This window comes from Elaeis guineensis, chromosome 10 (assembly GCF_000442705.2).
Source record: "Elaeis guineensis isolate ETL-2024a chromosome 10, EG11, whole genome shotgun sequence".
NCBI lineage: Eukaryota > Viridiplantae > Streptophyta > Magnoliopsida > Arecales > Arecaceae > Elaeis > Elaeis guineensis.
The window spans coordinates 6,517,680-6,661,858 of NC_026002.2; the positions used below are offsets into that span (position 1 = coordinate 6,517,680).

A 144,179-nucleotide genomic window follows, 5' to 3' on the forward strand; every position below is an offset into this window, starting at 1 on the left:
AAGCTACTACAGCTATTGCAGTAATGCCTTCAGTTACTATATCTCCTCTAATTATTGTAAAGATGCCTCCTTAAGGAGATAGTGAGAGTTAGTTAGTAGGTGTCAAGCTCACTACTTAGAAATGCCCACCATCAAAGAAACAGCTACATCCACACCAAAGATTTAAATCAAAAGAGTAGTAGTAAAAAAGGTTGACGTAAGAAGACCGCCTATATTTGAAAAGTCTAAAGATAATCGAAAACTAAAAAAGGTTACAACTGCCACTTCGAAGTCTATACTTAGCAATGGCAGCTGAGTGATGCATTATTTAGTCAGCTAAATGAGTTAGACAACAATAATAATGATCTATTTGATTAGTATGCAAACAAAAATATTATCGATAAGGAGTTAAGATTAGCGGTGGCAATCGGATTGAGTCGATTTAAATGGGCCAAGTCAGATGTGGATCGGATCAAAAAATTTTAATCTTGAAATTGGCTTGTTCATTAAACATGTTAGAATTTACAACCCAAATCGAACATGTTTAATAAACTAATAATCCGACTTGATATATTTAATCTATTTATCAAATGAATAACCTATTAACCCAACCCAACCTGATCTGCTCAATCTGTTTAGTAAATGAATAATCTATTGGTCCAACCAACCCAATCGGACCTGTTTAACTTATTTAAATCAAAATCTATTAGCCCAACCTGATCTAATCCGACCCAACCTATTTAATACATCAAATAGCAAAAAAATAAAAATCTAAATATAAAAAATATTGCAATAAATTTTTTTGGATAGCATTTACATTCAAGAAGCATCTACATTCAATCTTTTTTTCGGAGGCTACAATTTACATTCAATTTTTACAAGAAAGTAAATACTTAAAATATTTCAAAAATCTTATATAATATTTATATTCAAAATTAGGTATAATGAATAGAATTCAGCATATTAGCCCAAAAAATATATTAATTTCTGTCATAATAAATAGAAATATAATATAACAAACTTTACAATAACATGCCAATATAATTGGCAACATGCAAAACTGGAGAAGACCTTGATCTCAAGATTCTCTGCTTTTTGCCTATGAGTATGTGACCATTAGAGTTGGACACAAAAATTTAAACAAAATATATTGCATAGAATAATTAGGATACAGTCATACAATAGATAACCTTAAACTAAACAAAGTATTCAAGACTATAATAAAATTATAATCTAAAATTGTAAAATACGCATATCTAAAAATTAATTTCATCATGAAATAAGAACCTAAATTATAACCACCATATAATTATCCACCATCATAAGTCCATAAGTTTATTGACAATATGCATAGTCAAACAAAAAAAGTCCTAAACTATGATAATATTTATACTCAAACAAAAACCAAAAAGGAGTTCAAACAAAACACAATATAATAAGATAATATATTCAATAAACATGAGCAATACAATCTAAAAAAATATCTGGTCATGATTCATCTTATTATAGGTTGGCATCAACATTGGATGAGCATTGAGTTGATTGGGCTTTATTAATAGAACTTGAGTTTATCACATCTTCTTCAATCTTATCTAACTCAGGTTACAAAATATGTAAATTAAAATATTGCAATAGTTAATAATAAGCATATTTAAAATATATAGCATATTCAAAAATATATAGCAATACTAATATATAGCATATACCTTGACTTTCAAATATCAAATCTCGAGTGCAAATCAATACCTCAATAATATCCGGTTTAAATAAATTATGGCACTTATCAAGTACTCGACCATCAATGTTAAAAGTAGATTCAGAGGTGCTGTAGATATTAGAATAATTAAAATATCATAAATTATATGAAAAGTCCTGGATATCAAAATTGCTTGGCCTTCAAAAAATTTAGGATATCAATATTAGACTTCCTATCAACTCTAGACTCATTCAAATATAATTCTAATTGAAACTTTTATGTAGTATTTACAAAAACAAACCTTTCAAATATATGGAAGTCCTACATTATTGAAAAAAAGAATTAATTATCAAAAATAATACTATATACTAGTATAATACATTTATTTTAGTTTTAAATTATCTTAAAAGCATCTAATTTTATAAATAGTTCAAAAGCTTCATGAGAAGTACCACTTTCTATGTCTCCATGAGTTGATATGCTACTTAAAGCTTTAGAAAAAGCTAGCATATATTGATTGAAGAGAGAAAATATACAATTATGGATGCACATGCTCTCGGTGCAACCATATCTCTTGAATTTTTATAACAATACTTAACAAACTAAAGTTTGTACCAAGGATCCAAAATGACTGCCATTATCATGATTAAACTATGATGTAACCAATATTTTTCAAATTTTTCATACATCTGTCGCATCATTCTTTACATGAAAGTATTTATATTCTGCATCTCTTACCGCAAAGTAAGCTCGATTAAGAAAATTTGACAAAAATATAAGTTCAATGTAGTATATTTAACTTCTAAAAATATTAGAGTAGCATCATAGAACATACTCAACAACTTGCTAATCTTTTCAACTTTTTTCTAATCCTCTTCAAATGGACAATGCTTATAATTAGAGTCATTTAATTATAAATGAAGAAATGCACGTGGGTAAAAAAGAGTACTCTCTAATATCAAAAAAGTACAATCCCATCTTGTAGAAATATCTTGTCTCAAACTTTTTTCTGCTTACTCATTTAACACATTCCAAAAATTTTTATTTTTGAACTTGTAAACCTCTCACATATTTAATACTTTCGCGAACCTTAAAGATAAGTTTATCTATCCCCTTTAATCTCTTTTACACAATTAAGTTAAAATATGAATACAATATCGAACATGAAAAAACTCACCATCCGAGAAGGTGATGGCTCCTTCGGTCTTTATCTCGATTGGGTCCTTAGGTCCTCCTGATCCACTGCTATGCTGCCCCCTAGTGATGGTGTTTATCACTCCAGCCGCTGGTTGGTTCTCCATGGGCTCTCCTTGTTGAGGGGGTTTTGGCAATCGAGGTGGTCTCGGCTCAGCCTTGTGCTGCTCTCTTCTGTGCCTAAGGAATCTATCCAATAACCCACATGGATGAACTTCTTGATCTCATCTCGAAGCTGGATATATTCTTCTATATTGTGGGCGTGGTCATGATGGTAGAGGCAGTATTTGCTTGGATCGTGCTGCTCCAACCCGATCTGCATTCTCCTTGCTTGAGGTAGCTGCTCCCTTATTTTCATCAATATTTGTGCTCTAGGGATGTTCAAGGGAGTGTAGTTGGTGAACCTTCGTGACGACGACATGTGTCGTTGACCTCTAGAGGGACTTCTGGGTCATTGGTTGCGAGGAGTTGTGGATTGCTGACATCAAGGTGGAGTCTTGGATCATTGCTGATCTTCTCACCTTGACAAGATTTTTTTATCTTTTCCTCCCTTCTTTTCTTTAGGTGTAACATTAGCTGAGGTCCCATGCAGTTCAATGGCTTCCTCAGTGCGGACGTATCTTTCTATTCAAGCTAATATTTTGGCGAAGTCCTTCGAATAGTTCTTCTCCATTGAAAAAATGAACGAATTCTTCTAGAGCCCACCTTTTAAGGTGATCATCGCAACAGATTGATCCAGGTCGCATGCTTCAAGGGTGGTTGTGTTGAAGTGGCTCACATAAGATTAGAGAAATTCTTCTTCCATCTGCTCGATGTTAACTAGAAAATCAAACCCTCGATGTGATCTTCTGCTGCTCATAAAGTGGGCCACAAATGACCTACTGAGCTGATCGAATGAGTGGATAGAACTCAGCTTCAAACTTGAATACCAATATCGAGCCGTATTTTTCAATGTGGAGGGGAAAGCTCAGTATAAAGTCCCATTAGTTGCCCTCCGAAGGATCATCAAGATCTTGAAACTTTCCAAATGCTCCACTAGATCAGTGGATGTATCATAGGTTTTCAACTGTGTTATCTTGAAATGACTAAAAAGAGGCTCCTGCATGATATGGAAGTTAAAAGGTGGATTGATATTGAAACCAAACCCATCATTCTGATTCGGGGCTTGATTGTATAATGTCTTGATCTGTTGATTCATCTTTTAGAGCATGCAGTCGATGTTAGGATCTCAGGCCGTATAGGCTTTCAAGTGCCATGATGGAGATCGGCTCAGGATGGAGCCCTTTCTAAAGTGGGGGGTTGAAGATCATCTCTTTTCTCATCTAGGACTCTTGGGTTGGCTCAATCGAATCTGTCTTTCTCACTCTAGGCTATATGGAGGAGGTTGAGGTGGCTCCAATTAAGGCACCTCTTGCGGTACAGGGTTGGTTTGCTGCATTGCATGATCGCTACAATCAGTGTCTGCACTTGTTCAACTAGCAGGTTGAACTGATTTGGATTCACTCCTGCAATTAAACGGGATGGCGGAGGCAGAGCTTTCGGTTGCTGTGCTTGAACGTGGGTCTTGGTCTGATTTTCAACTAGTTGAGATGTGGTGGCATTGGAATGATATTATGGGGTTCCTTTGTGTGGAGCCATGATCTTCGGGTTCATTGCTCCTTCCCATGAATAGGTTTAGCCTTTCCTCTGATGCCAATCTATTGCTATAGATTCTCTGACTGGAGTTGACCTAGTTGGAGATGGACGGCGATAGTAGGACTCAAGCTTCGAAACGGAGTTGATTCTAGTGGAATCCTTTGACACTCAAGTCAGAAATTTGAAACAAATGGGAAGGAGTGAGTGTAACTGGATCTGGTGTCCTTACCTCGAGGATCTCCTATGGACCTCCATTTATAGATGGAGGTTTGAGGTGTCGTGGAAGGCAGGAGTGCCTGGCGTGCCATTTCTGCCATAATGGATGCACCATTTCTGCCATAATGATGCGACATACCCAATATCATCCATCTTATTTGGTGAAATTTGGAGAGTGGGTTACTACCTTATTTGCTCACCGTTAGCTATTTCTGATGATCATGAGATTTGAAAATCCACACAGGGCTAAACGTCAAACTTGTCTATTATATCGATCAAGATTGATTTTTGATGATACGTCAGGTCGGTCGACTCGACCAAGGGCCAACCCATCCAAAGTTACCATCATTGGTTCGAAGTAGGGTTTTCCTAGCCCCATAACAATATGTATATATGTATACATGTATATACAGAGAGAGAGAAAGAGATGGATTAGGCTACACTCAAGTATAGCTAAGTTTGGATTTGGTACTGCCATTCGATCAGTGCATATTTTGAGACTTCTGAACAATCGGTAATTGCTAGTTCATTGCATAAAATAGAAAAAAAAACAATTAATGGGATAAAATAAAATCTACCCAACTCATGATGCACACCGCCCACTCTCTTTTCCTCTTCCTCCCATCCTGTAGAAATAAATACTAAGATTTCTAAGATAAAAATTTATTCCAAAATGATAAACACCTGGTCTATAAATATAAATACAAACATCACAGAAATAAATAGAAAAAGATCTAGCTAAAGTTTTGAATTCTGTGGGATAGAGATGTTTCAATTTATTTATGATATGGGATGTCTAACTATCTTACCCTATCCCATGGTCCTGATCATGCATCCTGATAGATATTCTATATCTATCTTCCATTATTTTTTTCTTTTACTGACTTTTTTTCTTTTTATTCTTTTTCTCCATTCTTTTCTATTTCTCTTCTGCCCTCCTTTTCTTTTCTTTTTCTTATCCTTCCATTTCTTTCTTTTTCCCTTTTTCTTGTTCTTTCTTTTTTTCTTCCTTATCTCCTTTCTTTTTTTTCTTTGTCTTCTTCTTTCTTTCATTTCTTTTTTTTTCATCGTTTCTTTTTTTCATAAATATTAACTAAAGTTTATTATATTCAGGGCATAATTTTTAGCAGTTTAATTTTTAGATAAATTATAAGAAAACCTCCTCAATATTAGCCCATTTCAGTTACTCTCCATCAATTTTAAAAATATCAAGCTAGTCCTTCAAATTTTTAAGATATTCTAAATGGTCTTATTGCTCGCTTACCAACAAATAGTGCCAACTTACTATTTCAATGAACAAAAATATCCTTCACTCATATAGGAGGGCTCACTAGTGAGCAAGGGTTGGAGATGGAGAGACCAGCTATGGAGAGAGAGGATGGGGTCACATCGATTAGCATGGAGGGGGAGGGCAATGTTCAAGCCCTCATGGGTGGGATTGGAGGAGGTGGAGGAGAAGATGTAATATCTTATCCTAAAGAAAAAGGCCCAGAGTCCTAATTTAGGCCCAAAACTAGAAAATTCATATGAATTTTAAAGCAACGCTAAAATAATTGGGAGAAGACTTTTGTTAGGATCTTCTTCCCTTGATCAACTCCTAATTGGAGTTGAAGATTGCCATTGGGGAGGTGTTAGGCTCCTCCTTCCAACTGTATTTAAAGGAAAAAAGATTTTATGTTTTCTTCCCACTGGAGATCAAGAACCTAAGTCGGAGAAATTGCTGGAGTTTCTTTCCAAAAATCATTACTGTGCTTGCCAGAAATCGAGGTTGGAAAGCTTGATGGAGCTCAAGAAATTCATTCCTCTCTTTCTTACCCTTCTCCCTATAGCCTTAGGCACCATTTCAGGTCTGAAAAGAAGGGCTTGGAGTCTCAACTTAGGCCCGAACACTAAAAAATTTACATGGCTTTTAAAGCAAGGCTAAAAACATTGAGAGAAGACTCTCATTGAAATTTTCTTCTCCGACTCCCAATCAAAGTCAAAGATCATCGCTGGAGAGGAGTTGAACTCCTTCCGATTCTATTTAAAGGGAAAAAGATTTTTCTCTTCTTCCTGCTAAAGATCAAGGCCTCAAGCCAGAAAAATCGCTTAGATTTTTTTCTCAAAAACCATCATTGTACCCACTAAAAATCGGGTTGGAAAACTTATTGGAGCCCAAGGTAAGCCTCGACCTTTCTTTGTCTCTCTCTCTTCCCCTTCTCCCATAGCCTCAGGTAGCATCGCCGACCACCGATTTCATTGAAAAATCTATTAAAAGAAAAATCCTTATTTTTAGATCTAATTTTTCGATCATATTTCTCTTTTTCTGACCTTATTTCTCTTTTTTTTGCCTTTCTCTATCATCGATATGTGTCGATGGAGTCCTTAATCGACCCATTGAGTCGACTTGCGCCCATTTGTGAAGTCAGATCATCAAATATTAAAGGATTCATATGTTATAAGGTAAAGCTCTGTTTTATTTATTTTTTTTTTATTTGATCTCCTCACCATCAACCGCTACCATGATCAGTTGTTGCTCATGGCGGTCGACCGTCAGTCCTCCAGTTGATGGCTGCCACCCACACCTCTTTTATTCTTCTTTCCTATTCCAAGAAGGGAGGGTACATGCTCCCCTATTTTGCCTAAGAAAAGAGAAGGAAGAAAAATGAAAAATGAAAAGAGAAAGAGAAAGAAAGAAACAAAAGGAAATGAAAAGAAAAAAAGAAAAAGAGAGGGAGTTTCTCTCTTTTTTTTTTCTCTCTCTTTTCTCTCTCCTCTCTCTCTTCATCTGTTTTCCTTCCTTTCTAGATTATTTCTGTATCTTCATAATTTTCTCTCTCTAGAATTGATCCAATAAAGAACTCTTTTATTAATGATTTTGATCTGACATAAATGAAAAAGATTCTAACCCACAAATGCCAAGCTGCATACTGGCACCCACTTTGGCTAAATCGGGTGTTATTAAATTTGACCACCAATAGTTTCTATTGATTATTTATAATTCATCAAGTTGGTGAGCGGGCTTGGAGGAGGACGATGACAAGAAGGAGAAGATGTTAAGGAGGAAGGAAAGGAGGAGGAAGAAAGAGGAGAGAGAAGAAAGGACATCTCTGACGGAGGAGGAGGGGAGTAATTTGAGCGGAAGGGAAAGAAAAAAGATAGGATAAGGATAATTTGATTATTTTATAAAATGATGAGATGGAGATAAAAATAATTTGATAATTTTATAAAATAATGATATCATCTGATGGTTACGAGATATTATTCTATTAATAAAGATAATTTAAAAAATAATTTAGAATATTTCAAAAATTTGATTCGATGTTATTTAAAATCAAAAAAATATAAATAAAATTAGATTAAAATTGAATAGATATTTTTAAATATTTTTTTGATTTTTTATAAATGTATAAATATTTAACCATGAAACTCATTTGATTAATAGGTAAGTAATTATATTTTATATGTTATGTATGTTGCCAATCACAATTATATATTACATAATTTTATTCATCAAGCACTCATAAAAAAAATAGATGATTATAATTATCGACATGCATAGCTTTGTAGTGCATGTGTTGTAAGATATATTTTTCTTCAAGAGATCGAAGCTGCCGTTATCTAATATTAATTTAATATTTTTTTATCAGTAACATCAAATATAAGTACATATTAGTTAGTATTTTACAGGAAAAAAAAGATTTTTTTTCGATTCATGTCATCCAGCGGAGAAAATATTTTTTGCAACGGTGATATCATATTATCGTTATAAAAAATTAATAAAAAATTAAAAATAAATAAAATAATATAAAATATTATTTATAAAATTAATATAATATATAATAATTGATAAAATATAAAAATTTTTATTAAATTTGATACGATAGCACCGTTGTAATGAATATTTTTTCCCATCGAAGGGCCTCCTCCTTCCATTTTACCGCTCCAAAAATTTAACACAGCATAAATAAATAAATTTAAAATTATTTCCTCGCCGATCCCTTTCTCTCCGTCCAAAGAAAAGGAAAAGAGGGAGCGCCCTCCCTCTCTCTCTCTCTCTCTCTCTCTCGCCCCGACCGTCCCTCGTCCCATTGCGTATCCCAACCCCTCTCCCTCCTTCCTCTCTCTCGCGCCGTGATTCCAAGAATTCTAGGGTTTGGGTTTGGGAGATGGGGCAGCAGACGCTGATCTACAGCTTCGTGGCCCGGGGGACGGTGATCCTGGCGGAGTACACGGAATTCACCGGCAACTTCACCAGCATCGCCTCCCAATGCCTCCAGAAGCTCCCCTCCAGCAACAACAAGTTCACCTACAACTGCGACAGCCACACCTTCAACTACCTCGTCGAGGACGGATTCAGTGAGTCCCCCTCCCGATCGATCTCCCTCCTCTCCCTCGTCTCCCCCTCTCTTGGATTTCGTTTCTTGATGTGATTCTTGGCTCCGAGCCTCCGATCCGCGGTTCTGTATGGTTAAATGCTTCTTTTTTCTTGTTATCTGCACATAGTTAGAGTTGGATCGGATAGGATTCGATTTCTTGGTTTCCTTTGTCACGATCCGGGTTTATATTTGGTAGGTTCGGTTTATTAGCATTTTAGGGTCAGGAGAAATGACGTGTTTTGGCCGATATTTGGTTGTCTCTTTGTTATTAGATCCAATGTTATAAATTTGGCTGATATTCTCCCATTTCGAAATTAATAGGGTCGGATTTATGATATCTAGAAATTTCGAAATTAATATTGGTAGGATTTATGATATCTATAATTTGGGATGGACTAAATGTTACGACGTTTCTTTCCTTATTTTCCATTTCGATATTAACATGGCAAGGTTTCTGATATTTAGAGAACGGATTGGATGACGATCTTCTTCGTTTCTTAGAAGTCGCGTGTTTTGCTGTACTTGTCAATGCTTAGCAGATTTAATATATGTATGCGTGCGTGCATGTACGTATGTATGTACTTTATACATATAGCTTTTGATGGACTGTATTTAGGTCGGCCTCACTGAAGGAGGAGCCACCAAAGCGAATAATTATTATTATGTATTCATGACCAAATCATTGAGGACTGAAGTTCGTGGGGACAGATGAATGCTATGTAGTTTTTTTCCCTCTTTGGTACGAGTTTCATGTAGCACACTACAATGAGTTTGATTTGAGACGTTTATCTGAATCGCAGATTTCTATTATAGCTTGTACATCAGAGGCAAAGTCTTGCCTCCTTTGAGTAGTACTTCTGAAATCTAGAATAAAGCTGACATAAAGATAGCTTTGCTGGATCAATGAGTGCTTTCTATTGGACTTTATATTAGATATATTACTTGGGACAAATGGATTGTGTAATGTTGACAAGACATATATCTCATGTATATTGTGTCTCAGAAGTAATGCATCTCCTGAACAATGGATATTTGGTCTGCAAGAATTAAAATTTGGGATAAAAATCAGATTGAAATGAAAATTGAAAATAAAGAATCAGAATTGGCACTTTATTGTTGGGGCATGAAATGAAGGAATGCAATATAAAGGAATATAAATTCAAAACTACTGTTTTATTGAGTCACTTTTTAATTTATGCTTCTAATTTCATCCACATCTCTAACCTTCCATAATTCATTTTATATCTTCTCATCATCTTCATCTTCTGAGTTTATCTTGTCAAATAATTTATCATACATTTCATGCTGAGACTCGGTAATTTTTTTCCTGTGCCTCTTTTTGTTATTAATTTTTGATGCTTTCAGGTCTTCAAAGTCCAGTTACTTTGCCCTTTGATGAAGCAAACCAAATATTTATTCTATTTACACAATAAATAGTTATGATCAAAAGCAACATAGCTTGATCTCTAACCTGTCTTGCATATGCAAGGCAAGATTCTATATTAATGTACAGATTTTCCTCTGATTTCTATTTGGTTTCCTGTAAGCATGCAACATTGACACTAGATTACTTATTGAAATTGCAATTCAAGGGACAAATTGAACCTTTGCTTTATAAATGCAACCTTGCTAATCAATGCTCTTTTTATGTGAACCCTAGGTCTGTATTAGTACTAATTGGTTGCAAGACTGTAGGGAACATGCTAGTTAATCTCCATCCTTTCGCCCTACAACTGCTTTATAATGGGAAGCATTGTCATAAATGGATGCCCTATGTGGCCTTGACCCATTTGTTATTATGGTCTGGAAAATATGAGGCCGCAGCTTACAGGAAACACCCTTAGGGTTATCCAAATTCAGATAAGGATTCATATCATATTTTTCCTTTCATTGCTTGGCTGCCATTAAGTACCTTTCTATATCCTTTGTCATTTGTTTATTGGACCAATGTTGGCACCGAATATCTTCAAGTAGGGAAGTAGACAAATGGCATGTTGAGCGTGAATAGTACGACATCATATTGTTGTAATAGGTAGACAAATGTTTCCTTCATTTTCATAAGTCATATTTAGTGAACCATGGAGCCTAGGACTGAAGTCTTGATGGGACATCCTGTGGAATATTGGGTCGGGTACCATCCCGAGTGTCGGGATAGGACCATCCTGCAATTGCCCTAACATCTCGTTCAACACGTGTTGGGACATCTCCTATCCCAAGTGTTGGGATGGGGCAAGACACTGGCATGTCCCTTTCCATGGGAAAATCGGAATAGCTTCATCCCATAGGATTTAAACCTTGTTGTAGAAGTTGCTCATTTTTGCTAAAGTATTGCATCATCTATCTTATTGAGGAGTTTTCCTTGTTTACATTATCTCCCCTTTTTTGGATTATTTCTTTTACAGTTGTTGGTGGGTCTTGAATCCCCTATTGTTGCACATCATCTAGTTTCAACAATCATCCTTTGTACGCGAATAATGCAATAGAATATCCTGGAGCTTCAGGAATTCTATATGATTGTTTAACCCTTACATATTGTTTCAAATTGGACCAGCGAATATAGTTGTCTTCTTAGTGGTGCCAAGTTGTAGTAATATAATTAGCTCCTTGTTTGCTTATTTGCCATTATGGATTCAATAAATTTCACTCTCTAGCTTGATGATTTTTGACTGTTTAAGGAAGAAAATGCATAGTCATGAGATAGTAAGATGCATGCAGCTTTAGGTTTAGTAAACCCATTTCATGGTGGCTTAATTTTGCTCTTGGTCAAGGAGGCAAATTGTTCAAGTTTTCTGTAACATCCTTTCCTTTGTAAAAGTTCCTAAAAGCTTGGAGAATGATGTGCTTATTTAGCGACAGAAAGCCTGATAACTTGTAAGGAAAGGACTAATCATGCTATTAGAGAACGGTATGCTGTGTGCACAAAAGGACAACCTGATTTAAAGTGATGGTGTCCACAGGCTGGTGGAGCAAAATTTGCTGTGTTCAGCTTTGTTTTCTTTGTTGCCTTTTTAGAGAACTTGATAGAATATTGTACTTTGATTCTTGTAGGTCGAATAAATACTATGTTAGAGCTTTTCCCTATTAAATTTTTATAATTGTTGAGCATCAGCATAGCTTTCATCTAATTAGCATGCAAGATTGATGGTAATACTTTGTTTGGGATAATGTTGGATTGTTTGCTTTTAGCAACATGTTATGCATAATATCCTATCTTTGTTTAGGAGTTTGTCTAAAATAATTTTCAAAAGTTTTCAAGGTTGATTTTGTATTTATTATTTGGTTGCCTTAGTTGTTGCATTGTACCAGCGTCGTGCTGCATTGGAACCCGAGTGCAGTGAAAGTGAACAAGGGTTAACGAGGGCATTCCCTAGAAGCGAATGCATCACATTGGCTCTCAGCTGTGGTGAGAAGTAGGCAAGAGTTCTCATGCTTTAATTGATAGGTGTGGATAAAGAAGCTAGTCCAAGACAGTAGGATACCTTTAGCAACTTGGAATATAAGGTCGTTGACAGGAAAATGATGGAAACTAATAGATGCAAAAGAGTTCATATAGTTTGCTTGAAAGAGGCTAAATGGATAGGAGAAAAAGCAAAGCAAGGTAGTGAAACAGGTTATAAACTTTGGTATAATGGGAAAGAAACAGAATAGGAATTATTATAGATAAGAGTTTAAAAGAAGGGTTTTACACATGCATTTAGTTTTAGTAAAATTAGAAATAGAGATGAAGGTGGAGTGAAAATTGATGATCATGAAGTGTTTAAGAGTGACCATTTTTGATACTTTGGATCAATTATTCATGAGGAAGGGGAGATTAAAGAGGATGTTATCCATACGAATAAAGGATAGATAAAAGGGTGAAGTGAAACTGGGATATTATGTATTATAAGATACCTACAAAGTTGGAGGAAAAAATTTTATAGGACAACCATATGATTAGTTATGCTTTATGGTACGCAATGTTGATCATTTAGAAAAAAATATACAAGATGAGTGTTGCCAAAATGAGAATGTTAAGATGGATGTGTGGTAATACAAAAGAGACAAAATAAGAAATAAAGTCATTTGTAAAAAGGCAGATGTAGCATCAATTAAGGACAGATTGAGATAAGGATTACTTAGATATTTTGGACATGTATGACATAGGCCAAAGGATGCACCAATACGAGGAAGTGATGTGATATATTTCGAAGAAAAGATAGGTGGAGATAGATTGAGAATCACATGGGATGAAGTAGTAAGGGATAACTTGTCTCTACATCTTTCAAAAAGTTGTGGCCCTAAACAGATTGGAATGGACGAAAAGGATTAATAATGCCAACCCTAACTAGTTTGGGATTAAGGCTTAGCTAAGTTGAGTTGAGTAGAAAAGTCCTACTAGTTGACTTCACGATTATTTTTAATCAAAGATGGATTCCTTAATCTCTTTATTGTTTTTCGCCATTCACGTATTTTTTGTTCTCTTCTAGTGTTCCTTAACCTTCCTACTCTTCGGAACACAATGTTTTTCTTTTGCTTCCTCATATCATATAAATTGCTAATAAATGGCATGCATAGCTTGTAAATTCAACAAATTTAGCTGCCAACTTGGACCCCAATTTCAGAGTTTAGGGTGGTACGTAAAGCAATGATCTTATTCGTTTGTTCAGAACTTCAGATTGGGTGACTGATTTAAGTTTCTTTAGATTTCATTGATATTTATAAATGGTTGGAATTATTTGGGATGCTGATTATCTTACAGAAGAATAAAAATAAGAAAAATTACAAACATAAAGAACAAGCCTTATCCTAACTCCTAGTGCTTGATCCTTGTCATTGATACATATTTAACGTTACATCCTCAACTGTTGTCACTTTCGGGCTCCATTGAATGATCATTGAACATAATTTACAATGGCTAATCCATCGAAAGTGGGTCAGCCATACAACATGCCTCTAAGTTGAGAAGGCTCCACGGAAAGATGTATCAATTCTCTAAAAACATGCTGAATTTCTAGCCAAGGCAACTTTTGGCGAGGACCTGCTATGAAATGTGCAAGGCTAATCAGAATGTGAGGGGCTTGCCTCAAGGGAAATTAGTAGTTACCCTCCAAAATTACAATAGACCTAAAAATGTGAATAAGGGGAAAATGACAAGGTTGATAAAGAGAAAACTACATAGTCTATTGGATATAAAATATAAGCCAGAGGTTTAAAATTGAAATACATACTTATTGATCATCTTCGCACATTCCCTACTATTTCCAATATATTTATGCAGCTTTATAATGGTTGGCATAATTTTTCATACATTTTGTCTAAATTTCTCATTCAAAACCCTGTGCTTTAAAATTTAAAACACATTCTGATGGATTTCATCTCAATGAGGTCATGTGCTTGGATCGTCTTTGTTACCCTACATACTGATTTATATGACATAATAGTGTATGTTTTTAAAATGAGAGTTTTGAATTCTAAAATGTTCCTTGCTAAATTCTATCATTTCTTCTTCTCCAAATGCTGTTGACCTTAAAAAGTAAGAAGACCAACCTCTTTAAAATGCTTCCACAGTATGAACTGCCATGTTTTCTATATCTGCCCCAGTTAACCCTTATGTAGCTGCGCTACCATTGGCTCGTGGTGCGGGGGCTATGCGGCATGGGCCAGCATTACCATGTGATGCAAATGACATGAGCACTAAATTTGGCTTAAAGAGAATCCACGCTCTATCAGCATCTCACCATTTCTTTCCTTTCTTTTTCTTCTGTTACCATAAAAGAAAATTTCATTTTGATTATTGCCATCATTATTTGCACATGCCTCGGGCCTCAAAATTCAGCTACCTAGACAGCCACACATACGCCTTTCCTTTTTCATATTTGTAGGGTGTTGTTATAATACACATAGGGTGTAGAGATAGATCTTTATACCCATGAAAATTCCATATTAGGAGTTGCAAACTGAAAATCTAAATCTTGGATGTAATTTATGAGGACTAAAGATGCCCACATAAGAGGACTAAAGATGCCCACATATGAAAAAGCATGGGTTTTGAAAACTTACTTAGGGCTTGCTTGGATGATTGGGCCAAAAATCTTATGGGATTTGTGGGTTGGGCAGTGCAATCAGCAAAATTGTTGGATTATAGGTTGTGCTAGGCCTATATTCATAAATATCCAGGAGTATCTTTATAGTGGGCTAGCTTGAATCCCATAGGGAGGAAAAAAAAGACCTAGCCCAATCATCCAAAATCCATACAGGCCCTAATAATTTACAAAATGTATAGTACTCGAAAAAAGGTATCCTTGATGGTTTCTAGTACCTACTCTCTTTCTTCTTTCTAATGAGGAAGACCCTTATAAATATAATTGACGAGTTAATGATGGACATTACTAAGCTTAAGCTTTGCTTATAATAACCTTAAATAGTATGAGATATTGCTCTCTTTTTATATTTTACAATAGGGATAAGACACATGTGCATATAATATTATTTTTAACTGTATGCTTTGTGTTTAGACAATTTGATTGATAAATCTATTAGAAAGCCATGGATGAATTTATATGATTTATTTTATATTTTATTATTTTAAATATTAAATATTTAATAAAATGTCTATTCCATTTGTCTATTAGAAGTTTGATTTTCAAAATTTAAGGCAGGTTATTGTATGGTGAAGCTGGGCCTTGCATGTGGTTACTCTTGTTGATTCCTTATTCTTCTTTAACATTCATTCCTACACAAGCCTTATGGAGGCACTCTTCTTGAATGGTTAGACAGTGTCTTTGGAATGATATCTGTAGTTAAAAGTATTTTGTAAAAATAAATCACAGAATATGGTGGATGTATCTATTTTTCCAACATGCTGTTATTAAAGTGGAGGGTTCCAACAAGAGTAATAGTTACATTTGTCTTGTTAAATTGCCTCTTCTCTTCTGGGTGATGGATTTTGTTTTCTTAGTAGTTGGAACTGTATCTGCCTTTCTGTCCTGTTGCTTTTACGTTTGATTTCTTAAAGTTCTTGAAGTTCCGAACTAGCTTTTCAGTATTGTTTTTGGTGCTTGACATTTTTAGTAGGTTTATGCAACAAAGCCTTAAATTCTAAAGCATTTGCAGTTCAGAACTGAAACAATCAGGATTTAGCATATGCAGTTTGGACCAGATTACTGATTTCAACCAATTCTGATGCGGACTACTTGTACTGCAAACAGTAATTATAAAAGTCCTGTAATTTATTGTCTTTTCTTTAAGTAGCTAAGTTTGCCTGTTTTTGGATTTTGTAGCATACTGTGTGGTTGCGGTTGAGTCAGCTGGCAGGCAAATTCCCATTGCCTTTTTGGAGAGGGTTAAGGAAGACTTTAAGAAAAGATATGGTGGGGGAAAAGCTGCAACTGCTTCAGCTAACAGCCTCAACCGTGAATTTGGGTAGATTTCTGCTCCTAGCTGTTCAAAACATCATAGATTTCTATCTTGTGGTATATGGGCGTGTTGAAATTCCAATATTTCAGGCCTAAATTAAAAGAGCACATGCAGTATTGTGTGGATCATCCTGAGGAGATCAGCAAGCTGTCCAAAGTGAAAGCTCAGGTTTCAGAAGTTAAAGGAGTTATGATGGAAAACATTGAGAAGGTAAGTCTTTAACATTGCTGCTGGAAAAGCTTCAGTTAATTCTGCCATACTTATCTTGCATCTGCGGTTAGTTAATTGCTTATATATTCAATTTTTGTGATAATTATTCTTTAACATTTTATTGGCAACCATCGCACATCCTTTGCAGGTTCTAGAACGTGGGGAAAAAATTGAACTCCTTGTTGACAAGACAGAGAATCTTCGCTCACAGGTTTGTATATCATATGTGGTTTGGTTTTGGTTTTGGATTTGTTTTAGTGGGTTCCCACTTATGGAGCTGGTTGTGTGCTTCAATCATGGGTGCAGGCTCAAGATTTCAGGCAACAAGGGACAAAGATGAGGAGGAAGATGTGGTTGCAGAATATGAAGATAAAACTTATTGTCTTGGGCATTATCATTGCACTAATCCTCATCATAATATTGTCAGTTTGTCATGGCTTCAAATGCACATGAGACCATACACACCTCCATTCCCCTTCTGACGGAGAGTATAGTATCTTATACTACCATTCCTGTGTGCGTTGGTGCTTTTGTGATAGACTAGCGTTGTGTTCTCGCATATGAACCCTATCCTATGTCATAGTTTGTCTGGAATTGAGATGGGAATGCTTATGTATTTCAGATGTTGTGCATGTATAGACCATATGACAGAGTATTTCTTATGATAGAAGTACAGGAGGGTCTTGTTCTATTTGGTTTGGTCATTATGTGGTATCCTCGATTGCTAGTCTCTGCTATTTAAGATTTTGATGTTATGATGATTGTGCAGCAGTGGCATCTGGTATATAGGTGTTGTGGTATGGACAAGAAATGTGGACAAATAAATTATAGGGCAAGACATTTCCAGGAAATTTTTTAAGGATAGTGTTTTCTCTATTATAGGTAGCTTGGAAATACTAATCTTGGGATACAATGCCTATCTAAGAAAAATTCAGGTTGTGCTTGAGAATTTTTCTATTTCAAGAACCCTACCCAATGTAGAAGGAAGGCTATAGAAAAGAAAGCTAGGAGATGAAAAGTTGGAGTAAGAAACTAAGAAAATTTTATAAATGGCAAGTCAGGGGACAAAGGTGGTCTCCATGTAGGACATGTAAAGTTGGAGTAAGAAAGTTTTATAAATGGCAAGTCGGGGGACAACTCCATTTCTCGAACTCCAAGAGTTTTATTATGGAAGTTCAATCGTCTCATACGTTCGGAAATGATGCAATTTTAGGGAATTTAAACGTTGCGTACGTATGTTTTCAAAAATAATTCAGCTTTCCGTGTTTTCTTAATGGTGCGGAAATTCTCAACGGTTGGTAACTTTCTAAGAATTTAAAATTAAAAAAAAAAACTTCATATTATTATAACTTCTTAATAAATTATAATCCTTTTAAAATTACTATTATTATGGTTTATTAGGAAATATATATGGCAGCTGGATCTCCTGGTTGGGTATTGTGGAGTTGTCCTAGGTGCATGATTTCTCCGTGTCTGCAGTCCGGCTGCATGCTGGCTTTAAGCATGATTGACGGAGTCTGTGCGTTCATATGCAGCGCGTGGTCCTCCGTTTGGCACGATATGCGGCTGCCGCCGAATGGACCACGGCCACAACCGAGCTTGATCGGCATGTCTCTGTCTTTGGGAAGTTAGTCCCATGTTTTCCTAGCATGTGCATGCGTGGTGTCAATGGATGCTGGCGAATCAAGCCAAATTAAATAGTTAGAGATCCGATTCAATTCAAAATATTCGGATTTGAAGTTTGATTTGATACTGATCAGAGTTAATATCGAAACTTGAACTCAGCTCGATTAGAAAAAAGAAATGTTAAAAATTAACTCAGTTTGAAGACCGGCGAAACTATACTCGAGTTTGAGTTTTAATTTTGATCGTGATTAAAAAAATATAGCTAAAATAAAATATAACACAATATTATATTTTTAAAATATATATATATATATATATTGCATATCTATCCATAAAGATATTTCAATCATTTTAATTTTAAATCATTAATTTTTTACAGCATTATATATATATATATATATATATATATGTTGCATATCTATCCATAAGGGTATTTCAATCATTTTAGTTTTAAATCGTTGATTTTTTACAGCATTAAATAATGTGGATATATATGTAAAAAAAATATCATACAGATAAAATAATATTTTATGAGGATATATATATAAATATTAATTTTGAAAAAAAATTATATAAATTTGAATATTTAGAAGGATTTGCATACAAAAAAAAATCTTAAAGTTTATACGAGGTTAAAGTGTAGGAAAATGACTAAATGATCCTCTTCTTGCCATCCACATCGTGGGTAGCTAATTTCTCACCTGTGATAATTAATGTTGTTAACTATAATGGTCCAAAATTTTCTTTTAATTGGTTATCTTTTTATACAAAGAAGGAAATACAAGTGCTGATTTGTTGGCCGCTACCGCTTTTCAAGCTGATGTGCGGTGGGAAATGGGTGATATTCTTCCTTCCGAACTTGCAAAATACTTGGTTACAGATGTTTATGGGCTCTTTTTCTGCATATTGTAATCTTCTGTGCAAAAACTTTTCGAGGTAAGCAGAACTTATTTTGTGAAAATAACTACCAGGGCAGTCACATCCCAACATGTCCTGGGCCTTCCAGCTATTGATGGCTACATATTCTTGAGATCGCTCCTCTGACTCTGTAAGGCAAACTCGATCTCAATATTCTAGCACCGCCTTCCAAGCGATCTATCTATTCTGTTAGGAAGTAAGGTGCAAACAAGCAGCGCACAAATTTCCTGAACTAGTGTTAAAGGCTACATATGATTTTGATTAATTTTCGAAAGTTGTATTTAAGATAAAAATTAATTACATAGATGAGTGCCTCTAGCACAGAAATGATGCATGCAAAAGTCAGCTATTATATGGAATGCACTTTAGTCCACATCTAGAATTTCTTAAGCATGCTTCTGTGGAAGAAATTAAGGTGGCACTTGACATGAACATCCTACAAGTTTAAGTTTTGAATGATACAACCTGGTGCATATCAATTCAAAATATACATTCGCCAAAATTCACAGAATTGAAAGTTTGATGTTAATACTTCTGTTGTATCCAGTATTGAGTTAATTTTCAAAGACAATTTGTATCGCCCTAATTAGAGGTAGGATGATGAAGATACAGTTGCTTAAGTAAAAATCTATTGAGTAAAATGAAGCTGACAAAGTTAGAGACAATTACAAAAATCTGATTCTCAGTCCACTTCAAATTAGGGACAACTTCTTCAAATTTTTGGAAAACTTTTTTTTCCTTCTAAAAATAGTTGTTAATTGAATCAAAAAATCTCGTTCGACTAGAATTTTTTTTCTTTCTTTCTTTTTTTTTTTACTATCTCTTTATCTTTTTTAAAAATAATCTATCCTACTGGAATTAAAAGTCCTAAGGGATGAGAATCCCACTACAGTAGGTAACAATATAAACTTTTGAATTATTGATATTTGTATTTTTTTTTAATTTCTCAAAATTTTATCTCCTGTCGTGCAACGGTGCGGGAGTAAATAAAAGTGTGAGGTTGGGATTTTTCAGCCTTCTGGCTATCTTAAAACCAGTTATATTTGCTTTTGACTCTGGTTATTAATGTAGCTTCTGCTTAATTTGCATGTACTTTCATTCCAGGACTTTCTAGGACTTTAATTTTGCATGAACAAAGATACTCCCTCAGCCGCTTTACTTATGTCAAGAAAATAACAAGTTGAATTATCGTAAACTACGTGCATGCTTCAAGGAGGAAACAACTAAATAATTAATTTGATTTTATACATCTCATATTCCAAAATGTATCGCTGAATTAAAATATATAGCATACTTTTGCACATCCTCTTTATATTAATGATTGAAGCTATTAGACGTGATCCACTATCTCAAGACTGTTGGTATAAAAAAAATTATATGATTTGAAAATTTTTAATCTATGTATCAAGTAATCAAAAAATATATCTAATTTAATTTTATTTAAATAATTTAATTTTTAACTATTTATTATATATATTAAAAATTTTAAATTATATATTTTTTATATAAAATAATTTTTAGATAATAAATTATATTTAATAATTTGAATCATTCACGTAGCATCTCTACTATATAATTTTTATCTAAACTTAAATTTGATATTATATATATATATATATATATATATATATATATATATATATATATATATATATAATTTTGAAATAAAAAATTGGTGGAGATCGGGTCACCCATTTCAAGTGGGGCATGTTGCTACATGCTTGTGCTGTGCCTATCATTGTTATTATGTTCCGGTTGTCTTTCTCGCACAAGAATGATTCACATTGTTTCACGACCTCAGCCGTTGGATTGCATGGTAGCTTCTTCGAGATGTGTGAAGGAGATGGAGAACGCGAATAGGGTGCTTTGCAAGCGACGATCCAACGGTTGATGTCGCAAAAAAATCAATCGCGCGAACGATACAACCGAATCCTCAGTAAGATATAAAGATTAATCACCGCAGTCCTCTCCTGGAACTCCACCACCAACACCGCCGCGGTAAGTCTCTTCTACCTTCATCTTCATTGATCTATCGTCACCATCACAAAACCCTCTCTTTGTCGCCCATTTTTCTCCTTGTATTCTAATCCGAAGAAACCGCTTTTCTATGAGGATTCATCCCTCTCATTCCCCTACCCTTTTTATTTATTTATTAGGTACAAGATTGGGGTAGGTGGGGTTTTGGGAAGAAGGAGAAAGGAATAGCAAGCAAAGGGCAGTCCCAGCCCTTTTCTCCTAATCCATGGGCCGCCGGAAGCGTAACCCTACCCAGCGACCCGCCATCGCCGATGCCTCCTCCCCCTCCCCGGTGGCCTATGATGGCGCCCAGCGCCCCGCCCCTCCCCCATCCGATCACAAGGAACGGCCCGCCGCCGCCGCCGTCGCCGAGGTTGACGCCGCCGTGAAGGTGGAGTGCGAGCGGGCGCTGACGGCCCTCCGGCGGGGGAACCACAAGAAGGCCCTCCGGCTGATGCGGGACGCGTGCGTCCAGCACGAGTCCTCCCCGCTCCTCCACCGTGTCCACGGCACCATCCTGGTGAAGGTCGCCGCCCTCCTCGACGACCCCAACGCGAAGCTCCGCCACCTCCGCGCCGCCATCGACTCCGCTCGCCGCGCCGTCGCCCTCTCCCCTTCCTCCATCGAGTTCGCCCACTTCTACGCGAACCTCCTCTACGAGGCCGCCACCGATGGCCGGGGATACGACGAGGTCCTCCAAGAGTGCGAGCGCGCCCTCAGCATCTCGGATCCCATCGACCCCGCCCGCGAGAGCCTCCAGGACGAGGCCCACCACAAGCTCTCCACCCCCGAGGCCCGGATCGACCAGGTCCGTCAGGAGCTCCGCGCCCTTAACCACAAGTCCAACATCGCCTCCATCTCCAGCTGGATGAAAAACCTCGGCGGCGCCGGCGAGGAGAAGTTCCGGGTCATTCCCATGCGCCACCTCTCCGACGACCCCATGGAGGTCCGCCTCGTCCCCGCTGCCCGCTGCCCCAACGAGATCAAGAAGGCCACCAAAACCCCCGAGGAGCGCCGCAAGGAGATCGAGGTCCGCGTTGCCGCCGCCCGCCTGCTCCAGCAGCGCTCCCTGCGGGCCGGGGGCGAGGATGACGCCCGCGCTGGCGACTCCCCACCCTCCTCCTCATCCTCGGGAGGCCACCGGCTGGCCGAGCGCCGCAAGGCCAACTCCCGGAAGCTCGCCTCCTCGACCGACCGGATGGATCAGTTCCGGGCCTACTGGAACTCGATGAGCATCGAGAAGCGGCTGGATTTCCTCGCGGTCAGCATCCCGGACCTCAGGGCGCACTATGCCTCGTCGTCCCCCAAGGACAGCTTTGCTTCCGACATCCTCTCGGAGGCGCTGTCCTTTGCAGAGACCAACGGGAAGTGGAGGTTCTGGGTCTGTTGCCGGTGTAAACAGAAGTTCACGGATTCCGATTCCCACATGCAGCATGTGGTGCGAGAGCACATGGGCAGCCTCTTACCAAAGCTGCAGGCGGTGCTGCCCCGAGAAGTCAATGGAAAGTGGATAGATATGCTTGTCAATGGGACCTGGAAGCCCATAGATGCCTCGGCTGCTGTGAAAATGCTCGAAGATGAGCAGCTGAAGTGCTGCTCGGTTCTCATGGATGCAGACTCGGATGCTGGCGTCAAGGACTGTCTATCAGGGTACTGGAATGCTAGTGAAAACTCGGACTCTTCTCGTCCCTTCCAGCATGGAGGGTTAAAGGACCGGGATGTTTGTAATGGTTTTGCTTTGAAGAACAGGAACAGTGATGCATCTGACTTTGATCATGTCTCGAGAAGATGGCCTCTGTCTGATGATACCGAGAGAAGGAAGCTTCTGGAAAGAATTCAAGGCATGTTTCAGTTGCTTGTTAAGCATAAGAGCCTCGCTGCGAGCAATCTGAACAAGGTGAGACAATTTGCCATGGAAGAGATCCAAGGCTTCCAGTCTGGCTCATTGCTGCTGAACCATTCTCTGGACCAGTCACCTCTTTGCATTTGCTTTTTGGGTGCTTCACAGCTCCGCAAAGTCCTCAAGTTTTTGCAGGAGTTGTCACAGTCCTGTGGGTTAGGCAGATACTCTGAGAAGGATAGTTCTGCTGGTGATGCAGATAGCACCAGACAGGGGAGCGAAGTCATTGAGGAAATCACTCTGACTTGTGACTCATCCACTCTCCTTTTGGATAGTCATTTGTTCAGTGGGAAGATCCGTTTGGGAAATGTTGATAATTCTGGTTCCGATGAGGGTACAGACAGTGCTCCAGACACAAATGCTCTTTTTTCTTGGTTATTTGCTGGTCCTTCAACTGGGGAACGACTGTCGGCTTGGACTCGTATGCGAGAAGAGAATTCACATCGGGGTATGGAAATCCTTCAGATGCTCGAGAAGGAGTTCTATCTCTTGCAAAGCATGTGTGAGAGGAAATGTGAACATCTAAGCTACGAGGAGGCTCTGCACAATGTGGAAAATCTTTGCTTTGAAGAGCTTAAGAGAAGGGAACATGCTGGGAAGTTTGTGTCTCAAAGTTATGAGGCTATTCTGAGGAAGCGGCAAGACGAGCTTGTTGAAAGGGAGAATGCTGAGAAGTTCATCAGCAGTAGATTTGAGTTGGATGCTATCTCTAACATTCTTAAGGAGGCACAAGTGCTGAATGCTTCGCAATTTGGGTATGATGAGACATTGTCTGGTGCAACATCTCGTCTTTGTGAGTTGGATGATGGGGAAGACGATGAGTGGAGAATGCATGACTACTTGCATCAAACAGATACTTGCATTGAAGTAGCTATTCAAAGACAGAAGGAGCAATTATCGGTAGAGGTAGTTGGAGGAGTTGTTATCCTTTATCAAAAGATTTATATAACCTCTATATGCTTGATATCAGAGACTCATCCACTGCTTTCTGGTTGCAGCTTAACAAGATTGATGCAAGGATCATTCGAAATGTCACTGGTATGCATCAATTGGAACTGAAGCTTGGCCCTGCTTCTACCTTCGATTATCGGACGGTTATTCTGCCTCTTGTAAAGTCTTTCTTGCAGGTCTGTTTGCTTGTTGTTCCAATTAAATATTTTCAAATGCCTATACATCAGTGATTGACTTTTGCAGTTACACTTTCTGCTGCATATTCTTTGTTTGGCAGCTGCAGTTGGAGGATCTAGTAGACAAAGATGCTGCAGAGAAGTCTGATGCTGCAAGAGAAGCTTTTTTGGCGGAACTTGCTCTGGATGCTAAGAAGAATGCAAATAAGGGAAGTGATTCAAAACAAACAAATGAGAGGTCGAAGGACAAGAAGAAAAACAAAGATTACAAAAAGGCTAAGGATATAAAGGTTGTAACAATCTCGAGTCTGATTCAGTTACTTGTATGGAGGTTATAGTATCTGATGGCTTTAGTGCTGATGGTGGTTCATGTTTTCCAGGCCGTGGGCTCTACTTTTCAGTTTCTTTTCATCAGGAAACTTCAGAGCAATTGTAAGTATGTGACACTAGTTTGCAAATTACATCACACCTCACCATAATGACCAATCTTTTGGGTATAGGATTCCTTTTTATATGCCTTTTATCTTGCATGTTTTATGTCACTCTATGGTAGATACTGGTCATATTAGTTATTCTAAGTTCTAACTTGTGTCTGCTTCTAAAGAAAAGTGTTATTCATTGATTAATTGCTGATTGGTCTTTTAAGAAGCTGATATTTGGACATGAAACCATTGACATGGATTAAAATCATAAGTACTTGTTTCAAACTTGAGTCCCAATGTGCTCAATTTTAGAGCATTCCAATGTGCCTTTTTTTAAAAATAATTTTTTAGCCTAGGTATTTAGATTGACCAGTTGCTCCAATGACTGATAAGAATTCTGAAGGTGATAACTTTTATATTTAGACAAGTGTACCGCCTACTACTAAGTTCCTACTTGATTTGACCCTTGACATTTTCTAAAACATTCTAAAAGGCTTAAGGCAGAGGTGGTTAGGTTTAGCTTAAAAGGTTGACTTATAAGCCTCAAAACAGTTCAAGGCATCAAGCTCAGATGTTTATTTCAATAATTAATTACAACGTAAGAGATATTACACAAACATACACAGAGTATTAAGATTCAGTTACTATGGCAGTTCTCAATCCATGGAAAGTAGAAAACTCAATTTATTGCTGGATAAATATTATTTGTTTATGAATCACTGATGTCTTGCTTTGTAAAAGTATACAATTCAATGAGATTAAACTGCTTTCTTGCTTATGAAAAGCTTAAACTAATAATATTTTATTCATGACACAAACCAATTGTCTGATCATAATAGCTAAGAAAAAAGACAATGAGAGAAAAATCAATGGAATAATGACAGTTTATATTAATACTTCAGAGTACATAAATATTCTCATAATTCATCTGCAGTGGCATTTTCCTTAGCCATCGTGATTTTGTTTTCTTCATGTGCATCTTGAATAGGAAAGAATAAAGACCCAACATGTGCTTGTGTCTTGACAGTTACCATCCAGTCCTGAATCAAAACTAATAGTGTTGGAAGACCATATTTCTGATTAGAAAAGCCAAACTGAAAAGGACAGCCATGAGAATCATTTTTACTCAGCTTAAATCTATTAACCTGGGAAACCATCATAATTGAAGATGATGTGTTTTTGAATCGAGCTCATCTGTAAGGGTAATTTTGGGGCCAAACATGTGCTTATTTAACTGCTGCAATTATTAAAAAATCCCCTTCAGATAAACAAGCAAACTTGTAGAATGAGATGCTATTAAGCTAATGATTTAATTGGTTATGTTTTTGAATTAAATTAATGAACTTGCATTTTTTGACAAAAAATACTCATTAATTTGCCTTCATTAATGCATTCTATAAGCATTAATGCATTACTTTGGCTTCTGACTAAATTATTAAAAAAAAATCATTAATGCATTCTATGAGCATATTTGCCTTCATCTTTTCTTCCTCTGTTGTCATTTATTTGGTTTTTCTCTTCTTCTCCTGCTATATTCTTTCTTTTTTTTTTTTTTATAACTTAGATCAATAAACATAGCAATTATTGTATAACTGATTGTCAAGCCAAGAAAAATCCATTGGAAGCTTTGATATTTCCTAATTCTGCAATGCACTCGTCATCTAATTTCATTGTATGCATATAGATTTCGTCCTCTTCCTACCAATTTTTGTTCACAATTTCCTTTGCTTTAAGTTGTGCATGACATACACCAAAACATTGAATGATTTTCTGTTCAAGGCTGTTCGTCCTTTAGTATTAGACTTGTTCAATTTATAGTTTATACGGTGCTTAAAATTTGAAATCTTAATAATCATTTACATTTGAGGGGTGTTTGATTTGCGACCGAAATCAAAATCAGAATCGGATGGGAATCGGGATGGCTATATCCCCCGAAGCATTTGGTTCATGATTGGAATCAGAATCGGAAATAGAATGGAGATTTGAATCCTTAGGGAGAGTCAGGATAGCGTTTTAGGGGGATTGGGCCATTCCCATTCCACCTCGGAATCGGAATCCCTCTAACCGAATGGTTGGAAATGGGAGTCACCCATTCCCATTTCATTCCAAGCCCAACTCCCCCCAACCAAACATCCCCTATAATTAAAGCAAAAACAATAAAATTGTGCTTCATTAAGGACACTCCAATTCATTTCACAGCATTGACACCTACGGGTCAAACTTAGATTCTGTATTGCACATTTTTGCAGCTCTGGAGTGCTATCTCTAAATTGTGCCTGGTATCAATGTATAATGTGAAATAATCTAGTTGTGTATAAAGGTATAAATTTGATAACTATAAAATTAATGTCATAGGTGTTCTAAATGATATTCAATATATAAATGTAAATACTGGGATTATTTTTTTCTTTTCTTATATGTATAGCAGTTCTGTGTTCAAACATCTGTTATCTTTTGATTCATCAAGTTTTCCAATTGCCTTTCTTACTTTTAGGTCAAATATTATACTCTTGATACAACTATGTGATCTAAGCTTGTTTTGTGGGGTCCTTAAAATATTTAGTTTAAAATGCACCTGTGAATTCAAAGTGTAAATAGCTGCTTGTAGTTTCCAATGCTATATTGCAATCGATCATCTTACTTCTGTGAAATGATTTCCTATGTTGGTGAATTTTTATGTAATTTATCTTTGAAGCTTCATACAATATCTTCCTAAGCCATATGCATAGCATTCTATTAAAGACTAATCTAGTTTTTGTACTTTAAATGGAGTGGACAACGCTAGGCTTACATTGTTTATAATTCAAAATGATAGACTAAAATGGCCAATTTTATTTGTTTACCATTTCTATTTTGCATTCGAACTACTACCACCTTTTCTATATGATCCAAAAATATTGTGCAAAGATTCTCATAGTTCTAATTACCTTTATAATGATCAGGTAGGTGAAGGGAGGAAAACCGCTTTTCCTCGTAGGATCTTCCAGATTTAATCAAATTTGGGGCAGAATAATTTTAAAAAAAATTATCCTACATATTTCAGATCTAATTCTCTAGATCTAATTTTATTATCTGATATTTAAAATCTAAAATTAAATCTAAATCTATGATGAAAGAAAAAGTACCTCAAGGGTAATCTGATTACCCTGTAGATGATCTCTGCACAGTCCGAGGTTCTGATGTAGCCACGCAAGCGCCTGGTCTCTACCGGTATCCACTCGGGCAGGATCTGGAATGTCTTCTCCTCGCGAATCTATGCTCCAAAAATCAGATCTTTATCTGATTTGAAAGTGCTTCAGAACTCCTTCTGAAGTTGGAGCAGCAGCCTGTCAAAGATGTCCTGCAGTCTTCTGTTCCAGGCATCACCATGCCTTGGATTTTTGCCACATGGACGTCCAACTCTTTGGACGTGAAGAGAGGAGGAAGGAGAGCAGGGAGGACGTGGAGAAGAGGGGAGGAGGCGGCAGCTATTGGGTTTTTTGTATAAAACAATTTCTTCCACAAAATCCTAAGCGCAGCAGGGTTTATATAGACCCTGTATGCCTCGCAGTGCCACATCATTCAACCAATCAGAAAATTTTAATAAATTCTGAAAAAATTCTGATTGGTGGAGTGATGTCATCTGATCACATCAGATAAGAACCCCATCCTCTCTCCTAAGTTGGTGCCAACATTGGATAAGCTCAATCAAGGTGGCGCCAAAGAGTCCATATTTATCAGGATTCTTTGGTTCTTATCCATTTGGGGCGCCCACTTTAATTCAATTGGGCTCATGCCATAATCTGATTATGGCACCCAATTCAATTGGATTTTGGCATGTGGACACTCCACAAAAATCCTTCAATGAGCCCTCTTCAGTTTAAGACCCATATGTCAACTTTTGACAGATGTCCTAAAATGAAATTGGCAGGTGCTAGGAATTAGTAGGTGTTGTCTTAAATTCATCTCATGAATTAAGACAAGCCTTTTTTGAGCTAGACAAGCTTCATTTAGACTGAGAGAAACCTTCCTAAGATTCTCTGGATGAGTCAAATCACATTTGGCTCAGTAGAGACAGAAAAGATTACACGAGGAGAAAGTTAGGCTCAATCGTGTGCTAGCACGATTTTCTTGAACCTAATTGGATCTAATCCAAATTAATTGGATTAGCCTAATTGATGACATCCAGACCCTAACCCTTGTTTGTGTGATCCAGTTAGGTTCAATTCCGTATGGTAATGAGACATGTCGTGATCTCATCATCGACATCATCGAAACTTCTTTTGATGGATTAGAACTCTTCTGATTTAGACAATTAGAATGATCGATCATCAATATCATTCTAATTGCTTCCAAAATCCACCAGTGACACCTAGCAGTATGTGGTGGTAACCCATCAGAACTGAAGACGAACCTCTCGGTGCAGTTACCTGTGTGATTGAGTTCCTCTATCATGAGTCCTGACTGAATTAGGGTTAAGGTGAACTCGTCAAACCCAACATCAGTCATATGAGTTAATCGATCGATCCGAGTCTGATGTGAAATCTTAATGGAAAACTCTTTTCCATTATTTCATTCTGCCATGGCCATGGGCTTAAGGACTCGATCTTTCAATTATCATAGGACTACTCCTCTCATCTATCGAGGTTGATAGATCCCATCTTGGTGCGACCTAGTTCCTACAATGAATATGCTACAGCCAACATACACCTTAGGGTTCCGAATGGCTAGGAGATCGAGTTATGGCGTAGTCAAACTATAAAACACTCAAGGTGAACTGTCGATGCACCTCAGGTCAAAGAACTAGACACATAACTGCAGCATCGAGCTAGTCATTGACGAGAAGGTAGACTTCCTTATGACTGCTCGAAGTCGTCACGCTCAGTACTCTCGTTCTCAACGAATATCTGTACTCTCGCTCCGGTGTTTCCACACCGTAGACTCAAGACATATCTATCCTAAAGAAGCGATCGTACACCAACCTTCCGGATCGATCACCATCCTCGTGATGATCCTATGGTCAGGAGCTGTTTATGAGTTAGTTATGTAAATTCATGCATTAAATTTTCAACTCTTGAAAATATGAATTTACATTCCCACTAACTCAAAGGATGTATCACAGACACAATGTACACAATGTGATAGAAGAATAATCCTTTTATTCATTTATAGTCAAAATTACAAATTTGCCTTTAGATCTGTACAGTAATGTGTCAGCCGATCTGGCATCTAGGGCACACATCTAACAGTAGGCAGTTGTAGAGCGAGTAATGGATGATATATAGGTACTTTTTGTTGAAGCTTTGCATCAATGACACCTATCTGTGTTCACATATACAATTTGCTATCTTACTTTCCTGTTAAGTGCTGTTGCATGAATGAGAAGACTTCCAAGTTTTTCAAGCATCAGGTCTCTGGCTTTCACATAAACTTAATAATTAGTTGTGGCACATTATTGTTTTCAAGAACCCCCTTAACCAATTTTTGAACCAAACTAAAAAGCATTTCCTTGTCAAATGCCTTAACTGACTTAAGGAACATAATACTTGAATGCAGTCATAGAAATCATAGAAGGTTGAAAGCAACAACTAAGCTGCTTATAATGTTAACTGCTTTGTTTGAAGTTCAAATTCTTATCTTGTAAATTTGGTGGCCTTGACCTTTGTCTATAAGCACCAGCATCTCTCACCATTTTTGTGATGGATGGCCATGCATTAAGTGTTATGCCATCTTCAGTGAAGAAACTTCAAATTTTAATGTAAATCTCTAAATGCTAATAGAATTCCTTCTGCTAATCCGAGTTGTCATCATTAATATTCAAGCATTTTCCCATCAATGTGTTTGGCTATGGCTAAACCTTTTTCCAAGTGGAGGGTTTAACCATCTGAACATCATTAATTACTCCTCGGAGGAACCTTTACAAACTTAATTCACCTCTTCTTCTTGTTATTGCTTAATTGACTTTCATTTGCTTTACATTCTTCTTGATTTAGGCTAACTAATGATTCATTATGCACTTACAATTAGGCTACAATTCCAAAATTTAATACACTGATGGCCTGATTCTGGTCCATAAACTTAATCCCCATCCTTTCCTGCTGTATCATTGTTATTGTTCTTAGATTTCATTTTTAAAACTAATGGAATCTTAACATCAGAAACTCTAGTAAAGGCAAAAAGCGAAAAACAGACGAATCTGATCCTAAATATTCTCAAAATAGCATGAATGTTGTAGAATACATCTATTGAATAGCCCCAGTTCAGAAAATACTTATAACAGAAATGAGATGTTTACTTGTGCAACAAAATTCCATAAAAAGGAGAAAAGGCACATCACAAGGTTCAATTGAGGGTTTCTATAGGGCCTATAACACAATGTTGGCTGCATCTCATTACCTTGGGATGCATGAGATGTTTTGCATGTCTGTAGCATGCAAGCATGGGCATTTCTCAACAGTGTAATCACTGTATTGAAGGTGTTATTTGCAGTGAAAGCTGCATTGGACAACTAAATGGTCCAACATTTTGTGGACACTCAGACATGCCCTGCACTTGAATATTTATGATTGGAATCTGCTAGGTTTTAAGCTATCATGGAATTCTGATTTTGTGGAAAGCTAAGGCAGTCTCAATCAGTGAAGTTAGTGAAATTCTTGCTTTTGCCTCTCTGTAAGTTGGTTGGCAGGAAAAAAGGCTAGCATTAAATATTATCAGAGTACTAAAGACCAGCTTTGATTTGTCAGTCTCTCTGCCATGAGACCCAAACATTTTGAAAGCTCTCTGTTACACTCCAATAGGAGCTGAAGCAACACTTAACCAATCAGCAGGGAGGTCTATGATTTTCACTCATGGGATAATAAATATGTGATTTATACAGAAATGATCACTGATCAGTTAAAGAAGTTGAGATTCAGATATATTTATGGTGGTAGCAAAATGGTGTAACTTCACCATCTAAGGAACTTGGATATGACTATGTATCTATGATCAGAGCTCTTCAAGTAAGGCTATAGTGGGACGAGAAAGAAGATGAAAAAACTTAAGTCAACCGTCTTTGGTTGCCCTTGCATAGATGATCCTCACCTCTTTTTTTGCTCCATATTCTGCTGCCAACGATCACATCAAGATTGGATGACAAGGATCCTGGGGAACCATCATGGCAAATATTGAGCATTTATATACTTGGGGATTATTTCTTGCTTATGCAGTTGAGAACAATCTATGGAAGGGTTAAAGAAACTTTTGAGAAAAAAATAGTAGCCATAGCAGTTTTGGTGCAAGCAGAGATAAGAATGGTGCCCTAACTAAAGTGGGTGCTAAGAAGTTCTCTAGAGTCACTATCTATCTGTTTGTGTGTCTATCTTTCTATATCTTTGTAATGTGGATTTAACAGAAGATTGTTGAAACAGATACTCTAAAGCAAGGATTTAGGTCCCGACAGGACAGTGGGATGGGATACCATCCCATGTGTCGGTATAGGGCTGTCCCACCAGTGTTTCATTCAGGACATGCCCTGTCCCAAATGTCGGAATGGGGTGGGACTGCAGTGCATCCCATTCCATGAGAAAATTGGGACAGTCCTGTCCTACGGGATTTAAAACCTTGCTTTAAAGCCTTATCAAAGTGAGGGTGGATAATACAGATATGTGCTTCTTGGAGTTCTACATGATTTCTGCTTGTTGATGAGATGTAAGCAAGCAATTTTATTTATAAAAATATTCTGAAGAATCTGAACAATAATTTTTGTTTGAATTTGGGACAAAGAGAGACTACACACATAAAATGGTTACCACAGATTTTACCAGAGTTCTCAATCTTTAGATGGATGATGGATACAAGTAAGACCTAGCATGAGCGAAATATGCACGCTAGTTGTACTCGATTTTTTGGACATGTATTTGACTATTTATTTGTCCCTGTTCTTAAGGATTGCATTAAGAGAGAGTAACATCAGAGATAACTAAATTAAATTGCAGTATTAGGAAAGTTAACTAAACTGGATGGACAAGATTTGTTGGTTATGATCAAGATACTTAAAGGACCAGTATTTTGTATGGAAAATCTGTTAATGATGATGTACAACAATAGAAGCTGTTTAATTAGGGATATTAGAATTTTTGAATTTTGAGGTTTAGAAGGTTAAAGTTGATTTCTTTTTCATAGATCATATTGTAATATTGTGTTTAAGAATCTAAATATTATCATTATTATTTTTTCGTGGTTCACTGGGGGCCCTGTGTGGGGGAGGGGTATTTCATGATTAGTGGACTTCCATGTTTGGGCAGTAGTTCCATTTATGGGTTATGGAGGTTGATGTGTGCTCGTCCCCTCCTTTTGGGTAGAGGTGGCCTTTATTTGGAAGAGAACAATATTGCTGCCCATTATCCTATTCTTTCTCTTCTGAATTAAATGTAGGTGAACCGTATTGGTGGTGAAATGATTCTTTATCTTGTTCTTTTTCCACTAACTGATCGACCAATTTGACCTGGAGATGCAGTTAGATTTCTTTTGAGGAAGAAGCATTGGAAACTAGATGGACTGTGGAAGGAAAAAAATTGTCTTGTTTATTTGTGTCAAATATTTTTTCTTCAAAATGAAGGAAGCATGGTGTGGACTTACCCACCCACGTGTAGATATCATTTAGCGAGCAAAAGGAATGAAATTTTCTTCTTGGACATCTAGTTCTGAATTACAGGTCTAATCCAAACCATACCCGGTGGATACTACAAGGAATCTCGACCTTCATCCAGTAAATCGCCTTTCTCTGTGGTCTCTATCAACCTTAGCATCCTTCACAAGTAGCCGGAACCTCTAATTCCTTTTATTTCAATTCGCAGCAAAGCAATCATCTAATCTGCTCCTTTCATGGATCAGCTTAGAAGATCTACTTCTTTCTATAATAGAGAGCTCCTTCTATTATTATTCAGTTTGTCAATAAACCAGCTAACCCTTCTCAAGTTTGTCTGTTTTTTGAACACTTTTATGCCTGCTTGTCAAGAAATGGTCAATATTTTTAAGGCATCCCAGAAGAAGATGGTGATAGAACATTCTGGATGATATCAAAACCATGTTAGCTGAATTGATAAAATCCGTTGTTCAATTGAAGTCCAGAGAGTAAGTCTTACTTCCAGTATTGTATTTACTAAATTTTGAAAGAAGAGATACAAAACAAAACTGAGTTGATTGTTCTTCTGGACTAGGGCAATATTGGAATACCACATATTGCAATGTGCTAATTTTGATTACCAGGATAGTTGGTGATGTTTGGGCTTACAGATAGCAGGATGAGTAATGATAAAGTAATGATCTCTGAGAGAGCACAATTTCATTGCTGAGAGCAATCTTTATTCCTCATGAGATATAGATCATTAGATTGAGAGGAATGTTACGTCGTTGGTTCCTCAAGATGTCTATTGCAGACTCCCTGAAGTTAAGGGAGATTGGAATAAAGAAGTGGACCATGTTTTCAACATAAGACAATGATTATGTGCTCCATACATGGAATCAGGTACGTACATGTTCCATCACATCAAGTTCCAGGAGAGACTTATCTGAGTTTCTTGAATGGATTGCTTAAGTGATTGTGGACATGTGAAGCTTTGTTGAAGCGCTTCTGCACTAACCACTTGTCTACGATGAGTTGGCTTATTATGCTTAATAAATGCTCAAGTAACTCAGAAGTCTTTCAAAAAGAATAGGTTATACATTTGTTGCATGACCTCCCTATTACTCTTGCAGAGCATTAGTTGGATAGGGGATTAATAGGAGAATCACACGGTTGTTTAAGTTCTCTATGGTATATTTCTAAGTTATGCTATCTCTATTTATTTTGCTGCAATGTTAAATGGTCAAGCCCTGCTTTGTTACTGAATTGCATGGATCCTTCAACATGACCTTACTGATTTTCAAGCATCCTTCAGTGTGATTATTAAGAAATTAATGATGAGTCAACCATCAGAAAACATATAATTGTTTCTCAACATGTTTGTGCACCTCCCACAGATATGTTACATGCTCTAATCACCCATTAAGTTGTACGGTACCCTGTTGCTTAGATGAGTCTTCCTGAATCCTGGGTTTTTTATCCTTAGATTCATACGCTTCAACTTATTCTCTTTCACTATTTCCTTGGTTTTGTACATGTTTTGGAAATGGCCATAATTTTGTTTCCTGAGAATGACATGTTGCTCATCTTTTAACATAACGTGGCCAATGTCAGCTTTTCGACTTCACTCAATTTGGTGGTTAAGCTTGTTTGCCATGTATCAGAGAGATTCTGTGGCAAGGTCTCCTGTACCGGTGGCCGGATCGGCCGGCCGGCGGTACGATACGGCACACCTCCGTTCCGTTCCGAACCGAGGCGAACTGACGAAGGAAACCGGAAAAGAAAAAGAGAGAAAGAGAGAGAGAGGGAAGGAGAAAGAAAAAGAGGGAGGAGAATCCGTCGGAGGCCCTCCGGCGGACAGCCGTGGCCGTCGGGCGGCGGAACGGCCTCCTGCGGCTCCGCACGGGGAACAGGGGCGATTTGCCCCTGTTTCTCGATTTTTTTTAAAAAAAGCTTTTTCAAAATGAAGTCGGCAAGTGGTTTGCCGACTTAATTAAGTGAAGTCGGCAAACCACTTGCCGATTTCGTTTTGAAAAAGCTTTTTAAAAAAAAAAATTCGAGAAACAGGGGCGATCCGCTCCTGTTCCCCGCGCGGAGCCGCAGGAGGCCGTTCCGCCGCCCGACGGCCACGGCTGCCCGTCGGAGGGCCTCCGGCGGATCCCCTTCTTTTTCTTCCTTCCTCCCTCTCTCTCTCTCTATTTCTCTCTTTCTCTCTTTTTCTTCCCGGTAACGGCATGTACCGTTTTGCATGCCGGAACCGTCTCGGTTCCCCGCCAGGACGGTTTGGCACGCCCCGTACCGGACGGTTCGGCCCGGTATGGCAAACCCTGTTCTGTGGGTATCTTCATGGTTAGCTCTATACTTGTAATTCTAGTCTATTTTTGATATGCTTATGTTACCCATTGGTGATCTTTGCTAAGTACATGTATTGGCTGCTGGAACCAAAACAATCCACTTGAAAGCAAGCCCTTCATTAGGCGTAATTTCTTTACTAGCCCCGTGTATTAAAAAGCCCTAGGCGCACTAAAGCGCAAAGGGCTGTTGGCCCCTAGGCGCTAGGCGCAAGGCTTAGGCGCGCGCCTGAGTGAATCTAGGCGCTAATTGAAGCAAAAAACATATAAAATTATATAACAGCATCCGTAACACAAAATAGTAGTATTATATAAACTAATGAATCTGAAACAATAATCCAAACAGCATAATAATGAACCTCAAGGCTCAAACAACAATCCAAACACCATAATGTCAACTCAAACAACAAAAGATAAGCTGAACCTTAAACAACTAAAGATAAGTAAACTAAACAACACCATAATGTCAACTCAGCTCTAATAAATATGTCTATGATTCTAATAAAAATAATCAGTCATTGACTCATTGGCCTCAATATTCATCCTCATCCTCATCCTCATCATAGTCCAGTGGCCCATAAGCATCTTACCCATCACCATATTTGTATCCCTAATCATCTTCCTCATCTATTTCAGCCTCTCTCTCACATGAAGCATGATTTGAGCCAGAACTTGGGCCTACTGCCCTCTCCCCTGCCCTGCCTCCTCTTGACCTCAGGTTAAATCTTTCCTCTTCTACTTCAGAAGCTCTAGCAACATCTCCCCATGTCAAATCTTCACCATCAAAAACAAATTGATCCTCAGCAGATTCTTCTTCAGTCCTTCCAGTTAACCACTCATTACTTTCATCTGTATCTTTCAATGAAATAGGATCAAGTGTATCCCGCAGCTTAAATCTCCTCATCAAAGTCCTGTTGTACTTAATATATATCAAATCATTCAAGCGGGATTGTGCAAGCCTGTTTCTCTTTTTGCTATGAACCTACAAAATGGGTTGAAGTTTCATTAAAATTGGTTGTCTGCTTATGAAGTCCAAACTAAGCTAACATCTCGTAAGTACTTACATATTCAAAAACACTCCAATTTCGCTCACATCCTGATGAGTTGCATGTAAGGCTAAGAATTTTTATAGCAAACTGTTGTAATTTAGGAGTTGAAGCTCCATATGAAGACCACCAATCAGCTGCAAATAATAATTAACAATTACTTAGTCAAATAAGAATGTTAGGCCTTTACTACTAAATTAGTGACTAAGAATTTTTACCTGGTGCCTTTGTCTTCCTATGCCTAATTGCTATTAAGGATACCAAATAAGCCTTCATTTGAAAGCTTTTCACCAATCTTATCTTGATCACCAAGATCTGGAGCCAGCCTTGCAATGCATTTATACAGCCCATCCTTCACCTCTTCATCCTGCTCAATTTGGCGGTTATCATAATAATACTCAGGATTCAAGTAATGCCCGGCTGCATGTAAAGGCTAATGTAGTTGGCAAGGTATGCTGAACTAGTACCGCCGGTCGTATCGGTCGACCGGCGATATGGATCGATACGGTTTCGTACCGTACCGAACCGACGAAGGCAAGCGGATCCGAATCGAAAGAAAAAAAAAGAGAAAGAGAGAGAAAGAGGAAGAAAGAAAAAGAGAGAGGGGAAGGAGCCGGCGGGGCCGTCGGATGGCCTCCGGCTGGTCGCCATGGTCGTCAGAGGGCACAGTCCACGCATGCGGCTTCGCGGGCGTGAAATAGGGCGTCGCCCCTGTTTCGCAATTTTTTTAAAAAAAATCTAGTTTTAAGTGAAGCTGGCAAATAGTTTGCCGGCTTCACAATTTTTGTATTTTTTTTTAAAAAATCCCTTAAGTCTTCAACTAGGTTGCCGACTTCATAAGTTTAAAAAAAAAAAAAAAAATCGAAACAGACGGTCGTCTGTTTCGAAAAAGGAGAGGGCGGAGCCGCAGAGGGCTCCACCCGCTCGACCGTCTGCGGCTCCGCCTGCTTGACCGCCCTCAGGCCGTCGGCGTTGGCTCGTCGGCCATCGGGGCCCTCGAACGGAGGCGTCGTCCGTCCGGTAGGTCCCTCGCCCCCCCTTCGAGCGCTCTCTCTCTCTTTCTCGCTCTCTTGAAAGCCCTATCGGGCGATACGAGGCTCGAAAGCCCTCCGACGGCTGCAGCCGGCCACCGCCGGCCTCCGGCAGCTCCCACCTCCCTCCCTCTCCTCTCTCTCTCTTTCTCACTTTTCCTCTTTTTTTCTTTCGTATCGTCCGTGTACCGAATTTACCGATTGAATCGTGCTAGTTTTCTGCCGGTCCGGTACGATACGGGGTGTACCGGCCGGTTCGACATGGTATGGAAAACCTTGGTGGTTGGTAATTTCACCTAGTATCAATGATCTTAAAGACCTCACTATATTTATCCTCTTTATGGTGGAATACTGGAATGACATTGCAATTGCTTCCTCAGCCCTATCCATGGCCTCATATATGTAGCCCATAGCAGATCGTTTTTCAGAATCAACTAAACGAAGCACATGAACAAGGGGACCTGGCACTTTAAGTGCATAAGGAATACCATTCCAAAATGAAGGTGATAAAACAGCTTGACATGCCTTTTTTCCCACTTGCTCCTTTGCCCATTTACTAGTGGACCATTGTTCAGATGTAAATATTTTTCTTAAATTGTCACATTGCCTATGTGTGCTTGATAGTGTGAGGAATGAAATAGCAAACTTAGTTTTTGCTGGCCTTAGCAAGTTTCTTTGGCTGGTATACTTTTTCATCATATTCAAGACACTAGAATGGTTATAAATATACCCAGTCAATTCAATTGCCCTTTTGATAGTTCTTGCAATAGAAGGAAGCTTTCCAATGTCTACTAGCATCAAATCCGCACAATGGGCAGCGCAAGGTGTCCAATATAATGTGGGATACTTTGCCTCCAAAAGTCGTCCTAATAACACAAGTTCCAATGTCAAACTTATTATTAACAAACTACTAACATAAATATAGTAATAGGACAATTATAAAGAAAAATACTTTAAGCAAACTTACCAGCCAATTCATAACTTGCTGCATTGTCAGTTATGACTTGTACGACATTCTTAACTCTAATTTTTTGGACCATCCTATCAAGTAATTTGAATAAGCTTTCTCCGGTCTTCATGTAGGCAGATGCATCAATAGATTCAATAAACATATTTTCTTTTGAACAATTGACCAAAAAATTTATCATTGTCCTCTGACTCCTATCTTGCCAACCATCAGACATGATAGTACATCCGATTCTTGCCCATTCCTCTCTATGACTCTTCATTATCTCATCAGTGTGAGCTACCTCTTTTTATTAGAAGAGGAACCCGAACTTCAAAGCGGTTGGAGGTTTCATGCCCACCCCATATCGTCCAATGGACTCAACTGCAATTCTAAAACTATCTAGTTTCACAGCCTTCAAGGGAATTGCAGCTTCATACATCCATCTTGCTAGGTTCTTTTTCTCTTAGCTCTTTCGTATATGCATCATTGATAGTGGTCTGCTTTCCCTTTTCTTTGTTTCCACTTGTTCCTTCTCTTCTGATATTACAAAATGCATCCATAGGACCATGTTGTCTTGGTTTTTTATTGCCCTTGTTTCTCAGATCTGCAATTTTCTTTCCATGAGGTTCAACCATGGCAATTTCATCTTCTTCCTCATCTTCCAAAACAACATCATCATAATCAGGCAGCAAATTTAAATCATCCTTTTCGTCTTTTTTCTTTTGCATAAACTCTCTAATTTCTACTTTCACATGTTCAGGGCATTTTCGGCATGCTATAATATTTCTAAAATCTCCAACTAAATGTTGCTTCAGCCTATAGATGCCACCTTTAGCTTCTTTGCTGCAAAAGCTACAGATGACATTGTTTTTGTTTTTAGGATCTGCCAAATAGCCATATTTCCATCCTGGATCTTATTTAATATTTTCAGAAGCCATGCTGCATGTAAATGAACAATTACATGAGCATAAGCATGACGAGAAAAAAAAGATAAAATAGAGAGAAAAGAATAGGCATGCAATGAGAGAGAGATAGAGGGAGGAAGAGATCAGTTTCGGAAGTACTGGACAGCTAGCAAGGAGAGAGTCTGAGAGTCCTTCACTCCTTCTGTTACATGCGTTCACTGATTAGATGCGCCGTTTCTTTGGTTTTCTGACTGAAGGAGAATTCTAAAAGACGTAGACTTCCTCTTGGTCAAGAATAGTTGAAACTTTAAAATTTAAATAGAGATAGACTTGTTGGTTTTAAAGTTTGTTTTTTAGTTAAACGAAGAGGCAATTGGCTGCCCACTTTAGAGTCCCTAGGTAATTAAAATTTAAAACTCTTAAGCAAGGTTTGCTGTACTGGTACCGGACGGCGTGCCGGACCGGTACAGTACCGGTACCGTACCGTACTGACACACGATACGTTTGAGCGTACCGGTCCGGTATCGGTACACAATTTTTTTCGATGTTCAATTTTTTTTTTTGATTTTTAAAGTTAATAATTGATAAATACAACCTCAATATGGCATTATATTGCATATTATTGACATATTTGGGTTCAATTTGGAGTTAGGTTGCGGTACAAAGGCTCTTGATCCAAAATTTCAAATATATATTTATTTACATTATATTTCAACTATATCATCTTAAAACTAAAAAAAAATATATAAAATACGCATTAAAATATATCTAAATATTTAAGTACAAAGCGCAATAACTGATATACGAACCTTAAGATGTATTCTGTATTTAATTTCTTGTCGAGTGTCTGTGACGCTCGTAGATATCTGGATCATCAACATAGTCTGAAGGGACATCAGTTCAACCCTCTAGCCAAACTGCACCGTACTCTCGAATATTCATCATCCCATAAGGCATCCTTTCTGGATTGTAAGACATTTCAGATCTCTCGCTAAAATTCTGACTCTGAGAAGTATCCTCGAGATGATGGTACGATTGTGGAGGAGCTCATCCAAATATACCAGTAGCAAAATCTGATCCTGGAGCTGCTCCAGACTGCATAGGGTAGTAACCACTAGAAGATGATGCCTCGGATGCACCATATGCATATGGATCATAAAGTGGCTGTGGATAATAGGATCCATTATGCGAGGATGATCTAGATACATTCATGGATCCTACTCCACGTGCAAGATCGTCCGCAGCTGCATCATGTGCTGGACGACCTCTAGGAGCCCGTCGTCTATATGAAATCGGCTCCCCATGATCTCTACCGATTCGTCCACCATGATCCCTATCCTGTGTGACATGTGTAACTGAGACTCACTGATGAATCGAATATCACCCTGTGGCTGTGTCTCATAAACGGTGGTTTTCTGTCCTCCAGTTCCTCCCTGATCATCAGATCCATGGCTACTACTACCAGTATCATCATCACTCTCTCTGGTGTCCGTATCTGAATCAGATAGCTCATGTACTCTCGAGAGTGGTGCACGTGCAACTGTCTTTTCCTTTTCCCCTTTGTGCCCCTCTGTGACTGAGTTTTCTGTGATTGGGAGGATGGATGCCTTCTTGCTGGCTGCCGGGAGGAACGTCTATACATCTCTCGCTCGAATCTCTGGGAAGATGTATCGGATAGCGAGTCATGTGATGAATGAGTCCCTTGTGTCCCCTCAGATTGTGGCTGATCAGCTGGAATCCTATGTGGAATATTTTTTTCTGCCCATTGTCCTGGATCCATCCTGATCTCCCTTGCCATCACACTGGTTGGTCGTGAGGGGATCCTGGCTCATCAAGTTCTGGCTCCTACTGCTGACCTGCAAGCCATCCGATGATCGGATCGTCATCCTCGTCGGTATAATCATCCAACGTCGGATCAGTGTACTTCAACTGAACTTCCTCTGAATACATTTTAGCCTCAACCTCAGATTGCAGTGAACATATACAAGATCGTCGAGGCATTTTTGTGTCTGTTTGCTGTGGATAAGGGCAAAAGTGGATCAATTACGCTCACAGCCACTAGCAGAGACCGTCTGAGAAAGAATACGGACAGCCATATGTCTCAAATTTTCTGCTGACGTTCCAAAATGAATCCACCATTCAGCTACAAAAGCAAAATTATATATCAAATTTGATGATATTATTAAGCAAAATGACATATCAATCTACATTGCTCATTATTGATATGTAATTTATCTGGATTCATCTGCTTTTTGCTTACGACAGCTGATGGGACTCCAAAACTGTCTGATCCTTCTCTAAACTGTTTCATCTGAAATAAAATATATTTATTATTTATAAATATATCATATCGAATTCAGTTGAATAATTATATCTGTTTTAAACTAGCATACCTCTTGCAGACACAATGATGCGATTTCTGGATCGGGCACCATCTTATATATGACATTGCGAAGAGCAGCAAGAAGCTCGCTATCCATATCTATCTCCGGAATAGTATACTGAAATTTCGGATTCAAGTAATAAGCTGCAGATAAATTTCAAGACTGATTAAGCACAATTTTATTTTCATGCTTCAAAAAAATATTTTAAAACATTCTTGAATCCAAACTTACCAGCTAGATACAAATCTCTGCCCATCTGATAGTCCCAACGGCGCTCAATAATGTTAATGAATTTCTGAGCATGTTTGGGATCATTCTCACTGAACTGTTTTTTTGCCCTCTCCATCATGTAATATAGGAAGCCCATCTGGGGGTATCTCTCGTTGTCCACGGCGCGAAGAACCTCATATAAAGGCTTGATAGCCTTCACTATCTTCTCAGCCCGCTGCCAAAATGACTGACTCGTCACCAAGTTCTCCACATGACTTCCATCAGTGCCGACCGTCGCATATCTGCTCTCCTGCCACTCGGCACTGACAAACATCTGACGTAGGGCTGTTTTCTTCTGAAGAAGACTATCAAGTTCTATGTAGTTGGTAGCAAACCGTGTGATATCCGATCGTAAGATCTTCCCCCCAGTATACGTCCGCATCAATGAAAGAACCCATGTGTGGTTGTAGATGAATCTAGTAATGGTCTGGGCAATGTCCACTACCTGCTGCACCCTGCGAATCTTTCCGATATCCATCAATATAAGATCAATGCAATGTGCAGTACATGGGGTCCAGTATATTTGCAGTCGCTGCTCCATCAGCAACTCTCCAGCAGCTTTATATTGTGGTCCATTATCTGTGATGATCTGTACGACATGCTGCTCACCCACTGAATCAATCATCTCCTCCATCAAACCAAGGATATATGTGGCATCGTGCATCTTATCTGAAGCATTGATTGATTTGTGAAAAAATATTTTTCCATCACAGTATGTCAAAAAATTAATGATGCTCCGCCTAGTAGGATCTATCCAACCATCATACATCACTGTCAGACCGTATGTAGGCCATTTATTTTTGTAAGAAGCAATCCATCTCTGCAGATCCTTCTTATTGTTGTCAAGAAGCTGACCATAGATGTCCTTAGGTCCTGGAGGATCTACACCCTAGCCGGCAGCCTCTATGGCTGAAATAACAGATCGGTAGTAAGGATTGGCTGCTGCATTTGCTGGAATATGGCTGAAATAAAACCATGATTCAATAGCTCGCCACATATCCTTCTTCTTATCTTTTTTCAGCATACTGTCAATTCTCTGCTGTTTTGAATCCTTGCTGGGCAAAGCATGTGGATCCAAATCCTGAATGCTGGCTCCTGCTGGAATATCTCTGGAGGACCTCCTCCTACTGTTAAAAGCTTCCAACAAAGAAGACATGCTGCGTCTGCTCCCTCTACCATCAGGCTCTCTGACTGAGGTTGTCCTCCTGAACTCGAATTCTCCTTACCAGTTGCTGATCCAGATCCTGATTCGTAGCATGATGATCCGAATCGGTCTCTGTACCGGGCCATCTCCTCCTGCTGGTACTGATCCGCCAAGCTCGCATAAATGGCAGCCTCAATCTGTGCCTCCTCATCATCTGGAGCAGAAGCCTCTGACTCTCTAGAGTGATAAGAAGGTGGCTCTGCAGTTCGACGGTTTACTTCGGTCTTTTTCTGCTTTGTCCTTTCCTTCGCTGCTTTCGAATCAACAAAGTACTTTTTCATCAATTGTCGGACCTCTTGTGGACATTTCCGACACATGGATACATCAGGATAACCACCAGTCAGATGCTGCTTCAACCTAGTCACTCCTCCTCCCTTGAACTCTGTGTTGCACCATTTGCATCTCCAATTATGCCGAGCCAGAGCATCTCGCCATGATCCCAACCGATGTCACGCTCCTGATCTTTCTTCTTACTCATTTCTGCAGATATAACAAAATACTAATTATTTCGAATTACCTGTAATATAACACTAATTACATATATTTTTTATTTGATAATATTTTTTACTATTTAAATATTTACAAAAAAAATTTCAAAAAAATCTCAAGTTAGATTCAAATATTTCAATTGTTTTGAATCATTCTAAACATTATTCTCAATTTCCAAACTAACACTGATTTTTAATTTTTTATTTTTTTAATAATTTTTATATAAATAAATATATACTATAAAATAGCTGATTAATTAAAGTGAACGAACGTCATGCTCTAAATTTTTTTTTATAAATATATGCAATATCACGATAGTTTAATGATAATTAAAATAATTATATATAATTTTAAAATAATTTTAATAATTATTTTAAAACTTATAAATTCAAAATAAATATGTTATATGCTTCAAATAATTTTTTAAATTAACTAAAATATAACACTATTTTTATATATTTTTTATTTTATAATTAAAATTTTAAATTTAAATAATTTAAAAAATAATTTTTTAATTTCAAATATTTGAAAAAAAATTAGAAATTAGATTTAATAGCTTGAATCATTCTAAACATGATTCCCAAACTCTGATTTTTTTCTTAAAATTTAATTTTTTTAATTTTTAAATAAATAAATATTTAAAAATATTTAAAAAAATATATAATTAACGAAAATTCACAATTTTGGTGTCATCGTGTAGATCTTCCAAAGATCTATCACATATAATTAAATCATCCCAAAATCACAAGATTTTGACATGATTTTCTCTTATTTTCATTCTTTCTCATTCTTATCCTATTTTTAACAACAAAAATAAAAAAAAAAATATTTACTAAGAAAATAACACATTATCTTACCTCCGGTTAAAGATTAGCCTCTCTTCGAACCACTCCTATAATTTGACGGAGTTTTTTTTTTTTTCTAATTTTTCGAAGGTCTCAATGGTTTCGTTGAGACTTTCGCAACTTTCGGACCCTCGGGAGTTCTCTGAGACATCTCAAAGAACTCCAAACATTCTCCTTTTATGCATGTGGTCTCCGACCCCACTCCGCCTCTCCCTCCTCACTTTATTCACATGGGACGGTCGGTACGGTTCGGTTCACGTCGAACCGGACCGAAACGAACCATACCGTCCGGTTTTGGACGATATGGAAGCGAACCGGACCGAACCGCTCGGTTCGGTACCGGTTCGGGGTGTTTCTCGAAAAAAGGTCCGAATCGGACCGTTTGAGCACCGGTCCGGCTCGGTACGTCCCGTACCGGGCGGTTCGGCCCGGTACGGCGAACCCTGCTCTTAAGCTAATTACCAGCTGTACATTCCTTATTTGACTAAAATTCTGAAAAGTCCTATTGGGTGCACTTATTGAGCATTTTACATGAACCAGCTAGGCTCATGCCTAGGGCATCTGAAGTGCGTCTGAGGCAAATCATCTCGCCTGGTTGTTATTAAGCGTCGGGCAGCATGCACCATGCGCGTAGCGCCTTAGGTGCACTTTTTTATTCACTGGACTAGCCATCCTGTTTTCATACCACCTTTTTCAGTAGCAAGTATAAAGTTCACTCTCTAATATGTAGCCTTCTGTGGAAACATTTATTGACGTTGGAGTTTCATGCATTGACAAATTTTCATGCCCAAAAAAAAACAATGTAAGATGCAAAATTCTCGTCTCCAAAGTCAAAGTCACATCAAAAGGGACCAGCCTAGAAGCTACGAGTGAAAAGTGGGCAATGTCTGCTCATGTGCCAGCACAAAGTTGGTTTACTCACTTTCATCCCCTGATTCTGTAGAGCTCTTTCTGTAGAGCGGACTTGACTGGATCTGAAGTCAATACTCTGAATATTTCTAAACTGTATGTAGGCTCTTTGTTTTATATATTACCATGCCAGTGGCGGGCATGCTGTACATGAACCACACAGGGTAATAATATTTGTACATGTGCATACCTAGTTCCGAATATAGTGCTTTATATCCAAGGGCTGTGACCAGGCACCATCCACTTTATAAGGCCTATAACAAGTCCAGACCTTCATGTTTCCAAGTAAACCTTATGTCAAATTAAAATGGGTCAAACTGATTAAATCTCAGATTATATAGATTTTTCAAGCTCGTATTGAGTAACAGCATAAGATACGCAATATTCCTAAGAGTCATTAATTGAGAAAATAAAAAATGAACCTATAAATATGCGATTTGTCTTATCTTAGGAAAAATATCTACTTGGTTTCTTTTGACCTTTAAATCCCACTTTAGGCTGGGCAGGACCTCTTATGCTGAGGCACTCTAGAACATCGCCTTTTTCTTCTTCTTCTTTTTTTTTTCTCCTTTTGGAAAGGCCCAAACCTATATATTTGTTTTGATCATGTGACCTAAGTGAATATCCCCACTTTACGTGGATTTTGGACCATGTGTCCAAATTGAAATTCAGATGACTCACCATCATTAGTTGCTTTCTAGTGCCTTATACAGCATCTGCTTCCTTGGAGTTATCAAGATCTTTTCTTTTAAGACTTATATACATAAACAAGTTGGTAAATTTCAACATTTTATTCATTGTCCTCCAATGCTTCTCTTAGGGGGCATAGGCAGCCTACTGTGGCCATATTGATTGGCTTCTTTTATTGAAGATTGAACATTCCACTAGGTGGATGGAGTAGCTCCATCCAAGATTTTAAGTCCCGGCAGCATGGGGGGTGTCCCAGCCATCCTATCGCATTTCTGTGAGAACATGGGACAGGGATGGGGTTCGGACTCTGAAGTCCGAAACCCATCCATGCAGAGAGAAAAGAAGAAAGGAAATAAAGAAAGGAAGGAAAGATGAAGAAAAGGAAGGAAGAAGAAAAAAAAAGGAAGGAAGAAAAGAGAAAGAAGAAGAAAAAGAGAAAAAGAAATAAAGGAAAAGATAAGAAAAAGAAAGAAAAAGGAAAGGAAAGAAAGGAAGGAAGAAGAAAAAGAAAGAAAGGAAGGAAAGAAAGTTGAAAAAGAGAAGGGAAAGGAAAGAGAGACTGAGGAAATTTAACGGAATATATGACTGGGACTGGTGTGGGGATGGGGCGGGACAATGGGGCATCCCGTTCCATGGAGAAACGGGGACACCCACATCCTATAGGCTTTAAAACCTTGCCTCCATCAACATTTAAAAGTATTCAAGAATTTTTGCACTCCAACTTTATGACAAGCTGTTGGTCTTTCAAGAGACTAGAACTTCTGAGATAAGGATTGTGATTGATATTTCTTGCTCATTCTTTGTGAAATTGTAGATTTATGTCAGGGAGTCAAAGTTTATATGCGGCAGATGGAGCTTGTTTCCTTTAATGGTGTTTTCTTCCAACTCATTTTTTTTGATAATCCAACTGTCTTCCTAACCATCTATAGTGTTCACACAGTATTTCTTGATAAGTGGCTATTTAACGAAATTATTAATCACTATAATGGCATATAATTAACCTTGCTGATCATATCTTCTCGTCCGTTCAGTCAAAATGTATGTTTTCAGTCCTTGTGGGAGTTTTTATCTAGAATTATTAGTTACATAATGTACAAGCACGTTTGGGTCATTACTACATGTTCTGGTGATCACTGATTATATCCAGGCCTTATCTTTTCAACTCAGTTTTTCAGTATAAATATGTCAAAGCCAGACAGATGCAAATTGATCCTATAGTTAGTGGAAATGTTCCCCATGAGTTTTTTCCATTTTATCTTTGGCTTACACAGTTGTGGACCTAGTCAATTTGCATATTTTGCTGCAGGGAGTTTCTCGCTGATGGCGACCTTTTGGAGCCTGAGCACATAACGAGTGGTGATCGCTTGGAACAAGAAGAGGAATTTAAGCTTAGAGTGGAACTCGAGGCAGAGGAAAGAAAGCTTGAGGAAACTTTGGAGTACCAAAGGCAGATTGAAGATGAGGCCAAGAAAAAACACTTTGCAGAGCAGTTTAAGAATGGCACAGCATTCCCAAAAAATGAAGTAGAAGAACCATGTGCTATTAATTCAGACCCAAATCCGGATTATCTGGCCAGATTGCATAACAACATTCCTCCTGCTTGTCTAAAAGGCATAGATTTTGGTGATTTTCACTTCCCAGAAGCAGCCATGCATAAGGACCAGCAAAGTATCAAGTTTGACCAGTCAAGATATAAATCTTGTAGGCTGGATCAGCAGCTAGATTCAGAAGTGCAGCAGCTTAGTGGTGACAACAGCGAGAAGCGACATGAAACTAAAACTGATGAGATGCAGCCTTGGGGCCAGAACAATGGAATTCCAAACAAAGGGAGCTTAAAATTGATTGAAATAGAGAAAAATGCAGCCACTGTGAAATCTTTCAACAATTCTGGCCCCAAAGTAATCAAGAAGACTAACAGCCAATCACATTTAAAACACAAGCAAGGTATTCATTGTCACTTAGGTGGTAGTGGATTCTAGTATGATTTATCATGTTATTATCATAGATCAATAAATGGATATATGAGCTGCTATATTGTGTTCTGCATGATAGTCTTCAAGTCTATTTCTTACAGGCATGTTGGGAGCTGCACATGATGGCTTTATGCCTACTGATCAACATGCACGTAGGCAAGCTCCTAGAACAAATAACTCTAAATTGCCTGATGAAAGTTCCAGAGCTTTGCCATATGCAGAAGTAAATCAATTGCATGCACAGTATCAGAATGAAGTGAATTATGGAGCTCAAACTCCGGCTATGGGTCTGGATAATGCACATTTTGACACCAGTACGTTCTTCTGCATTTTTGTTCACCATGAACTAGGTGCCTAAGCTGCATTTATAGTTTATTTAGTTCTTTTAGTTAGGCATTTATTGCTAATTAAAGTTTCAGAGCTGCAATATGTTTCATCTAGTCTTCATCTCTCCCTTAAACCACTGATTGTAAAGAACCAAAATTGCTAGTTCAATCAAATATTGGCAGGGCAAGCAAGAAAGATACATGTGATAGTGTTTAATGGTTCCTTGATAATCATCACTATTCAACAAGGTCTGGTGAACCGTACTAGGTTCAAGGCGTACCAAATCGGGCCAGTTAGTTCCTGGCATAGTTCATCCCGTTGGTTTGGAACATATAAGGACCAGTTGGTTACTCATATGTTTCATTCCATCGGTTTGGAAAATATGTATATATTGACGAGGGTTTTCAAACCCTCTCTCTCTTGGTCTCTCCCTCTCTCTCTCCTGCCTTCTCCCTCCTCCCTGCCCCCCTCCCTCTCTGCCTCTTGCTGCATTGTTACCCCCTGGAACGGCATGTATGGATCCATGCCATACCAAACTAGTTTCTGGTTGGTACCTCCTCTGTTATTGGTTTGACGGACCTTGCTTTTCAATTTATGTTTTATTGTTTTGCAACTATGATTCACCAAGCACATTTTTTTGAAAAATTTTCGACTGCTGGTTATTTATAAATGTAAATGCTAATAGTGCACTTCTGTTCTTTGCCTGTGCCCATCATAATTAATTCATCCAAATAGAAATCTGTAAGGAGAATCACATCCTAGGCATAAGAAGTTCAAATGAACCAAATTCTATTAAGTATTGTCCAGTGGATCTTCTATCAAATTATTTCATTTTTTGATAAATCTTGTTCTTTGAGCTGCTAGAGAATGGTTGGTTTTGTTAATTTAGGATCTATCATGTAAAATAAAAAAGAGATAGATGAATATATGTGCTGCTTAATTAGAGCTAGTTGGATGAAGAAGAGACATCTGTGTCAGATATATTATATGATGGATGCATATCTCGGAGAAAATTTGTAGAGCTATAATAAGGATTGTAGTGCTCTATGGCTTAGAATGCTAGGCAATAAACAAAGTTTATGAAACAAGTATGGTAGAAATGAGAATATTAGGAGTTGCATAAATTAAGAAGAAATTGATAGAAAATTGATTTAGACGAAATGAGCATGTATAGGGGTGTCAATGGTCCGGATCGGGCCTAGGGCTGAAGCAAACTGGAAGTTTAAACCTCATTTTTGAGCTTGGCCCGACTTGGACTGGGCCCAAGGTTATTAGGCTCAAGCTTGACTTAGGATATATCCTTGGGTTGGTCCTATCTCCAAGTAGGACTTCTTTTTTCCTTTTCTTTTATTTTGTGAATTCTCAACTTGGTCTCATCATGAAAGTTATGTGGGCATCTACTTCTAGGCTGGAGGTCAGCTGGCAGCCCTATAAGCTGAGCCTAGGCAGTTTTATCAGGTATTTGGGCCATTAGGGCTAACCCATCCCACTGATAGTCCTAAGAATGTAAAACAAAGATCTAACAGGAATCTAGTAAGGAGAGGTACTTTAAGATATATTGAAGATTGTAGAAAAAGGAGGGGAAGATCTAAGGTAATATGGATGGTGGTTGCAAGGAAAGATATGGAAAAACTTGGAATAACATCAAATTTGGCCCTAACCAGGAATACATGGAAAAAGGTTGGATGGTTGTGGTTATGGTAAGTCGTGACCTTGGGAATTGATGATGTGTGGCTGTTTACAATTTGCCTTGAATTAACTGGCAGTATTGCCCTGATGATATTTGTTGTCTACCAATTTTACACATCATATGGATTCAACAAATTTGATGGAATCAAAAGGTTATCCATATTTGCAGCCCATCTTATGGTGTTTTCCATCCTATAGTACACATGTTGCAAGATAGCAGTAGTTCAACTAGCAAAAATGGAAGGGATTGGACACTGACCATTGGTCCTCTCTCTCTCTCTCTCTCTCTCTCTCTCTCTGTCCTACTTAATAATCATTCTAATTGTTTTTTTTTTAATCTGCTTAAGAATGACATTGAAATGGCTCCACCACTCCGGTCTGATCTTATAATGTGCCATGAAATAGGCATTCTAGTCATTCATCTCATAAGTAGAACTATTTTGGTGGCGTGTCTCTTTTTTAAAAAAAAAAAAAATTTAAAGATTCTAACTTGTAATCAAAAAGAGGAAATACTTTCTTTTCTTTTTGTTATTGTTATCACCATCTAACAGTTTACAATCAAGTTGGAGTCAGCTAAGGGGTGTACTCTATATTCAGAAGGCTCTGCGGAAGGTTGATTTTTTTAACAAATCTTGTATGACAATCCTCTAAGAAATAATGCTTATTCCTGGCCAAGGCGAACGTTAAGCAAGATAGGGGTCTTGCCATGAAATCTAGATGATTGGTTTGCCTAAAAGGAAAATTTTTCAAAGTTTAATATAGGAACTGCTTTCATGTTTGAGTACATCATGTTGGATATAGAAGCATTCAGATTCATTGAAACCAAAAATATAACTGCTTTATCTTAGTTTATTAGAAGACACTAGTTGTCCCTGTATTTTGGTTGTATCTCTGTGATGACATTCTTTTGGGTTATTTGTTGAGGTTTTTGACAAAAATGAGCATTATTTGCCAATCAATCTTTAAAGGATCAATTTTTGATAAACTGAATGGAATTATAGGTGCATTTGACATGATTTTCTTTATTCTACCCTTTCAAATTCTTGTGAGACTTGGGAACTGGATTTCCCAATTCTTTTAGCTAGTTTCAATGGAGGAAATACAATGCATGTTCTAAGCATTACAATTTGCTGACACGAGAACTCATATTGATAAAGTGAATATAGAGGCTGTTTGGAGTCCATGCAGGCCAGCCTGCTTGTTTGAATGCCTGCAACTCAAATTGTACGGTAAGCTGAATTGCTTGTTGGGCTGCAACTCAGGGCTATATTGTAGTAGGTTGACTTGTAGTCAAAGTGCACATAGGACAAGTTAGAGCTGCTCGAGTAGAGGTATCTTAGCTAAAAAGGAAAAGGATTTGTCCTCTTCACTCCCCCTCTCCTTCACTTTGGCTTATCCTCCACTGCCACCAACCCCCACCTCTACACCACCATGCATCATCTCTGGTGGGCTGCAACCCTTCTCCACCCTCCTCAAGGCCTACATGGCCACTTCCTCTCTCTCCATGGACACCCAGGTCCATGCCCAGGCCCTCGCCGCCAACATCTTCAACACTAACCTCTTTGTCCAAAACAGTTATCTCCATGTATGTTAAGTGCTTCGATTTGGCATCCGCTTGCAAGTTTTTTGATGGAATACCTGTTAGAGATGCCCCTCTGTTCCCTAAACTCTTCCAAACACAGGAAGTGAGTTTTCTTTTAAGTCAACTACTGCAACGGAAGTTGCAACGCTTAACTAGAGGGCTCCAAAACATTCCGTAGTGGTTTCCCAAATCTTTGAGTGCTCATTCCACTCTTTTCCTCTTTTTTTGTTTTTTTTTTATATAATAAGCCTTCTGTCTCTTTTGAATTCTTTCTCTACCGAATTCCTATAACTAAATTTGCGGACCTATCGGTAGAATTAACAAGAATCTTGTCTCCATGATGCAAAAAGTGGAAAGTCTATGCAAGGGATCCATTATTATTATTATTATTATTATTATTTTCATAAAGCCCTTTCTTGGGGCATATGTGGAGTTTTGGCATTTCTCTACTGCCAGATTTTAGGATGATTTTGCACCGAAGGACCTAGTTGAAACATTTCTTTGATTTTGATTGATAATGACAGTGAAATCAATTGCTGAATAGCTGCCCCAAGACTGACTGTCACTACTTATTTTGAGCAAGATATAATACATACCAAGCAAGTCAATCTGATCTGATTGTTTAAAGGACAATTGACAAGGATATTAGGGAGCCTTTTTTTGCGAAAATATGCATGAATTTAGAAAAAGAAATGGTCAGTACTCAGGTCCAATAACAGGTGAACCTTGTTCATTAATGCAGTAAGTTGAAATTTTGCTTAATGTGTTGCCTCTAACAACAATTTACGAGCCTGCTGATTGTATTTTTTTATTTCTGTTTATTTCTAAATACACATGTGCACACATATGTACATACATATCTGCATATGTGTGTGTGTGTGTGTGTGTATTATACATATGAATATACACATGTACATGTATATGTAGAAACATGTATACATAATACATACATACATACATATGCATATGTGTGTGTGTGTGTGTTGGAATGCATACTTTACGCTAATTCCTTCTAAAAGGAGTTAAAATCAATCATATGCCATCCAAATTGAATATCCAAATTTTTGAACATGATCTACACTACAAAAAATGCATAGAAACTAGAATTAATATATGTAACTGGTTTCTAACTTATGTATTAGGTCAGTGCAAAAAATGAAGTGATCCAGTTAAGGGTTTTCGTATCTTCCAATTGTCTGAAATAAGTGTTCAGATTCTTGTGAAGAGAAATTATCAGAGTAAGTGATGGAAGACCATCAAAGCTCAAACAGATTGCATGGTTATACTGAAAGATGCAATTAAACAAGATGGAATGCCAATTTATTGGAATTCTTGCTACAATCTACTCGTAGGATGGGATACACTCTGGAAGATCACCAAAGTGATAAACACTCCTTCAAAGAAGAATACAAGGTGGCACTCTTAGTGTTTAGTGAGCTTAAATTTTGAAGTTCATATCTAGCCCCGTTAAAAAAATACAGTCCAGCACACTCAATCTAAAAGGAATCTTCACCACCATCATTGTAGCTAATATTTTTAGATGGGATTATTTCTATCATGTTTATTTATCAAGTTAGCTTTCCAACACATCTAGAATACTCAAAACGGAGGCCGGATCAACTTATGAACGATTCATCGAACTTTCAGAAAATTACTGAAGTACCATACTCTAGCCCATGATTTTAAGGATGATTTTTCTTCTTCTTTTTTTTTTTGGGTCCAAATATCTGTGTGTATTTCTTATAGAAACTCATGTTAGACGAGTTAGAAGTCGGTAGGAGTTAGGAATCTATTTTTTTAACTATCTATTTAATATTTCTTTCTTTATTTTCTTAGGAAACTTGTATCCTACTGCTACTAGGAAAAGCCCATTGGGCCTATGAGATAACTCCCATAAATACCCTCCTTGTACTTTTATAAATTGTTGAAGCTTAAATAAATTTATATTTTAGGTTCTTCAATTCCTTGCCGTGGTGTGAGATCGCGATTCTGTAAGAGGTGATTGGTGTGAGGTAGGAAGCTTTGAGCATTCTTTGGCGAGGGTGGAGGTGCGAGGCTGAATACTCTTGAGGAGTTGGTGTGAGGCTATCAGTTATCCAATTTTTAGGTTTGCTTTCATGGATTCCATATACTTGTTTTGCCTACATCATTCTTCTCTAGGAGTTAGTGTGAGGCCATTAGTTATCCCATCCTTCGGGTTGCTTTCATGGATTCTATATAGTTGTGCGGGCTGGCCAGTATCATGAATGGTATCAATTACACTAGTATATCAAAATACATAATAGAGTACATGAATTGGGATTCTATTTTATAGATCATGATCTACATCTTAAAACATGGGTGGATCATAGTCAAACATAATGTCATGCTATTAAGACCATCCATTTTTGACTTGATGCTTGGGTTGGAGATCAACCAAACAAATGAATTTTGATTTTTAAGTATTTTGGTTAGTGTAGGTAATGTTCTGGATCTTTAATTTGGATAGTCTATCATCAATTTTGAATTATTTACTTCTTTTTCGAGGACTTAATATGAAGTGTATAGCCCAACTCATTTATATACAAGTATATGTACATATATACACTATGTGTACATAAACATTTTGTTTGAAAAATGTTTTTACTATTGGCCTTTACTATTATATCCAACCTATGCCTTGTGCTTGGCAACTCCCTCCCTCCATCTCTAATCATTCAGATTGCCCCATGTGGTTGATTGAATTAGAGCCTCCTCCATGTCATTTGTATTCGACACCTTATAGTGTTGTGGATCCATGCAGTGATATGGTTGCTCAGCTGCCCAGCAATCAATTTTTGACTATTTCTCTGGACTTTTTTCTTGCTCTTTGTAAAGTCATGATGGTACTTCTTCATCTCTTGTGGGCATTTTCTACATGCGGCCACATTAGGATAACCACTAGCTGGATGCTGCTTCAATCTCGCCACCCACCCCTTTTGGTCTACATCGCACAACTGACACCCCCAATGGTGCCAACCCAAAACTTACTAAACCATGCTCCCAACCTATTTAGTATTTTAAAACTCTTCTTCAATCCATTTTTGCAAGTTTGACAAACACATGTCATAAACCATCTTATTTCCGACCACAAATTATATAAAGCACATCTGCACTTTCTAAAAAGCAAAATTTTATATATTTTTAGATAAATTATTGGCTTTTATAATTTGATTTCATTCAATACATGTGATAATTTACAATATTATGTAAAAACCATGCATGTTGTTCTAGAAAATATGTCGTAAATACCAATGCACATTGCCATATTTTTCATGATTTTTAATTGATTCTATAATTATTTAAGTAATTAAATACCTAAAAGTCAGATAATTTATATTATAATGCAAAAAGGTTGAATTACTTTAGAAAATACATCTACATTTTCTATACAGAGTACTAATTCTTCATTTTTTATTATTTTAAAATTTTTGTAATTAAATTTTAAATAATAATTTAATAGAAGTAGTGGGAATCGAAATGTATAGTTGTCTGGATAGATTATCAGGATATATATAACCTAATTATAAAATATGTAAAAATAAATTTTAATTTGGTTTAATATAGAACTTTACTAGGGATACATATTTTTTCAGTTCATGAATATCTTAATCATTAGTTATTCTTTTGAAGTTGGGCTTACGTTCGGATAGCCATAACCAAGCCCAAATTTGAATAAATTACCATTAAAATAAAATAGTGGGTAGTGTGAATACCCCCAAACATCCTTTTTTTTTTAAAAAAAAATTGAACTTTATTTTATCTAATTAATTTTAAAACAAAAATATATATTTTAATCTGAAAAATTGCACAATCAATGAAAATTTATGATTTTTATGGAAAATATGATTTTTCTTCTTCAATGCATATATCATCCTTGGATCTACAACATATTTTAATATTATGTCAAATTACAAAATTTGGACATAATTTTCCTTGATTTTTATCAATTTTTGACCTATTTTAGGCATAAAATAAGCACGAGAAGAATGAAGATGATGGAAGGGATTATACTAGATTAGCTTGATTTAAGATCAAGATCAACAAATCTATACTCTTCCACAATTTTTACTCACAATGCCTACTCCCTTTCTAAAGTAAAGAAAGGACCTTCTCCTCTTTTATTGGCATCGGGGTCGCCCAAACCACCCTGGACCAGTCTGAACCGAGTGGAATTGGGTGGTTCTGATCAGTTCGAAGTGGTTCGAGATGGTTCCAGTCACTTACCAAATGGAACATTCATCTTGACCTGGTTGTTTACCTATTTGGGTTGGTACGCTCCCTAACAGGGTGGATCAGGTTGGTTTGGCATATCATGGGTGTCATTCATGTTGGCACCAAATTAACTGCACTCTATCATCTCTTGACATCATTTTCTCATGCTTGGCATGAAAAGTGATAACACTGGAGGTATACTATGTAGAAGGATGCACCTATGTGGCATCTTATCTTGAATTCATTAATTTAGAATAGTTAGTAGAAGGAAAAAAGGTGTTTGTCCATCCAAGGGAACAATTTAGTGGCAGGTTGCACAAAATTGGATCCAATAATTTACTTTTAGTAAAAATCAGAGGTCTAAATAATTTGAAAATGAAAGGGCACCAACCATCATAAAACTATCCATCATTTGGGAAGCAGCTAGAGTGGGTAGTTCAGACAATGACGAGTGACTTTTATTTCCTCATGAAAATTTGTTTTCTTGGTGACCAGGAGATAATGGAGGAAAGACATTGAGACAATTGCATGCCGAAGAGGATGATGAAGAAAGGTTCCAAGCGGACCTGAAAAAGGCCGTATGCCAAAGCCTTGGTATGCTTGTAGCCTGTATTATATATGTAATTCTTAATAGTTTCCTTCTTATATCTGTGTATACTGCATATTTTGGATTTCTAGAATCAGATTAAGTCTGTGGAATGTTTTTATTCTAGAAATTTTGGTTGTTATATCCTTGGACAATCATGTTCCTTGCATGTTCTACGTTTTCTGCAATCTTGCTTTTGTATGGGATGCTCAGTGAAAAATATCAGTTAGCTAATGAAAGCATAAACCAAATCCGACTTCCATGTTTTTTTAACATAATTTGCTTGCTAATATTATTTCTGTTGAGTTATTGATTATGCTGTACTTGATACGTTTAATATTTTGTGAATTTTGATAATTTATTGCTGATGTCATAGTTTTTACTGAGTTGTCATTTGTCCTTTTGTGGACAAAAAGTTTTATGCTTGTGTTAGCTTGAGTACAAATTTATGGAGCTCATCTACAAGGTATATGATATGCTCAATCAGCAGAACAAGTGCAATTTCTTAGTAACTATTAGAAGGGGAATGAATCCTCTGATTTTGTTTCCTAGGTCTTGTAACTGACCTGTAATAAAAGTATATTTGATTTAAGCATTTCATTAGGTTTTTTGGCTTCTTAGGTCTAAGAGATGAACACAGCTAGCTACATCTATATGAAGATGTTTTCTTCCGTCTAGGCTCTTCCAAGTCTGTGGAGTTTAGACGGTTGCTTCCTCGTATGCCTTCATATGGGCAACCCACCACCGAGCCTGTTCTTTCAGCGGTTCTGGGCATGTGTTGTTGGTGCATTGTTGGCTGGCTAATCCGGCTCAACCTAATGCTTTAGGTCTATGTTGAAGGAAAACTGGCTGAGACTGGCTTGGCCATTTAGATATCTATGTTCATAAGTATCTATCCCTTACTCTTGTGTCCCATCCATGCCAATGTCCCTTTCTTTCCCTTTCATCTGTCCATAAAATCCAACTTTGATGCCAAGCTTTCTCTCTTCATCTAGGCCTATAGCTATGAGATTCAAAGAGTCTCCCTTGTTAAAACTATGTAAGCATAAATAATGAAATAATGTATCAAACAATGAAAGAAAAGCAGATAGAAGGATGGAAAGAAGAGAACAAGATCAAAGAGTGGATTTGGCTTTAATATAGTAGGCCAAATACTACTCGTAGCCTGCTATTTTTTCATCAGGTGTCCCTCTCTAGTGGAAACATGATGAAATTAAATAATGTTTGAGAAACTGATTGTGCAGTGGTATGTGCTGCCCCTTATGGTGGTTCATATATGTACGATGCTGTACTGCCCATATCAGCAAACTATGAGAAGATATAGGGATTTACCGCTGTGTCTATTTTACTGGTACGTGATTGGAATGCCTCTGCGCTGCAGTGGTATGTGCTGCCCCTTATTGAGGGCCTTACTACATAAATTAGTCTCGTCCAGGATGACCTCTTTATAACCCATCATACTTGACCAATTATATCTCAACCCATTAGTCTCTCAAAACACAATTTTACTCGAAGCTATTGTTATTACATCAAGAAATCTCTAACAATGTCCCTTCTCTAGTTGGAGTATAGATAATGAGACATCTTAACCTCTGACAATAAGTTAAAATTCAATCAGTTGTTCTATTCCTAGTGACTTGGAGAACAGTTCTTCTTTCAGAAGTTTTTTGGACACTTAACTATAGTAATGGTAAACTTAGCCCGGTTGTCATGAATACCATTACTCCTATCAAGCTGGTTTTTGCCACTGCAGTGTGTGTCAAAGTAGCAAATACCATGTGGTTGCGCATATCCTCCAGCTGCAGGTTTGACTTTAAGTCGTTTCTTAGTTCCATCCATCAACCATGTCTAGGGGTTCAAGAGGGTCATGCGGGTCTTAATCTGACCTATATACCTAATAAACAAGCTGACTTAGACCGGACATACCCAAACTTAAGACTCATGGATTGAGGTGGGTTGCATATTAAGACCTGACCTGCTATTAGTTAGGGTATGAGCTTGAAAGAATTCTTTACAAATTGAATGCCAAATGAACTCCACTCAAGCTGCAAAAGTTAGTTCCTAGCTCCATAACTGATCTAGATCCAATCCAACAACCTTTTAAGACTTACTGAGTGGTTGGCATGTTTTGGGTCTAGTTTGACTGTAAGTTAATATTAGGTTGAGTCTGGGTCAAGCTAATTCAACACCTGACCCAACCCACTTCCATCCCTTGGCATCCTTCAACATATGATGGTCGAGAGAAGTGAATGATAAGTAGCCTTACAATATGGTAAGGAAGATTCCGAGGATAAAGAATGACCACACCATCTTAACATTCAAGCCTTCTGGGTATTTGTGCATTAATTGTTGGATGTCCAAAGGACCATAACATCATCTCTTTCTCCATGTTATGCACCTTAATTGTGGCTTAAAGTGAGAGAATAATGTCTAAACAATCAAGTGTATACGGACATTGGAGAGGAAAGAAGAAAAAGGAAAAATGAGCCATTTTACATTGGCTAAATTTTAGATCTGAAAAAAATTAAGAGAGAAGTAAAGACAAAAAGAAAACCAAAAGAGATGTTTCAAGTTAATTTTATGCAGGTATTTCTCTAATACCACAAAAGAACCTGTTTTTAAGATTTCTAGGTGTTAGCTAGATCCTAGATTACCTTAAAGGCATATATCTTCACATAATCATGCTTAAAGTTGGAATCTTGGTTAAAAATTCTTTTGCTCTTGAGAGAATATTACCAATAAAGAGAGCAATGATATATCATATTCATATAGTAGAAGAAAGTAAAAGATATGACTAAATGAGTATCTGTCCTTTGGATGATCAAGAATGAGCGAATTCTTGGTTTATGGTACATCAAGCTCCATGAGGGAAGATGGGCAGAAGGAATAATAGCATACAACCAGCACATTAAGCTGAGTATATTATTTGGCATCCTTTGAGTGGCCAAATGATGATTTACACTAATACTTATAGGTTTTTATTAGTGAAGACTTGGTTTATGGTACATCAAGCTCCAGAGAAGAGAGGCAGAAGTAGTAGCATGCGACCAGCACATTAAGCTGAATATATTATCTGGGCATCCTTCCACTGGCCAAATGATGATTTACACTCATACTTGTAGGATTTTATGGGGGAGTTGCTATATGAATAAACCTGGTCCAAAGTAACATAATTAAGTCTATTACAGTATCTATTATATATTAGGACGTTGAACTTCTAAAACACAATCTATGCTTGTTTACAAATCTCTGACAAACTTATATACATGGAATGCCAGAAGAAATGATGAAATATTTATAGGACATAGGTCTTCCCAGAAGTTGGCCCTGTGATTTTCCTAGAAGTTGGTGCAGTAACAATTTTTGGTGGAATGAGAAATAACCTTGTTAATTGCTTGAAAGCGGCCGAGCAAATGTGTCCGGATGCATCATTCGGAAGCAGGTGTGGCGCAAAACAATTATGATGCTTCTTTCATTGGTTGCATGTCTTTGTGCTAGTGCATGCCTAAGCACTGGGAAGTGCTTTGTATCATGCTAAAGCAGGTTAACGCATGCACAATCCATGGTTCTGGAGACCTTGGCTTCTTCTGTAGATAGCATATATCTAGGAAAACTGGGTGGTTTGATTGTTCTCCTCGATCTACTCTTGGGTCTATGGTGAGACAGCACACAAGTATTAACTGTAGGATTAATGCCTGTGATTAGTCTTAAATAGAAATGAGTGGTTAGAAAGCTTACCCCCCAAAGTTGCCATAAGGCTTGTTACCTATGATTTCTCAAATAGGTGTCACAATAGACTAAGTATTAGGTGCAGATTCTTTTATTGAGAATACAGTTAATTAGTAGTCATGGCAAAGTGTGCATTTAATTTTGCGGGAAGGAGGGCAAAAATGAAAGAGCCTTGGATTCTACAGGACCCAACCTTTGTCTAATATGATTATCACCAGCAAGAAAAGTGCTTTTGGTGCCAAGCAAAATGTCAACAGACATATGAGAGGACGATCTTAAGTATCCTCTGTTTAAGACTCAGAGGTGGCTAATCTTTCGGTTTGTGGGACAAAAACTATAAAATCTTGCTGGTTGTTTTCCCCTTAATTTTGAAGCGGCATGAGATGCTTACGTGGGAAATTTTGTAAGGTATGATACCATGCCTTTCTTTGTCTTTTACTTTTTTAAAAAATAAAATAAAATAAAATAAACGGCCATGAGATTGGCTAGCTGGTGGTGATACCAGGACTTCAAGGTTTTGTACAATGGTGGAAGGAACAGTTGGAGTATGTAGTTAATAAAATTTTATTCTTTTGTTTAAAAAAAAATCACTTTATGATTTAAACTGGGGGCATCAATTCCTGGGCTTGGCTATGTTTCTAGATCTAAGCCTTCTGTATGTTTTGAGTTCTGACTAATGGCAGAATTCTGATTTCATTGAAGTTATCCAAGCTGCAGTTTCTTTTTCTATAAAGCTATCTCACTATACCGTGTTTCTAAGATATATCATTGTTTAGTAGTATTTAAGAGTTTATTTAAACTTGTTTTCTTGTTTAGTTTGTTTTGAAGTTCATCCATGTGCTTTTTCATGTCTTGCAAGCAACTAACTATGCTATTGTCTCTTCAACTTTGTTAACTATTATTTCCAAATTTAATTTTTATAAGCATCATTGCATGTTCATTTAACATCCCTTGCAAGAGTAAGCAGTAATACTTAAATGATTAGGTTTAAACATGAGAAGACTCCATCTGGAGAGGAGTTAATTGTTCTTCAGCAAATTTTGAATTAAGAATAAGAATGCTAATAGAGAGAATGTCTATGGTTACCTTGAATTTAGGTTGAGTCTAGTCTTACCCATTGTTATGGTCCTGTTATAACAACAAAATGTATTGTGTTGTGCAAGGTTTGCTGTACTGGTACCGGATGGCGTGCCGGTGCCAGACCGGTATGGTACGGTATTGGTAACGTACCGTACCGACACACGGTATGCCTAGGCATACCGGTCCGGTACCGGTACATAATTTTTTTTCAATTTTTAATTTTTTTTTGGATTTTTAAAGTTAATAATTGATAAATACAACCTCAATATGATATTATATTGCATATTATTAACATATTTGGGTTCAATTTGGAGTTAGATTGCGGTACAAAGACTCTTGATCCAAAATTTCAAACATATATTTATTTACATTATATTTCAACTATGTCATCTTAAAACTAAAGAAAAAATATATAAAATACGCATTAAAATGTATCTAAATATTTAAGTACAAAGCGCAATAACTGATATACGAACCTTAAGATGTACTCTGCATTTAATTTCTTGTCGAGTGTCTGTGATGCTCGTAGATGTCTGGATCATCAACATAGTCTGAAGGGACATCAGTCCAACCCTCTAGTCAAGCTGCACCGTACTCTCGAATATTCATCATCCCATAAGGCATCCTCTTTGGATTGTAAGACATCTCAGGCCTCTCGCTAAAATTCTGACTCTGAGAAGTATCATCGAGATGATGGTACGGTTGTGGAGGAGCCCATCCAAATATGCCAGTAGCAAAATCTGATCCATAAGATGCTCCAGGCTGCATAGGGTAGTAACCACTGGAAGATGATGCCTCGGATGCACCATATGCATATGGATCATAAAGTGGCTGTGGATAATAGGATCCATAATGCGAGGATGATCCAGATACATTCATGGACCCTACTTCACGTGCAAGATCATCCGCAGCTGCATCATGTGCTGGACGACCTCTAGGAGTCCGTCATCTATATGAAATCGGCTCTCCACGATCTCTACCGACTCGTCCACCATGATTCCTATCCTGTGTGACATGCGTAAACTGAGACTCACCGGTGAATCGAATATCATCCTGTGGCTGTGTCTCATAAACGGTGGTCTCCTGTCTTTCAGTTCCTCCCTGATCATCAGATACATGGCTACTACTACCAGTATCATTATCACTCTCCCTGGTGTCCGTATCTGAACCAGATAGCTCTTGTACTCTCGAGAGTGGTGCACGTACAACTGTCTTTTTCTTCTCCCCCTTGTGCCCCTCTGTTACTGAGTTTCCTGTGATTGAGAGGATGGATGCCTTCTTGCTGGCTGTCGGGAGGATCGTCTATACATCTCTCGCTCGAATCTCTGGGAAGATGTATCGAATAGCGAGTCATGTGATGAATGAGTCCCTAGTATCCCCTCAGACTGTGGCTGATCAGCTGGAATCTTGTGGAATATTTTTTTCTGCCCATTGTCCTGGATCCACCCTGATCTCCCTCGCCACCACACTGGCTGGTCGTGGAAAGGATCCTGGCTCATCAAGCTCTGGCTCCTGCTGCTGACTTGCAAGCCATTCGATGATCGGATCGTCATCCTCGTCGGCATAATCATCCAGCGTCGGATCAGTATACTTCAACTGAACTTCCTCCTGAATATATTTTAGTCTTAACCTTAGATTGTAGTGAACATATACAAGATCGTCGAGATGTTTTTGTGTCAGATGATTTTTCTGTTTGCTGTGGATAAGGGCGAAAGTGGACCAATTACGCTCACAGCCACTAGCAGAGACCGTCTGAGAAAGAATACGGACAGTCATATGTCTCAAATTTTCTGCTGACGTTCCAAAATAAATCCATCATTCAGCTACAAAAGCAAAATTACATATCAAATTTGATGATATTATTAAACAAAATTATATATCAATCTACATTGCTCATTATTGATATGTAATTTATCTGAATTCATCTGCTTTTTGCTTACGACAGCTGATAGGACTCCAAAACTGTCTGATTCCTCTCTAAACTGTTTCGTCTGAAATAAAATATATTTATTATTTATAAATATATCAGATCGAATTCAGTTGAATAATAAATATATTTATTATTTATTATTTATCTTATATATGACATTGCGAAGAGCAGCAAGAAGCTCGCTATCCATATCTATCTCCGGAATAGTATACTGAAATCTCGGATTTAAGTAATAAGCTGCAGATAAATTTGAAGATTGATTAAGCATAATTTTATTTTCATGCTTCGAAAAAATATTTTAAAACATTCTTGAATCAAAACTTACCAGCTAGATGCAAATCTCTGCCCATCTGATAGTCCCAACGGTGCTCAATAATGTTAATGAATTTTTGAGCATGCTTGGGATCATTCTCGCTGATCTGTTTTTTTGTCCTCTCCATCATGTAATATAGGAAGCCCATCTGGGGGTATCTCTCGCTGTCCACGGCGCGAAGCACCTCATATAAAGGCTTGATATCCTTCACTATCTTCTCAGTCCGCTGCCAAAATGACTGACTCGTCATCAAGTTCTTCACATGACTTCCATCAGTGCCGGCCGTCGCATATCTGCTTTCCTGCCACTCGGCACTGACAAACATCTGATGTAGGGCTATTTTCTTCTGAAGAAGACTATCAAGTGCTATGTAGTTGGTAGCAAACCGTGTGATATCCGGTCATAAGATCTTCCCCCCAGTATACGTCCGCATCAATGAAAGAACCCATGTTGGTTGTAGATGAATCTAGTAATGGTCTGGGCAATGTTCACTACCTGCTGCATCCTGCGAATCTTTCCGATATCCATCAATATAAGATCAATGCAATGTGCAGCACATGGGGTCCAGTATATTTGCGGTCGCTGCTCCATCAGCAACTCCCCGACAGCTTTATATTGTGGTCCATTATCTGTGATGACTTGCACGACATGCTGCTCACCCACTGAATCAATCACTTCCTCCATCAGACCAAAGATATATGTGGCATCGTGCATCTTATCTGAAGCATCGATTGATTTGTGAAAGAATATTTTTCCATCACAGTATGTCAAAAAATTAATGATGCTCCGCCTAGTAGGACCTGTCCAACCATCATACAATACTGTCAGACCGTATGTAGGCCATTTATTTTTGTAAGAAGCAATCCATCTCTGCAGATCCTCCTTATTGCTGTCAAGAAGCTGACCATAGATGTCCTTAGGTCCTTGAGGATCTACACCCTGGCCGGCAGCCTCTATGGCTGAAATAGCAGATCGGTAGTAAGAATTGGCTGTTGCATTTACTGGAATATGGCTGAAATGAAATCATGATTCAATAGCTCGCCACATACCCTTTTCTTATCTTTTTTCAGCATACTGTCAATTCTCTGCTGCTTTGAATCCTTGCTGGGCAAAGCATGTGGATTCAAATCCTGAATGCTGGCTCCTGCTGGAATATCTCTGGAGGACCTCCTTCTACTGCCAAAAACTCCCAACAAAGAAGACATGTTGCGTCTGCTCTCCCTACCACCAGGCTCTCTGACTGAGATAGTCCTTAACTCGAATTCTCTTATACCAGTCGCTGATCCAGATCCTGATTCGTAGTATGATGGTCTGAATTGCTCTCTGTACCGGGCCATCTCCTCCTGCTGGTACTGATCTGTCAAGCTCGTCTGAATGACAGCCTCAATCTGTGCCTCATCATCTGGAGCAAAAGCCTCCTCTGACTCTCTAGAGTGATAAGAAGGTGGCTCTGCAGCTCGACGGTCTACTTCGGTCTTTTTCTGCTTTGTCCTTTCCTTCGCTGCTTTCGAATCAGCAAAGTGCTTTTTCATCAATTGTCGGACCTCTTGCGGACATTTCCGACACATGGACACATCAGGATAACCACCAGCCAGATGCTGCTTCAACCTAGTCATCCCTCCTCTCTTGAACTCTGTGTTGCACCATTTGCATCTCCAATGATGTCGAGTCGAGAGCATCTCGCCATGATCCTAACCGATGTCACGCTCTGGATCTTTCTTCTTACTCATTTCTGCAGGTATAACAAAATACTAATTATTTCGAATTATCTGTAATATAACACTAATTACATATATTTTTTACTATTTAAATATTTACAAAAAGAATTTTAAAAAAATCTCAAGTTAGATTCAAATATTTCAATTGTTTTGAATCATTCTAAACATTATTCTCAATTTCAAAACTAACACTGATTTTTTATTTTTTTAAATTTTTAATAATTTTTATATAAATAAATATATACTATAAAATAGTTGATTAATTAAAGTGAATGAACGTCATGCTCTAAATTTTTTTCTTATAAATATATGCAAGTACAACAAAATACGATAGTTTAATGATAATTAAAATAATTATATATAATTTTAAAATAATTTTAAAAATTATTTTAGAACTTATAAATTCAAAATAAATATGTTATATACTTCAAATAATATTTTTAAATTAACTAAAATATAACATTATTTTTATATATTTTTTATTTTATAATTAAATTTTTTAATTTAAATAATTAAAAAAATATTTTTTTATTTCAAATATTTGAAAAAAATTGAAATTAGATTTAAGTAGCTTGAATCATTCTAAACATGATTCCCAAACTCTGATTTTTTTCTCTAAAATTTATTTTTTTTAATTTTTAAATAAATAAATATTTAAAAATATTTAAAATATATATAATTAACAAAAATTAATAATTTTGGTGTCATCGTGTAGATCTTCTAAAAATTTGTCACATATAATTAAATCATACCAAAATCACAAGATTTCGGCATGATTTTTTCTTATTTTCATTATTTCTCATTCTTATCCTATTTTTAACAATAAAAATAAAAATAAATATTTACTAAGAAAATAACATATTATCTTACTTCCGGTCAAAGATCAGCCTCTCCTCGAACCATTCCTACAATTCGACGGAGTTTTTTCTTTTTTTTCTAATTTTTCGGAGGTCTCAACGGTTTCGTTGAGACCTTCATAAACTTCGGATCCTCGGGAGTTCTCTAAGAAGTTCTCAGAGAACTCTTAAGCCGCTTAATGATTTAAGTCTCCGACCCCACCCCCCTCCCCCCCTTCCCGCTTTATTCATGTGGGCATGTCGGTACGGTTCGTTCGGTTCACGCCGAACCGGACCGGACCGAACCGATCCATACCGTCCGGTTTTGGGCGGTATGGATGTGAACCGGACCGAACCGAGCGGTTTGGGGCGGTTCGGAAAATATTTCGAAAAAAAGTCTGAACCGGACCGGTAAACTACCGGTCCGGCTCGGTACTCCTCGTACCGGGCGGTTCGGCCCAGTACGGCGAACCCTGGAACTGTTGTGACTGTTGTCTACATGTTGAAACATATTTTCGGTGATCATTAAATTGCTTGATCTGTATCCCTCGTCAGCATAAAATTTCACTGTTTCCTGATTTCGTCTGGTTTTTATATCCACAGAAAATGATTATGGCGCTTCTACTAATGAAACTGCAAGCATTCCAAGCACAAAAGAGATATTTGGATCTGGCCTGAAAAATGCAGTTGGTGAATACAATTGCTTTCTGAATGTAATTATTCAGGTGAGTGTCAGGGAAAAAGATCATAGAGACATCTATACTTCTGAATCTCTGATTAGTTAGTTATGATCTAGTTCAAACCCTAATGATGTTTTTCTTTCATATAAAAATTCAGTCATTGTGGCATTTAAGGTGTTTTCGAGATGAGTTCCTTAAAACGTCATCACTGCATGTGCATGTTGGAAATCCTTGTGTTGTCTGTGCACTATATGATATTTTCACTGCCTTGACCAAAGCATCTGAGGGACAGAGAGAAGCTGTTGCGCCTACTTCGCTGAGGATTGCTTTGAGCAACTTGTATCCTGATAACAAATTCTTTCAGGAGGTAATTCAAAGAAGCTTGCTTATATGATTTTGTTTGTCTTCTCTTGTCAAATCCAGAATAGCCTGGACAAGCTTGATAGCTAAGGTTATCTCTGTGTAGCATCTTATTGGATGAAAATTTTTAAGAGGTTCTGATGCTCTCAGTTTGCATGTGGTTTCATGAACACATCTGATTTCTTCGTTGTAGGAAACTTAACAGATCTATTTCTGTTGACAGGCTCAGATGAATGACGCTTCTGAGGTTTTAGCGGTAATCTTTGATTGCTTGCATAAATCATATACATCTACTAGTGAATGTGATGCTGAATCACATGAAAGTAATAGTGTGGGTTCATGGGACTGTGCAAATGATTCTTGCATAGCACATTCCCTTTTCGGAATGGACATATATGAACAGATGAAGTGTTACAGTTGTGGTGTGGAGTCCAGGCACCTGAAGTATACTTCATTTTTCCACAACATCAATGCAAATTCACTAAGAACAACAAAGGCATGTCTTACACTATCAAGTTTATGCATAGTCTAGTCAATTGTTACTATGGTAGTATTTGTCAACTTACTAATGAACATCTCCAATCCTTTTCTCAGATTATGTGTGCAGAAAGTTCCTTCGATAAGCTTTTGAAGATTGTGGAGATGAATCACCAGTTAGCTTGTGATCTAGATGCTGGAGGTTGTGGAAAATCAAATTATATTCATCATATTCTTTCAAGTCCACCTCATGTTTTCACAACTGGTAATTTTGCAGGAATTTAGATTAACTTATTTGTCCTCTAGCTTAGGAGTGCAAGTAGGTTCATTGACTTTGGTCTGACACAGGCTAGATTAATGCCATAAATCTGTATGCAACTCATAGTTGAGTCCCAAATTGGAGTCCCAATTTTGGGTTTTGCATTCATCTTGCTTAGGAGGAAAAAGGTACAAAGACTTGTGTCTGAAGCAGAGCTGATCTGTGCCATAAATTTGCTACTGTGTCCCAGATTTAAGTCCTACTTGGAGGCCCAGTTTGCCAACAAGGTTGTAATACAACTCTGAGTCTCTGACTATATCAAATTCCAACCATGAAGAGCTGGAGGCAATATGTTTTGGTACCAATCATTTTTAAACTGAGACCTGAATTGACCATCTGTGTCCTTTATTTTTGCATTGTGCTAGACAACAAAGCAAGGCTTTGAGTACTTCAGGACAGGGCTGTTGGGATGCCCTATGTCCCAACAATCAGGATGGTGGATGTTCCATCGGTCTGGTCTATTTCCTGACTGGTCCTAACGCTCAGGATGGTGTGACACCTGCCATCCCACTAGCATTTAAAACCTTGCTATAAAGTTATACCTTTGATTTGATTGTCTGATTATTTGCTTTTATTTTGCAGTTCTAGGCTGGCAGAATTCAAATGAAAGTGCAGATGACATATCCGCGACTTTGGCAGCTATTTCCACTGAAGTAGACATTGGTGTCCTCTATCGTGGTCTAGATCAAGGGAGCAAACATTCCCTGGTTTCAGTGGTATGTTCAGAGAAAAGCTAGAACATTTTGTATTTCATAATATGCTATGTCCTGAGTTTGGTTTAATTCAGTCTTTTTATATTTTATAATTTGGGTTATTCTTAAGTTGTATTAGAGGTGAGGGAATGGTAGCCAAATGTAAGGTACTCTTGGTCCATGGTCAAATACAAGGTGGTACCTAGAAGGTGCAGCAGTAGTAAGAAAGCAACTGCCACAGGAAGAGAAGCAGCATAAATATGTGATAATTAGGCAACTCTCTCCTCAAGCTGAAACTCTCAACCTTATTGTAGACAGTCAACATTATGATATTCTCTTAATGACAGCAGGAACCTTCAGCCTTTTTCTCTCAATCTACCTTTAAGTTGAGGAAGGGAAGTTTGATGCCACTTTTCTTACTTTCAATTGTTGGGTCTTCATTTCTTTTTCAAATGGATTGTGTTTGCTAGTTCTGTAGCAGATGAACCTTCAAATGCTACTCTGATGCTTTGTTCCATTTTCTACTTTAAAACACATCCTATATAGACTTTGGTGGAGTATTCTTTTCAGGTATAGAGTTAGCAGCGGCTTTTTTCTCAAGGCATGATCTAGTTGATCTAATCATGTATAGGTTTGTCTTAATATAGCCTCAATCAAGTCTGCCTTGGTGTAGCATTCCTCAAGGCATCCCTGTATTGTGGTCTTCCATGTTCTGTACGTGCATATCCACATTTGTTTGGCCAACGGATGATGTATCTGATCAAACTAGAAAGCTTTGTCTTTTCTACCAAACAGATTCTCCTGGGGCTTTCATCTTAGAGATGCAAATAGGTTTGGAGAATTTTATGTTTCAAGCTGAAAATAAACCTCGCCTTTTACAAAAAATATTGATTTAACATTCTTTAAAGTAGTAAACAGTTAGCATATTTGCACTTAGCAACACTAAGATATCAAAACTACGGGCATACAATAATGTCACATAACATGGACTCTACTAATATACCATAATCTAAGTTAGAAGACAGTTTAGATCTGCAATTAAATCGAAACAATTAAACTAAAGGATCTAATAGACAAGGCAGAAAGCTGGGTTCAATTCATGACTGCAAGAGTCAAATTAAACTGAAATAATGGGGAAAGAAATCTAAAGCAACAAGATAAAAAGGAGTGATCTGATCGTGAGGCTCACATTAACAATGTATAAAAGGTACTTCAAAATGGCCAAGAACAGAGAGATGTGGAAAAGGGAGTGAGCAAGAACAAAAGAGTGGAATAAAAGCGGACAGAAAAGGAGGATAGCAAAAGCATGGTTTGTTTGGCAAATAAATAAGCTTTTGATACATTACCTAACTCCCTCTCATCTCACTCTTTTCTCCTTAATAATTTTTATGCCATCCTCCCCTTCCATTTCTCCTCGTTTTCCTACTTTTCTTTTTCTTTCTGTGGCAACTATCAGCCATTAGAAGACTAATGTTTTCTCTTCAGCTGTACAATCTAGTGCATTGGATCTGTTTACATGTCAGATCCGTCCTTAAATGCAGAGCAACCTGAGTTATCAAAGCATGTTGCTTATTTTGCTTCTTAAGCCATACCTTATCCTCATTCTAAGTTCTAACCTAGTCCCCTTGAAGTTGGGTGGACAGACTTTCTTTACACAGACTATTTATCTACTCAAAAATGACAAACTTTATTTAGAATATTGTGACATCCATTTTCTCACAGCTTTGTAAATGGGCTGGTACATTTTGCAGTTTAACTCTAATCTGAAACCAGCCTTACAAATTATTCTCTGGCTTTCCAAGTCTGTTAAAAGAAAAATTCTCATTCTATTTCCAACAACTAATTGACTAGATATGATGTCAGTGCAGATCTTGTATGAGTTAAATTTTGTCCTAGTACTGATATAGTATTCGCAACCAATACCTTCCCTATAATTTGTTTAACCAGTAGCAGTCCATTGTTACATCAGAATTGTTATCAAGCAAGGATTCAGGTCCCACTGGGATGTCCCGTAGGGCACCAGAATGGGGTACCATCCCATGTGTTGGAATAGGGCCGTTCCGTTAGCGTCCCAACATCCTGATCAAATATCCTCGGTCCCAAGTGTCGGGACAGGGTGAGATAGTGGCGCATCCTGTTTCATGAAAAAATTAGGACCGCCGCATCCCATAGGATTTAAAATCTTGTTATCAAGTTTTAGTTCCTTTGATACCAAACTTGTGCAGCCCTCAAAACAAGGAATGGAATTTTGTTTCAAGGAAAAATAAGAATAGGAGAAATGAGAAAAAAATGGATAAGAAGAAAACGAATGGGATGATAGGGAAGTGGAAGCCGGCAAGAAGATTTTTCTTTATATTATAACTTCCGATCTGTGGAAGGCCTATACAGAAAAAGACCCCTGATGACACCATAAGAAAAAATCCTAATAATCCAAAACCTGATGTAGCCAATAACGGGATTCAGAACAGTTAGAGAATCAACCTTCTTAATATAATAACCAAAAGGATTTTTATGAAACTAGCATCAAATTCATGATTGGAGGAGTTATGAACTTTGTGAAAGGTTTAAAAGCACTTTCCTAATTTCAGTCTAATTCTGAAAACTACAGGACAACTTCTGTAGGCAATGTTCAAATAATGATGATGAACTGCAAATTGGAACCGAAGAAGACTCAAAAAGTCTCAAGGAGACTTTAAATTACAAAGAGCGAAGTTTAAAGCCTGTTCAAAAGAATTAAAATGACGTATCAAAGCCTAAAAGGGGAAGCTGGATATGAAACTATGAGCAGTCCCTGTGAGCAGACAAGGAATAAAAGATGGATGGACTCAGTCCAGGAAGGTGGATAGTGCATGATCAATGAGATCATGAGTTTCCAAGACTAATAGAATTGTAGGTTCCATGGGACAATAACGGAACATCATAACCCAAGTGCTAGCAAAGGGGTGGGCAAACTCATAAACACGCACATACAAAATTAAGGAAAAAAAGAACATCAGCATTGTGCCAAGACAAAAGAGTCACAAGAAATGAAGAAATATTCTGCAAAAATTGGAAAATCAAGCATGAACAATGAGAAAACATTTGCCCATGCTTGCCATGATGATAACCTACTGCTATAGAACGTGTTGTCACTGTTCTAAAAAGTGGTCCATGTGGTAGCATGTGCAGTTCCTTGTTCACTCATAGGATCTAAGCAAACCCTGATGCATGTTTTAGTGTGGCATTATGTCAGCAGAACTTTGAGGGGTGCATATGCAAACTGGGTGCCATGCAGGCTGGGTGGAAAATGCAAACTGAGTTCTATGTGGTACCCACGTCTACTCCAGCTCTACCTCCTATCCTCCTTTGCATCATTCTCCTTTCCCTCCAGCCTCCTCTTCCCCTGCCTATCCTCTATCTTCATGGTGCCTCCTCTTCCACCACCTTCTCCTGCACCCTTTTTCTTTTGCTTAAGTGCTTTCCTCGGTGATATATGATTCTTCTGCTATCTGCATATAAAACTGCTTTTTAGTCATGTATGTAACACATATACACTATAAATTAGATGGACACCTTAACCCTTGTTGCATTATTGAAGTATGATTCCACTATTCGCACCTGCAAAATTTATAGTCAGGAACATCTTAACACTTTTGGGTGCATGTATAGATGCAAGTATCAAAAATACATAGAATATTGCACATATTGAATAAAAAAAAACATATTGCAACATGATCAATATATTGGGCCATGCTATAATATTTGCTGATGAAGAAAGGTCACTACTCACTGACGGAAGAAATTTCATATGATTCATTTTGTATGATGTAGATGTATTTTACATATGGCATGGTGTCATACATCCCAAATGATGTGTACATATATCAATGTGTAATGTGCTGTAACCTGTTTAATACAACAAACGTAACCCTTGAACTAATACTAAAATAGGACTGTGCTGGTAGAAGTGCCATGAAGTGAATTAAGGTCATAACGACATCAGCTCCGACCATATGAGGTTTCAGGATGTCTTAGGAGTAAGATACTAGAATTGGTCATTGTTAGGCATGCCAAGACTTCAGAAATCAGAATTTCCATAAAGATTTAAAGTTTTGGCCAGATCCAAAAATGATTTGGTTAAAACATATCTGTTTCAGCCAAAATTGATTTGGAAATGTCTGGGTTTCAGTAATTTTGGTGGTTTTGGTCAATTTTGGTCAAAATCGACAAATTTGAACCTATAAGGCTTGTTATTTTCCACTTTACTTGAGCTTCCTTATGTGTAATTAATCAGGTTTCTAGGAAGCATGTCAAAATAGACTCATTTTTTTCAATATTTTACTGAATTTGTGAATATTTAGATGTTATTTGCTTGAACTGTAGGGGATGCATAAGCCTGTTTGAGTTCCTTGTACCATTGACCTCTTCAAAGTGTATGAACTGAGAAAATCATTACAGACATTAAATTTCATGAAGCAATATGACATGATAATTAAATTTCGCAGACTAGAATATGTAAATTATAAGAATTAGCACCTTTTCTTGGTTTGACAATATATGTTACATGGATTCTCATTGAATAGTAAATTTTTATTTTTTAAGGCATGTTTGGTTGATTGGGCTGAAAATCTTATAGGATTCGTGGGTTGGGCTTGCTGGTTGTACTAGCCTAACCCACAAATCCTATACAATTTTCAGTCCAATTATCCAAACAGTCCTTGAATGGTGTCTATTATATTTTTTAAGTTGCATTTTTCATAAGTTTTCTTCTTTTTTTTTTTTTTCTTTTTTAATCTAAACTTTTGAAACTCAGCTTAAACTTGTAAAACTCTCAAACCATCCTTGCCCCTAGCCAAAACTGAAAGTGAAATCAGGATTTCAGCAAAGCAAGTTGATCATATTCAGTATAATTACATTCTTGGCAATCAGCTTGCTCTTCTATTTGAAAAGATTGTAGCAAATATGTACCATGAAGTATCCAATGGTAGATAAGGTTTGATCTCTCTAGGCATAGTTGATGCTTTCCACCTTATTGGCAATCAGACGATAATTTTATTTTGGCCATCCTTGAAATCATCATTGAATTGTGTGCTAACTTTATAATGAGTGTCTTATCCACTTCATTTGGAGTTGAAGATTATTAAAAGTTTGGTTGTCACATCCCAAGATCCAGACTTCTCTAAATCCTAAGGTGGGACTATTAAAGCTAATTAAAACCAACCAAGGTTCATTGTCTTGATACCAGACCCTTTACCAGTACCATATTGGTACAGTATTGGTATGCCTGTTATAGTAGTTGGTTCGGCGTATGGACACTTGGTACGCCCTCCATACTGTGTACTAGTTTGATTTCTGTACGGCATGCCATGCAACCAACATTCAAACTTAATCATCTACAATCATTTTATTGAATAGACATGACTAATTAGTGTAAGATAAAAAATGAACTTAGGGTGCATTTGGTTCACGACTTGAATTGGAATCAGAATTGGAATGGATTGGAATGGAAATCAAAATGGCTAATCGGGGCATTTTTTTTGGAAAATCCAGTTAATTAGAGGTTTATTTTTGGAAAATCAACTATTTTAAATAAACCTGGTGGAAGGATTTGAATATTGGGAAAGAGCTGCGATTGGGTTTTGGGGGATTAGGGCATTCCATTCTCTTTGGAATGAGAATGGGATTGGGACTCCCTTCCAACCGGATGGTTGGAGTGGAAGTTACTCATTCCCATTCCCATTTTAGAGCATAACTTCCCCCAACCAAACATGTTCATAAAATAAAATTCATTTACAAATTTAAACGTATTCTATCATGCTCAATAGTCAATACTGTACCTTTAAAGAACACGGCATAATCTACTATGACTCTCATGTCACTTCCAATTACTCAATCCAAAAAAACAAATCCATCTCGTCAAATAGATCCACTACAAGTCTCACAAATCGCTTTAAAAAAAATGTAAAAAAGATGAGGTGAGTTATAAAGCTCTGCAAGTAAACTTCTATGTTGGTCAAAAGATTCAAGAATCCATTAGGAAAACAAAGGGCTTAAAATAGAACACACTATCAAATGATGACTTAGAAATCTTCCACTAAAATCATTTTATAGTGAAATCCCAAAAGCAAAGTTTCCAAGATATATGATACTACAAATGGTTTAAATCAAGGTTTGAACATAATAGTTCAATTAATTGCAAAGATATAAATCAAATTCTAGGTCAAAATCAAGTGGTCAAAGCATAATTTGTATCAGAAAAGTCTTATATTCTAGTAAACACTTAATTTCGTGTTGTTTTACAAAGTTTTACTGACTGCAGTTTAGAATGCTAGTAAATTTGATGAGGCCATAAATCTTCCTTGTTAGTTCAGAGAAGGCCACATAAAATCCTCAAGGTCCATATATACCGCTTGGCCAACGGTCCATATATCCTCATTGATGATTTGAATGAGGTCACACATTACCATCTAGTCAGGTGCCCAATGAATTCTTATCAATAATTTGAATGAGGCCGAATATACCACCTAGCTAGAGATGCATGCATTTTTCAAGTTTGATATTATTTGCAAATTTGAATGGATTCTGTGAATGACATTCGAAAGTATCCACTCAATTGTCATATACTTTCAGAACTTCTATATTGAAATTAAAAAAAAAAAAAAATCAAACTCTCATGGTAACAAACTTTTCAAAGGATGATAATCCATAATATTTGCAAAGGACAATAGATTCAAAAATCTATTGTCCATAATATTAAACAATTTGGAAGCAAAAAAGGATGTTTAGAGTTCAAAAATCTTTGCAACAGCTTAGGTTCCAAATTCCAAAAGTACTTTAAAGTTGAAGCTGATTGAGGAATCCAAAATATCAAAGAAACACTTAGTTTTGAGGTTTAATGGCTTGAAACAATATATGAACTTTAAATTGATACAAAGCTCAAAGAGCATAAGTTTTGAAAATTGACAAAAGTTTTGTATTTTTGAAATTAACTTATTCAAAGAGGGCCTAGGTTTCAAAAACACAAAGCAGAGCTAGGATTCAAAAAGCAAGAAAGTTACTCAAAAGCATGACCATAGATTTTGAAAAGTCCAGGTAGTTTAGAATTTCAGAATCATACATAAGCTTGAAAGTGATCATGTGATTCAAAAACACTAATATCAAACTTAAATTCAATGGCATGGAGAAAGTTACTTACCTTATGATGCAAAAGAAATCCTCTCTCCTTAGTTGGATGTCCTTCAGCACCATCGTCTTCATCATCTTCTTCTTCCTCCATCTTCTTCTCCTTCTAGCCTAGCATCCTTCCTTTTCTTATTTTCTTCGAGCCTAGCTCCCTTCCTTTCTTTGCCTTTTTGCCTAGTCAATCTTCCCTTGCTTCTATTTATAGACAAGGAGAGGCTGTTCAATGCAGGGTCCACTTGACTAGGTAGGTTCCCATCCATTACAGGTAGATAAGGATGTAACAAACCACCTCCCTCCTGGTGGGGCATTGCATCATTTTTTGTTTTGTTTTTTTCATTTGGCCGTTCCCCTCACCTTCTCTTGCTCTTCATCTGGCTTGTTAACTCGTCTTTCCAACAAAGCAATTCCGTGCAGTGAGGGCTTATGTCTTTGGATTTGCGGTATAGGAAGCATCTCTTTGGTTTTGGTTATCCAGAGCAGTGGTCTTCAGCATATAAGTCCAAAAAAGTTACGAGCATGAGCCTGAATTCAGTAAAAATACCTAAACATTCCATTTCCTTAAGAATAAAAGTTTTGATTTCAGAATTTAGATTTTTGGCTTCAAGTAGAAATATCAACTTTGAAAAACGAAGATATTACTCAAATCTTAGAGTTTTACAAATTCTTTTATATTTAGACATTGCTAAAATCCAAAAGTCCTGGCGGAAATGTCTCATAAATTAGTCTCCAAAGCCCATCATCTAAATTGATGCTTCACAGTGCTTAGTGCTTCCACATACTGCTCCATTTTCATATTTTTGCATGCATTGACATGCACATACATGCAGATATATATGTATATATAATTAATATGTATTTCTCTAGTTACTTGGTTGGGTTGTTACGTTTATATCACAACCTATTCTTGCATAAATTTCCAACATCATTTTAAAGGCCTTCATGGGCCTCTTATTATTACTATTATATGTAAGTTTTGGTTTACAAATGAAGTTGTCCATGCCATTCTTCCAGTGATTCGTCAGAAGATATAAGAAAACATTGTTGAGATGCTTTATATGTCTTATACTTGTCAAGAGGAATTGTTTATTCTCGATACTTAATAAAAATTTATTTCTACCTCAGTGATCACCTGTAATATTATTTTTTCCATATATTCAGGTATGTTATTATGGACAACATTATCACTGTTTTGCATATGAGCATGAACAATGGGTTATGTATGATGACCAGATCGTCAAGGTAACCTCCAGATAAGTCAGATGATGCTTCTTAAACTTGGCTCATGTATGATCATTTATTTTGACTGAAGTAAATTCTAACAGGTGATTGGTGGTTGGAACGATGTTATTAGCATCTGTGAAAGGGGACATTTGCAACCTCAAGTCCTTTTCTTTGAAGCTTTCAATTAATTGCTTCTTGCAAGTACTCATGCCTGAAAATAGATGGTCATCATAAGTCTCTGCTTTTCAGCTGCTGTTCATGATCACATCATCTAGCTGCTACTATGGATAGATTGGCATCCTGTTTCTGCCTTTGATCATCATGGCAACACTTGCCATGATTCCATTAGCATGCGCTGGTGATCCCTTGAAGCCATGATGCATCAATTAGATCAGCTGTTCCGGTTTCACAATGTCATCCTTCGCTGCCATAAGGGAGAGAAAATCTTTGATGGACAACAGTGATCCAGGCTATTGACACTGAAGAAACAAATATTTTCCTTTTTTAACAAATTAAACTCAGCTCCTCACCCATGAAAAGATTTTTGTTTTTTCTTCAATAAGGTGGTACCTACATCTAACCATCTTGAAGTCAAAGGTTCTTACTAGTTGCTGGCAAGAGCTGCACAGTACAGTTTATATAAGTAACCTTTCAATCTACACCTGAGATCAAGTGCAATCTTGTGCATAGAATTTTTTACGGCAAATGTCCTTAGACTGATTCTGACTTCTATGTGTCATGAGGATGCCAATGGAAAATGTAATGCTGGCTGCATCACTGAGATACTTATAGGAACCATTGTAATCTGATAACCTTGCTGCAAGATGCTGGGGAAACTAAGGAGCATTTATTTTCCTATGTATAGTCTTGTACCTCAGTGTGGCAGCAATAGTGTGAAGAATTTGTTAGATGAAAAGAATCATAAGAACAGTTGGCTTTTCATTTTTCCCTCCTAGAAGTCAATTTTTGTTAATTTGTGTTGTAGAGGTGGTGAGGAACTCATTATGGTGGTGATGACGGCCAAGAAAAGAGTTGTAGAAAGTTTGACTTTTCATGTTCTTTTGAAGTTACCTTTTTTTTTCAAAAATTGCTTTCTTTTGTTCTTGCTCAAATATTAAGTGGTTGTAAGATTTTCCGAGTATGGTTCCCTATTTGTAATAGGTACAAATCTAATAAATATATAGGTAAGAGCAATAAGCATTATTCTCTGTTTTTTTCTTCTTTTTTTTTTCCTTTTAAAATTCTGATGACCATGACAGCCCTATCATCTTCCACCAGTATTCTGGGCACGTGTTTCTTTGTTATATCTTGTCCTTGCCTTGCTACAGAGAGATTGAATGAAGATTGTGATGATGAGGACATGAATCGGAGCCATGTTGATGTTTTGATACTTGATGCTTACAGTTTTCTTATAACATGATTCCATTTTCAAATTCAGGGAGGGAATACTATGAAGTATGCCAAATGTTAAGTTTTGCTCCCAAGTGACTTCTGTACTAATGCTGTTGCACAACATCACAGGTGGTTTTTGTAAACCTATAGTGTTATTCTTTATAATGTACTGAGCATAGTTGAATTTATAGCACAGTAAAAATATATGAAGATATTTCCATTATTGGTATGATTTGTCAAACAGTTATTGTGCCCACGATGCTGCAGTAGGTCTTGAAACTTGTGGATCATGTGGAAATAATCTGTAACTGATGCTTGTGATGTGCATGCTAACGATGTCCTCGGTTATTGATGTCCGCGTCTGCTATTAGGTTGGTATTACTCTCTCTACAAGTTTTGGCTTAATTTTGTGCTTAAAAAAAAAAAAATTACTGTAAAGCGAGGTTTGATTACCCGGATTAATTTATTATTAAAGTTATGTGCAGTGTCAATGGCAAGTTATGTGACAAGGAGGTCGGGTTTGGCCATTTGCTGCTTCCCAGACCCCAAGGAAAGACAGTATGCTTGAATGCTGGCTTGTCGGGTATCTTTGTTTAAACTGGGTTCTTAGCGGGAGCTGGGTAACACGCCACGCTACCCTTGTATTTCACCAGTTCCCGGTTGCGCGCTATCCACCGTGCATATGCTCCAGAATTTGCTCTGGTTCGCTTGCACCAGGTGCATGCAATAATTTCTCCTCCTCTAGAGGCTGTTGGGCTTCCAGATCTACTGGATTCTTTTCTCCCCCTTTAGTTGAGCTTCTGGCTTGAGGGCTTGCAACATTTTAGCAATGTGTAGCTGATGCTTGCTCTCATTAAGCAAAGTCCAGCTTTCCAGAAGGAAGCTGCAGTGTTCCAGGGGTTTTGGGGTTGGCTTCAAATCTAAAAACTCAACTGTTCTCTCTCCAAGCTGTCCAGAGTTCCTGGACTGTATTTCGGGCAGGGGAAAGAGAGCTTTTACTGCTTTGGCGGTAGCAGCATATTGGAAAGAGATGATTTAAAAGGTCACCCTCGGTGCTGCAGAGCACGCAAAAAGGTGGGGCCGGGGACTGACTTTTCCTCTGGTTTTCTGCTGCGACGATTGTGTTGTTATATGCTAAGCAGTTGAAGACTCGTCACTTTTCTGGAAGTGGTATGTTAAGATTGATTGCTGTGATACTCCTCTGTGACTGAAGAACGTGTAGCTGTTTTTAACTGAGAAGACTTTCTGTTTGTCCCATTTCCACCGCATTGTGTCTGGTTCTGCTATGATGTTGCCTGGTTTTGGAGCATGAGTTGCTGATAGTCCTCGGTTCCTTGGAACTTCAGGGGTCATGTTATAGGCCTGCCATAGTTTCCATTGTCCATGAATCCTTTTTTCGGAGATATCACGTTTTGCATCTTGCTCTTCAATTAGAAATTGGGGATTTGCCCACTAAGGTCGACTAAAGGAGCCTGTCCTTCGAGTTCCAGTATCAGGGGACTAAGACACCCAGTGCTTCAAGATTTCGTGCGAGCATAGTATCCTACCACTGAAGGAGTTATTGGTGGAGCAAACACTCTTCAACATTGGTCTGAGCCTAGCCGATCTCCAAAATGAGCATCGATCGGATTGAATTCTCTCTCTCTCTCTCTCTCTCTCTCTCTCTCTTTTTGAATTTGCTTTGGCTCGGCACAGAATGAAAGCAAAGTCTATTGTCAATCAAGTCAAACACATACATGAGATATTGAAAATATCCCTAACAGCCTGTTAGATTGGTTTCAGAAAGTGCAAGTCTGCAGTTGAACGGCTCTTCCCAGCGATCGATATCGATCTCCTTGAAGTCCTGTCCTCATATGATTCCAAGTTTTCTGTATTTAATGATGTAATGGGTCTAGTTGACAGCACCATGGATTTGGTTGATGACACCGTTGGTCTGATCAACGAAGGTTCCTCCTCTCAGGCTAGAGATAGTTTTGAAGATGGCACCCCTTTCGAAGCCAAGAGTTATCGTCATGTGCATGTATGCCCCTTTTTCTCTTTTTTGTGCACTTGCTATTCATCGAATGAATATTGTAGTCAGTTGATCCGACCTTTAGAATTAATGAAATACTTTGTTAATATTTGTATTTGCCAGTTCTACCCTCCAAAGACTTTTCATGTTATTTTGTTATTGCAGCTCTATATCATCATTCTCAATGCTCATGATTAGGAGTTTCACGATTTTGCAAAGTAGCTATCGGTAGTAGCACTGTGTACCGACTCCAATAAGTGATGGAGTAGCAATAATAGTGCGTTGAGCCGGACCCCCAAGTGGCTCCTTCCATCACAGTCGGTGATCTCGCTCCTAGAGCCCAAGATCTGTCTCCTGATGGCATTCCAATCATTTTTCTGCCTTCGCAGCTCGCTCATCCTTCCCTTGGAGCTTGAGGGAGGAGGCACGTTCGAGAAGCTCTTCTGCCACTGGTGATTCAGCCTTGGCCTACTCCCTAAGGCCCAGAAGATCTTGATCGAAAGAGGAGCTCAAGAAGAAAATCCAAGACATTGAGTGTCGCCTTTGTGAAGCCCAAAGTGGGCCTCATCGGAGCAATGATGGCCTTATATTCAATTCTCAACCACAATTCTCCCAAACTATTCTAGATGAACCAATCCCAAGTCGGTCAAGATACCTCAATTGGAACTGTATGATAGCTCTATGGATCCCCTGGATCGTCTGTAGGGATACATAATCCTTATGATGCTGCAGGGCACCTCAAATGTCCTCTTTTGCCTTGCTTTTCTGACCATCCTCAAAACGTCGGTGCGGGCATGGTATTCAGGACTACAATCCGAGTCCATCCATTCATTTGAGTAGCTCAACAGACTGTTCATTATCCATTTTGGTAGTAGTCGAGCTCAACTAAGAAACTTCGACAGTCTCTTCTCCCTCCTGCAAGAGGAGGTGAGTCACTATGTAATTACATCATATGATTTAACGCTATCACACTTGAGGTGCATAACCTCGATAAGTCGGTGGTAATGTCAGTGTTTAAGTGAGAACTATAAAATGAGCACCTCATCTTCTCCCTCGATAAGAATTTTCTGAGGGATTACACTGGCTTGCTAGTTCGAGCCTAAAAGTACGCCAGGAGGAAGAAGCCTGGGTAGTACGCAAGCAAGAAGAAGAAAAGAAGATCTCTAGTAAGAAAAGGGGTTAGAAAAATCCTTGAGTGCTCTGAAAGAGTCTTCCCAACAACCCAAGAGCCCACCTCATCAGTTTGATAGCTATATCCGGCTGTTCGTCCGTCGATCCTAGATCCTGATGGAGATCGAGGATCAAAGGTATCTACGACGGCCCAAGTCATGAAGTCTTCTCTAGAAAAAAGCAAAAAAAAGTACTGCCTCTTCCACTATGACCACGGCCACAACACTAAGGAATGCCACCAGCTTACGGATGAGATTAAGATTTTGATCCAAAGAGGTTATTTTGGAAAGTACGTTTGGGAACAATAAAATTAAGCTCTCAATGAGAAAAACAACGGCAATCGATCGATCATTGATGTCATAACACCATCTCCACCTTTGCCGCCAGCATGGGGGAGTAGGAGATCAGATTAAGGAAGAATAACAGACAGTGTCCGGGGGGCATCATTTTCTTTTGTAACCTTTAAGAAAATTACATTTTTCGTAATGGCACCATCATCACACTGCCGACGATAACTAACCATAACGTAAATACAACTTCAGTTTATAATAAAATTTGATTGATATTTTATAATGCTCTCTGAAGGATAAAACTACCAGCCAACCCAAGAAAGGCGGGGATAGAGCCAAAGCAGAGTCAAACAATGCTCAGCCCCAACAATAGTGCCTTTGAGGAAACTATGAAAAAGCTCATAAGGCTCACAATGACCTAATTGAAGAAATCGGATCCTTTGCTAGACTCCATGCATAGACGGAGCCTTGAACCCCTCAAGGCTCGAGGATTGAAGGTGGCTTAATATCCAATAAAGGGCGAAAAGCTCTCCAAGGCTTTCTAGAATCTAAAGATCCCACTAGCGCAAAGATTTGAGAACATCCGAGCTAATGCCTTATCCCACTAGACCACACAATGCTCCTTATCTACGGGTAAATTGAAGTGGAGGCCACTATGATGAAGATAAAAGGACCAACCCTCCAAGGATCCCGTTAGGCCATACGGTTCTCCTTGTCCATGGATAGGTTGAGCAAAGACCACCACAATGAAGATGAAGAGGCTAACCTTCTAGGGACCCTACTCGGTCCACTATAGCCGATTTGACCCACTGAAGCCAACCAGAGCTAATCCTCCGAGGATCCCACTTGATCTATTATAGTTGACATGGTCTACTGTAGTTGACACAGTCCATTGGAGTCAAGCAGGGTTAACCTTCTAGAGACCCCACTTGGCTCACTATAGCCGACACGGTTCACTATATATAGCTGATATGATCCACTAAAGTCAATCGGGACTAATCCTTTGAGGACCCCACTTGGCTCACTATAGTCGACATGGCTCCCTCAAACCGACATGTGGCCCACTGAAGCCACATGGCCCATTGAAGCCAACAAGGGTCAATGCTCCAAGGACCCCATATTGCCAGTAGAAGCCAGCGATAATGAATTGTAGAGGATCGCATCCATCTGGGATCCCACCTCAAAGAAGAAGAGACCTTAGAAGATGTATGAAGAAGATATTGACAAAAGAGAGACTTTATTTAAAAAGAAGCGTGCACATTCCAGAAAAGTTCTATCATAAGTCAATCTAGTCTAAGCAAAGCTCATTACAATAAAGAAAAAAAAATAAAGTTCAAGCTTAACTGGCATCATAGGATGGAGGATCGAGCACCACTTGACGTCATCCTCAGTGATCCATGCAAAACGGAGCACTTTATCGATGATCACTGGCCCCCTTTAAAAGATATTGGGAATGGCATAATCAATTTTTCTTGAAAATCTATTTATCTCCGGGATATTCTTCCGAAAAGGGCTAGAAGGCTATATTGGGAGAGGCAAAAGACGGCTCCTAAGAAAGGCCAAAGGCTTTTCTGTAGAGGATAATGCATTAGAAGCCTCCAGATAACCATCGTCATGGCCTGATGATTGGAGTAGCAGAACTTTCTGACACCTCCTATGCCAAGGCAAAATGCTCACTAGTGCATTTCCTCAAAGAACTCTACGATAGGCCAGAGGAAGAAAAAGACTCCCCTAGATAGAGAAAAGCTCTGGCGCTCCCTTAATGTCAGACGAGACGATGCCACCACGTCATTCCAAAAGATAACTAAGGCAAGATCAACCTCAAGTAATAGAGCCCCTATTTATAAAGGAGAGACGAGCTTGAGCATATTCAAATGCCCCACTAATTGTGTGACAAGTGTCACCATCCGAAAGGGCACAGAGATTGCACCTCCTGAAGAAAGGAACACCAAAGGTCCTTTTCAACCTACGATCTTTACCAGATGGTACCAACATTAAAGGCAAAGCCTTATCGAGTCTCTAAACCAAGCGGATTTCTCACTGTGCAACTCCCAAGATGGGTCATCTTTCCTAATCCGCAGAAGGCAATACAATACCCATCAACATCTAGCGCTTGGCACACAAACAAGCTTGCAATTTTCACAAGCTCACTCGCCACACATTGACGAAGCAAACACTTCAAGCAAGATTAAGAGAGATCTTGGATTGGGCATGGGAACCAATCCAACTGATCCATCTAAACATTCGAGTCCTTGACAACGATGAGAGCTAATCAGCATAGACATCACAAAGAAGCAGGAGATTTCAAAATCTACCTAAGCCTTGTACTCTATGATGCACTTGTAGTTGACCTTGATGGGAATCTCTACTGCAGTCTCGACGACCCCCTCTGCCTTGGGTAAAGAAGAGCCCATCTTGAGTCTTGCCGACCCTCTGGAGGGAGGCTGGGCTAGCTCAATATAAAGGGAGCATGAAGCGACTCTGATGCAACCGACACAGCCACTTGTGATGATCCGACTGCAACCGATTTGTCCTTGCTTCCCACTAGGGATTGCAATAGGTTGGGATTAGAAGCTCTGGCTAAGTACTCCTTATCCTTTTGGATAAGGATTCTCTACTCAAGGAGCTCATCTTCTTTTTCACTGTCAGTTTAATAGACAACAGTGATGGCTTTATGGCTACAAGATAAAAAAAAAAAAATCTTCTCCTGATGGCTACAATGACAAAAGCTCAACTAGCAGTGGGATAATAGAAAATTAATCAGATAGATGGTCTATTTATACAAGCCACTAGGGGTACAAATTCATTCATCAAATTGCCAGATTTTGCCACTCGGCCAGCCTTGGGAGCAACTAGATCTCACGACTTTTTTGTCGCACCCTTCCTTGATCGAGTTGCATAAAGCAACCTATAAAGTGTGCCTTAGAACTTGCCATCACCTGACATGTGGCGAGTCCTAGCAAGTCTAAAGACAATCCCTAGGTTTCTTTTTTTTAGGGTGTCGTCTGTGCCTCTTTGAACTCCTTCCATAGTAAAGACGGTGCAGGTTGTGAAACGATGTGATGTTAATCCCCAGAAGCTCCTTCCTTCAAAGCATAATAAAGCAGATGTGCCTGCAAGGTAGTTGAGTCGGTGGTTCAACTACTAAGATAATAACTTCCTTCGCCCGAATTTGAAAGAGATTGCTTTAAACTTAAAAGTGGGGGGCATCTATTGGGGAAGTGACTCACCGACCAGATCAATCATCCTATAAGGGCTACTCAAAATGACTTGATGAAGCCACACCAAATGGGGACTCAAACCCCACGTCTATTTCAAATCACCAACTCCATAAATCACCTAGGAGAAGCCTGCAGGCTAGTAAGAAGATTTTTCTCTAATGCAAATGGCTAGAACATGGGCTAACTAATGACCTAGAGAATTAGGTCCAACAAACCTACAGATTTTAGCTAACAGCCTACGGGCACAACAATTATCTATTCTAAAACTTTTGTATATGAACCACTTTAGTATATGTTTTGTATTCCATAAAGTTGAGTTGGATTAGGTCAGAATTTTTTTAAGATCAATCTCAATAATTATAGCTTGCTCTAGTTCATATTTTTGACCATACTAAATGGACCTGATTATGGCTCAGTGGTTTAGTTTGAGTCCTTTGATTGATCAAATCGAAACTAATCGATCAATTGGTATCTAAGATAAGTATGACAATTCGATCGATGATTTTTAATTGACAGTCTACTTATCTGATTATTTCGATGGTGTCTAAGGCAAATCGAGGCAGACCCTCTCACCGATCTCACTTACCTAATCAATTCGGTAGATTATGTTTTGATCAGATCACTAATTGATTCGAGTTGACCCATTCCATTAAGATAAATCAGTATGACTGATTTAGATGTCTCTAGACCAACTTATGTCTAGTCCTCTTCATGACTTGATGAAGTCAGTGAGAGAATTTATGACTTGCAGATCAATTTCTTCTCTTGTTCTCAAATTATTAAATCAAAATTTTTAAATTATTAGGTCCTTAAAATGATACAGTTATGGGGATAACTAGTTCATAGCCTCTCATTAATGTGCATAATAATGGTTTCAATAATCTAAATAGGTGTTGGAGGTGCCACATGTCTGATATCTATCGGGTATTAGAATTATCATTCATCATATGACCATCTTATTATATCTTTCAGATTAATGGTTAGATTGATCGAGCCACACTCAGACCTGGATATTCATTTGTTGGATGTAGTTGGTGTAGTCATGCTAATGGTTAGATCTAACTAGAATTTTCAGTGGAGATGCCACACATCTGCTGAAGTGATACCTGGAGTAAAATCTAACTGCTAGAAATTGTTTAGAAAAATAATTTGTTAAGAATCTACCCATGGATAAATTAGGGTTGGTCAAGCCATACTCGAGTCTGAATGCAATTTGTGTGGATTCTAGTATTCATTAAAAAATTAATGTAATTTTTCAAATTGGAGATAGAGACTACTAATTCATATAAAATAGTGAAAGAATATTTAGACTAAAGTCCATATCTTTAGGATTAAAAATGATTCATATACTAATAAGCTTTTGATTTTTTCAGCAATGGCCAACACACTATTACTTCGCTCGCTGTTAGACAGTGACAAGCTTATCGAACTAAACTTCGATAGTTGATATCGAAAGTTAAAGATCGTTCTGGAGCACGAGAGGATCCTGTACGTGCTTATAGATCTAGCACCCAAAGAACCTACTGTGAATGCACCCCGTGCGACTAGAGACATTTATTTAAAGTGGCTCAATGACTGCACGACTGTGCATTACATTATAAGGGTACCTATGAATGATGAGTTTAGCTGTAAGTTCGAAGATGCACAACTAGAGGAGATGATTCAATTATTAAATGAGTCTTTCAACATTTATGAGGATGTTGAGAGGCATAAAATCTTCTGCGTTGTGTTTAATGCCCGTATGTGAGAGGGGATGTCAGTCACTGATCATGTATTATACATAATCAAGTAGATTGAACGCTTGAGCAAACTTGACTTTTGTTACATAAATAGTTAGTAAGGATGCTATCCTAAACTCGCTACCAAAATTCTATCTATCCTTTTTGTGTCATTATAAAATGATCAAGGCTGTAGTGAACTACCATGATTTGTTAGGATTGCTGCAGACATTCGAGAATGACCATCAGCTCCAGAAAGAGCCGATGCATGTAGTGGGAGGATCATCAACATGTCGTCGTTCTTCTAAGAGAGGAAAAGAGAAAAAGATGTAGAAAAGTTATGTCATGGATCCAAAGTCAAAGCAGAGCACGAAGTTGAAAGTCGATAAGAGCCAGACAAAATACTTCTTTTGCAAGAAGCTCAATCATTGAAAAAGGAACCATCCTGCATATATAGCTTTCTTTGATCCAAACAGGTCAAAGAAGAGAAACAAGCAATTAGTTGCTATACAAAGTACTTATATGATAACTTTTTATAATTTTTTCATCTGTAATACTACTATCTGGATATTAGATATTGAAAGTTTAATTAATATTTATAATTCGTTGCGGAGACTACAAGTCAGTAAGAAGTTTAGAGAAGACGAGTGGTTCTTGAATGTTGGAGATGGAAGCTTTGTTCTTGTCCTATATTTAAAAATTATGTAGCTTGTTTTCGAGTCTAGTAGTATCATGTTAGATGAATGTCATCTCTGTAAGCCTTTTGGCCAAACTTGATTTTAAGTTTTTAATAAAGGATGCTTTTTGTGATATCATTGTAAATGATACTAAAACATGAAAGAATAATCGAAACATGGCATATACTTACTATCACAGCCTGTTAATATAATGTACACATCGAGTAAACACCCTAGAATAGATAATGTCAATGAAACATACCTTTGACATTATAGGCTAGGTCATATAAACAAGAACAGGATAGACAAGTTAACCAAAGAGGGTATCTTCGAAATTAATGATTGTAAATCATTACCGATCTGTGAATTCTGTTTTCTTAGTAAAATGATCAAGTCATCTTTTAAGAAAAAAGATGAACAAACTAATGATGTTCTAGGTTTAGTACATAGTAATGTATGTAAACCTATGAACATAGACACCAGAGGAGGATACTTTTACTTCATTACATTAACTGACGATCTATCGAGATATGGATACGTCTACCTTATAAAGTACAAATTCGAATCATTTAAAATGTTCAAACAATTTCATAGTGAAGTAAAAAAATAGACTAAGAAGAATATTAAAACTCTTCGATCAGATTGAGGAGGTGAATAACTCACCAATGATTTTTTGACATATCTAGAAGAGAATGTGATTCTTTCACAATGGATCCCTTTTGAAATACCATAACATAATTGGATGTCTAAAAAGAAGAATCAAATACTGTTAGACATGGTTTGAGCCATGATGGATTTTGCAATTCTGTCAATCTTCTTTTAGAGATATACTCTTGACATTGCTTGCTACGTACTGAATAAAGTCTCAAGCAAGTCTGTTAATAAAATACCATATGAGATATGGATAGAGCATAAGTCGGTGCTCTCACACTTTAAAATTTGAGGATGTCCAGCTTATGTCAAATGTTTAAAGACAGATAAGCTAGGTCCTAAGTCCGATAAATACTTGTTTATAGAATATCCTAAGAAAATGAAAGGATATTATTTCTACCTCACTGAAGAATAAAAAGTATTCGTCAGCAATAGGATCATCTTTTTGAAAAGAGAGTTTCTTGGTGAAGAAACTAATGCCACTAAAATCAAACTTGATGAAGTTCATGAGGTAAAAAAATCGACACATAAAGAATCAAATTTAATTGAAAAATCAAATTCGGAGCTTGTAGAGGCGCCATTGAGGAGATCCGATAGAGTACTGCATCAACCAAATAGATACCATAGTTTTTTTATCCGGAGTGGTGATCCTGTTGAACTAAATGAGAATGACAGAGATCCGATAACCTACATAAATGCTATGCAAAGGTTTGACTCTGAAAAATAACTTGAGAGAATGAAGTCTGAGATGGAATCTATAGAGATCAATGGTGTATGGACACTAGTTGATCCATCCAAAGGATTAAATCCATAGGGTGCAAATAAATTTTCAAAAAAAAAGAAGAGCGGATGAAAAGGTGGAGATCTATAAAATCCATCTAGCTGTCAAAAGATATCGTCAACATTATGGTATTGACTATGACGAGACATTCTCTCCTGTAGCGATGCTCAAGTTTATCCGGATTATACTTGCAATAGCAGCACACTTAGATTATGAGATCTGATAAATAGATGTCAAAATCATTTTTCTTAATGGAGAGCGGAAAAAAGAGGTGTATATGATACACCTAAAAGATTCACATCAACAGATGAATCTAAGGTGTGCAACCTAAACAGATCCATCTATAGATTAAAGCAAGTATCTAGGAGTTAGAACATGCATTTTGATAAGACGATCAAAACATATAGCTTCGTTAGAAACAGAGAAGAGTCTTGCACCCATAAATGAGCTAATGATTATGTAGTCATTTTCTTTATACTGTATGTAGATGACATACTCTTAATAGGAAATGACATCCCAGCTTTGTAAAGTATAAAGCTGTGGCTATCATCACAATTCTTCATGAAGGATTTGGAAGAAGCATCCTACATCCTAGGGATGAAAATTTATAGAGATAGATCTAGAAAGTTGCTTGGATTATCCCAATCTACGTACATCGATACCATATTAAAATAGTTCAACATGTAGAATTTTAAGGACTATCTTTCGATAGGCCATGAAATTACTCTCTTCAAGAAGGATTGTTCGATAACTTCTCAGGAGAGAGAACATATGAGTAGAATCTCATATGCTTTGACAGTGAGATCTATCATGTACGTTATAAAATATACAAGATCAGATGTAACTTATTTATTAGGGATAGTGAATGGTACTAGTCTGATCTGGATGAGAACTACTAGAAGGTTGTAAAGATAATTCTTAAGTATTTAAGAAATACTAAAGACCAATAGCTTATCTATGGAGATACTAAATTGAAACTTGTAAAATATACTGATTCTAATTTTCAATCAAATAGTGATGACCGCAGAAGCATATCGGACTACGTGTTCACTTTGAATGGAGGAGCGATATGTTAAAAGAGTTCCAAACAATGCATGATGGTTGATTCAGTATGCGAGGTAAAGTACATTGCGACATCCGATGTGTTAAAAAAGTAGTTTGATTGTAAAAATTCATCAGCGAGCTTAGAGTGGCATCCTCCATTGATGATTTTATTCTACTGTACTGCGACAGCACTGGAGCCATAGCTCAAGCAAAAGAATCAAAATCCCACTAGAGAATCAAGCATATTCTACATCACTATCACCTTATCCATAAGATCGTAGATCGAGGTGCATCGAATTTCAGAAGATCGATGGAAAAAAGAATCTGGCCGACCTAGTTACTAAAGCCCTCAGAATTAAAGAGTTCGATAAATACAAATGAAAGATAGATATTAGATACAGTATCGATTGGCTTTAGTCCAAGTGAAAGTTGTTAGAAAATATGTCTTAAAGTCAATTGTTTGGATGATTATACTCTCTGTAATTTATATATAAATTATAAAAATTATTTGATAGTTTTCATTACTAATTGTGCATCTTCTTTATTTGAACTCTTATGTTGTGATAAAGTTCTTAGAACTATAAGACAATCAATAAAGAAGGACATATCGAATAGTTTTTAAATATGTTCACGACCAAATGATATGTCATTAAGAGATGATAAGATTTATCTATGATAGATCATTGTATGCTATATAGGTTGGTTATCCTCGTAATCAAAGAGTATGAAGATACTGGTATGGCATACAGGTGAGATGTAGAAGTATCATCATTGAACAAGTGACTCACCTGCAGAGTGCTCTACTGTCAAGGACAGCTCGTGAAGTGTATGGGCATAAGTGTCTCTCGGATCTGAGATCATCACAGTGATTTGTAAACGACTCACTATACTTTGGTGTCAGACTATCTGCATTTATAATGCAGTGACGAAAGGCTACTGGGTACAGTCAAATACTTATGAAGTCTGTAGTGGATCAAGATGAGATTGATCCCTCTAAATTACAGAAGTTAATGCATCAATGTATTTCAATTTAGTAAAGCTTTGATCAGGATAATCGATGTAATAGATTTGAAAGGTTGAAATACAATGTGGATGACACATTCAGGATTGACGTTAAATCCTAGATTATCCTTGAGCATTCAAGATCAAAGGATGAATTATACGGTAATCATATGTATAGGTTCTTGAATATTATCTTGCAAATATTGGACCTATCTGGACATCGAAACCATTGCTAGATGATAACTTCGATTAGTACAGAAAATAGTTTCTATACTATCAGTTTAGTATTCAAACCTATGGAGTCACGCACAAAATCAAACAATGTAAGAAAAAATTGATCTAAGTCTATGTATTCAACTTGACAGTATGAGATTTGATTGAGTAAATAGATTAGCTTAATTGAGAATTAAGTTAAAGATCATACGAGATTAAACAGTTGACTATGTCGAGCTAGTATGGGACATGAAGTGCAGATTTAATTTTAGAGATGAACATGATTTGATCTATGATCCAAAAGATTTATGAAAGATTGGATTTATGTTTCAATTAATTTCAGATTAAATTTGATTTAATTAAGACTAATTACATTAAAAATTTAAGTTAGACTTGGATCAAAATCTTAATCTTTGAGTTTGGTTCGAATTTGATTCAAATCAGATTCGAATTGAGTCAAATTTGAACCCAAATTGGATGAGATCCTTAGAGTCCGAAATACTTGAGACTCTCTCTCATAAAGTGGCTAACTAGAGGAAAGGGGGTGCTAATTTCTTTTGCCTCTTATTTTGTGTGCGTGTGAAGGGAGTTCACGTGGAGATTAACGCTCTCCTTTCTCCACTCGGCTTCATATTTGGATAAGGTTAGGACTCTTAATTAGATGGATCTTTTGATCAAATTATGGTGCCTCATCTATTTAAGGAGGGGATCCAACTAATCAGTGGTCAAAAAAAGGTTTTGTGTGACAAAAACAAAGACACCATGAGATAAGAAAAGGGAGGGCGGACGCTATCTACTTGGAGCGTGGTTTGGCACTTCTTTTCTTAGCATGGAGGACTTCCATCTTGGTGTTCCTTAAATTGAGATCTAATCACAACCTTTTCTAGTTTCCTTCTGAAAGAGAGATGCAAAGAAAATCATCTCTCTTTCCTATGGGGCATTGCATGCACACGAAGTAGAGGATCTGCACTTCTAGATCTCACGAGGCATCAGATTCAAGTAACCCTTAGAGATTTTGATCCTCATTCCATTGCATGTCAGGTAAAGATAAATGTTATGTTAACCTTTAGAATAGAAAAATTTTTAAATGCACCCTGACAACCCGATCCTGATCGAATTTTTTTCCTTCCAATAGTATCAAAGCCAAGTTAATATATAAATGCATAGATATTTTTTTTTTGATATGGTTATATCTAGTATGTAACCAAATTTTTATGTTAGACATTAAATCTAGTTTAGACCTATTATCTAAAATTTTTTCGATCAGATTTTGATCAAATCAATGATTGATGATGGTTTGTTATAAATATGTTATAACAGAATTTTAGTGTTGTAGATTTTTATTGGAATAACAATCTGTTTATGATCTATTTTAAAATAATTTTTAATAAAATTTTTATGAAGATTTTCAAGTTAAAACTAAAATTTATTTCAGATCTGAATTGAAACAATTTTGACAGATCTTCAGATCTGATTTTAAATAAAATTTTACACAACAATAAATCAGATATAATCAAAATTTTATTTTCTATGCATTTATATATGTATTTGATTATTTTTTTATGTAATTATAGATCTGAATTAAATATTTTATATACTGTATAAATTTTAGTTTTAGATCTAAAATAATGTATATGATACATTGATCTAATTAGATTAGATGCATAATATGTACGATATATGATCATGTTAGTACATGCCTGAATTTTGTTCATTGCATATGTAGATGTAATTAATTTTAAAAATTAAATTTTTGATCTTAGTAGCCCAATACTCGGATTGATGTGATCATCAGATTGTCCGATTATAAAAAAAATAGAGATTAAAGTCTTTTTTTTGCTCATTCGACGAGATCTCTTATGACGTATAGGGATGTCACTGTGATTATATTTTATGAAGAAGAAAGCGAACAGAATTTTAAAATTATTTTAATCATGAATATGTTAGATCAGATCTAAAGTGATTCGTGATTCATTAAAATTTTAATGAGATTAATTCAGTTATGAAAATTGATTTTAAGATCTAAATTGCATGTTGCATATGATGTAATCGGTAGTGATCTAAAAATGGTCATGATACATATGATGTATATATGAAATTTAGATCAAATTTATGCATGTTTAATGGTTAAACTTAGATCTAAAAATTAGATGTTAAGATATGAAAATATGATATATGATGTATGTTTCATATGAAACTCTTGTAAAATAGTTTTACAAATTGAAACATACGTTTTACGTACTTAATTTAGAATTAAGTTTGAAAAATCCAGATTTGAGAATTGAAGATTTAAGACACCTCATAAATCGATGAACAAGGGGTTAGCATGAATCAGGTGAAACACCTTATAAATTTTTCTATTCTAAATATGATCTAAAAGTTTTTATGATGCATATGATGTACATATGAAATTTAGATCAAATTAATACTAGTTTAATTGTTAAATATAGATCTAAAAATTAGATTTTAAGATCTAAAAATTGTATGACATATAATGTATGCTTAACTTAAAATTCTAATAAAATAATTTTACAAATTGAAACATACATTTTTATTAGAAAATATGTCCTAAAATCAATCGTTTGGATAATTGTGCTCTCTGTAATTTATATATGAATTATAAATTAATAAAAGTTATTTGACAGTTTTCATCATTAATTGTGTATCTTCCTTATTTGAACTCTTATATTGTGATAAAGTCCTTAGAACTATAGGACAATCGATAAAGAAGAATTTATCGAATAGTTCTTAAATATATTCACGACCAAATGATACATCAATAAGGGACGATGACGTTTATCTAGTATAGGTCATTGTGTATCAGATAGATTAGTTATCCTCGAAACTAATGAGTGTGAAGATACTGGTATGGCATACAAGTAAGATGTAGAAGTACATCGTCACTGAATAAGTGATTCATCTGTGAAGTGCTCTGCTATCAAGAATAACTTATGAAGTATATGGGCATAAGCATCCTTTAAACCTGAGATCATCACGGTAACTTACAAGTGACTCACTGTGCTTTAATGTCAAACTATCTGCATTTTTAATATAGTGATGGAAGGTTACTAGGTACAGTCAAGTATTTACAAAGTCTGTATGTAGATCAAGATAGGATTGATCCCTCTGAATTATAGGAGTTAATGCATCAATATATTTTAATTTAGTAAAATTTTGATCAAAATAATTCATGTGATGGATTTGAAAGATTGAAATATAATGTGGATAATATATTCAGAGTTGACAATTAAATCTTGAGTCATCCTTGAGCATTCATGATCAAAAAGATGAATAATGTGGTAACCATATGCATAGATTCTTGAATATTATCTTATAAATATTCAATCTATCCAGATGTCGGAAATTATTGCTATATGGTAACTTTGATTAGTATAGAAAATAATTTCTTTACTACCAGCTTAGTGTTCGAACCTATGGAGTTACGCACAAAGTCAAGCAACATAGGAAAGAATTGATCTAAATCTATATATTCAATTTGAAAGTATGAGACATGATTGAATAAATAGATTAGCTTAATTGAAAATTAAGTTAAGGATCATAGGGGATTAAACAATTGACTATGTCTAAGTAGCACAGGATATGAGGTGCAAGTTTAATTTTGGAGATAAATATGATTTGATCTATAATTCAAAGAATTTATGAGAGATTAAATTTATGCTCTAATTAATTTCAGATTAGATCTAATTTAATTAAGATTAATTGGGTTAAAAATTTAAGTTAGACTTAGATCAGAATTATAATCAGATTGGGATTGATAGGTTCTTCGAGTTTGGTTCGAATCCGACTCAAATCATGTTCAAATTGAGTCAAATTTGAATCCAAAATTGGATGAGATCCATAGAGTCCCAAATACCTGAGACTCTCTCTTATAAAGTGGTCAACTAGAGGAGAGGGTGTGCTAATTTCTTCCACCTCTTATTTTGTGCGCACATGAAGGGAGTTCATACGGTGATTAACACTCTTCTTTCTCCACTCGGCTTCATAGTTGGATAAGGTTAGGACTCCTAATTAGATGGGTCTTCTGATCAAATTGTGACACCTCATCTATTTAAGAAGGGGACCCAACTAATCAGTGGTTAAGAAAAAGTTTTGTGCAACAAATTGAACGAAGACACCATGAGATAAGAAAGGGGAGGGCGGATGCTATCTACTTGGAGCATGGGGGTTCTTTGGTGTTTCTTTTCTTAGCATGGAGGACTTTCATCTTGGTGTTTCTTGAGTTAAGATCTGATTTCAATCTTCCCTGATTTTCTACTAGAAGAGAGATGCAAAGAAGATCATCCCTCTTTCATACGAGGCTTGGCGTGCATGCGAAATAGAGGACCTGCACTTTTAGATCTCACGAGGCATCAGATTCAAATTGAACATATTTGTGATACATTGATGCATTAACTCCTATAATTCGAATGAGCCTAAGTCCCATCATAGAACCAAACACATTCTGCGATTCTATCATCTTGTCTGTAAGATCGTCGATTGAGGTGACATCGAGCTGTTAAAGATTGACAAAAAAGAGAATCTGACCGCCTCCTTCACTAAAGCTCTCGAGATCAAAGAGTTCGATGATCACAAGTGAAAGATGGATATAAGATGCTGTCCCGATTGGTTTTAGTCCAAGGGAGAGTTGTTAGAAAATGTATTCTAAAATCAATTGGTTTATTGTAAACAATTGAACTTTTGTATACGAATTATTTATCAATGAATAAAAGTTATTTTGACAAGTTCATCATATGCACATCTTCTCTATAGAACTTTTAATTATATGATGAAATCCTTAAAACTATAATAGAATAGATAAAGGAGTCAAATAGTTTTTAAACATGTTTGCGACCAAATGATGCATCATTAATAGGACGATGACGTTTATCGAGTGTAGGTCGCTGTGAGTGTAGGTCGCTGTGTGCTATATAGGTTGGTTGTCCTCATAACCAAGAAGTGTAGAGACACTGATATGACATACAGGTGAGATGTAGGAGTATATCGTCATTGAACAAGTGACTCATCTGCGGAGCACTCTGCTATCAAAGGCAACTCGCGAAGTGTATGGGCATAAGTGTCCCTTAGACCTAAGATCACCATGGTGATTTACAAACAACTCACTTTACTTTTGTGTCAGACTATCTGTATTTCTAATGCAGTGACGGAAGGCTACTGGGTATAGTCAAGTACTTACGAAGTTTGTCTGTGGATCAAGATGAAATTGATCTCTTCGAATTATAGGAGTTAATACATCAATATATTTTAATTTAATAAAGTCTTGGCCAAGATAATTCATATGTTGTATTTAAAATGTTGAAATATATTGTGGATGGCACATTCAGGATTGACAGTTAAATCCTAGATCGTTCTGAGCATTCAAGGTCAAAGAGATGAATTATGCGGTAACCATATTTTATGATTCTTGAATGTTGCCTTGCAAATATTTGGCCTATCCAAATATTGAGAACTATTACTAGATGGTAACTTCGATTAGTACAAAAAATAGTTTCTGTACTATCGACTTAGTGTTCGAACCTATGGAGTCACGCACAAAGTCAAACAAAGTAGGAAAGAATTGACCTAATATCTATATGTTCAAATTTGAAGGTATGAGACTTGATTGAACATATAGATTAGCTTAATTAAAAATTAAATTAAGGCTCGTATGGAATTAAATAGTTGACTATGTCTAGCTAGCACTGGATATGAGATGCATGTTTAATTTCGAAGATGATAATAATCTGATCAGTGATCCAAAAAATTTATGAGAGATTGAATTTAAATTTTAATTAATTTTAGATTAGATCTAATTTAATTAAAGCTAATTAGATTAAAAATCTAAGTTAAACTTAGACCAGAATCCTAATTAGATTAGGATTGACAGACTCTTCAAGTTTGGTTCGAATCGGATTCAAATCGAGTCAAATTTGAGCCAAATTGATTTAGAACCAAAGAGTCTCAAAACCCTGGGACTCTCTTTCTCATGAAGTGGCCGACTAAAATGAGTGGAGCACTGATTTATTTCCACCCATAATTGTGTGTGCATGAATATTGTTCGTGTGAACATGAGGCGCTCTCCTTTCTGACTTCGATCTCTTGCTTGGATAAAGATAAGTTCAAATCAAGTTTGAACCAGTATCCTAAATCAATTGGGACTTGATCAGGGGCATCATCTATAAAAGGGAAGCCCTCTAACTACTGATGGTTATGAGTTTTATTTTGTGCGACAAAAAGAAATACAAAACTACCTTGAGAAAGGGTGTGCGACAAAGGGAGGTGCGGTTTCTTTCTTGGCATGGTGGTTCCTTCACGTGCTTCATCTTGGCGTGCAGAATCCCATCCAAGATGCTCTCTTATTGTGAGATTAGATCTCATCCATCCTTTGCTTTCCTTCTGAAGGTTGATGCAAAGAAGATCATCCTTTTTTCTTATGAAACTTGTCGTGCGTGCGAAATAGAGAGCCTGCACATCCAGGCCTCACGAGATATCAGAATCAACAAGAAACTCCAAGATTCTTGATTCTTTCTTTATTAAATTCGCTGCATATAAGATATAATTTTATAAAGATTATAAAATTTAGAATAAAAAATTTTTAGATGCACCATGACAATCCGATCCCGATCGAATCTTTTCCTTCAACAAATTGAATGTACTTGATTCTATGATAAAAAATCCGACCAAGATCGTTTTTAGACTTCTCATTAATGTCCGACTCCGTTACAATAAGAAGGCTGCCAAATTAGGGACTTATTAAAATTCGTTCACCTACCATCTCTATCTCGAACTTAGTGGATAAAAAAAAAAGCTTCTTTCTACCCACCAAAACCTTAGCTTCTTTCTTTTCCCTAATTTTCTTTCTACTCCTCCCTCTTGTTCTGGGCTTCCTTTTCTTTTTCCCCTGCCTCTTTTGTACTCCACACCCTTTTCTTCTGCTATTCTTCTGTAATACTACTGTGGCATGCATCCTGGGCCGGCATAAGATCGACATTAAAATGATCACAAAGACAGCTACTGCGACAGGTCTCCTTCTCCAAACAGCGGAAGGGGCTCCTCTTCGAAAAGACTACTGACATCTATGCCGCCTCCCGAACTTGCTCAATCGCCACCATCATTTGGCAATTTATTCGCTTGTGCTCGCTCCAGTGTTGAAGCGATCGATATCCCAACGGTTCTTAAGCAATGAAGTACTTATCAACCAGTCATCTCATAAGGCACTAGAAAATATCCATGAAGCCACCATTGGTGATGATGGAGATTCCTGTCAGCAAGAATCAGATGACAGTTATATACGATGTTAGTGGCATAGAATCTGATTATGGTGATAAAGAAGATGTGATGAGAAAGGATAACAATAAAGAAGACACGATAATACAAGAGGTACGAAAGAAAAAAAAATCAAGAGAAAGAAAATTAGAGAAGAGACTCTAGAGATATCGAAAAGGTGATAAGTTCTGGTGGAACAAGCCGATAGATGATCTTAGATTGAAAAAGCTGCCGGAGCTCGAGAAGTCTATCATTGAGTTACGAGATAAAGTTTGTGATAGAGCTAATTTTCTCTCGATACTATAGTTAGGTCTGTGTTCATGGCATTACAAATAATTGTTTGTGTTTTTTCTTTTTATTTTATTTTTTAGTTCTCTTTAGTTTTCTTTTCTTTGATTCCTGCAGAGTCAGGACATTATATTGTTTTTTTATAAATCACTGAAAGCAACAACATTATATGTTTTTTTTTTTTGTGTGTCATAAACATTTTGCTCGTGTTTTTTATGCGCAAGGAAGCACTTGATAAAAATATAAGAGGAAGATATAAATATAAGATTTGATTAAAAGTGTATAAATAGAATGTTTAATTTGAACCTTCTAATGTAATATTGTCAAAACAAATTACTTGGCATGCTTGATTGCTTTATATATGCATAATTTTAGTTTTACAATTGATTTGATTTGATGGATCCACATTACCAAATAAGGAAAAGGACTGAAAAAAAGGAAATGCTAGGTTTTTATAAAAAAACCAAAATCTTAGGAGATTCTATATAACTTGTTTTTTGCAGACATTTGTTGGATTAAGTTTTATTGTTTTAGCATAATATCACAATAATATGATAAGAATGTAAGTATTCATCAATTATTAACGGAGAACTTCAGTATGAATAAGTCACAAGTTGACAACTCTAGATTCACCATGAGGCAAGTAAGTTATACTGTGCTCTCTCTAATATTAATTCATGCTGATCTTCTGCAAATCCGGATGCAATAGTAGCTTACCATGTTTTTAGGCTTAAGATGCCATCGGCTTGAGCAGACCAAGTAAGCTTTTAAGAGACCAAATAAAAGGATGAAGAAAAAACCTTCACTTCTAAAGAACAAGAAGATGCCAAGGATACCATTTTTCTAAGATAAGTTAAAAGATACTCCTTTACTCAGCAGTCCTGTAGGTTTTCTTGTTTCATGTTGCTACAGTCCTGGTTCAAGTTAACAATTTTATCATAAAAGTTAAAAATTGATGCTACTAAAAGATATTATTAAAATATTGTTTCAAATTATCAACTTTGCAATGAATAGCCGTGATCAGCTATATCAAATCAAAAGTAAATATATTTTTTTATCTGATTATTTGGTAAGCATGCTTTGAAACCCATCACCTAAGTCGATTATACGGCATAGCTGCACACTCTATAGCAAGGCCCAAAAGAATATATAAAACCTACAGGATGATTCAGAGTGAATCTTCTGGACGATTTACAAAGCTTCTGAGGCTGTCAGCGATAAGTTTCAATGACTCTTTGCTACAGCATGGATCTGGTAGTGACGTACCCAACCGTGAATCATTTTATTGTTCCCAATGACACTTGGAATTTACTCCCACTATAGCAGAGCAAATAAGGAGAACTTCAATTACAGGGGACAGCCATGATGATAAACTTTGTTTGGATGATGGTTTTAAACTGAATGTGGTAGCGAAGAGAGTCTATTCAGGCGTATTGCAGGCAGACCAAAGTGTTCAAAATAATATCTCCTAAGTTGCTCGAAGAAGTGGATGAAGTTTCGGCTTCTAGTTGAAATATTAGTACCATGCTACTTTTTGCAAGATAGAAGGGAAAGCTTGGCACAATATTCTATTCGTGACACTATGCTGGAGCATCAGAGTTTTAAAGTTCTCTAAATAATTTAAAGGGTCGGTCGACCCGTCATATATCTCCAACTATGGCATCTTAAAGTGGGGGTTGAGCGGCTTCTGCACGATCTTTTTGCTGAAGAGTGGGTCAATGTTGAAACCAAGTTCGCTATCTTATTAAGCTGGGGCTTGGTCGTTCAGGACTTCAATCCGCTGATTCATCTCTTATAGCTTGCAGTCCATATCGACATCTTGAGCGGTGTATCTTGAACGGTGTAGGCCTTCAAATATCGAGGTGGGGATCGACGATGAGGTCAGCTTGGAGTGGTGATGCTAGTTGAGGCCCTTCATTAGGTACCTTGTTAGCCCACTGCATTGTTCACACAGCAATAGTCAGAGTTCGTACCTACTGCATGAGCAGGTTAAACTAATTAGGATCTACCCCTATGGCTAGTTGGGAGTATGGAGGCGGCACCTCTATTTGCTGCGGGGGTGCTTGTGAGTTCGTGAGGACTTTGGCCACCTTTGAAGTGGTTGCATTGGAGCAACAAAATGAGGTCTCTTTGCGTGGTGCTATAGTAATTGGATCTATTGCTCTTTCTCGTAAATAGATCTGGATCTTTTTTTTAGTGCCAATTTATTGCTGCTAGTCTTTTGACTGATGTCGGATCAACTGGATAAGAGATGTAGACCGGCGTCCGGCAGTGGTGACTTGACTTGCAAAATAAATTCTTGATCGGAGTTGACTTCAGTAGGAATCCTCCGATGCTCAAGTTAGAAAATTAAAAAACAGAGGGAAGGAGTGTATTATTGGGAGAGAAGTAATTGCATACCTCGAGAGTCCCTTTTGATCTTCTATTTATAGACGAGGGTGGAAGTGTCATGACAAATCTAAAAAATTAGATTATTAGCCTTGCTTTATTGAGCGAGATATGTTTATTATATCTTGCTTTGTTCGGAAAGATACGTCATTATCCTTCTTCCTTATCAATTGCTATCCTGTGGATTCCGAAATCTCTTTAACTAGTATAAATTGGATAATAATATCAGGCATAAAATTTTTTTGAAATATCGATCTGAGTCGTTCTTGAAAATATCTCGAGTTGGTCAGGATTAATATCGATACAGATCGCGATCATCTGAACATCGGCTTTAACTAAGATAAATTTTTTTCATTCATATCATGAATAAATCAAGATAAGATGCATGGGATGATAATCCAGATGCATAATTATTGAGTCCATATACACCAAAATGGGTAATTGATATGGTGCGCCACCATATGGTATATATGGTGCATGATATAATTTCTTCCTTCCCACCCCTTTGACCAAGTTAATTATATAGAAAAGCCCACTGGTTAGATCATTATAACTAACTTCACCTGATGGTGTTAATGATTTTTTTTTTTGGCTTACAATTATACCAGGAATAAACCATCCCGGTTGTTTCCTAAGAACCGACGCAACCATCCCAGCTACTTTGTCTTTGCATGAAGCAGAGAAGCGATGCAATTTCCTACCCAAGCAAAACAAGCCCTAACCCTAAACCTAGGGGGAATTGTGTACTGGGAGCGGGGGCACAAGAGAAGCATCTCGCGATCGGCAGCACCTTTTTCTTGTTTGTGGCATTGGCATCCCCACATCCGCCCACAACGCAATAATACACCCCAAATCCGAAACAGGGGTCGTATCTTTTGCGCCCCAACCCAACCCAACCTCACCTCAACCCCATCCCCCCACCCCGAAAAAAAAAAAAAAAAAACCTCTCTTCCTTCGAGCGAATCCACCGTTGGATCGCGCACGCTCGCTTCCACATCTGTGTGGGAGTGACGCTTTAGCTTTGTGCAGGGCGCGATCCGGCTGTCGACGTCAGATCACATTCTTCCGCGTGAAAGCTTCAACCCGAAGAACCGTCCCTTACCCCATCCAAGAGAGGTCAACAGATGTGCTATCTGGGTCTGGCAGACTAGAAGAGCCTCACTCTCTCGACGCATGACGGCGGTTCTCACCGCTCAGCTTTCCCTCCACCACTAAAACTTTGCCTCTCTAGGTGATAAACGAGTGCGAGAGGGGTGGGAGATCTGGGCGAATTGCGGCTGCCACCCTGCAATGGGAGCCCAAAAACCCATCTCCCTGCTGCTGTTTTTGCTTCTCATCCTTCCTGCCGCGCAATGCGGAGTCACATATGACCGCAAGGCCATCATAATCAATGGCCGGAGGAGGATTCTCATCTCTGGCTCCATTCACTACCCCCGGAGCACACCAGATGTACCACCATCTCCTCCATTTATGATCTTTTCTTTGTTTCTTAGCTGTATAATTTAACGGACATTTTATTTATTATTTATATTAATAATTTTTTTAAAAAAAAATTGCTAAATTTTGGGATAGATGTGGGAAGGACTGGTGCAGAAGGCCAGGGATGGAGGGCTGGATGTGATACAGACATATGTGTTCTGGAATGGCCATGAGCCTTCTCCTGGAAACGTATTCTTTCTGCTGCCATTTTCTTTTTTTCTTTTTCTTTTTTACTAAGGTTTAGTGAGCCATATTTTGGATTTGTTGTTATGGGATCTTAAATGGGAGCACATCTGGTTGCAGTACAATTTCGAGGGGAGATATGATTTGGTGAGGTTTATAAAGACAGCGCACAAGGTGGGAATGTACGTCCATCTTCGCATCGGGCCTTACGTTTGTGGCGAGTGGAATTTTGGGTACTGCTTACACGCCTATTTGTTATTAGATCCTTGAGAACAAGATGATGAGCTCCTTTCTTTCTTCCTTTTTTCCTTTTCATGATGTGTAGAGGATTTCCAGTTTGGTTGAAGTATGTCCCAGGCATCAGCTTCAGAACAGACAATGAGCCGTTCAAGGTCTTTTTCTTTTTCTACTCTGCAATTCCATTGTTTCCTCATTTTCTTGCGCCAATGAAAAGAATACGAATAGAATTTACTTAATTTATATATTTTTCATATGGTTTACGCCTTCTTTGATTTCTAACTAGATTCTGCATTGGTATATTTATGCATATTTGGTGTCGCAGATCGCGATGCAAGGCTTCACCCAAAAGATTGTGCAGATGATGAAGAGTGAATCGCTTTTTGCGTCGCAGGGTGGCCCAATTATACTCTCACAGGCATGGTTTTTTTCTTTCTCCTTTTCTTCTAAGGAATTTCGGGTCCTGTCCTGAAGACTGATTTCATTTATTCAGCCTTCGATTCTGGGAGTTCTATTCCTGTAGTAAAACAATGCAACAAAGATTTTTTTTTTTTTAATAAAATGATAGTGTTTTGGCTGATCTAGAGTTTCATGTAGTGCAGATTGAGAATGAGTATGGACCAGAAAGTAAGGCATTTGATGCTGCTGGCCATGCATATGTGAACTGGGCTGCTAAAATGGCGGTTGGATTGGGAACAGGTGTCCCCTGGGTGATGTGCAAGGAGGATGATGCCCCAGATCCAGTGGTAGGAAGATTTGTTCTTCTTTGTCTACATTTTTTTTTTTTTGCCTGTATCTATCTGAAAGGAAAAGTTTTGTTATACTGAAGGTGGGACCCTCTACCTCTGATGACTAATTAAGGTGGTTTCATGGTCTTCTTCTCTGTGGTCATAGGGAGATGTTTCTCTTTTAGTGGCGCATGCTCCTGTGCTCGCTATTCCTTTCACGTGATATTGTGTGCTCCATTTTCAACTAGTCACATCTATTTAGTGAATATACAGAGAAATGGGAGACTCTGTGCTCATTGTTTCTTATTCTCTTCACCATAAAGGAGTATGCATGTCTATGCCACATCTCCAAACTAAGTAATTACATGTACATGGGCTGGGCAACATTTTTGGTATAATTTTTTGTCATTCATGTAATTGTTTCAGATTGTAACTGTAGTAGTGTGGACTAGAGAGATGATTCTGTAACAACCTTGCAGCGGAGTCATGAAATGTTAATTAAAAAGCTGAACCTTCCAGCAAAGCTAATATATTTTTTCTTTGTTTGTTTATGCCAAGCGAAGATGCATACGCACAGTAGTCTAAGATTGGTGGCAAACTGCTGCAATATATCTCTAGGCTTTCTTATAATCATAGTTGATGCTGATTGACATAGTGTTAGAGCTTGTTTTCTTTTCTCAGATGTTCAAGTCTCTTGTTGTGATTTCTATTTGTTCTTTAAATTTTGGCAACAGATAAATGCATGCAATGGTTTCTATTGTGATGCTTTTACTCCCAACAAGCCTTACAAGCCTACAATGTGGACAGAAGCTTGGAGTGGCTGGTAAGTTGTTTCAACGATTATAGGTATGACGGGCTCAAGTTAAAAGAATGAAATTTCCATTATATATTTGTAGATCATCTTTTACATTTACTGGGATAGGTTTTTGATGCTATAAACACAAATTGAAAGGAAATGAATTCTTGTTACTTCAAGCTGAATGCAAGTTTCTGCTCCTTTTGCTTCATCACAATTGCAGGTTTACAGAGTTTGGGGGCACTGTTCGCCAGCGACCAGTTGAGGATCTGGCATTTGCAGTTGCACGCTTTCTACAAAAGGGTGGCTCCTTCATCAATTACTACATGGTTAGAACAGATCAGTTGCATTGTGGCTATTTTGCACTTGTGTGGACACGTGTATCAGTAAAAAGGTACTATGCTATGCTTTTTCCCTGCAGTACCATGGAGGAACTAATTTTGGCCGTACAGCTGGAGGTCCCTTTATTTCAACCAGCTATGATTATGATGCTCCTATTGATGAATTTGGTAAGAGAAAGAGACCATACTCCACAGTCCTTTTTACTATTACTGTAATTCCTTCTAGATTTTCGTCATATTTTTAAATTTCACAGTGTATGGTAAAGGTCTTGGGTTCAATTTTTTTAAAAAAAATATTTCTGCACTTTTCAGCTATAATGGACAAATAACTTTAGCTGTGGCTGTTAATCAGTCAAAATTAGCACATATCTTGCTTAGATGGGGTTGAAAAGAAATTGCAGACTGATTGCGGACTGAATGCTTACTCTCATCAACCTTAATTGTAGAAGAAAAGAAATTGCTGACTAGATGTTTAAATTTGTTTTACTGGTGACACTTAGTTGCTCTGGATCTATTAAGTGACGCATGTAGACTATTTTAGCTGTCAGACAATATTATCAGGATCTGTAGTTCTGCTGCTTCTTTTAACAGCTCTGTGCCAGTGGAATGTCAACTCAGCTTCTTAGTGAAGATGCTAGCGGATTGACCATAATCCAAATCCCTCATGATTGGCATTCACTGTTTTTACAGTTGTAATATTTGTAATTACTGCCCTCAAATTTTACTTCCTCAACAAAATTCCATTAAGTTGGTAGTAATACTCTTTTAATCATTGTGAAAGTTAAGTTGGACTTCAGGTAAAATGATTTGATCTTGAATGTTTCTAGGTTAGCTTATCACTACTGGTCCCTGACATCAATGGCATGTTAAATGTCAGTTTGTTGCTTTATAGAAATGCTATGCTTTGACCCGATCTGATTAGAAATCTGATAATATGTTATTTTTATTGTTATACCTGTCCCATTTTGTCCTGTTCCAGGTTTCTTTCATATCTTGTAGTTTTGGTCGTAACATTTGAGGAGACTTGTTAACATGCTCTCTGTATCTGTAACTTGTTTTGATCTAGTTCTCTGAGATTCTACTCTGCAGTTTGAAAGTGATGAGCTGTTCTAGAGGAATTTAGCCAAAACACCTAGTTTCCATTTCCCAATCTCAACTTCACTACATTATAATTTTTGCCTTGATATATTAATACAAATATGGAACATTTTGATTTTTATTTTTGGGTTGAGATCCATGATACATGTCTTTTTCACACCACAAAGTGGACTACTGTAATGTTATTCATTGTGGCAAATTGGCAGGGCTTATCAGGGAACCAAAATATGGACATCTGAGAGAGCTCCACAAGGCTATTAAGTTATGCGAATCAGCTTTAGTTTCTGCTGATCCAACTGTTACTTCTCTCGGAAGTTATGAAGAGGTATGTTACATTTCCTTTCTCCAAGCAGTCGAATATATATTTATAGCACTATCTTTTTTTTTTCTTGAATATCTAGAAGAATTCTTATTTTGGTTAAACTAACTATGTTTGGGCATTTTAGGCTCATGTCTTCAGTTCTGAATCAGGAGGTTGCGCAGCTTTCCTGGCAAACTACAACCCTAATTCTTTTGCAAGAGTAATTTTCAATAACATGCACTACAACCTGCCTCCCTGGTCAATTAGCATTCTTCCTGACTGCAGAAATATAGTGTTCAATACTGCAAAAGTAAGTGAAAAATAAATCTGCTTCAATTTTCTTATCTATGTCTGTCAATGTTGTTTCATATGTCATTAAATGACCATGATATGCAGGAAAAGCCATTTCTGCATTACTGGATGTTTGCATAGCCTATATTTGAGTTTGTGATCAAATTATTAAAGGTTGAATGTCGCAAGTATACTCAAAGCTCAAAGGCAAAGCTAAGGTGGTGTTGCCCAAGATAAAAGCTCTTTCTATTTTCATCACAGGTTGGCGTTCAGACATCTCAAATGCAAATGTTGCCTGCTAACAGCCAGTCCCTTATGTGGGAAACATATGATGAGGATGTTGCTTCATTGGGAGATAACTCACTGATCACCATAGCTGGCCTTTTAGAGCAGATAAATGTTACCAGGGATGCCAGTGATTACCTATGGTACATTACCAGGTGAGATTAGATCAACCCTCTTTATCTGAATATCAGAGATATCATGCAGATCTAGAATATCTAACTTTTGCTCTCTGTTCTCTAATTATTATTCCATATTTGTAGATTATTATTCATTATTATACTTCACTGTTGTTGGCATAGAATCACAAGTATTGGGTCATTTTAATGATATTGGAACATCTCTAAGTAAACTGAATTATACTGTTAGTACCAGCTTGCATGGGTTTGGCGAAGTAAAGCATGAACTAGCATATAATTTGAGTTAAAGTTAGAAGATGAAAACCCTTATATGTGTGTACATTTAATAGCTTTTACCATTAGAAAACTCTTTTATTTTTGCTTTTGCAGTGTTGATGTAAGTCCTGCTGAAGGATTTCTACGGGGGGGTCAATTTCCTGTTCTCACCGTACAGTCAGCTGGTCATGCCCTGCATGTCTTTGTTAATGGTCAACTCTCGGTATATAATATCAGATAGGTAATTCTTTTAGTGCCAGTGATCAAGAAACTAAAATGTGACCGTGCTATGTAGGTTCTGCTTATGGAAACAGAAAAAATAGGAGAATCACATATACCGGCAATGTCAATCTTCATGCTGGATCTAACAGAATTGCGCTGCTAAGTGTTGCTGTCGGGCTGCCAGTTAGTCAATGTCTTGCTTGCTCCGTTTCTTGCTCTGATTATTTACTGACGTTGGTTGTCTTTTCAACTCAACCTGAACAATTAAACCTCTCTATTGTGAGTGAAGAACGCAGGGGTGCATTATGAGTTGTGGAATACTGGAGTCCTAGGTCCGGTGGTGTTACATGGAGTTGATGAAGGAAAAAGAGATTTAACCTGGCAGAAATGGTCATATCAGGTTAAATTTTTTCTCATGATCTGCAGATTTTAATTGGAAGGACTTATATGGATGTAAATGTGGTAACACTTTATTGTTTGTGTGATTATATATGCAGGTTGGCCTAAAAGGAGAAGCTATGAATCTAAACTCTCTAGAGGGCACTTCTTCAGTTGAATGGATAAAAGAGTCACTGGTATCTCAAAGGCAGCAGCCATTGACGTGGTATAGGGTAAGAAATGAAACCTAGCCATGTTTTATAAATAAGTTTCTGTTGTTCTAGCATCTTGGTTCAGACCTTTTTGCCTTTCATTATTAGGCTTACTTTGATGCTCCTGCTGGACATGACCCACTGGGATTGGATATGGGAAGTATGGGAAAGGGTCAAGCTTGGATAAATGGACAAAGCATTGGAAGATACTGGACCTTATTGGCGCCAAATGGGGATTGCAAAGGATGCAACTATGCAGGGACATATCGCATTCCAAAGTGTCAAACTGGTTGTGGTCAACCAACCCAACTCTGGTAAGAAACTTGAATAGGTCGACAATTTTCTGTCTAATGAATTTTTGTCATTATATTTATAATCGTGCTTCAGAAACAAAGAAGAGCTTTCATAACTTTAATGAGCCGATACATGTTGAAGCGGTTGGACTGTTGAGTTCTCTTACTCCGGTAGAACGTAGAAGTATTACTTCTTTGGTGTTGATAAGATGATAATATCATGAGGTCATTGCATGTTGATAAGTCTGCTTCTCATGAGAATTTCATGGCATCTTAATGAATTACTACAGTTGATTCTATCTGCATCGATGTTGCCAACTAAATTAAATTAAAACAGGCGACATATGTGGAGTCACAAGGAAGCCTCATTATTGAAGACACAAATTTGGTTGATCAGCCAACTGTCAAATGTTAGTTCTGGTGCTGTAGTGTAATCAAGCTTTATTGCATCACTGCATGTCAAAGCGATTTCATAGGAAGATTATGTTAATGGAATTTCCATGGGATGCTGAACCGACTTTAGATTCTAGCTGAATTGTTATTGTTTCTTTTCCATTTGATTGAGCAGATTGAAGCTAATTATTGGATGCTCAGGTATCATGTGCCAAGGTCCTGGTTACAGCCAACCAAAAATCTTTTAGTAGTATTCGAGGAACTTGGAGGCGATGCAACAAAGATTTCTCTTGTGAAGAAATCTGTGTCCAGTGTTTGTGCTGACGTTTCTGAGTGGCATCCCACGATAAAGAGTTGGCACATTCAGAGCTATGGCCAGCCTGAGGAGTATCATAAGCCAAAAGTTCACCTGCGATGTGCGTCAGGACAGTTGATCTCAGCTATCAAGTTTGCCAGCTTCGGCACGCCCTTGGGAACTTGTGGAAATTTCCAGCAGGGAGCATGCCACTCACCAAATTCGCACACCACCTTGGAAAAGGTTCTCAATACTACACTTTCATCATTCTGTCTTCTGCCACATGCATATATATTGATATCTACACATCTTCCTAGTTGTTTATGCATGAGTTCTTCCCTCAAGTTCTCAAACTGCTCGGAGATTTTCTTCCTGCAAATAACTAAAAGTATAGGACAGTCTATTTATAAGTTAAATAACGTTGAATATGGTGCCCAATTGATGTGAGATTCCTGAAGACCCAATTTCAACGACTGTTAACTGCATGTAGGATGTTATTCAGCATGGGCCTTCTATTAAGAACCATATTATTTCTTGGGTGGATTGGGGATATTGTTTAGAAACCAAAACCCATTATCAATGCGCAAAAATACATTCATTCAAGTCTTGTATAACCTATACACGTATGTTATCTTGCATGGTATGGAGTATGGACTCATAGGAGGTGTTAATGATGACTCTTGGTTTATGCAACCGATTTTGAATGCCTAATCTGTGTGAACAGAAGTGCGTTGGGCAGCAGCGTTGTGCGGTCACAATATCCACCAACAATTTCGGTGGGGATCCATGCCCCGATGTGATGAAACGAGTGGCTGTAGAAGCTGTATGTTCGCCCCCATCATCTTGAGCTTGTGAGGTGAAGTGTAATTGAGGGAAGGCTCTTTAATTGGATTCCCTCTCGTGCACACTGTACGTGAAAGGAGCATAATGGATGGTAATAGTTTGTGGTACGCGTGTACACACATGGAAGGTGTTAGTTTGCGGAGTTAGGTGTAGATGGGGTAAGATAGTAGAATTGAGTGCTTGTACTTGTTCCTAGGTAAAGATGTCTCTCCAGTCCCTAGAAGTATTATCTGGTTTACCAACCTTTATTCAGAAGTTGGTACCAGAAAGGAGAGGAAGAGGTTGCGAAAGGGGGAAAAAAGAAGAGAGATGGTTTGCATATTTGTTTTAGTTCATGTCCTTTTTTTCTTTCTTCCCTTATCCAGTGGAATAAAGTTGATTCATGATGTAAGAAGGGTTATTTTAAGCATGGTTCTGATTATTAAGATGCTTATGGATGTCATTTCGTGCTGCTTGGTGATTTAACCCCCAATTTATGTTCTACCAGTGTTGTACTGGCGCTGAGACTTTTTCTTTTTTTCTTTTTCCTGCCTTTTTCCTCTTTTTTGGTCAATTTGATCAGGGAAAGATCTACGATCGAAAAGAATCGTTTCAAATACAAAGGGTGTAAATGAGTCAACCCAAAAGCATGCCCTTATTCTGAACCGAAATGCTCTATGGCTATGCTCTTCATCGACTGTAATCAGTCCTTTGTCATTCGTAAACTTGTTGTTTTTGAGGAAAGCATTTGCCAAGAAGCAACGCTTAACCAACATAAAAACCTTAAAATAGGAAGCTAGGGGAGTCTCCTGGAAATGGAAACGCACTCCTATTGTAAGAATTTCCTACAGCTGGAGTTCCACGGATGTGTACCGTCCACAAACTGACGAGGGGGCATTTTCACCTTTATCGAACTGTTGCAATTATAAAAAAAAAAAATTCCCTCTCACGCATGTGGTTTGGATTTAGATGATTTTAGACTTTGGAGAGCCGCGTGAATGAAAGCATAAAAGAAAATAAATAAAGATAATAAAAAATTGAACAGAGATATGTGAAGTGGGAGACCATATAAATAGGGAATTATCAATATAATTTTTTTTAAAAAAAATGGGATGAAATTATTGGTGGACCTAGTCCATCATCTCAGCAGTAGACCAGTCCAACTACAAAGGAATACTCATAGGTATGGTGTATATTACTCCGTTTCTTTTCTGAACATATTTTTTTACCATTAGATTGGTCTACGATTGAGTTGGTGGTAGGGCTGAAATCAGATTAGATATGGATCGGATACCAGCATATCCATATCCATAATTCTTTTGTCTGACGAATACAAATATGAATACAGATGTTATTTGGATTGGATATGGATCGGATACCAGCATATCCATATCCATAATTCTTTTGTCTGACGAATACAAATATGAATACATATGTTATTTGGATGTAAAAATTCACATCCATATTTGTTTTAAATGGATGCAGATATAATCCGGATACAGAAAGGATGCATATAATTATGGATAACTTGGATAATTAAACCTTATGACTACATAATTAAAGATATTACTAAATAAATAATAAATTAAGTTAATAACATATTTATATGAGTTTATATTTTTCTTACAAATTAATATGCATTATATAAAATTATGTAGATTTATAGATAGAATCGGATATTTGGAGTTGTCCCATGCGGTTCAATCGAATAAAAGTGTGATGCAAGGCTATACAGTTTGCCGCTTCAGGGCTGGCCAGGTGGCATGATCTAATGATTGATGACTGGATTCACACTATTAGTGGCTTGCATAAATAGACCACCCATTTAATAGGATTTTCTATCATCCAACTGCTACTTGCTCTCCTATCACTGTAGTTATCAGAGAAAGAATTTTTTTTCTTTGCTCGATAGTTATGAAGTCGTCACCGTCATCCATTAAGTTGGCTACGAAGAAGAAACCGAATTCCTCACGTGCGGAGTCCTCATCCAAGAGGATGAGGAGCACCCAGCCAGAACCTTCCATCTCTAACTCGTGGCAGTCTTCGATGGGGATTGGGTCGGTTGCGACTATGAGGCCGCATGTTGCTGCATCAAGGTCACCCCAGGCTCCTTCATCAGGTTGGACCCTGCCTCTCTTCGGAGGGTCGACGAGGTTTGGGATGGACCCTAGCTGCCTGGGGGCAACTGAGGGTTCACTTAAAGCTACAATGGAGGTTTCTGCCAAGCCCAAGCTCCGATGCATGAAGGAGTACAAAACCTTGACAGACTTTAAGGATAAGCTTGTCGAGGTGTCCTTAGCTGGGTTCATCCAGAGCTTCTAGGATGTAAGTCACATGTGGAGAAGACAATCTCGAAGCTAGATCTGAGGCGCCTCCACCCCAACAATAGTAATAAAGAGATCAGGGTGTTTTCCTCGAATGAAGACTAGGTTTCATTTTTTTGTATTCGTTTTTGGTGTTTTCATCTTGGCTAGATTCTGTAATAAATTTTTATTGAATGAAATACATATTTTATTATGTTTATCTCTTATTTAAAGTTTTTGCTTTTCTATGGTATTGGTGTGGTTGTTGGATTTGATTCCTAATATGATCTAATTATCACTTAGTCAGTTTTAACTTTTTGGATCAACCACATATCCTGAATCAATTAGAGTGAGTCTAATTAATTAAAGAGTCCCATTCATAATAAGACTTAGACTGGAAGTTCAACCCTAATTTGGATTAAGTCTTTAGATGAGACAAGATAGGTGCAAGTATAAATAGAGGTGGCCTGTTTCATTTTTTTCTAACTCTCAGGAGGATGAACGATTTCCATCAATCATTCACATAAAGGAGGAAGATGAGGAGAGAGAAAATCAACCATCTATGAAGGAAGATCAGATGCTCTACGGGCTACATGATCATTGTATTGACGAGATGATGGCGCAAAATATGATTTATTTATGATTTTGATTCTTGCATGAATATTGGAGCACGATCTAAGCATAAAGAAATTAAATTATCTAATATGTGATATCGGAGCTCCGGTTTCATACTTCGTATTCATGTAAAAAAAAAAATTCGATAAATTTTGATTTATTTTTAAAAAATTAAAATCATGATTTTATATTTTTCAGAATTAATTAAAGCTTAGGAAATTAAAATTAAGATTTTATTAATTTCCTGAAAAAAAATTCTTTGGGGTCGACCGCAAAGGACGCCCGCGCCGTCCGACGAACGGGGCAGCAGCCACGGCTGTGGCCATGTCAGCGACGGTTCGGGCTGCGGCGGCGTCAGGCTGTGGCGGTGGACTGTGGCGGTGGGCTGCAGCGGCCGCATTTCGTGCAGCGGCAGCCGGAACCACGGCTTCTGCCGTGGTGGTGCAAGGCGGTGGGTTTTCCCGCTGTCCTCCGGCGAAGGGGGCGGTCTGCCGCCCTCCCTTCTGGCCTCTCCGACGGCTGGGACGGCAAGGGGCGGCTGTTCGGCTGCCCGTCCGACGCATGGGGAGGCTCGGCCATGGGGGTTTCGGGACTTTGATCGGGAACAACGAGAAGAGGAAGAGGGTAAGTTTCCAACGGGTTCGGATTTTAGGTCCAACCCGAAATCCGAAATCCGGTTTGGATCCATTTAGAGAAAAGGGTATTTGTTTCAATAAACCCCTTATCAAGTTTGTATTCTGTACATGACCCTTTACAGTAATTGATTGAACTGGTTCAGGGACTTTTTCTGTCTAGTCCCTAACAAAGTAGTAAATTGCATTAAGCTTCCAGCAGTTTCGACAGACTTATTTCAAAATAACTGCTTTACAGAAAAGCCCATTTATGGTTGGGATTTATGGTTTAGTCCTAAATTATTAAGGTTTTTGGTAAAATCGCGGTATCTTTTTTATTTTACATCCGATTTGAGTGATTTTTGAACTGTTGGACTCACAATAACTTGAGAAACATTTTGATTTTATTTTCATATATAATAAAATATTTAAATAATTTATATATTATTTATTTTATAATTTCACTAGCGATTGTAATGTTCAAGTGCATTTTTGCGTAGCCCCAAAAGGCTCGGAGCACTCTATGGATTTTGGGTAGCGAAGTTATCAAGAACTAATAGTTTTCTTTCTCATTATAGTTATGAAATTGCATAAATGTGAATCTATTATAGTTGACCCAAAGGTGACCGTAATTTGATACAAAATTAACAGTAAAAAATTGACTAACTTGAATTGCATAAAAATGGAGAGTTCTACACCCAAAGGTGAGAATAATCTCAGATTTTTATAATCATGTTAGTTAACCACTGAAAGTGCAACTAATATGATGGTCACAATTTAAATATGAATTATGTGTACATGCCATAATTATTATTCTTGCTTACATATTTCATATTATTATTAGTTATGATTTATGTGATGCATGTTTTGGCATCATTTATTATGTTTAAATTTATGATTAAATTAGTTGCGACATTTATTATATGTTATGATTCTTGTCCAAAGATATTTTATAGTTGTATAGTAAGTATTATTAGCAGAATTGTGTTATAAAATCTGCATCATAATCGACGTAATTGTGAGCATATTCTTTTACTTACAGCTATGATCCCTGCTTCACTCTCGTTGCATCTATCTAACATTTAGACACTGAATGGATCAAATTATCCTAATTGGCGCGAGCAGCTTTTCATTGTTTTAGGATATCTAGACTTAGATTTGACCTTTCGTAAGTCTCAGCCTGATCCACTTACCCCCATTGGTTCTCCTGATCATAAAGAATTATGTGAAAGTGGGAGCGTTCTAATAGGTTGCCTCTTATGATTATTAAGAGTTTCATAATTAATGAATGAACTCATCTCTGAGTACCTTTTCTCTGTAAAATAATAGTTTATCAGAGCAAATAAAGTCTTAGTTGGTATCTTAATGAACAAGTTAACCTCTATAAAATATGATTGATTTTCAAGAGTGTGAAAGCACATTATGAAAATACGTGATATAGCTGAAAACTTGAATGATTTGGGTATGACGGTATCTAAAAACTTCTTTATTCAATTTATTCTCAATTCTCTTCCATCCCAGTTTATCCAATTTAAAATTTATTACAACACACATAAGGAATCATAATTAATGAATGAACTCATCTCTCAGTGTATGCAAGAGGAAAAGAGATTGAAATGGGAAGGGGTCTCAGTTATTCATGTAGTTTCACAGGAGCATCTTAAAGAAAGAAGGTGAAGATAGAAAATAAAGGATCTGACAATCTATTAAAAAAAATTCTCATAAATTAAAATATTTTTTTGTAATAAGAAAGGACGTATCAAGAAGGATTATAAAAAAAAAAGAAAATGGTTCGAAAAGAAGAGTATTCCCTTATCACTTATTTGTTTCGAAATCAATTTCATTGATGTTCCTTTTAATATTTGGTGGATTGATTCGGATGCTGTAATTTATGTTTCTAATTAATTGTAGAGATTTCTTTCAAGTCGGAAGTCAAATGATTGAGAGCGGTGGACCTTTATGAATAACCAAATGAAGTTCAAGATCATTTCAGTTAGAACCTACAGAATTATTACAGATATCGAATTTCAATTAGATCTACATGATGCCTTCTATATTTTTTTAGTATCTAAAAATTTAATTTCTTTATCAAAACTTGATTTAGAAGATTTTTTATTTATTTTTATAAATTTAAATTTTAAATTAATGAAAACTTTCATTTTAGTTGGTACTGAAATATTATGCAATGGATTATATAAATTAAATTTGGATTCTTCTTTGAACCATCTTTACTTATTTTGAATATCAATATCGAAATAAAATATAGTATTGCAAATGAGAGTTTTTCAATATTGTGGCATAGGCGATTAGATCACATATCAAAAAAAAGATGACTAGATTAGTTAAGAAAGATATTTTACCAAATCTAGATTTTAGTGATTTTGATATGTGCATCGATTGCATTAAAGAAAAATAAATTAAAAGTCATAAAAAGCATGCCACTAGAAGTCAAGAATTCTTAGAATTGATACATACTGATATTTGTGGCTATTTTACACCTTGTTTTAGAGGGCAAAAGTATTTCATCGCCTTTATTCATGATTTCTTACATTATGATTATATTTTTATGTTGCATAAAAAGTGTGAAGTTTTGGAAGCCTTTGAGGTGTACAAAGCTGAAGTAGAAAATCAATTGGATAGAAAAATTAAAGTTGTGAGATCTGATAGGGGTGGTAAATACTACGATAGATATGATGAATCTGACTGTAATCTTGGATCTTTTATCAAATTTCTTGAACAGCATGGTATTGTAGCACAGTACACTATGTCAAAAAATTCCAAACAAAATGGTGTGGCTGAAAAATATAATCATACCTTGATGGATATGGTGAGGAGTATGATTGATAATTATTCATTATCCTTGAATTTAGGGGGAGAAGCTTTGAAAATTGCTATGTATATCCTAAATTAGGTACCTAGTAATGTCGTTCCTAAAATTCTTTTTGAGTTATGGATGGGTAGGAAATCATGTTTAGGATATTTACATGTTTGGGGTTGTCCTACAGAGGCTTGACTATATAATCTATAAGAAAATAAATTAGATCCCAGAACTGTTAGTTGTTATTTATAGGATATATAGAAAGGTCAAAGGATTTTAGATTTTATGGTCCATCACACACCACTAGAATTATTGAAATTAGAACTGCTAAGTTCATTGAGGATAGTAAAAATAATAGGAGTAGTGAACCACGTAATGCAGTATTATAGAAAATAAGAGAATCTATTTCTATTACAATAACACCTAGAGATATTCCACATGAATCTATTCAACATGAAATTATGGAGTATCAATAGATGATTGATACACCACTTCTTGAACAGACTGTTAATGAACCTGATCTGATTAAAAATAATTATAACAATGATACTGAATCTGAAATATTACAGAGATCTACTAGAATTAGAAGATCAGCTATTTCAGATGATTATATTATTTGCTTACAAAAATATGATTATGATGTTGGAATGAAAGATGATCTAGTCTCATTTAAGGATGTCATGAATAGCGATGATTCTGAACTTTAGTTAGATGCCATGAAAGATGAGATGGAATCCATGATTAAAAATCAAGTCTGAAAACTTATCGAATTGCCTGAAAGATTTAAGTCTATAGGTTGTAAATGGATTTTTAAGGCCAAACGGGATTTCAAAGATAATATCGAAAGATATAAGACTAGATTTGTAATAAAGGGATTCACTCAAAATGAAGGCATTGATTATCATAAAACTTTTTCTCCTGTTTCTGAAAAGAATTCATTCAGAATCATTATTGTATTAGTAACTTATTTTGATTTAGAGCTACATCAAATGGATGTCAAGATTGTGTTCTTAAATAAAAATTTAAAGGTAGAGATGTATATGGAACAGCTTGAAGGGGTTTTAGTGCAAAAAAATAAAAGACTGATATATAAATTAAAGAAATCCATATATGGTCTTAAACAAGCTTTCAGACAATGGTACTTAAAATTTAATCATATTATTGCCTTCTTCGAATTTAAGAAAAATATTGCTAATCAATGTATATATCTGAAGGTGAGTGAGAGTAAGTTTATATTTTTGATTCTATGTGTAGATGATATCTTACTAGCCAGCAATGATTTGAGGCTCTTGCATGAAACTAAAAGTTTTCTTTCCAAATATTTGGACATGAAAGATATGAAAGATGTTTCTTATATTCTTGGTATAGAAATCCATCGTGATAGGAATAAGAGGTTACTTAGTTTATCTCAAAAGAATTATATTACTAGGATCCTAGAAAGATTTGGAATGTCAAGCTGCTCATCAAGTGAAATGCCAATTGTTAAGGATGATAAATTCAATAAATTTCAATATCTCAATAATGAGATTGAAAGAAATCAGATGAAGGATATATCCTATGCATCTATAATGGGTAGTCTGATATATGTTCAAGTATGTACTCATCCTGATATTAGTTTTGCTTTGAAAATGCTTGATAGATATCAGAGTGATCCGGATATGGACTACTGAAAAACTGTCAAGAAGATGATGCGTATCTTCAAGAAACTAAAGACTACATGCTCACTTATAGGATGACTAATCAATTGGAGGTGATCGATTATTCAGATATAGATTATGTTAATTGTCTCGATAGTAAGAAGTTCACATCATGTTATATTTTTTTATTGATTGATGGAGTAATTTTATGGAGAAGTGCAATACAACACATCATTGCCTACTCTCCTATGGAAGCTGAATATATAATCTGCTACGAGGCTTCCTCATGTGATCTATGGTTGAGAAAATTCATCTCAGGCTCAGAGTTATAGATTCTATTTTCAAGCTATTGAAAATTTATTGCGATAATTCTGTTATAATTTTTTCTCTAATAGTAGCAAGATGACCAATACAAACAAGCACATTGATGTTAAGTATCTTATTGTGAATGAGAAAATTAGTAGTCATCGGATGTCTATTGATGTATTGGTATTGCTTGTATGATAGCTGACCCTTTGATGAAATATTTAGTACCCAAAGTTTTCAAAGAATATGTAAAAGTTATGGGCAATTATCATTAGAATATTTAATGTAATAGACACTTATTTTGAGATCTCTTAATGGTTTGATGACTGCTATTGCTTCTATTTAATTGTTGTTTATATATATTATGGTTTACTTTTGTCAAAAATTAAAGTAAATAGAAGTATCATTTATATGACATAATAGTGGGACCATTATCATAGGTATTATGATTTTTGATGATCTATGTATTTCAGTATATAAAACTGGATTAAGTGAGAATTATTGATGTCATGATACATTGGAAGGGAGTATGTCAATTGAGATGTATAACTGTCACGATCTGCATTAATAGTTTTTACTTAATCAAAGTATAAAGGATCTTTCAAGAAATAGATAATTGGGCAAATTTTAAAAATGAGTGCACACTCGTCGAATCGATTTCAAAATTTTGACTCAAGATAGTTGTTTTTGAAAATTTAAATATTTTTAAAAATAAAATATTTAAAAAAAATAAAAAGTTATTTTTAAGTGATAATATAAGCCAAATGAGAGAATATTAGATTTGACTCCTAATATAACCTAATTATTACTTAGTTAGATTTAACTTTTTGGGTTAACTATATATCCTGAATCAATTACAGTGAGCCCGATTAATTAAAGAGTCCTATTCTTGATAAGATTTAGACTGAAAGTTCAATCCTAATTTAGATTAAGTCATCTAATGGGACAAGACAAGTGCAGGTATAGATAAAGGTGGCCTGATCTCTTTTTTTTAACTCTCAAGAAGGTGAATGATTCCCATCAATCATTCACATAAAGGAGGAGGGTGAGTAGAGAGAAGACCAGCCGCCTACAAAGGAAGATCAGACGCTTTGCGGGCTATGTGATCGTTGTATTGGCAAGACGATGGCACAATGTATGATTTATTTAAGATTTTAATTTTTGCATGAATATCGGAGCATGATCCAGATATAAAGAAATTAAATGATTTAACATTGGTTAGCTTTTTGCCTTGGTCAAGGGCTCAAATGGCTCAGATGGGTCATTCGAATTAGTTTTGTGCTCGAGCTAAAATCTCCCTTGACATTGTTCGAAGATTTTGCTTCATCTATATATGATGAGTGGAGTTTTGAAAGTTACGGATTTGCATGCGTGCCAGGCATTGAATGCTGATTGGCATTGCATTGCTTTTGCAAATTAGAGAAGATGATTCATCTCACCATCATGTGGCAGAAAGCTGTATAGTTTGGAAACCTGACGAGACATGCATTTAATGCTGGTACCTACTTTTCAGAAGGTGTAGCTTTTGAGGTCTTTATGGTGGCGACCTTTGTCACGAAACCGGTCAGATGTTTGAATTCAACTGGGTCTGTCCCTTTTATAAGTTGAAGCTTTACTATCTGGGCTTGGTATTGCCTTGTTATCTTCTTCAATGTTGTGGTGGAGCTATCTTATCGAGTGTCAAAACTTTTCTTCAACTTGGGAGATCTCTTCCTCCCTTCGATCAATTGCTGGGTGCTTCGAAGGGGTGCTTCAGTGGGCATCTTGCTTTGAAATAGGAGGTATTGAAAAATCCCACTACTTCGGTTGAGGAGTTGCAGAGGCGACCATCGAGGCTCTTATCATCTTATCCTCTACAGTCTGGTCTTAGATCTTTTCTAGAGGGCTTATTTCTTCTCTCACCCTGAGCTACTTTTCAACCTTCCCTAGAGGTGCATTATAAAGGTGAATGGGTTTCCAAAAGGGAAAGCGCCCATGCCATCGTCGATGTCCTTTTGAGGATGGCCGGTGAGTGTCATAAGATAGGGAGTCTCACATTCTTCATCGAGGATTGCATCGACTCAAAGTTTGGCTTGTGCCTCGAGGGGCGTTGGTTGGGCCTGAGCTTTATATTTCTTCTTTTTTGTTGTAACGAGCTTCACTCGATGTAATGAGTTTTCTGTAATGTATATGAACCTTCTAAAGGAAGTATTTCTTTCACTAATGCTCTCTTTGGGGTCCCATCTAACACTTCTCCTTTATTTTTTGGGATGAGTCGACTCTTCTCTGGTAGTTGTCGTTGGCTTCTACTGGCAGCATAGGATCTCCAAGGGGTCAATCTCTGTTAGCTTCAGTGGGTCATGTGGCTATAGTGGCCCACCTATGGCTACAGTGGACCATGATAAATTTTTTGAGGGGTGATTCCGATTGGCTATAGTGGGTCATCCGTGGTTACAGTAGGCCATATTGGATTTTTTAAAAATTTACTTCGGTTGGCTATAGTGGGCTACTTGTGGCTATAGTGGGTAATGTTGGATTTTTCAAGGATTTATTTCAGTTAGCTATAGTGGACCATATGGCTACAGTGGACTACGTTAGATTTTTTGAAGACTTGCCTCGGTTGGGTATAGTAGGTCATGTGGCTACAATGGGCCATCCGTGGTTATAGTGGGCCATCTCAGCTATAATGGGTCGTGTGGCTATAGTGAGCTATTCGTGACTATAGTGGATCATGTTGATAGCTATAGTAGGCCATATCGACTATAGTGAGCCATCCACGGCTACAATGGGCCACATTGATGGCTACTGTAAATCGTGTGGCTACAATGGGCCATCGTGACTACAATGGGCCACATTGATGACTACAGTATATCACGTAAGCCTTTCGAGGCTACTTTCGAGTATACCATCGCTGGGGCTGCACCTCGTTGGACATGTCCTTGGTTCTAGCCTTTCCTCTTTTGGGTTGGCTAGTAATTTTATCCTTCAGACAATATTGTAAAATAGAGTATCATATAAATTTTTATTATAAGGGAAAATCATATATACATTATAATTGGCTGTCATCGACAATGCGATGATGGTGCCATTAACTTTCCTTAAAAATTAGAAAGGAGAGTGATGTCCCCCCCAAGACGCCATTTCCTTCCTTTCTCTAATTTTATCTTCTGCCCCCAATGCCTCCGGTTGAGGTGGAGATAGCATTGATGATGCTGATCGTTGGTCGGTTATTATTGTTCTCCTTATCGAAGGCTTGATTTTGCTGCTTCCACACACACATATTTGCTGAGGTAACTATTGCAGATTAAAGCCTCAATCTCATTTTTGAGCTGGTGGCACTCCTTGGTGTCATGGTCGTGGTCACGATGGAAGCAACAGTACCTCTTTTTTATTTTTGAAAAAACTATAACACTTTTTCATTCAAATTATTTATATATTTTATTTTATCTATACTATTAATCCTATACCATTAAGTTTTATTACTAATATTTAATTTTAGTACATAATTTTCATAGTTATAATTAAATAGTTAGAATTATCTTTTTTTTCTCTATTTATATTTATTATTTTTAATTAACTACTTATATAAAATTAATTAGCTATTTTTAAATTAAATTATAATTAATTAATTATTTTTATAATTAATATATATAAATTAATTCATTAATTATTAATATAAAAATCATTTATTTAATTCAATTAAGTTAAAAATAAATATTTATATAATTTTTTATTTAATTATAAATTATAAAAATATAAGTTTATATGTTGGTTACTTATTTAGTATAAATAAGTGCCATAAGTTGATATCAATAATTTTTGATCAAAGATTAATTTAATAAAAATATTATACAAATATCATTCATTCACCCTTTCATTTCTCTTGCACGAAATAGAAGACAAAATTATTCCTCTTCTTCATCCATTCTTCCTTCGTTATCTATTTTGTCTCCAATCCATTCCTCGTACCAAAGAGAAGATAAGAGATCAGGATTATAAAGGCGTCTGTTACACGACAAACCAAGAGAAAAAAAAAACATCTTTCATTGAATAGTAAAACTATCTAATGGACCTCCTGAACCATTAGAACGATGATGATAACTTTTCCATGGTCATTAGTATTGCTCTAAAGAAAAATATTTTATGCACTACTCGTGACGTAGAAAATCTGACATAGTGCACCACTTCATCCTATTAGACACCGCTTTTCAATACACATTTAATGCTCGTAGTTTTGCTTTTTCATTTAAAATTTTGAATGACAAAAATATTTTTCTGTTTTGATAAAATTATGATATTTAAGATGAAAATTATGATATTATGAGTCAAAATTATGATATCATGTGACAGGATGTCATAATTTTGATCCACAATATCATAATTTTCATCTTAAATGTCATAATTTTATCAAAACATTATTTTTGTCATTCAAAATTTTATAAAAACGATAATTTTACTGGATGAAAATGTTCTTCTGTTGTGATAATTTTGACGTAAAATATCATAATTTTTACTTTAAATATCATAATTTTATCAAAATAGAGAGATATTTTTATCATTTTAAATTTTAAATAAAAATAAATTATAAATATTAAATATATATTAAATATATATTAAAAAATAATTTAATAGAATAAAAACAGATTTTTTACGTTGGAGGCAGCGCACAAAGAATTTCTCTTGCTCGATGCTGTCCAGCCCAAGAAGCAAACCACCGCGTAAACAACCTGGCGGGCCGCTCCAAGTTAGTTCAACCCTATGGTGCCCGTGCTTGTGAGCTTCGCATTTGTAGGGGAACATGGAGGGAAGCGACGTTCTCGCACACTACTCCCGGAACAGTTTCTTTTCTCCCATTCCATCCTCCGCACCCCCGCTTGAATTGGGGATGGAGACCTCGCCCCGAAACCTCGAAATAAGCGCGCTCCTGCACCAGACGGTTTCCTCCCTCCCCATCCTCCGCCCTTCGCATCGGATCGCGGACCGACGACGTTGCCTCTCTTTCGGTCTCCCTTTCTCCGCATGCGCGCAGTTAGGTTTGGAAAGCTGGAATTTTGAGCCTCGGTTTGGATTTCTGTGAAGGATTGCTTCTTTGGAACGTGATGAGGTTACTGTGAGGGAAATCGATTGGAAAGAGCCCCAGTACCTTCAGTAGTAGAGATGGCATCACCTGTCAAGTTCTTGTTTGCTCTTCTGATTCTTTGCGCCGTGGGATGGGCCATAGCCTTGTAAGTTTTTTAAAAGCATCTTATTTTTCACTTCAAAACCTCATAAAATTCTTCCACCTTGGTCTAATTTGGATTCTAGGCTACAAAAATTGTTGCTTTTTTTTTGGGTGAACTTTTGTTACACTACGAAGAAACAAGGAAAAAGTTGAGTTTTCCCCCCTCTTCCTCAAAACCTAATTCGTAAAAGATATTTCCTGGGCTTTGTAGCTCCGTAGTTAGAAGAATATACAGATAATGCTGTTGATTTGAGCTTTTAACTTCAAGCTATTGTTCGATGATACCAGCGCTAATCATGTTCCAAGGCACGGGAATCACTTTCTTGTCCGTTCTGATTAGTTCGGATTTGAGTAGGATCGGTTCTTTCCTACATGCATGGAACCGCGGCGTTGGACCCAAGTCAAAATGGTGATGGTGAGTCATTGGAGTACTTGAGTTTCGGACTTACAGTGCACTTTCTGCCAAACATATGATTAGGAGTGGTCATATCTGCACGATCTGGACTTATAGTGAAGGAAAGAAAAAACCGTATCATTTGCCCTTGAAAACCATCAAGTTTGCAGATGCTAAGTTCTCCTAGTTTATGTTTGCATAGATTAGAGAAGCTACAGGAGTGAACCCTAGGTGAAGAGTTCTGATGCATGACAAAGATTCCGAGATTACTGCTGTAAGCTGTAGGAGACTGGACCTCTTGCTGACTTTGTGTAGATGACAGATATCAAGAGGATAGCTCAGAAACCAATTGAGCTATTGACACAGACATAGAGACCTTAACAGGTACAAGTAGTGCCTATAAAAGAATTGAATTTTGAAGCTCAAGTGGTCTTGATGTTTTCTCTACCAAATTAAAATTGGGTAAAATTTCATGTGAAAGTGTGAGATCAGTTGATGATAGTTTATGTGCTTAGGTATCATATAATGTTAGCCTTGTTGGAGGAAAGGGATATACTCAGTATTTACTCTATCCCACCAATGAATTAAAGTTCCCATTGGCACAAACTGGCATGTAGCTAGCGCCTTATTGACAAGCAGCATGTCTGCATGTCCCCTCTTGGCTGTGATGTGTCATTGCATGAAAAGCATTGACATGACATGATATTGAATTGCGTCGGTGGTTATGACTTAAAACATAGTTAATACATGCCCATTGTTGGAGATTTTCTGGAAGACCATCTTTGGTGCAACATTGTATGGATGACTATGATTTACATCCTACTAGGATAGTGATAGATATTTGACAAGGGATATGCACAATGATGTGATAGAAGTAGAACACAATTTTCTTTACACTGAAATAACCAAACTATGTTTGTTGTCGTTGGGGAGTCGAGCTGGCTCAAGCCACTGAGTTGGAGCTGAAAGAGAGTGATGCTGCGGGACAGCTGGTCGAGACCTTCGAAGTTGGGCACTGGCATCGGATTCTCGGTCAGTCAGCTGAGTCAGATCTTGCAAAACCACAAAAATAAAAAAATTCTCACACTGGGGGTTTCTCCATGGATGGACCTTCTGATGCCTAAGTCAGTCTCCCGCAAAAGTAAATAGAAAAGATCCGAGCTATAGATAGAGATGTATGGTGGTGTCGAGTATAAAATATGGAAGATCAATATAGGATAAAAGAGAATGAAAGATGGAGAATGCCATTTAGAGAATGGAGATCTCGGAGGTGGAGTAGGGAGAACTCGGAGTTCTGTGGAGTTGGATTCCAGTTCGTATGGAGTTTGTCTTTGTGAGCGGGCATGCGAAGTAAGTATTTATTTATCCGGAGTGTCTCGAAAAGTAGAGTTTTATAGACGAAGATGGATACATGTTGTCTTTTGGAATGTACACCATCCACTGGAGAGTAGTGATTGTGGAGACTTGCTCTGGTTGTTAAGGAATGACGGTTTGCACATTCAAGAGTTGTTGAGATTATGGATCTCGCTTCGTAGAGAGGAAGTGGAGCAGCGAGCGGGCAAACCATCTATCGTCTTGCAGGCAGAAAGCTCTAGAACTCCTCCAACATGATTGTAAAAGTCCACATGGCAGAAACTGGCCGATTGCTCTGTCATCTTCTACAAGGATATGTATTGGGCTATCATTGGATCACCAGCACCACGATGGATGGTCCATCCTAGGGTGTATCACTTGTCCCCACTTCCAAGACTAAGGCATCTTTTTGGCTCGGGCGAAGCAAGTAGAGAGAGTTCCTATGTTTGCTATAGCATTGGCAGTCATGATGGATGTTGAGGCTTCGGACTCTAAATCTCTGAGATTGATACTGATAAGAGTCTTCGAAATGAGGTTATGTCGAGGCATATCCTTTAATTGTTGCAGGCTTGATTTCAATGCTTTGACTGGAGCACTGGACGAGGGAGGGAGCTTTGACGTCATGCGCTGCCTGAGCTGTACCTCAAAGGGCCATAGGTTGGATGTGCGCATTTATGGGAGATGTGCGCTCGCCTCCACTTTCTGAAAGGACATTATGAAGTGCGGATTTTCCAGCACAATGATTGGATATTTTGATAGTGCCAATTTGGAAGGTGTTTCGATATCCAACGAGGTGCCGACATGCGTAAGACAATTGGACCATCATTTGAATTGCCACTATCATCAAGCGGTGCTAAAAATGGTATAGGAGAGGTGGATACCACTCACCTTGCCTCTCACTTGCAAGGATGGAGTTGATCTAGCTGGATAGAGGAGCATTGTGGTAGTCGTCATCGTCAGTCATCTTCTTTCCTTGGTCTAGGATTTTCGGTAGGTTTGTCTTCTTTGTTGTCTTTCTTCCCCTTGATCCTTTCTTTTTTATTCATCTCCATGGCTTCTCCTCTACAAAAATCAATAGGATAGGGACCCATTGATCTGAGGTCTCTTGCCCATGCTTCTGAGGATTTTGCCTAGATGCACCTGGGGTTCATCTGATGCGTAGTCGTTGATAGCACCAAAAATAACTCTACTCACTACGTAGGTAGGATGAGTCGAGATCGTATCCTCAGGGACCTTGGGCTAAGTTGAGATTGCAAGGTAAAAGAAAGAAGCGTTGTTTTTGATTTAGAAAATAAATTATCGTAAAATTGAGGTAATTAAAAAAAATAAAGAGCTCGGAAGTTTTGAATTAATTTGCACTAGCAGAGTTGTATCTCTTTTTTTAACTAAATAGATGTGATTAATCTTAGGAAAAATACCTGTCTTTCCTCGGCACGCTCCGTACCCGTAGATCACGGCACGTCTCCGGAAAGTACTAGGTAACCAACTCTTCTTTCCTCGGCACGCCCCGTATCCGTAGATCACGACGCGTCTCCGGAAAGTAAAAGTTGTTCCTAATATTAATCTAACAAGAAAGCATAAATAAAAGCATATGATAGGGAGCAAATAAAGAACTCATGACAATTTAAATAAAAAGCATAATCTTTATTGCATATAAAGAAATACAGGAAAGTTTAGAACAATAAACCATCTCTGTGTCGTTACAAAATTTCTTCTCCACTCCCGAGACTGCTAGCCTAGCTGCTCATGAAGTAGTCCCTTTCTATTCCTCTATGCAAGGCTCTAGAAGAATTTCTGGGCTCCCCCTCCAATGAGAGTACAAAAGTCTTTTTATAGGTGTTAGGAGGGAGGAGTTTTACATGATTTTCCGATGTGGGACTAAAAAAATACAAATCTTTCAAAACATTTCTAAATATTATTTTTTTCCTTATTTTGAACTTGTCTGCAGTGCGCCCACACCCGCGTCAGCGCCCGTCCCGCGTCCACGCCCGTGCCCGTTCCCGCACGTCCACGCCGCGTCCCGTTCCGCACGTCCACGCCGCGTCCCTGCGTCCACGCCCGCGTCCACGCGCCAGTTTTCTTTTGTTTTGAATCAATGTGAAACCGCCCAAACTTTTGAATCCACGTGAAACCGCCCAGCCTTTGAATTCACGTGAATCTTTCTTTCTTTTTTTTTATATATTCCAAAAAGAAACAAAAGTTCCTTCATAATGACATCTATATCCTTTTTGGATTCCTTGCATAGTATCTTCATTTTCTATAATACCGGATGCATCTTTCTTTTATTTTAATTTTATTTTAAGTCCAATTTTCTTCAAACTTGAGTCTTTTTGATCTATGAATTGGACTCTTTGTATCGGCGATCACCTTTCCTGTAAAACATAGAAAGAAACATTAAATTCTTAATAAATAAGATAAATTAAATATAATTTTTTAATTTAAAATACTTAACTTAAGTGTTTATCATCATCACAATTTGGACACCATTAAATCTATCTTGGAGGAAGATGATCTAGGCAGATCTGGAAGGAGTACGGGATCCCGGATAGTATAGTTCTTGAAGTGCCTAATATCTTTGGCAGGATGACTTCTTATTAAGGGAGCCTTACACGAGGAGGCTCTAAAGGCCAGCTTCCCCACCCAACTCATCCCCAATGCCTCGTAGATGATAGTTGGGGACAAAAGATAGTTAAGCATTATATCCTTGTCTTGGGCAAGGATTGGCCACGGTGATAGCGAGCGCAATAACATACATGGCTGCAAGGAGAGGAGAGAGCGAGAGAGTGGTGTGATCTCATGAGGGCTGGTGGGGAAGGTTATATAGCTATTGAAGTTGTTGGATTTGGAGGAGTCATCCCCCTCCATCTTGAACAGGGGCTTTGCCCAGACTGAAAGCAGGAGTAGGCTGTTCTGGGCATCACTTCGACACTAGGCCGCGAGCCAAAGGCAGGGCCACGTCCAAAACCCTCCAAGCCGGTCAATGGACCAGTCGACTAGGCCTATATCAGGTTAGGCCGCCTATAGGTTGGGCCTCCTAGTGGTACCCATGCTGGTTTTCCATTGGAATGGTATGGTACTGCTGGTATTGTCCTGTTCCGACAGCATTTGATTCCTTGCTTTATATTCTTGGTCCACATTTTATTTGAAACAATACTTTCTCAATTTACCAATTAAATCACGAAACAAGGTATGCAAAAAAGGAAAAAAAACTTCTGCGAACTTATTTCTTTGGTGTATGGATTTGCTACTTTACTTATTAAAGAATTATAGTAAAGACAGGATGATTTTGACCTTCAAATCCTTGCTTCCTCTGAGGAGATTGAACCACACATTTGGGGCTCTGATAAATGATGCAAGAGGAAGTGGTAGCTATCATTATCATCTGACCCTCACTAAAACATCAGATAGTATCAATGACTTGAAACATTATGATCATGACTTATTAGAATTTTTAGCATGCATTTGTTATCAAATGGTGGTTGTTAAGTGTTCTATGCGGTCAATGACAATAGGTCACCTCATATGGTAGTTCCAAAAACCAGACCATGGCAAAAGCGTATCGTACCATGCTTGGCCATGATATCCACAGAGCTGTAATTATTCCTGGAATCCTCTTGTAAAGGATGCATATAGTCTTTTTCATATTCTCTATATTTCAGCAAACAATGCAGTTTTCAACAAATACAATGACGATCATGCCCCTAAATTTTCTCTTCTTAACCATTATCTGCTATTTTTGAACTTAAGCAAGCCTGTCGTGATGACAATTCGTTCATAACTTGACAGTGTTTGATCAATCAACCTTGAGTATAAATGGTACATATTTATTGCTTATATAGTAATTACTAGCCACAAGAAATATTGCACTGTATTACCCTGCTTCCATTTATTTTGACCTGTATCTGTAATCCAACTTGATGTCTGGTTAGCATGTTTCTTCTTAGAAGTTATGTTCCTATGAGTGTTTTGCTTTCCTTAGAAAATCAGAACATATACCCTTTTAATCTAACCTTTAGTAATGCTTCTTATTTCAGATTTGCTGCCAGGTTGTTAGCTTGGTTTCTGAGCCGGATAATGGGTGCATCTGTTGGTTTTCAGGTTGCTGGATGCCATTGTTTAAGGGATATTACTGTGACACTCAGAAAGGTTTCCCACTAAAACTATCAAACTACTCCAGGAAAGACAATATTATTGTATATGATTACTGTATCCATTTATAGCACTCAGTTTTAGATACTTGTAGTCATTTTAACAGAATCTTCTAGGGGAAATGGATCATATTGTTGATACATAGCTCTATGAAATTCCATCATTCTCAAGTTCATATCTCAACTTAAAACTAAAAGCTTTATGGATGTGCACATACACTGAATAGGTGCAGAACAAGAAAAAGTGCAAGTTTATTAGCATTGAGCTCTTCTTTATTCTTGAGGAATAGGTCCTTCCTTTACAAGTTGCTACATAGATTATGGTCCGGTGCTAGAATGGTGCTACAGGCCCTTTATACAAACAAAATCTAAAACAAAGGCAGATCAAATATGTTATTGATGTAAAATTATCATTAAAAATACTTTTCATAAATAATAATATGTACATTTGTAGTAGTGTACTAGATTCACCTGTTTACATATTCATGTGTGTACTGATATGTGTCTATCGAATATTATAGTGTGAAAGCCTTCATCTTTTGTTGCATGGCCATGCATGGCCACAGATGCCATTACTTGAATTATAACATGATTTTCTTAGACTGTATGACTGACTCAAGTCACTCTATACATTTCCTCTCTCCACAAGTTCTTACATGCTTACAGCTTAGTTCTTGTTTTGTCTTTAGGAGTGACAAACAAGACAAGTGTAATACCCAAAAGACTGAATGTATCAATGGAGTTGCCGAAAAGTAGGAGGATCTTTGATCAGACAGCTGATGACAGCCATGAGCCATCCATGCTTCTCTCACATGTTAGCTCATGCCAACATGAGTAATTCAGGCTCCTTGGGCCAAACAACTGAACCCATGTCTTCACTCTCCACAATTCTACAAATACTATTACTTCCATCTTATTTCAATATCTCCCTCTTCTCTTTTCAATGTACAGTAAAAAGGTCCTCTGAAAAGTGGGATTATTTGACAAGTTACATAAGTAGTAAAAAAGATCAATAATGAGTGAGGTTGTAGCAATCCATTCTTCCTCTCACTTGGGTAAATGTATTTTAAATATACTTAAAGGAGTTGAATAACATTTTTTATGTCCACGTCATGCATCTCTGTTATCTTCTTTCCACAGCTGAATCTTTTCAACTGGTAATGAGTGAACTGTGACTTTATCTTATGCCACACATACAAAATCAAAAAGATTACTAGCAAGATCACTTTTATGAGTCCTTCGTTGCCATTTGTTGCATGGAATGCATGATAAATACACATTTACTCTGTTGACTTAATGGTTTTTTCATAAATGTATTTGGCAATATAATTGAAAATCCATGTGCTTCTATGCAGAAAAAAACATTTACATTGACAATTTGTCAATGCTTTTTATAGTAGTAATGAATAGTCATTTTAAGTTTTATATTTTTGTTGTATTTTATATGTGGTGCACATGCCAGTGATGAAAATCTGTTCTATTTTTCAGGGTGCTGTTGAATATCTATCCATTGGTGAAATTAAAATTGTAGTTATCTTTGTCTCTTGGAGTCCAAAGTTGCAATTCTTAATAAGTGATGTGGAAATTGTTTTAAGGCCTACTGCAAAAAGCATTAAGAAGAGTAAACCTAAAAGATCACGTTCGGCAGGAAGAGGAAGGTGGATGATCTTGACTAACATGACAAGATTTTTATCGGTTTCTGTGAGGGAACTAATTTTGAAGGTTTGTTTTTGCTTATGAAACGGGATCTTGTTGAAAAATGCATGCCATCTCTTATATATTAATAACATGGTTTGCCCGGTGCCACAACCGAAATGCATCATCTAAGCATGCTACTGCACATGATAGAGTTGGTCCATTCAAATAAAACTCTCCACAGAGTCTTAGTAAGAAAAATTGAAAAATTCCCATGCTCTGCTGATTGTACTTTTTGCACTTTTTTCTTGAATTTTGCTTTCGTTGTCTTGTTCTCATGAGGAATGTGAAAAACAAAGGATCCACATTTTTCAGGATTCCTGTTATGTACTGTTCTCCTCATATGTGACCCACTAAAGGCATTGATATTTATTTATTTTTCCCTCCTCATCAACCGCATGGTCCTTGCTCTGTGGCCTTTTTCCAAACAATTCTGAATAGCTTCCTAGCCTGATTTTACTATAATGTTGTTTCAATTTTTAATATTTCAGCCAGGAATCTGATTTGATTTTAGGTGCAGTTTTGAAGTTGTGCATTTGTGTTTGCCAGGTGATATCTTCCTCTTTACATCACAAACATTGGGATTGGTAAGATCTAAGATGTTATTCGTTTGGGATAATTTCTTGTTGTTGTCAGAGGTTTAATTGGTATCTTTTGATTTGGTGTTGCCCAAAACCGGGGTGCATACTGCGTACTGCCCAATTTTGGGTTGTACCATGATAGAAAGTGAGAAAAAGAGCTTGGGAGCTATGTTGATATGGGGTGCATATCGTACCACACTAACATGTACCACATCAAACCAGCAATATACTGGTATGATACCCTATATCAAGATTGTTGACCTTACTAAAACCTTCCTGGTTTTGCACCGGTTCGGTATGTTTTGCCGTAAACCAGGTAATTTAGGACAGTTTGATGATAACTTGGTCCAGCTGTTGGATAGTAAGTTACAATTGATTAAGATCCTAACTTTCCAATAATAGACATTTTCTTTGATTCTCCTTTTCATTGCTCATCTTTATTCTGTTTTGGATAACTCCATCCATTTGAAAGGTTATTAGCAAGCCTTCTAATGGCATACACCTCTTTCTTAGGTTCAACGCACACTTTTCATGGTCTACGCTACAACTTGTACTGTTTGCTATGGTTTATGCTTATATATTTGATAATGGATGCTTTTGCTATGTAAGTCCTTGTCATTTGACCTCCTAAACATTTATAATCAAAACCCTAGAATCACAAAAATGACAATTACATGACTTATGTGACGAGAGGAAGATATTCTCCAAGGTGAAATGAAGTTATACCATCATTGATCATGTGATCCTCTTTGAAATCCATGTCAAGAGCACTCAATTCTTCCTTAAAAATCTTTATCAACTCAAAGAAGTATGTCACATGCAAGCAGATTAACAAGTCATTCTACTTAATTGATACGACAATCCTAGTCAATATGTTTATCAACATCAAGAGTAACTAGCACACCCTCCTTTTGCTTTTGTAGTTTTCCATGTGAAGTAGGTAAAGATGTAAACATTTATTACTTTAGCTAGAAGAAATATAATTTGAGTAAGAGGCCTCTTTATGATGTGATCCTACTTCATCTTTATTAGCATTAGGAAATTGTTCTAGAAACCTACCATAATGGTGACATGATTCATGCTCAGGCAAAAGAAACAATTGGACACAAATTTTGTAGGCCAAGAAAGTGCCTACAGGTAAGAGATTTGCTTGATAATTGGAAAAAATTTCTTAATAAATGGGAATGAAAAGTTAGAGTAAATGATATAAAGACTAAGAAGGTCTTAACTAAGGTTGGCCGAACTGGTACTGGGACCCATACCTGTCAGCCACGGGGATGGTACGATAAGGTGTGCCAGTTCAGATCCAGTATGCCAATTTCTTTTTTTTTTGAGTTTTCTTTTTTTTAGGCCCTCATATTCCTTGATCAATTTTTTTTTTTGTTTCTTGAATGATTTTTAGCCTAAATTAATATTTATTGATGTTTTTCGGTATTTACATCATTCCAGTGCATCCTAAACGATGCTTCTTGATGTTTTTAAGCGATCTTTCTATGTTGGCATGACCTTACCTGAAATAAATTAAAAGAGATGCTCTACGTGGATCTTAAGTCTTGGAAGGTGGAAGCCAATGGTGGTGGTGGTAGGTTTGTAAAAGGTGTCGTTATCTATAAGGATGATTTAATGGCAACAAACTAAATGATGTTTGTTAATGTTTTTGAGTGATCTTTTGCATCAACGTGGCAATACCTGTAGTAAATTAAAATAGCTACCCTACGTGGATCCCAAGTCTTGGAAGGTGGAAGCCAACTATGGTGGTGGGTTTGTGAAAGGTGTCATGATCTATAAGGATGATTTAACAGTAGTACCAATGTCCGTAATCTTGATGAATCCTCATATGCACAAATCATTTAATAAGATACAATACATAAAATGATACAATCATTGCTTGTATTTAAAATATATATATACCGAGATCTAAAATGTCTTCAAGTGTCGATGTTACTCATAGATGTTCGGATTGTTTGCATAGTTAGGAGGCACATCAGCCCGTCTCTCTAGCCAAGTGCCATTGTAGTCCTATATGCTCGTCTTATAAGGTTGCACATTGGATTATAACTAATTTCAGATCTCTTACTAAAGCTCTAGCTTTGAGAGGTGTCCTCCAACTAATAATATAGCTATGGACGGGCCCATCTGAATATGTAGGTGATAAAATCCAATCTATAAAATACTCCAGACTACATAGGATAGTAGCCACTGGAAGATATCTTGAACGCATCATACCCATATCTGTATAGAACTATAGATCATAAGTTGCTTGTCGCTGCAGGTAATAGGATCTAGTATACGACAAGTGAACCTGATATGTCCATAGATCCTACTCCATGTATGAGATCATCTACAATTGCATTGTGTCCTAAACGATCTCGAGGAGCTCGTCTCTTATATGCAATCGTATCTGTACGGGCTCTACTAGCTTGTGTATTGTGGTCTCTATTCCATGTGGCATGCATAAATTAGGGCTTACTGGTTAATCAAAGATCACCCGCTACTATATCTCATAAATGATGGTCTCATATCCTCCACTCCATCCTTGGCCATTAGATATGTGACCATCAGAACTGTCATCGCTGCTCTTTCTAGTCTCTGAATTTGAGTGAACTAACTTCTTTACTTTCGTGATTGGGATTGCAACTGCCTTTTCTATTCGTTTGAGGCCGTGCTGAGCAGTTGCCAACCTTTCCAACCCTTTCCTCGTGCCCCTCTCTAGCTGGCTATGTTATGAGGATAGATATCGTCCTGTTGTTTGAGATGACCGAATAGCATGTTGGCCTCATCTAAGCATCTCTCGATCATATTTCTAGGAGAATGTCTCGGATATGGAGTCACATAATCAATGGCACCTCAATGATCCCTTTGGCTATGGCTGATCAGCTGGAAGCCAGCATGGAATATTACGATCTGTCCATTGCTCTGCATCCACCCTAGTCTCGTTACCTATAAAAATTGCCCAATCATGGAGGCGATCTTGGCTCATCAAGCTCTGACTCTTACTGCTAACCCACAAGCCATCCAATTATGGGATCTTCGTCATCCTGAACAAAAGCATTCGCATCGGATTCATGTATGTTAGCTCAACTTCCTCCTGAATACATTTCAGCCTCAACCTCAGATTGTAATGACCATATACATTTCAGTTAGTTGCAAACTTATTATCCAGCAGCCTTAATACCAATTGGTAAATTGTTCACCTTATTTCAAATCCTGGAATGGATTTATATGATTTTCTTGTTGCTTTTGCTTTTAAGGAGTTGATATCCTATGTTTATTGAACTAAATGTATCAGTTGAGCTTATCATAAGATTTGCTCTCTTCCTATGTAAGCTCCATATAAGGAGCAAGATTTTATGTCCTGGGGGCTGGGGGTGTCCCAGCCATTTCATCCCTTTTTTATGAGAAAATGGGACTGGGATGGGATTGGGACTCTGAAGCCCATCCATATAGGGTAAGAAGAAAAAAGAGGAAAGAAAGGAGGATGAAAAAAGGGAAAAAATGAAAGGAAAAAAGCAGAAAAATGAAAGAAAGAAAGGAGGGGAGAAGAAAAAGAAAGGAAGGAAAGAAGGAAGAAAGGAAATAGAAAGAAGAAAAAAAAAGGAAAAAAGAAAGAAAGAAAGGGATCAGAAAAGAAAGAAAAAAGGAAAGGAAGGAAGGTAGAAGAAAAAGAAAGAAAAAAAGAAAGACAAAAAAGGACAAAAAAGAAGGAAAGCAAAGAAAGAAGAAGGGGAGAGAGATGGAGGATATCTATCGGGTTGGTTGTCAGGATGGGACGGGATGGGGGGGCATCCCATTCCATGGAGATACCAGGACATCTCTGTCCCACATGATTTAAAACCTTGATAAGGAGCCAATTTAATTTCTAGAGGTTAGAGAGTTTTGATATCTGATTGTTTCTATATAACAAGCGCTGAGCTATAACTGGATAATTTCTGTCAGGTGAATGAGGAACCAAATCTTCTTTTCTCCTGATATCTGTTCCTGATATCTATTTACCTTGGAACTCATCTTCTACTCTCTTCCATTTAATGTTTTTAGAGCTCTTCATAAATTGATGTCATATTGGTTATATTCCTTAAAGGGAAAGCAATTTCATTCCTTTGAGACATGTTTCAACTTAGGGAGTTCCTATTCTTCAGAGCAAGTTAATTCCTCGGAGATGAGTCAAGTCTTCTGTCTTTCTAAGTCATGAAACGAAGAGGTTGGAGGAAATGAGAGATTACAAATAGCATAACTAATGGTTGGAGGATATTGGGTGACATTTTACTTCTCTATAGAACAATTAAAAAAAAAAAAGAAGAATTGGATGAGAACTGTGTAGAGCTCTTTATTTTGATGAAATTATACTCAAGATTCTAATAAGTTCACTTCCAATAGATAAAATGGAGGTAACCTTATTTTCGTTTCTAAATTTCCTAATGCTGATAAAGATGAAGTAGGATCACATCACAAAGAGGCCTCTGGTGTTCAATGTTTCGTGGCAAGCTCCACTGCCTAACGATGCATTGTTCTAGGATTTGATGCAGATTTAAAGCACTGAGTATGAGTTTGGAGCCAATCACGAAATGTTCTAAATTTTTTTTGGCTCAAATATTCATCTAGAAAGCCAAATGACACTCATATGGTATAAAAGCTTTCAAATTAAAATTTAGATTTCAAAATAAATCTGCAATCAAATTGTGCAATTGAGAAACATGTTTAGATTCCAGAAAAAATAATATTTTTTCCCTATTAGACAAGCGGGAAGTCTAGATGAGGAAGATCCATGATATCATAAGAAGACTAGATGAGTTCATGGAACCAACAAGCTTTTAGGGGAAGTGATTGTTCTCAGTAATTCTTTGGTGAAGGGAATGTGACTTCATTACAATTTAAGGTTCCATGGCATCTTGACTTAAAAGTACAGGATACATCAGTAGAATCAGCTGTTGGGCAGATGGATAGCTATTGTGCAAAATTATGCAGCCAGAGTTTGTAATATTGAAAGTAATTACTGGAAAGTCATCATAATCTGCATCCCTGCAACCAAATATTTTACTACAGGAATCACCATTTATGCTGCAACCAGCTATGTCTCTTCACAGGGAAGGAGTTTACTTTTGGGTTGTTAGTTTATGCTGCAATGACCATTTATGCTGAAATCATTTATGCCGCCCTTCAGAATGTTCCAATTTAAGATTTCTATTGGCTAAACTGAGATGTAGTTTACTTGTGGTTTGTTAGTTTCATGTTCTTTTTTCATTGGCTTGTGCATATTTCTTTAGAAATTCATTTTGCACATTTCTGGTTTAGCTGTTCGTTTCTGTATAGGAATGCCAATCCTCTTCCACTGTTCCCGTCATTAATGACTCTGTGCTTTTGAAGTTTAAATAGTCTCTATGCATTGGTCACTTGGTTTGTTATTTTATGTAACCTTATTTGAATGCCGTAGGCACCAAAAGCTGCCACTGTAGTCAAGGATCTGAAAGTGGGCGTATCTAAAAATGAGGCATCAAATTCTGTCCTTGATGTTAAGCTGCACCTTATATCTTTTCTTGTGCAAACATGTGATTCACAGCTTAGTTTTGACCAGTCATCCAGTTTTTACCAAGGCAGCTGTTTGGTCCCTGGGCAGACATGTTCATCTTTGCTGGACATGAAGTGTGCTCCTTTTGTGTGTGAGGATTTCTTAATCACTTGTGGATTTGGTCATCACAGGTCATTTTTTTCTTCCCACTAAAAGTTATGGATTTTGTATTCTACAATTGATTTTTGTATGAAATGATTATGCATTTCTTTAAGACAATTATATAACTATTTCTAAAAATCTTTATGCTTTATAACTCACATCAAGATTAATGAATGATGACTATAGGGTGCCAAACCTTTGAAGCAATACCTGGTTAGACTTCAAGTAGCCATTTAGTCCAATTTACTATTTAAATGTTTGATTCAATTGAAACATAATGTGTGCAACATATGGTGCATACAATCATGAAGTACTAAATTAGTACCCAGCATGTGATATATTGTCGTAATGATCAATTGGTTGTATTTTATTTCTAGCATATTTAATGTGGAATTGCAAAACCTATTGTAGGGATGGCAATAGGTCAGGCATGGGTCGGGTCAGCCAATATCCATACCCATCTCATAATTAAAAACTCCATAGCCATACCCACCCTGTACCTATCTCGGGTCAAGTCGAATACATGTGAACATTGTCAAATAATTATGATTTGAAAGGAAGATATACAGTAAGGCTACATTGGGTTGGGTTCGGGGCGGGGAATACCATTACTATATCCAACCTGAACCTACTTCAGGTTTTTTTTCTATAACACATACCTACCTTATTTTAGTCGGGTTGGGTCGGATCGGGTCAGGTACCTAGCGGGTCGGCTAAAATTGCCATCCTTAATCTATTGCACCTGAATACAACTGCAGATCACAGTCTAAATTCTAATCTGATAGCAACCTATGCTAGTAGTGCAATCAGTGGAGATGATTTCTACCTTGTTCCTGGCAGTCCTATTGGTGAATATTGTGACTCTTTCCTCCCTCCCTCCCTCTTTCTCTCTCTGTCTCTCTCGTGTATTCTCTTTTTGAATTTTCTCATTGTTTAATAGTTAGTTCTTTCTTCAATTGTAAACTACAGTAATCACAACTTGTTTTTGTTCCCCCCTCCTCTTCTTCCTTTTCTTCTATTCGAGGGCTGATTTGGTTGATGAGAATAGGAGGGAGGAAGTGTACTAAATGGGAAAATGAAGGAACTCCTCTTATTTGTTGGAGATTTTAAAGGAGAGAGATTGGAAAGTGGCATTCCCATGAGAATAAACTTCTATGTTTCATCAGAAAGAAAAACCTATGCAGGACATAGGTTTTTGGTATTCCCATGGGAAGGAAATTGGGTTCTTTTTCTCCCAAAGATACCCTTAAAGCCGTGAATAGAATAGGATGAGGTCTTTTCCCTTGTTAAGGATATAATAGGTAGTTTACACAACTTTTCCAGAAAAGTAGATGCTCAACCAAGCATAAGAGTTAAGACACTCTAGAATGTATTGCTTTCCCATAGTCAATAAAATATGTCAAAACCACTTTTCCAGACATCATATTCCTAGAAATCAACTTCTTGGAAAAAATATTCCAATGAGAAAATTTTCTTCCTGCAAACCAAATAAGCACTTTGGCCTTGTTTGAGATTGCTATTGCCACTTGGCAGTAGAGCTTTTAGAATATTTGAAAATAGAGCTTTCAAAAAGTAGAGCTTTTGAAAGTAGAATTTTTACAAAAAGCTATTTGCTGTTTGGTAAGCACATTTATAAAGTATTGTGCAACTTTCACATATATTTGGTAACTAAAATAAGATAGTACTTTTGATAAAATGACAATAAAAGATACTGTATGGTATTATATAGTGGAGAATAACACAATATGACATTATATGTTATTATGTATTAAAATATTATTATATCATATAATATTGTTATCATATAACGTAATATAATATTGTAATATAATGTTATATTATTATAATTATCATGTAATATCTAATATAATATAATATAATGGATCATAATCTAATCTAATAATATATTATAATATAACAGATTATACTATATTGTTATAATATAAAAATACTATACTATTATTAAATATTATTATATTAGGTTGTATTTTTGTAGTATAATAATATTATAATAGATTATATTATATTATATGTTTATGATATATCATAATATTAATTTATTATTATATTATATTTATAATATAATAATATAATATGATATAATATAAGATGTAATTATGAGATCTGTTGATGGGCATTTTGATCATCAAAAAATTTCACTAAAATCAAAACATCTTCTTGGTTGGCCAAAAAGCACTTTTGCGGAGAAGCTCCAAAATGGAGCTTTTCCAAGTAGATCTTTTCATCTTTCTGGCAAAGTAAAAGTGCTTCCTAATTTTTTACCAATTACCATTGTACCATCCAAAAGTGCCTTTGGAGGGCACTTTGGAGGGTCAGAAAGTGCTTTATGGCACTCCAAAAGCTTTGCCAAATAGGCCCTTAGTATTTTCTTGTACATGTACAGATCTACTCTCTTCTCTTGTATGGGGCTATTTGATATCTTGTTAGTTTTAGAAAATGGATAATGATGCTTGATAATAGTTAAACGAGTTCTATGATAATAGTTAAACGATTTCTGTGAGCAATAGGGTGTTCATTCTTGGTTTTCATACTTCGAGGTTTTATAATACACCAAGATATGCAATACATCTATAAAAATCCGGAAATAGTTTTGACAATTTTATTTTTAAATATTTTTTATCCAAATTTGGAAATGGCTAACAATGATTAGAGTTGGACATGTGAAAGAGATTTAGAGTTGGATGTGATATGGAAAAAGAAGATAGAGATGTGGGAGAGACACATATTGCATTTTACCAATTGTAGCTAGTATTTAAAAGAAGCTGACAAATACTCTCTTTTTTTGTGTGAAAGGATCAAAAATTAGTTATTAGACATGGAAGAGAATGTAAAAGTACGCAGGCTCAACATATGAGACATAAATAGGAGATTGACTAGTTAGAGAGAGAGCGAGCGAGAGAGAGAGAGAGAGAGAGAGAGAGAGAGAGAGAGAGAGAGAGAAGATATGTAAGCTAGCATTATGAGATAAAAAAAGGTGTCATGCCCCAAAGCAACCACACGAGCCAGGCACATGACATAACTACATATTTCTTAAGGGTTAACCTCTTGAAATATGTAAGGCCTGAAAAATCTTGTATTCAAGTTCATATTGATAGCGAAAATAACTCACCAAATATCCATCTCATAATTAACAGATTGTGGCTTACATTAGTGCAACTAATAAGTCAAATCTGAATACTTCATTCAAAACTATAGTACTAAACTTTTCATCATACAAGAGTCCAAATATCCACAAGCATCCAAAATCAAGATTTTATATCTCGACGGGATGGGGTGTGTCCTGGCTGTTTTAATCCGTTCTTGTGAGAAAATGGGATAGGGATGGGGTCGGGACTCCAAAACCCATCCATGCAGGGATCGAAAAAGAAAGACGAAAGAAAGAAAGAAAGATGAAAGGTAAAGAGTGAATGGAAAGAAGAAGAAAATGAAAGAAATGGAGAAGAAAAGAAAGGAAAGAAGGAAGAAAGGAAAGAGAAAGAAAGAAAAGAAAAAAAAAGAAAGAAAGGGATAAGAATAGAAAAAAAAGGAAAACAAAGAAAGGAAGGTAAAAGGAAAAAAAATAAAAAGAAGGAAGGAAAGAAAGAAAGAAAGGAAGGAAAGAATGGGAGAGAAATAGAGGATATCTATTGGGATGTATGACTAGGTCTGATGGGATGGGACAGCTCTATAGAGATATCAAGATACCTCCATCTCATGGGGTGTAAAACTTGGTCCAAAATCATATTTGAGTTACAACTATCCCAAGTTTTTGATGAAAATATCTGTGACTGCTAACAAATTAGACTAGTTTACAATCCCTCTTTCCTTGCCTAAAGATGGAAGTCTAGTCCACACTACAAAACAACTAGCTTTGGTCCTAGTCACACTCTTTAAATAATACCTCATTGGGCCTTATTCTTCAGTATTTGTAAACTAAAGAGGAGTAAGATTGTGAGTATGATAGTCCAAAATGTATTCCACATACACTCCCACAATTTAATTTAATATAAAAATATATGCAAAAGAAATTTTCACAAATTATCCAAGAAATGCAATAAGATATGTAAATTGAATTACCGATTCCAACATAGGTAAATAAAAGATCATACAGTTTCACCAAGTTCCAAATCACCCATACAACTAGTAAATAGAAGAACCTTTTGGATAATTTAGTCTCGGTCATGCTTACGCCCCTGAATAGGAATCAATCTCTTGTTACACTTACACCCTATGACCAGGCATCAATCTAATGTCATGCTTATGCCCTGTGATTGAGTATCAATTTCGTCAGCATTTGGTGATCCAAATGGGATCACTATGATGATTTAAGATCATTGGTGATTCGAATTTTGTGGTGATCTAATCACCAGTGATCTAAGATCACTACGTTTGGTAGGCCATGATCCAGTGATTAAAGATCCTCGGGTATCCATGAGTAACCTGTTTGGTATTCTATGGGAATCCAAGATTATTCATTATATAATACCAAAACTAGCCATAATATATTACATAAAAATATATTTATTAATCATGTATAATATATTATAAATAAAATATTACTATATTTATTAATATATTAATAATTAATAGATTCTATAAAAATATATTTATTAGTCCTATAAATTATTAATCCTATAAAAATATATTAATTGTTATTATAGAATTAATATTTTTATTTATACTTATAATATATTATTTATTAATATGAGTATTTACTTTGATTGGAAGAATAAGGCAAATAGAAGTAATATATTAAATATTTTTATTATATAAATATAAAGTACAATGAGATATTTTTACTCTTAACTTAAAATTATCATTGAATCATAATATGATAATAATATAATCAATAATATATCATAATATAATATATATCATAAATATAATATATAATATCGGATATAATATAATATCATATATACAATATTGATATAATATCTTAACGATATATTGATATATCAGTCTTCTTGCTAGATTAAGGGCTATTTTTTTCCTTATATTTCAATCTAAGATCACTGTTTGAGGGTGATCTTGGATTTCCAACCTCAAGGATGGGTATCCCATCATTAGGTTGGGGGAGTGATTTGAGAAGTCAGAGTAATTTGAAATCACTGCCATATAGAATCACTATGGTGCAACCAAATGCGGTGATCTCATCATCTCCATCCACATCATCTTTAATTTTGAATGGATCATCCCGTACCAGACACCCCCTTCATGTCATGCTTACACCCCATGACTGGGTGGCAATCTTCTGTCACACATGCCTCATGGTTGGGTATCAATTTCATGAGGCTAGTTATCAAATGCATGCACATGTCATCAGCACACTCGACACAATCACAATCACAACACTTAGCAACCATTACAAAGATAGAACTATTAACTCAAGATATTGCTTTCACAAATGAAGGCTCTGTTTCATTCTACCACAATAAATCCTACCATAAAAGTCATAAGAACATTCTCATTATAATAAATAGATTTCCGAACATGATTATATACAAGGTACTGAAGCCTTTTTGGAGAAGGGAGCATGTAATGACACTTTCTTCCTAGTGCTAACCAAACACCTCACAAATTTCTCAAACAACTTAGAAGTTAACCTAAAACAAGGTGATTGAAGGTTAAAATACTTGCTATCTGATTATCCCCCCCTCCTTACATGATTAATTCTAGGCATTTCTAACTCCTAGGCTTGTATAATGACTAATGAGAGGCAGTTATAAATAAAAATTCATTCTTCCCTCTAGGAAAATCCTAAACTCACCAAACTTTCTCGTTAATACCTACAGTTATCTTGCTTACATATTGCAATATTGTATTTGTATGAGCAAATTCTGAGTTCAAGTGGAATAACAATTGACTGAAGTTAGGGTTGCTGTATTATATGGACAGCTGCAATTATTTCCCCACTTCATATACTTTCATTTGGGTCAGGGCTCCAAACTTTCCAGATTTGAAATAATCCATTATTACTACAATGTCACTTAAAATCACATCAAAATATTAGTTCTGAGGAAGGATTTAATCAAAGGCAAAGTCTGCCTTCTGTTCTACCTGCACATCAGGCCACTTTATCGATTTAATAGACAGAGCAAACATCCTTCAAAAATTTTCAAATTTTAAGGTTTACTGGTCCATGAGTTGACTCAGCCAAGTTCTATTTATAATTTTGGACTGAAATTGGGCAGAACCTGTCCGCCTTGAGATCACCATCAAAACACACATAATCCTTGCTTTCTTTCTTTCACCCAATATTTCTAAGGATCTAGATATAAAATGTTACCCTAAACTCTCCAAGATTTAGTTTTATAATGCCAAAAACTAGACTTAGATACAGGATTGGGGTCTACCTTGATGATGGTTTCAAATGCTTGGCCTTTACCTCTTCTTCTTCTCCTCCTCCTCCAAAAAACTAGTCTCAGATCACCACTGAGAGAGAGAGCAAATTAATGGGGGAAAGAGAGGCAGAGAAAGAGAGAGCAATGTAAGAGAACATTTGTGCGTGGTAGAAGGGTTGCTAGGAATGTGGCAGCCTCAGTAGCTTACAGTGAGGAGAGGACACATTTAGGTGGGGAGAGGGTGGTTGTACGTGCACAATGAAGACCAAAGTGGTTCAGAATTGGGTATGTTTAATTTGGTTAAATGGTCGGTTGGGTGAGAGTAGCTTATCACAAAAGGGCTAGCTTGTGTGAGTCAAAAAGAAAGATTTTAGTGGGGAGATTGTTTGGGTTTTAGTG

General features: G+C 37.0%; 4 protein-coding genes and 2 pseudogenes across 6 annotated transcripts in view; 5 read left to right on the plus strand and 1 right to left on the minus strand.

Moving 5' to 3' along the window:
• Positions 1-8,695: 8,695 nt before the first annotated feature.
• Positions 8,696-17,374, plus strand: LOC105053458 (vesicle-associated membrane protein 721). The gene is given in 6 exon segments (XM_073244537.1): positions 8,696-9,058; positions 16,338-16,479; positions 16,563-16,683; positions 16,832-16,894; positions 16,990-17,011; positions 17,014-17,374. Coding segments are annotated over 6 exon segments (690 nt in total). The 5' UTR covers positions 8,696-8,868; the 3' UTR covers positions 17,166-17,374.
• A 3,863-nt stretch (positions 17,375-21,237) lies between these two features.
• Positions 21,238-78,463, plus strand: LOC105053498 (uncharacterized). Its single transcript, XM_073244382.1, has 14 exons — positions 21,238-24,049; positions 24,142-24,270; positions 24,372-24,576; positions 24,672-24,702; positions 47,656-48,293; positions 48,424-48,636; positions 56,649-56,747; positions 66,949-67,070; positions 67,183-67,392; positions 67,609-67,881; positions 67,980-68,127; positions 68,764-68,897; positions 77,193-77,273; positions 77,357-78,463. Exons 1-14 carry the CDS (start codon positions 21,470-21,472, stop codon positions 77,441-77,443), a joined length of 4,950 nt encoding a protein of 1,649 aa, XP_073100483.1. The 5' UTR covers positions 21,238-21,469; the 3' UTR covers positions 77,444-78,463.
• On the minus strand, positions 41,583-43,971 carry LOC140851952 (uncharacterized; annotated as a pseudogene).
• A 2,069-nt stretch (positions 78,464-80,532) lies between the features above and the next one.
• On the plus strand, positions 80,533-99,024 carry LOC109506344 (uncharacterized; annotated as a pseudogene).
• A 3,272-nt stretch (positions 99,025-102,296) lies between these two features.
• LOC105053457 (beta-galactosidase 5) lies at positions 102,297-110,564 on the plus strand. Of its 3 annotated transcripts, XM_073244840.1 has the most exons (19): positions 102,327-102,813; positions 102,937-103,032; positions 103,147-103,259; positions 103,352-103,418; positions 103,589-103,681; positions 103,866-104,009; positions 104,726-104,814; positions 105,011-105,116; positions 105,209-105,296; positions 106,433-106,551; positions 106,673-106,837; positions 107,080-107,258; positions 107,610-107,718; positions 107,790-107,900; positions 108,007-108,117; positions 108,215-108,328; positions 108,416-108,621; positions 109,195-109,531; positions 110,013-110,564. In XM_073244840.1, exons 1-19 carry the CDS (start codon positions 102,655-102,657, stop codon positions 110,133-110,135), a joined length of 2,529 nt encoding a protein of 842 aa, XP_073100941.1. In that variant the 5' UTR covers positions 102,327-102,654; the 3' UTR covers positions 110,136-110,564. The 3 variants fall into 3 exon arrangements, with proteins under 3 accessions (XP_073100943.1, XP_073100942.1, XP_073100941.1); XM_073244841.1 differs by lacking the exon at positions 110,013-110,564 and having other exon boundaries at positions 102,309-102,813; positions 107,610-107,717; positions 107,789-107,900; positions 109,169-109,305; XM_073244842.1 differs by lacking the exons at positions 108,215-108,328; positions 108,416-108,621; positions 109,195-109,531; positions 110,013-110,564 and having other exon boundaries at positions 102,297-102,813; positions 107,790-107,910.
• A 12,512-nt stretch (positions 110,565-123,076) lies between these two features.
• LOC105053497 (protein SABRE) overlaps positions 123,077-144,179 on the plus strand; it is an 88,483-nt gene continuing 67,380 nt past the window's right edge. Inside the window, 4 exon segments of the mRNA XM_073244117.1 lie at positions 123,077-123,604; positions 129,382-129,493; positions 130,984-131,217; positions 137,200-137,465. Coding sequence (XP_073100218.1) covers positions 123,537-123,604; positions 129,382-129,493; positions 130,984-131,217; positions 137,200-137,465 — 680 coding nt within the window. The 5' untranslated portion in view covers positions 123,077-123,536.

What these genes read in the sequence shown, in the direction of transcription:
- LOC105053498 (XM_073244382.1), top strand. Translation starts at nt 21,470, where the DNA reads ATGGGCCGCCGGAAGCGTAACCCTACCCAGCGACCCGCCATCGCCGAT. An exon ending in TTCTGAATGTAATTATTCAG is followed by an intron (nt 67,071 to 67,182) that starts GTGAGTGTCAGG and finishes ATAAAAATTCAG; the next exon opens with TCATTGTGGCATTTAAGGTG. An exon ending in AACATTCCCTGGTTTCAGTG is followed by an intron (nt 68,898 to 77,192) that starts GTATGTTCAGAG and finishes CCATATATTCAG; the next exon opens with GTATGTTATTATGGACAACA.
- LOC105053457 (XM_073244840.1), top strand. Translation starts at nt 102,655, where the DNA reads ATGGGAGCCCAAAAACCCATCTCCCTGCTGCTGTTTTTGCTTCTCATC. An exon ending in ACCCCCGGAGCACACCAGAT is followed by an intron (nt 102,814 to 102,936) that starts GTACCACCATCT and finishes ATTTTGGGATAG; the next exon opens with ATGTGGGAAGGACTGGTGCA. An exon ending in GGCAGAAATGGTCATATCAG is followed by an intron (nt 108,118 to 108,214) that starts GTTAAATTTTTT and finishes TTATATATGCAG; the next exon opens with GTTGGCCTAAAAGGAGAAGC.